This window comes from Rhipicephalus microplus, chromosome 2 (assembly GCF_043290135.1).
Source record: "Rhipicephalus microplus isolate Deutch F79 chromosome 2, USDA_Rmic, whole genome shotgun sequence".
NCBI lineage: Eukaryota > Metazoa > Arthropoda > Arachnida > Ixodida > Ixodidae > Rhipicephalus > Rhipicephalus microplus.
In genome coordinates this window covers 193,209,629-193,331,524 of record NC_134701.1, presented here as the reverse complement: position 1 = coordinate 193,331,524, position 121,896 = coordinate 193,209,629, and the positions used below count along the sequence as shown (strand labels likewise).

Genomic DNA, 121,896 nt, shown 5'->3' with positions numbered 1-121,896 from the left:
TATGAGCTGGCAGCTGACAATCATTCCTCGCGTACTACCTGAAGTCAGAAAGTTTGCTACCAATCAGAAATCAGAAAGTTTACTGCCTGAAGTCAGAAAGTCAGAAAGTAGTAATTGTAATGTAATGAAAAAAAAATGGACGACAAGATAACTTGCCGCTAGCAGAAAGCGAATCTTCGATCTTCGAATGTAATAATATTGGTCAGCTACTAGATAGCTGGAAGATTACGTACTACGTGACGGCAACAGGCAGAAAGAGTGTTCCACACTCGCCGTCATAGGTACTAGAGGCGCTAACCAACATTTAAGCGGTTTCGGAGGCGCTTTCCACAGCAAATGCGAGCCAGTGTCTACCAGTGTCTCGGGAAAAGAATTATTTTGTTAGCTTCTAGTGCGCCGATACCGAGTATGGCTATTTTATTCCCGCACATTACCTCTTAACCTCGGTGCATTTTCCTCACATTTCATTCTCCTTCTTAAATGCTGTAGGTACAACACAATACGTTTCTTGCTTGTCAGAGGGTGATTGATACTTCAAAGTGCGGAGTGCGGGAACCATTTACATCCGTTTGATATCGGAATGATTCTCGAAGCGTCGAACATAGCGGCATAGATCTTTCCGCAGGGGGATGACATGGAGCAAAATTAGCTAACCACTTTTAGAACTAAGTATTAGTATAATGGTCAGGCTTGAATAAAGCAGAATGGAGCATTTAGTCTCATATTTCTTCAATTTCAGTATTCCGCATGCACCCGTAAGTTTTCAAAATTCGCGCGGTCTAAAACAATCAACTTTACTGGTTAAAACCATGCAAACACTGCGTTCAAGCACAACCTATTTTAACAATTTTTAACGTATTTAAAAATTTTTTGCATTGTGAGAGCTTTACGCATATCTTTACTTTCGTGGTAAAAACGTTGTTGGTAAATATGGCTGATAAAGCAACGGCGTTGGATAATGCCAATTTCCCATCAACATCGTCATCAAACGCGTGTTTGCACAGTAGTTTTGCATGTTCAAAACTCTAAGCGCGAGCGTCAAGCAGTTTGTTTTCATTGCCTAGTTTGTTCTATGCGCAACTTTTCAAGCAGCAATTGTGGACAATGACATCTCGAGCTGAGAAAGCCGTACGTTTCCTCGTGTCTGGTAAGTAGAGCCCGAACCATGGAATCTAGAAGAGTGTTTCGTGCTGAGGGATACAAGAAGCTGTGAGACTTGGTGAGCGATCGAGTGGCGTCCCTGCCAGCTTAATTATTACGTTGAAAACGGTGCTCGTCATTTAGTGAATGATGGTCGTTTATTGCATACGTATTCGATGTTTATCCTGGCCCCGGTACTTCCCGCAAAGTACGCTACGCACGCGGTTTGGGTTAACGAGGTCCGGCGCAAGCGTCGAATGTTGGAATGCGTGCTCAAGTACTTTCCGTGGCCGTGCCACGACGTGGAACCTACCCTTTTTGGCAAGGGATCTTAGCTTCCATCTAATACTCTGTCGATCGCCCCGTGACGTCAAACTGTCATTTGTTGACAATAGATCTCTAATTCCATGACAGATATCTGGACAAGAGATGGCTCTTTTCACCGCCTTCTTTACAAAATTGAGTGGCTTGTTTATTGCGTGGGCCTGTGCACGTGGCATGGTATGCACCAAGCGTGCGTTTCATTCTTCCTTCCTTCTAGTTATTGACAGCGACACGTCTAGTTCTTGGGTTCTCTTTAATTAAATCTATTGGCTTACTTTCACGTTCACAACTGTGATATCCCGCATTGATTATTTTGACAACTAGTCAGAATTTGTGCGTTATGCTTTTGCGTATTGCTGCCATTTATGTGCTGGAACATAGTTCGTATTGTTTTGTCAGGCCTTTCCTTGCAGGCTTTATTTGCAAGCATTGCTATTTTTATTTATCGATTATTCATTGAATATTCTGAAGCAAACGTAGTCATTTTGCATGTGTCATAGCATGCTACTGCAAGAATTTCAAAGTACTCTAATGATGTACATGTCTTTTTTTTTTTTGTACATGTGGAGGAGAGAGCTTTCAAGCCTTTGTTCTAGATAAGACTTGCTAAATTGGTTATTCATAAATGCAGTAACACTGACTTCATATCTGCAGAGCATCTTCGTAATTCAAAGCATATTACAGCAACACATCGTATCCATGACTTGTGACTTCTGACGCGAGATGTGAACAGTTTGTAAAAATTTAGCTATAACGTACTGTCATCTGGCATTGTAGGAAATGGGAAGCTTGAGAGTTCGGGGCAAACGATAAAGCACATTCGCAAGCTGCGGGCACTTGCCAAAGAAGCTGGTCTCTCGGCAGATCACATGCTGCAGCTGAGCACGGTCATCACTGCACCTGACACACGTAAGTTTTCTGCATCATCTCATTGCTGAGCAAAACAAAAGAAGTTGCGTGAGTTCGAGATCATGTGCTTTCTTGGGGATTTGAGTATCTACCCGAATGTTTCAGTTTCAGTTTTATTGAGCATTTTCTTCACAGAGTTGCGAAAAAGAAAACGCAAAGATAAGAGAAAAAAGCTGCTATGTTAGCAGCTTGACGAGGCTCCTACCCCTTTTCACTTGGCATTACAAAAATCCGCAGAGCACAAAACATGAAAAAACAATTGGACGTCGATTTTCAAAACTTCAAGAAATTAGGAAATAAAAAGAAAATGCATCAAAGTTACATCAGTTTCAGGTTTACATAAAATAAGCAAATCACAAAGAGAGAAAAACAACAAAAAACAAAAAAAACAGCGTGCGGTCAATCATGAAACAATGCACACGTTGCTAAACGGCTACCAAAGTATTAAAAAATGATTATACAACGTTTACAACACTGGGTATGTGAATAGCACAAGTTTTAACGCACAAGGGAAACACTGACCAGTGAAATGTTGCCTATTTTACTTGTAAAAAAAGCAACGAAAAAAAATGTCAAGGAAAGCAAACATCATAGGATGCCATGTTACACACGAGCACTATTATAGGGTGTTTCTTTTACATATAGTACTGTAGCCAGACAACTAGAAGAAGCTAAACTACACGCCGCCATTTTGGATGAGAAGGTTCTTAAGTTGTTTTTTATGTATATTAAAGATGTCGATGTTTTTATTTTCAAGCATGTTAAAACAAGCTGGAATACAGTGTTCAAGTCTTCTCAAACCGTGATTAGTTCGCGAATAAGGAACGAACCAGGAAGGCCTTTTCCGAATGTCATAATAGGATTGTGTATTTTTTCTGAGGTTACACTGTTTAAGAAAACAAGCGTTGTTGGATAGCAAGCTTTGTTTGTATTTCATAATAAGGTTGAAACTGTGTATGTGATCGATCGGTAAAATCTTATATTCTCTGAATAAATGACTTGTATGTGCGTCGTATGGTACGTTTGCAATATGACGAATCGCTTTTTTCTGCAGTAAAAATATTTTGTTCCGATTTGTTTTAGATGTATCTGCCCACATTAGACTACAATAGTTTATGTGGGATGAAAACAACGTATTATAGAGTAAATGTTTAATGTTTGCTGGAAGTATCTGTCGAAGTTTAGAGAGAGCACCACACGTCCTAGCTATATTTCTAGTTACTTTATTGATGTGTTCGTCCCAATTAAGATTTTCATTAAAAATTACTCCTAATGGTAAAACTTCTTTAACAACCTCAATTTTTTCGGGCCCGAGATATATATCCAAGCCACGACAAACAGCCTTCTGAACCGGTGCGAATACCACAGCTTTGGATTTTTGTGTGTTGATCATTAAATAATTTGCAGTACTCCATATGAAGATGTCGTTAAGAATGTTGTTGGCTGAGTCTGCAAGCTTACCTAAATCATTACCATGAAAAAATATACTAGTGTCATCTGCATAAATTATGAAGTCCACATATTTGCTGACACTTGTTATGTCGTTTATATAAATAATAAACAGTAGGGGCCCTAATATGCTGCCCTGAGGTACACCTGATGTTATGGTTAGTAGGGAGGATTGGCTGTCATTTATAACTACAGATTGCTTTCTTTGTGATAAATAAGCTTTCAGAAAGTCAAGTGGGGTTCCCCGAAAACCATAATGACGCAATTTTGCATAGAGTACTTCGTGGTTGATTCTATCGAACGCTTTGGAATAGTCAATAAAAACACACAGTGTTAACAGTTTTTTTACAAATGAGTTAAGTATGAGTTCTTTTTGTGTGAGGAGAGCCAGTTCCGTGGACATGCCCCGTCGGAAGCCAAATTGATGCGGTGATAATATAGAGTACTTTTCACAAAAAGACATGACACATTCATATATGATTTTCTCTAGCCCTTTAGATATAACAGGAAGTATTGAGATCGGACGATAATTAGAAAAGATATTTCGGTCACCAGATTTGTATAAGACACTAACTCTCGCATGCTTCATTTTTTCTGGGAAAACTCCTGTGGATAAGCAGATAATAAACAGATGGGTAAGTACAGGTAACAAAATATCAAGTGCTGCTTTAATAGGTCTAATTTGTAGGTCATCTATGTCCCGAGCAGTAGTGTTCTTTAGTGACAAAAATACAGACAATACTTCTTCAGAAGTTGTGTTTAAAAAATATGCAGTGCTCATGTTTGGCACACCTAGAAAGTCCCTGTAATCACTATTACAGGCACGAGAAGGGTTTGATAAATCAGAGGACACCAGCGTTGTGAAGTGCACGTTAAATTTATTAGCAAGTTCTTGACCCTTTACTATCTTGTTATCTATGTTTAACTCAAGTGCGTTGTCTCGAGAGCAACTTCTATTTAGAAGCTTATTTATTTCTTGCCAAAGCACGTCGCCACGAGTGCTAACCCTCTTGAAGAGAGCTTCATAGTACGCATCCTTAGTTTTTCTCAGTTGCTTCGTTACAAATTTCTATACCGCTTGAATTCCGAAAGATCGTTATGGTGTCTTGTTTTCACGAATTTTGCGTACAGTAGATTTTTCTTCTTAATCATTTCCAGCCATTCTCGCGTCATTCATTGTTTCCTACCTTTCTTTAGGGTTTCGACAGTTTTATATTTAAAATACTTATAGTAAGTTTTTCTTAACAGGCACATGAATATTTCATACGACTCAGCGTTAACTGATTTATAGACAGGATCCCAACAAATCTGCGCAATTGCATGCCTAAAAGTGTCTAATGTTTTGTTACTAATTTCCTGTATTTTGTATGATTCTGGAGTTGATACTTTTGCACGATTAAGATACTCGTTGCGATTTTGAAACATGTATATAGGGTAGTGATCACTACTATCGGCAATAACAGTTCCAGATACGGTTGAATCACTTATGTCATTTGTAATAAGTAAGTCGATAAGGCTTTCAGTATCTGAAGTGACACGTGTAGGTTCAGTAATAATATTAGCACATGCAAAGGAATCAAGCAGTAGTTGGAAGTTACCAGAGGTTTCAGTTTGCATTAAAAGGTTTATGTTGCAGTCGCCCCCTATGATAATGTGCAATTGTTAGTGCACGCATACGTAAGCAGATTTTCAAGAAATTGAAAAAACACTTCTGTTTTTCCGTCAGGTGGACGATAAACTACCACATATACATACTTGTGACATGCTAGTGATAATGCCTCATAGTCTGGTGTAATCGCTGAAAAGTCTGAGAGAAGGCTGCAAACTAAATGGTCAGCAATTAGTTGCAAAACACCTCCCTCTCGACGAGAGGGCCTGTTTAGAAAGAACGATTTATACGTTGGCAAGCATAGTACCTCGTCATTGCACGTGTACCAAGTTTGATTGATATGTGTGGTTTAACGTCCCAAAACCACCATATGATTATGAGAGACGCCGTAGTGGAGGGCTCCGGAAATTTCGACCACCTGGGGTTCTTTAACGTGCACCCAAATCTGAGCACACGGGCCTACAACATTTCCGCCTCCATCGGAAATGCAGCCGCCGCAGCCGGGATTCGAACCCGCGACCTGCGGGTCAGCAGCCGAGTACCTTAGCCACTAGACCACCGCGGCGGGGCATGTGTACCAAGTTTCAGAAATCATGATGATGTCGAATTTAAATGAGAATTCGTCGAGAAACGTAGTTATATCATCGTGCTTGTTGCGAGCTGAGCAAGCATTTAAGTGCATGATACTGCAATAGCCACTAGTGTAAGGTATATTGACATCACGTGGTAATATCGCCATCCTAACAGAAGGAAAAAAAAAGAAAAAAAAGGTCGCGCCGAAAAAACGAAAAGTGCTAATCAGATAAGCCTACGGCATGCTAGATGCCCCGTGGCTGCTTGAAGTGGCCGCGTGCATCTTGTGCAAGTCAGCTTCACATGTGATTTGAACTGCACGAGATGTTTCCTTTTCACGCGCAAATATTTTGCCACCACTTGCCCACGCGAAGCGCCAGTTCATTTCCCGTTTCCGAGCAATCGTCATACCGAGCAATTTTTTCAGTTGGGGAAAAAGGTGCTCATTTACGAAAACAGACTGTTTAGTTGTGAAACCCAGTTCCTCAGCTGTGAATCGAGTTCTCCTTGCTTTCTTAACGATGACATCCCTCTTAGCTCGGCGATTGAAAACAACCACAATGTTTTCGTTCAGGGGGGCATCACTGCCTGCTTTGCTACCCCGATCGGGAACAGCGCTTGCATGAGGGTGTACCTCGTTGTTCTTTGCAACACCTGGGTCTGGTGCCGTGTTACTTTGCGAAGTGGCACTCCTTGCTGGCAAACGGTGGCATATTTCTATGTCTTGTTCACTTATTGGCTCCCCCAAGGCGTCACCAACTTTGGCAAGCAATTGCACAAGGTTTTCATTAGGGCTACGTGGGATCCCTTTAATTTCTATATTTTTGTTTCGAGAGTATTCATCCTGAGCAGTTAGGCGCGTGGAATTTTCGTGCACCAACTTTCTCAAACGGTCTATCTCACATTGCATTGCCTCTTGGGACGCCCTGAGAGCAGCGTGCCAAAGTCTCGACACTGTGCGTCGCCAGAGTCCTGCTATTTGTATGGCAGTTTTCAAGGGCACTCTCTTGTCACTGCTGTGTATGTCACGGCCAGTTGTGTATGTCAGGCCCTGTTGAGCATTGAGTAATGGGTTCATTATTTAAATAACAGGTGAAATACAGTGGAATCAGCTCAAAAGTACATTTAAAGCAAATATACAATGAAAACAAACAACAAAAAACATGGTGAGTAAGCAGAACAGCAAAAGAAATTGAGGCAGATTAAGTAGGACCTGTGCACAGATAAGGAGTGTGCACTTATCATGACAGTTTGGTCAGGAAGATCATTCCAGTGAAGTATAGCTGATAAATTGAAGCACGAGATACAGCTAACAAATTGAAGGCAGTAGTTTTGCTGAAAATGTGCTTGAATCTAAGATGAAAAATTATTCTGGATGACATGTGGGTCGGTTTCTTGTGTGTTCTGTATGATTTTTGAGTCATCTTCAGTAACAAAACCTTATTGTGTCTTTACTGCACAGTACTAGTTTGGTAATGGCCTGCACTTGATTGAGTGATTTTTCTTTATATTTGCTGAAGGACATCTGTGGCACAGTGTGCACTGCATAAAAACCCGCCATTATTGTAAGCCTCTGTGGTCAAAATGCGGCGGCCAATTTTCTTGTACAATGTGCTGCAATTGTCCGACAGTTTCTTAATTCGTTACATCAGCTTTAGTAATTGGTGTTAGTGTGGTTCCTGGCTATAGCAGCCATACTTCAAAGGGGTGGGAACGAAAAATAAAAAACAATGCTCATGTACTCAGATTTAGGTGCATGTTAAAGAACACCAGGGAGTATCCATTAATACGAAATTGTTCATTACACCATCGTTGGTTGTAATCATGGTTCCGGTAGCCTGTGTAAAGAGTCCCAGGTGTGTATTAAAAAAATCTAGATCCTTGCGATCGTTGGAAAACTCGTCACTAATATTCCACTTGTTATATCTGTAGTCCATGAAACGATGGCATGGGTAATTGGACCACCTGAACTTGGAAGTTGTTCTCAGGGTCTGAATTGCAATGCGATTTCCAGGATCCCCCTTGGCAAGGCCCCTTCTCCAGTGCTTGGTGCCAGCCGAGAATGTCACCAAGCAACTCATTCTTGCTTTCTCCGGGGCTCTCTGCAGTGATTCCTTGTTCCCTGCTGTCAAGGTGAAAACCACTTTTTTTCTCTTAGGTTATATACAGGCTGTGTCATAAAGCTGGCACCTTCATTGATGCATGCAATTGCTTGAGAGGCTTGTGCAGATATTGTAGTAGCTTTAGCAGGCACAGACTGTAGTGATTGTCACGACTGCAAAGTTAGGTTTCCATGACACTCTTAAAAGTGGAGGCTAATTATTACGCGAACCAGGCTGGTAAAGTACTACTACAGTTGATAAAGTATTACAGTATTGCCAGACTGCCTTGATGTCCTTGATACCTTTTCTTTACCCCACAAAGCTTCCTGCATAATTTCTGATCAGCTTAGTTATCGGCCTTACAAGGTTGACATAAGCACAGGAAACTTGATGCGGCATCCATAGACACATTTTGATATGGTTGAGTTAATCTTTAAATGCTTAAAGATTCACTCAAGCCATATTTCAAGTAAACATGCACATTGTGTACAGAATATCATCATGATCAGTGATTCTACACATGACAGGGCTACGAGCCGCAAGCACGCCACAAGTTCTAAAAACAATTTCGCCTCTTTTCCGGGCCTTGCAGTCCTCTGCGTGGCGCTGAGAAGTTGAATCTCTAACGCACAACGCAAATATGTTGTGATTGGTAGAGCAGTGCAGTTAGTTTGCATGCAGCTGTCTGCGCTGCTTGTTGTTCGTGCTGTTGCCCGCGTAGGTGCGCACACTTACGAATCAGCTACTGCAGCCCATAACACAGGGTTCATACTGGCACGATTCGTACAAGCATTGCTAAGCATGGCAGCAGCAGTTTGCCAACAAGCATGCAGTCTCCGGAGGGACAGGGTCACGGCAACCAGAAGTAGATGGCATTTCGAGCAGCGCGTCGACGATGACAAATGCCGCCTGATTGGAAGGGAACACTCGGTGGGAGGGCGGGATGGCTTTGGGAGTGAATGCCAACTAAGGGCAGTGAAGGAAAAAGTGAAAGGAAAGTGATTGCCACATTTCGAAAATCAAATGCGCCTAACTCAGTTATTACTTCATTGACTGAAGAAACTTGAATTCTCGTGGCTCAATGGGGGGCGCTGCTGAGCCCACCTTGGCAGACGTGCCTGACCTCGGCTCCTTGTTTTCTTGTCAGTTTGACTAGTTTTTTCGGCTGATAGACCACGGTTCGTTGCCGCAGATGTGAATGCCAGTTACACGGTGAGCCTGTGCCGTACAGACAGTGTTTTTGGAGAACCTTTTCCCCTTTTTCTCTGTGTTTTGTGAACTGACCACCCTAAGCCTAGTGAGCAGCTTCGGACTGGCCTAGGGCACAGCTGCCGGCGGCCGCGTTCGCACCGCGTCCGCGCGGCTGTGCCGTGCCTGGTGAACCTGATACGCCCGGCGCGTTTCACTCCGAATCTCAAGACACCTACTATGAAAACGACCACGGCATGCACAAGCGTTCCAGTGAACTCAAGCGATTTTCCGACGCTATCTGACGAAAATGAGTCAATGGATGCAACGCAGTTTACATTGTCATCAGAATCGTCTACTGAACCTCGTGTCCACGACACGGCAGCAGGCTCTTCTACCGGCACCACCGAACTTCTCGACAATGGGGTACAAAAGAATAACGCCGTGTACTACCGACGCCAAGTGTCGCCGAACAGACTGCACGCCGAACGGGTGAGTCGGCCCCGCTATACTGTTTCGATCAGGCCGCTAAACAAAGTGCATGTGACAGACATTCCGAAACAAGCCCTTACAGACGCCATAGAGCAAAGCGCTCCATCAAGCTTTATCGTAGAAATGTCAATTCTCCGCTTTGACATAACCAGTAACTGCGTACGGATCACACTCCGTGACAAAGGTCATTTTCGCAAACTATGTACACTCTCGCGCTTAGTGGCAACAGTCAATAGTAGCGTGTGAGTAATTGATGTCAACACATCGCCTCTTCAGCCACACGCAGTCGGCAGCTCTCGTGGGGTAATAAAGATCAGACCTGGCCTAACAATTGAGTACATCAAAGCGCATCTGCGCTGTGAACAGGCAACAATCACCGATGTGCGCATGCTCGGTAAAACACAGCTGCTGCTTTTGACATTTGATACAGACTCCTTACCGAAACGCTTGGTGTTTGAATATGAAGTCATCCGTGTTCACGAATATCGGCCTTGCCCGGTCGCATGCTACAACTGTCATCGGTTGGGACATGTTGCCAAATACTGTTCCTTCCCACCTGTATGCCGAGACTGTGGCAAAGCTCCGCATGAGGTCAACCCAAACTGTAAGCAGTTTCCTCATTGCGCGGCTTGCGGAGCGTCCACACACATTTCACTCAGCCCTCATTGTCCTTAACGCAATATATCTGAATAAGCCCTTCTTCACAACACTAATGATTCATCATCTACGACATCTGCCACACAGCCCACCCCTCCGACGCCTCGGAAGGTAACCTGGGCTCAAACAGCCGCTTCCGATTTGACTCAGCTTATCAACAGGCTTCGCCAAGAAGTACAGGAACTACGGCAGGAAAATTAGAGACTTCGCGACCTCATGCTGGACCAAAAGAAACGGAATCGGTCCCCAACGCCAAGCCGCACTCGGCCTCGAAATAAAAGAAAGAGCCGTTCTCCGACACGTCGTTCTAAACTGGTCACAGACAAGGACTCCGCCTATTCTCACATTATTGGGCTCCTGCGACAAGAACGGGCTCAAGAATCTAGTAAGCTGGAGCATGCAATTCAGTCGGAGATGGTTAACACTCTAACACAAGCCCTTGATACCATGCAAACTCTGTTTCAAAGTTTGTTTGATGAACTGCAGCGCAATGTCCTCGCTGATGACAATAAGCGCCGCAAACCAGGGCCTTCCTCATGAGCTCTTTCGCTCAGGGGGTGCAGTGGAATTGTCGTAGTTTTAATCAAACGTGCTCCACTATCCGTAATTATGTTCAAAGGCATCGTCCCTTGTTCCTTCTTCTCCAGGAGACGCGCAGCACGTGCTCGCTTTCTGGTTACTGTGCTTTTCAGACACCAACCATAAAACATAAGCGGCAGCTTCCCAAAGGCCAGGCAGCGCTTCTGGTGCGTAATGACTGCACGGCCACTCAATTAGACATTCCTGATCTCAGTTTTAATGCTCGCGAAATAGTAGCTGTTAAAATTTGTCCTCCTGGCCAAAAGACCTTCGTGGCCGTGTCTGCGTATTTTCGCCCAGGAAATATTTCAGTTGGACTATACACATGGCTGGAGACGCTTAAGCAAGCATCTAAGAACCTCCCTCTGCTCGTTGGAGGCGATTTTAATGCTCATCACCCTGCCTGGGGTGCCCGAAAGGCGAATAAACGCGGAAAATATCGTTATGACGCTATTGAACTCTCTTCTGTAGAAATTTGTAACGCCCCCGACACCCCTACAAGAATAAGACTACATCAAGCGCAGAGAGACACGACCCTAGATCTCACGCTCGCCAGCCCCCAATTTGTACGGCATGGGACAGTCTCCAGCCAGTCATGGGGCAGTGATAATCTCCCGATATTCATGGCACTTACTAATAGAAAACGCCTCCGGATCAAAACAACAACAACGATGACTAATTGGAATACTTTTCGTAGTAATGTTACTTGATCATTCTCAACAGTTGAGGGCCTTCTGGACATTGTTCAACAGGCCTGTGAGCTGGCACACAAAACAGTGCCATGGGAAGACCATACTCAGCCGATAGATAACCATTTAGGCAATTTATGGAAAACAGCAGACTATTTAGTCAGAAGATACCGCTCGCACAACAAACAACACTCCGACTTAATGAAAATTATGTGCCAATTTAAGCTTATCAATGAATATCTGCTCCAACTTCAAAGTGAAGCCTGGCAATCCACTTGCGAACGCCTTGGCCGTGTACCGGGCCACCAAGGTCTATGGCGCATTTTTCGTGGCCTCAGTGGGAAAGGAAAAGGCAGCTCTCCTCTGGTCGATCTGTTCCTCAAAGCAGATCTGTTCGTTGTACAAGACGAAGTTATTACCACTTTCTTTCCTCACGCTTCACTCACTCTGCCTACATCTCCGAAAGCCTGCACTATAACGCAACCCGATCCAAATATTGATCACCCATTTAGCGTGGGAGAAATGCTAGCAGCCATCAAACACGGGCGTCCTCGATCGGCGTTTGGCCACGACCAAATCACATGGCAAGAACTCAGCAACCTCGGAGATGAAGCCCAGGACGCACTTTTGGCGGTAATCAATGACCTCTGGGCCTCAGGAAATGTTCCGGAGAACCTTAAGCTGTCTCTCATTTATCCTATTCCGAAACATGGAAAAGAGAAGACCCTCTGCAAGAAATTCCGGCCAATATCTTTAACGTCTACTTTATGTAAGCTCATAGAACGCATGATTCACACACGCATCTCCCATTACCTCGAGATAACCTGGCCGGGATACCATCCAGCCCAGGCGGGTTTTCGCCCTAACCTCGGCACCCATGACTGCCTTTGGCTGCTACGGCGCGTTATCAATCATACTTCAAGAAAATGTTACCTGGCTACTTGCTGGCCGTCGACATGCAGAAAGCGTTCGATAATGTTCACCATAACGCTATTCTTGAAGAACTAGCTAAGCGCTACCCAAGTCAGCGTGAGCAGATGTTGATTCGAAATTTCCTTGCCGCTCGGCCCATTCGCTTAAGCAGTGCATCACCTGGATGGAGCCCGAAGGCTTACTACTTGGACAGAGGTGTTTCACAGGGATCTATTTTAGGACCGACGCTGTTTAATCTGGCCATGAGCAGGGTAACAAAAAAACCTTGAACCGGACACCACGGCAAGATTTGCCATCTACGCCGATGATATTACTATATGGATAGAGGCAGTGGATTATTCTGACAAAAAATCAATGCAGACTGAGCTGCAGGCAGCCCTCCTTAGTGTTTAGAGTCCACTCATAAGGAACTAGGCCTGCAGCTGGTCCCACATAAGACAGAACTTATAAGCATAGACGGCAAGGATCGCACCAACCCGAAAATGTGTATCTCACTCCATATTGGATCACACACTATACAATCAAAAAACGGACAAATCAAAGTTTTAGGTATACCTATAGCCAGCTGCAACTGCCCACAAAAGTGGGTACGTGGACTGCGGCAGGCATGGCCAGCCACGTTACATATGATACGTCGTCTGTCCAACAAATACGGAGGTGCACGACAACAAACCTGTCGCACTCTAGCAAGAGCTGCAGCTGTTGGAAAGATTTTGTACGGTGCACCCATATACACGTTCTCTCCAACGGACATCCTAAATTTGGGACGCCTTCATCGGGCTACTCTCCGTACCATCACTGGGCTCCCTAAACACACTAAGATATCCGCCCTTGAAAGCACAGGGGGCTTGCCCCCTCTGCAAGACGTCATCAGTGAAGCCCACACTCGACACCACATCCGCCTGGAAAACACGCCACAAGGTCATCGCCTTCTGGCCTGGGATTGTCAGCGGCATGATGATGCACTTCTTCTTAATCAGTCCTTACCCCCTTGGGAAACTCCAATAGCCTCTCGACTGTTCCGTCGCCCCATATCTCGTCACAATAATACTGCCCGCCAGTTTCTTGCCACGCGACAACTAAGGGAAGCGAGCTTAGATACCATCGACATATACACGGACGCTGCCATTACCGATGACGAAGCTTGTATAGCATGGATCTGCGCGTAGACCACCGAGTACACTGGGGCCTACAGGTGCCATCTACCGAACGGTACCCCTATGCATGCCGAACTACTTGCCATATGGGTAGCGACTGCAAGTCTCCCATACACTATACAGAAACCCCTTCATGTCTTTACCGCCTTGCATGCTGCCTACTCGGAAATATTTTGCCCAGCGTCCGAGGATGCTACAGCTGCTGCTATTCAAAGCATCATTCGTAGGCATGAAAAAGCCGATAGGCCAATAGAAATTATCTGGACGCCGGGGCATACGGGTGTGCCCGGGGGCAATACGGCGGCGCACGCCGCTACTGCTTCCGCAGGTAGGTCGACCAATCTTTCTCTGCCCCCACCCCTCAGGGTGAACCCGTATGAGCTCTTAAGTCAAATGGCTCCCTCGGTAGCCACAATGCACTACGTACGCAGGTCCCTGCGTCATGCTAGTCAAAAAGGCATTGCGCAGGTTACCCCACCAGTCCTATTTTCTAGCAAATGTAAGCTTTCATGCTCCAAGAAGTCTTCATTAATAAGGTCCACGCAAATTCTGCATACACACGATACTCTTTAGCAAAATGGCGACAACCGGACATTGCGACAGTGACGTGCAATCACTGCGGGCTATGTTGCCCGCAGACCTTCACCACTTACTGTGGCAGTGTTCCGCATTTGAAAAAGGGCGAATGGCGATACAAGATTTGCAAACCACAAATTATCGTGAAGTGCTCCTTACGAACCCGGACACGCAGTTATTATTTCCCTAATATGGAAGTCAGAGCGGCCTGATCAGAGTGGTTTAGGGGGTCCGACAAACCACAGTACTGACCCTATACCGCCTCAGTACCAGTGATGGTGAATACAATAAGTGTAAAACCCGTAACACTGTGAACTAGTAGTGTAGTTAGAAAGTCCTGCTTATCGCCGCAGAGGTCCTGTGCCTCCCCCTTTTTTTTTTCAAGATCCATCCATCATGGCTCAGTGAATGCTGTACACACATGCACAACTTCCCCACCACCACTGAATTTCGAACTCTGGATGTTTCAGGGTGCCCTTTAATGGAAACAAACAAACAAGATGATGGAAGCTCTCATGATTTGGAATGGTATTGGATATCTGTGGACCCGAAAGACATGGGTCTGATCCTGGCTGTGGTGGTTGCATTTCAGTACTGGTGAAATGCAAGAGGCCTGTGTATTTTAAGATTTGGGGCACATTAAAACATCCGAAGTGGTCAGAATTATCCAAAGATCCACACTGCAGTATCTTCCATAGCCTGGTTTACATTAGGACGTTAAACCCCATAAACCAAACAGCCATTCATATTCATTTGGTGTTAGATCGTCTAATGCATTCTTTTTTTTTTACATAAACTCTAGTAAAAATAGGTTTGAATAACTTTTCTACATAGGCATTCAGTGCTAGTATATGCCGCTGCAACATGTGCGCTCTTTGCCATTTTTTTACACTAAAATGTTTGCTATAGATCTTATCAGTTATGCGCATCCTTAAAAGTTTGAATTTTTCATCTGTTGTGACAAAAAACATTATTGCACATTATCTGTAGGTGAACCACTTCTCCATTCTACTTATCAGGTGTGTAATACCCCTGTCACACGGGCACCCGCGAAGACCGTTTAACTCCCTCATCCTTACGACAACGAAGATGCGGTCTGTGTCACACGGCCACACTTACCCAAACCAAGGTAAACGGAGCGTTTCGCAAAGGACGTTCAACGATCTCCCTCCGCAGCGAAACAAGGTACTCTCGTCCCCAGCAGTCTAGAGGTCAGAGAAAAATTTGGAACACTAAGTGGCCGCAGTAAAAGAATAATACATTTGGGCAATCTTAAACGTTCTTTCATTGTAGTACTCATTCACAACGCGTGTTTGTTTACATATATTTACGCCCGCCAGAGTTCACTTACTCTCAACACCGATGCTCTACACTCCGTGCCTCGCATGTGGTCGGGCGAGGCACGAGTCGGGCCGGCCGGCGCCATTGAAAAATATTTCGTCCATGCGTGTGGTTGTGGTCGTCACTGTGTCACTCGTGGCTGAAGAACACAAAATGTGCGCTCATGAGGCAAGGAAGCACAAGAACTTTCCTACACAAACATAAACACAGGCAACAAAACAACTAAAAGCACAATGTGGCCAGCGTCACTAGCAGCATCGCTACATTTAGCGAATTCGTTTTTATTTGAAAATATTTTTATGGTTTGTTAGCCTCTTACCTCCTTAATAGTGTTTTTTTTTTGTAAAAACCCCAGAACGAGGATTCACAAAAAAATCAATAGAGATGAAATTAGAATACTTTTCCGAAAATCAAACAGCACCAGCTGAGCCCCCTCGCGCCAACTGTTACAACTTTTTCATTGCCGTGTGGCACTGCCACAACTCCTTCTCTGTCGAACCACCTAGGGGACATTTTACGTTCACGGTGTTCAACGGAGTTTAGTGGTGGCCTTGTGACAGGGGTATAATTTCCTGCATTTTTATATGGCCGCTTCGCTGAGCAGAACTCTTGACCAAGGATTCATCATAAAACAAGTGCTTGTTTTAGTTTCAAATTCACATCTCTCTTAACTTGTTGAATAATCACTCCTTTTTCATTTAGCTGAAATAACTTAATACAATGATTTATTGCTTCATAATTTGCGACATTTAATGGGCAGTTTGTTTTAGTGCTATCCACTGAAAACGTTTTTGTGCGAAGGTGTTTGTGCAATGTGAAAGCTCTTCTTGACAACATTAACTTGTACTCCCCCACTAGGGTATGCCTCATATACAGATCACTCTTATATCTTATAGACCGTGACACCGTGACCTAATGAAGTATAATTGGTTTACTCCATTTCTTTCCTTTTTTGCATATAGAGGGACATCATGCAGTGGATGGTTGCAGTACACCACTTGTTTGACAGCAGCTGCAATTTGGTGCTGCTCTGCAGGTCTCTGCTAAGGCTTCTTGACACATCACTGGTATGCTGCTCACAACTTGCTGGTCTTAGTGAGCATACTTTGTGGCAGCAAATAATAGAAAAAAAAAAACAGGTGGCGCAGTGTCATAACTCACAGTTGAACTTTATTTGTAGTGAACAGTGTCCGTATAATAGAAGCGACAAACGTTAACATGATACCGTAAGATCGCGAGCGAGTGCCCTGATCCGAGCAGGAGGCACCTCCTTCCATTTTTTAGGAGATTTGAAACATGTGCCAATGCCTGAGCAAGCACCCCCCCTTCCCCTCTTGCCATATTTTGCCTACCTGTTCTTTGCTACAGAATCCTTCAACATTAGTTGCTAGGAACCCAAGGTGCGAGTATCTTTAAATATGTAAACAATTTCTTACTACTTATTAGAAATTTGGTAAGCTTGTATAAGCCCGCATAATGTGGTTATGAATTTAAAATAAAAGAAGTAGTGGTATCGAGGTGCTAATAACATGTACATACTCTAAACCTCGAAGTATGGCTTTTCAGAAACGTGGATTTTTATGATGCAGGGGTATTATTACAACATAGTGGCCCAGTGCTGCAGCGAAATTACCTTTTTAGCTGGGTCATGCGTTACGTGGTAAAACACATCTAATCATTCGATTTAAATTCTTAAAAATTTAGGAAGTTGCGAATTCATGTTGAAGCCAATTCATATAGTGTACCATTCATTCCAATGGTCTAAGTTCTCGAAAGTTTGCTCAAGCCAACCAAAAATGATTGTCTGGCAATACTGCTCTCATACTACAGGCCTCATTACATTGTAAGAACACTTCAATGGAGCAGCTGTTAACTGGAAGTGTGATAGATACTGGCATATGTTGCAACCTGTCTGGTGTGCAGCTGTTTGATGCAGCTGTTCATCAGGAATTCAAGCAAGTTGTAATATATTATTTTTGTTCAAGTTATTTTATGCCAGCGTGCACTTGATTCTAGCAACTGCTGTCATATGGGCAAATCAAACGGTTGTCCTGCATCTTGTGTGAAATCTGTGATGCATGGAGAAAATCTAGACATTACTAAGCCGCCTACCCCCTCCTTCCCTCATTGTACCCACTTGGACTGAAGAAGAGAGTGAGAGAATACAATGAGAGAAAGGCATGGAGTTGAACCAGGATTGTAGCATCTGCTTTGCTACCCTGTTTTAAGGGGAGGAGGAAAGAAAAGGGGAAAGCAAAAGACACGTGGAGAACAGGGAGGTGCTAGTATAGCCTATTCAATAGGCCACTACCACTCAAAAGTTTCAATAAGGCCCCAACTGATTTTCTGTGTGAAGACAGACCCAGTTAAGCTATACTGATATACCCTTAACGGAAAGGAACAAGATATAGGAACTTCTCATGATGTGAAATGGTGTTTGAGATTTACCAATCTAAAAGCCACAAAATCCAGCCTACTGTTTGACTAGCAAAGTGTCAGCGCCTGTCATATTTCCAGTATCTCAGAAAACGGAAAATATCTAGGAGCTGTGGATCTGTACTTGTGTCGGTGCTTTCAGAGTGGAACACAGTGAATAGATGTTCTTTTACCTTCATCTGCTTGTCGTGGTTCGTGCATGTGAAGGACTCGTGTCTGTGGCCTTATCCTCCCCAGCACAAGGCCACACGTTGGCGCTGTTGCCCTTTTTTTCAATTGTACACACATGGTCCTGTCCTTCTGCAGTATGGTGATGCCGTAACCTTGCTGCTTCTCTTGGCCTCGGAGGGCACTGCGACGTCATTCACAAGGTCTGCGGTTTCCAAAGCGATGCAGAGAAAGGTGACTCTTCAGACTTTTGACATTGGGAAAGCGTGTTTGAATAGTGTGTGCTTGTGCGCAAAGCTGAATGTTCACCTCGCTGTGTTCAGATAGAATCTCTCTCTTTCTCTCTCCCTTATCTCACCCGCCTTCAAGCTTGTACACCTCTAGGTTAAAGTAAAACTTTCTAATGACAGCAATGGTCGATATTGACAGCAATGGTCACTTGTGACTACATGCCGTATTTTTAAGAGTCGCGAAGCACAAGGGTGAAACAGCGGCGCCACTTGTGCCTTTGTGTGCCAAACCTGTTTACCTGCGCCATCCTGCGCTGAACGACTCCTGTTGCGCCAAACTCGTTTATCAGTGCTGTACTGTGCCGCAGCACCCACATTTAGTCGCACCCACTACAAGGTGCGACAGCCATCAAGCCCTGTGCTTGAAAATGTGGCTAAAACACTGTGTTTCACTAAAACAGTAATAGTTTCGGTTTCGTCAAGGCTGTAATCGCTCGAGCAGTGAAGTTCGATTCCAAGCACGCGGTCGCAAGCGCTGACGTGCGTGCTATCTTGACTGACAACAGCGCAAATGGCTCCTGAACCCTTCTATGTGCTGCACTCTCAGCGCTAAGAGACTCTGTGAAAAGAACATGTCTCCCCTAAGCTGCTGGCGCGGCTGTATTCTCTTACATCGGCTTTTTATTAGAGTTACATGATAGTATTGGATGCAAAGAACTTGGCTGGCAGCCTGATCTCGTATAACCATACAATTTGATGCTATCACATTCAGTGAAACTAATTTTTTATAGTTTGATTGCAGCTTACAGAAAATGAAAAAATGATGACGTTAATGGTGCTCAGAATAAGTCGAGGCGGTTCCCAAAACAGTATAGCAAAGACAGGTAGAGAGGACAGCCCTTGAGCGCGAGTGTGTATATTATCATTCATGTCACCACTTTGCTCGGTTATATAGTGCTTATCGGCTCGCTTGTTCACGCTCGCATATTCTAGTAAAAAGAAAAAAGGGCGACTGTACAAAGCTAAAATGTCGCAGTTTCACCACAAGGGCGAAGCAATGATTGAAAATGAAACAAATTGAAATGTTATACGAAGTGATGCTAGCAGCTAACTCTTTTAGATTCGATCTAGATCTACAAGATACTAAAATAAGAAAATACACCCACTCCAGGGAGAGTAACGCTTTTCGCAGTCTCTTTGCGAAGTGTGTGCAAGCCGCCCGCGGCTGGTTGCCGAGCAAGCGTGCGTGCCAGCGATCGCGACCGCCCGCTTAGATGTTAAGTTCACAGTTGCTGCTTGAGCGAACCCCTCTCTCGTGTCTTTTTCGCCTTGTTAAAGGCTAGGATGTTTCCTCTGTGCTCCAACGACAGGCCTCCCAAACGGAGTGATGTTATCACATGAGCCAAGCCCATAGCCAATTGAGGGGTGCCTAGGCGCCCGCCCCCTCCCCAAAATTCGGAGTGTGGGGTGGGGGCGGGGTGTTTCACTGAGGAAAAATAATGAAAATAAGTTTTTCAAGAGCTTCAAAAAAAAGACCCCCTCTCCCCCAAAAAATTTCTGGCTATGGGCATGAGTCCTCTGAAAGACTGAGATAAACCAGTTCTTTTGATATGTGCTTACATACGGGTTGCACATACAGTGCACAGGGCTGTTATCAATTTGCACATTATATGTGATTTGACGGAAATAGCAAAAGACCTCTATAGCTGTCTTTCATTTATAATATCAAAACTGCCTCACACTATCCTTGCAGTTGCAATTTCAATAATAGGGCTGTTGCACAATTAAGCTTAGTGCCTAAAAAATGTAGCATTGGGCAAATGTTGCTTAACAAGTGCTGTGTAACGGGGCTACATTTTTTCTGATTGTTCTCTCAGTTCGAAACGTGCTCGAAAAGGTTATTCTGGCTGCTACAAGTCCATTTCAAGATCTCTTTTTTTGGATGCTCCAAGCCTGCTACCAAAGGCGCTCTTGCCAGCTTCTGTGACTACTCCAAAACTCAAGTACCTTTTTCCATAGAGTTTGCTAAAATTAACTAGAGGGGACTCTGGTGCTGCGATCGTTCAGCGACCATAGGAATGATGGGTAGTACACGGATTTGCCTACTCTTTGTACATGCGGGCGGGGAATCGTACTTGTGGCTTTGTTTATTGCTGTGTTTCGGTTTCGTTTCGAAAGAAGGAATGAACCCTTTCGAACTTCGTGACCCGATTTGAAATGTTAAGCATAAGAAAATGAGGTGATGAAGGGCAACTGCTGAACTCTTGCTGATTTTTGTTTCGTGAGAAAACAGCTCCAAGCCACACGAACACACACAGAGCCAGAAGTGCGAAGATTAGACAAATCTGTGTACTACCTATCATTCCCATACTCGGTGAAGCGCCGTGCATTGCAGCTCCCATAGACACTAGCACCAGAGTTCCCTCTAGTGTATATTTAGGAAACTCTATGATCTGTTTCCCTCCTAGAAGCAAATGAAAAACTCTCCTGCATCTGTACGAATGCTGTTTATGTTGTAACAGTGCTAAGACAAGGCAAAGGTCTTCTCTATGCAGTTTTCTGTTCAAAGGCTGTCGCAAACAAATCAAGCTGACTAAGAAAATATCGCCTCTTTGTGAATGATAGCTTGTCTTTAACACAACGGGAGGAGAGCAAAAGAAAGTTTGTTTATTGGCATGCCACATGTCGTGAACTTATACAACTGCTTCTAATATGATTCGTTTCATATTTGGATTCAGCACTGACATTCATCTCTCAGTAGATGGAATGCCTGTTAAGCGGAACATGTTTTTCTGGTCCCTTCAGGTAACCTTTAACGAAGATCTGCTGCACTATACTCAGCAAGAACTTTGCTTGACAGCACTGTGAAAGTTACAGAACCGAAGTGCATGCCTTCTATTGCACGAAAAAATAGTACTTAAGTTAACGTATAATTTTCTATTTTTAATTGGCAAGTACTTAACCTATAATTTGCTCATTTTGCTTTGCAGAAATACCGTATTTACTCGCATAATCGGCGCACTCCCATAATAGGCGCACCCCTAGTGTGGTCGCGGAAAATTCGATTTTTTTTAATTCTGCGCATAATAGGCGCACCCCGAACTTGGCCGTGATCAGAAACGATTCTACCCCCCAGCGGTACAGTTGGAACGCGGTCCCCGTACCCTGAAGAAAAAAAGAAGGCAAATCGACGAGCAAATAAAAAAAATTCGAAGTGCAACGACCTAACCAACGTGTTTGTCGAAATAAAACTTGAAAAAAAAAGCGTCCATGAGCGAAAAAAAAAAAACGGCTGTTCCATCAATTACTGATACCCCCCAAATCGCCGCGACTACAGGTGGTAAGATTAAGAGGCCGCCTGTAGAAATGCTGTGCGCTTGGATCGTGGAAGCGTGGCAGGCGATCTCCGACGAAGTCGTCAGGAAAAGCTTCAAGAAGACGGGTATCTCAAACGCACTGGATGCGAGTGAGGATGACATGTTGTGGGGTGCGGATGATTCGGACACCGAAAACGAATCCCCGCTCGGCGAGGATGAATGTGTGATCTCCGACTCGGACTCTGAATAGGGAAAAGGAGGAACAGCTACGACTTTTGTGTAAATAAATTTTACGTGTGTGTGTGCAGTTGACGGCTCTCGCTTGTTCATTAAAAGGTACGTAGGTATGTTTGTTTTATGCTGAATTAATTGGTAAACGATAAAGTCACCTTTTACTTGACAAGTGTGCAGATTTAAAGCGCGAGAACCGAGTTGAAAAAATTTTCGAAAATTTTACCCCGCGTAATTGGCGCACCCCTAACTTCGGATTTTCTGAAAAAAAAGTGCGCCTATTATGCGAGTAAATATGGTAAATGCTGCTTTATTTCTTATGAGAGTCAAACAGTTACGAGAAGTCGTAGGTAAAATACAGTTACTGTTTGCTTTGCAATAACGCCTTCTTTATTTCTTTCAATTTTTTAGACAGCGCCACCTTCTCGACACACCCGTTTTCTACATGGCATTCATGATGTAGTAGCTCAGTGTACAGCCTCGAATGTGCTGTTTAGTACTCTTAGAAGAACATGCTTGTCACATATGGCACTAAAATGTACACCGAACCATCGCAGTGTCTCTTCCATTCATATTTTAGTATACTATATTATATAGAATTTTCTGAACGCGCCAACGATGCGAGCGAGCAAAACTGAAGGCAACCACAAGTTGCTATGCTACTTGTGAAGAGACTCAAATGTGAGGAAGCTCGAACGTCAAGATAAGTATTAGCCTAGTATAGCTGCCACACAATGTGTAGAGAGCTACCTTGGCACATGTATGTCATGTGCGACACCATGTTAACGTTCGTGCACCTTTATTCTCGCACCAGTACTGTTGAACTTTAATAATACGTCCCGCGTTTTCGCGATGACCCGCATTCTACGACGAATCAGTTTGGTCCCCTCAAAATCCCCATGGAAGTAATGTATCATTAAAAAATGGCAGTGGCTTAGCTCAGCTATGCCAGGATATACGTAGCATTAGCAAAGGTTCAGCTGATTATTCTTAGCTTTCCAGATATCATGCTTACAGCTGTTCCAATGACACACACACGGTATACGTATTATGTGGCACATATATATTTATTTTTGCTGGGCAACTACTTCGAGATTAGGTGAGTTAAGCGTCTCCGCTCTACTGCACCGTTGAGCAGCATTTGCACTCTCCTTCTCCATGGCTACACTACAGTGGCAAACGCCAGTCAGAGGCGCTATCAAGCGGCTCCAGCGCAGTGTCAGATGGCGACTGCACAGGGAAGGCGCGCGCGTCGGCGTCCATATGTCTACCAAGGCTATGACGGCACTCCTCTGGAAAGCGCACTCCGGCGGCGGCGAGTCGCGCGCGATCGAGTGCGAGGGAGGTGCCGGCTCCGGTGCGTGACACCACTGATCGTCTGCGCAGCGCATCGAATTGCGCGCACACCGGCGGCGAGCCGCGCGCGGCGGCGGCGTAGTATCATTGCGCATGCGCAGACCAGTGCCACGCGAAATTGGCTCAGCAAGGCCAGTGTAGCTAACGCTACAAAACCTTGGTTATACGATGCTGTTTTATGCCAACCCTGCATCTTACGAAGCCTTTCAGATTACGTCTGAAAGAAATAACCCCCTTTACTCGAATCAAACGTTTATATATTCATGAGGGCAAAACATGAACTTGCGTTCGTTCCCCTATGTTCACGATTAGAAAAGTAGAGAGACAGGAGGTTTCCTAAAAAGTAAAATTAATTTTTTTGGAAGTTCATGCGATTCTATTTATGCCTCGATCGCGTGTGTACGTATATGGGTTGGTTACCTAGTCGAGCTCTATCCACACAGAGTAGGTTCAGCTGCCCAATAAGCTGATATTTTCACATTTTTGGTTCGTTGAATCTTTTCCTGGCCGACATACAGCTGTTCTCCTTCTTTGGTCTTACTCGCAGTCACAGGCTTGCGCATGCATAAGGGTGCGATGCAGCTGTTTTCACCGTGCAAAATTACTTTCACTTGATTTCAACGTTCATAATAACAGCTGGACATCATTAGTTGCAATTCACAAGCCAACAAATTATAATGCGCACAGCTCAGTCGCGCATGAAAGCATTCTATGCAAACTCGTGGTCTGTCACCATTATGTGATAGCGATGACACTGTGTCTGGCTCTTCTTACGGGAGGCTGTTGGCAACATGACTTGAATTTTGTTTCCACACGCTGGCAACTTTTGGTCTGTTTATTGGTAGAAACTTGCACGTTGCATTAGATTTTTAAGTTGAGAATAAAAATTCGCCTGCACCTCCTTCAACTAAGTAATGCTGCCATATTAGAGTTGCCGCTGGCTAGAATGATTTAATCTATTTTCCTTGCAGAGGCACAAGGTCGTGCATTATTTAGGTAGTCTATACCCGTTATTTTGGGCACAGCTGATAATGTTAGTTTTTCGATTGTATGTCACCCAAACTATACAACGTTTTTTTTGTGGCCCCCTGAAAGTCATATAATTGGGGTTCCACTGTACTTATGAGATGATGAAACTTGGACTGCTTCATTGGCAATGTAGAATTATACTTCTCAATGATGCAGGTAAAGCTTGCATAAAAGAGAGCTTTAGCAAGTTATGGAAATATGGTATGCGAACACGGTAGGGCATTCCTCCTTCTCGCTTGGTGTGCTTTTGGGCTCGTTCCAGTAACAGTGAGTTGCCCTAACGACATGTGTCTCATCAACAATGCTTAGGTTGACAGGCAGCAATGAAGTGAGATGACCCCACCCCACAGTACTTTTTGAAAAAGCTTTTATGGTGTAGGGGTGCCTTCACCAGCATAAAGTCAACGACCAGGAAAGTAGGAGTGGTACCGTCATATGATGGCATATGTGCATACCGTACTTCCGTAACTCACTAAAACTCTCTAATGGCACTGTGGAATTATATGCGCAGGGTACACGAACTGGGTATAGTGACACGGGCGTCTGACAGTAATGTTCTAATGTGCACATTGATTTACTTTGAAGGTTGCATTCATAATCAGCTCCACTTTTTTTCTTGTTTTATTCGATGGCTGCTAGGGACATGCTTAGTGTTTTTACCATCAAGTGTTTTTGTCACACTGTTCTTGCATAGTGCGTTGAGAGTTTGCTGTACCTTTAGCAGTGATTTTTGCTGACTGCGCATGAAGCTCATTATGATAATGACTGCATTTCTTCCACAAGACTGCTTCAGTCCAATCAATTCTTCGTGTGTGTGTGTGTGTTCGAAGATTTTTCTACGTGTTTACGCATGCTTACTGTAGTATGGGATGATGAAGTGCGTATTGAAAATGGGTTTGTGTCCTGTATTACAGTGTTGAAAAGGAGTGAAAAGAGACTGCAAGCAAACAAACTGTCTTCAGTTAATGTTATGAGCTGCATCGCAATTGTAAGGGGCAAAATATGACACATTTTAAAATTTGCCATACATAGCCTATATAAGGCTGTATTACATGCTTTTAAGTATGAGAACAAATGTTAACTAAGGTTCAGGTAATAATATGCACACTTAATTTTCAAGTGTGGCAGTATGGATTTTCTTTGAAAGGCTGCTTTGCAACGTAGTAGCTGCAAGCTTTAGTGAAACCTCTTTATCAAGCAAGTTAAATGCACTAATAATGTCCATCTATTTGTTTAAATGCTTTGACATTCTGGAAGTTCTTAATTTTTCTCAGTGTGAACTCAAGTACTGTACTCTCTATTGAATATTCAAAGTACTCTAATATATGCACAAGCCTATGTTATGCGAAATGCAGGGCAGTATGTACTACTAGTAACTTATTTGGTAGTGTGCTACATGTTCATGTGTTGTTGTGTTATTTCTTTCTGAACAGATTTTGCATATTGCAGTAGCGAGTGGTGGACTTTTCATATATGGACTCTTGGGCAGAACCGCTTGGTGCTATCACTTCAAAGCATTGTGCAGCAAATAACAGAGAGGAAAGATACTAATGGTGCTAGCATTTTCACTGCGCTGTGAACGCAGCTGCTCTACGGAGTTGAGACCTAGAAACAAGTCAGTGTAGGTGCACCAGGCTGGACTATAGCAAAAACCTAACAAGTCAGTGCAAATTGAAAACAGAAACTTGGTGTATATTGTTCCCAGCTTGTGTTCATAAAAAAAAAAAGTTGCGTTTGTGTAATCACAATAAGAACCTTCTTTCTCACTGGCTGTGTGGCTGAGGACGCGACAGCTTTTATTATTAAATTCTGGATTGTTGTGCAGCGCTTTTTACCTGTCAAAGCTTGAATGCCAGTGTTGTGGCCTTTCAGCCTTCCGATGAGCTCCTTTATCTTACCTATATTCTCGAGAGGTGCCGGTTTCCAGGAAGCCGCAAGGCTATCAAAGATGAGGTGAGTATTTTCCTGTAATTTACTTTTAAGCAGATCACACAGGTAGCATGAAAATCATGAAATGACAAGTGCATCTTTTCATTCTATGCCTATAGCAAACTGTGCTTGTTTCTATAGCGAAGGGCTATCATGTGCCCATAACTAACTACAGTTTGCTTGTTTGCTGTTGTCTATTTAGAAAATGGATGCTGTTGGCTCACTGTGGGAAGTACATGTGCATCAGTTGCAACAGGAGCTGTTTGGAAAAGTCAAGCATCGCTACAATTCAAAGGTTTCATTTTTACGCAACACTCTTTCCCTTTTTCCACGATCCTTCGTGAACTTTGTGCTTGTTCAACAATCTTTGACAATGAAATGGGGCACAATATTTCGTATGTACCTGAACGTGAAAACAAAATCGATATGTCACATTCGGTTATGTTTATGCTATCATTAGCCAATACTCCGTGCATGAAAGTTTGTTTTGCAAGATGAAAAAAAAAAACCTTTCAGGCATAGGCTTTCAGCTCTGTTCAGTGATGTTTCCCGTGGTTTTGGAATGTCTATAGCACATCGTGGGGGGTCACTCTGACTTTTTGTTTTCGCAAATACTGATTCCTTTGACAGAAATTGAGAAAGTAGTAAACATAATTTTTCTGTGTTGTATCGAGTGTACTGTAAAAGCAATTCACCACTTGTATGACCTTATGTAGAAAGTGCACTTTTGTCATTTTTTTAAAGTAGTGGCAACTTATCTCTCTGGTAACCTTAAGTGGTCATAGTCATGAGGTTCAGTGGTATGATCGGCACGTACATATTATTGCACTTGTCTCATAGGCAGAGCATGACAGAGGGTGTCTTGAATGCTGAGGGTGTCTTGATGGAATGATACTTTGCTTATATAATCGCAGACCACGAAAGCTCTCTTACCTTTTACGAAGAATGTCACAGTAGCACACTGTGAATTCATTTTGTTGGTAAGTGTGTCATGCAAAAGGTTATTGTTTTCAGCTATTAACCAAATGGAGACAGGACGCGTAAGTTTCATTTGCCTCATCTTTATTTTATAGGATTTGGGACTGCAGTGTGGTAGCATCAACACCGGCAGCAGCCAACTCTTGGAAGCCTTAGAGGTATGCCTATTGAAGATATTGATTGTATTTAGATCAATGAGTGGCAAAAATGTAAATTTACTTGTCAATACCATTGTTATACAGTTTAGGAATTTGTGATTAGTAATTCACTTGTTGTATGATACAGCTATGACATGTTTTAAGGAAAAACACCTAGTTGCTACAGTATTTACTCGATTCTACCGCGCCCCCGATTGTAACGCGCACTCGGTTTTCACGACGAAAAAAAAAAGTAAGACATCGATTGCAACGCGCACCGATTTTTCTCGTTGGCCCGTACGATCACACTACTCGGGAAAACGACTCCTTTCGGGAGCGTCTTCCGTTTAAATATGAGGTACGGGGGAAGCTTGTGCCTATCTGGCGTGCAACGAAGCATTGCCGTCACTCTTGTTTTACCGTGGCCCGATGTAAGCATGCGAACTTGCTTCGCCTCCTTCTTCTCGACGGTTGTGGTGCCATGCATGTCGAAGTAAAGAGGCGCCTGATCGGCATTCCCGATTTGCCCAGGCAGGTAGCCGTTGTTGTGCCGGAAGTTTAGGACGAACCTCTGAAAACTGTGAAGCTTTTCTTCGTACTCCTCCGGCAAGTTTTGGCCCATGCCTGTTTGCTTTCGGAGGGAAAAGCCTTTCCTCTTCATTAGGTTAGCCAGCACCTGCTCGCTTTGAACTCGCTCCCCATTAGCCCTTTTTCTAAAGCTAACTGCATAGCCCGTCACGGGCCGCTGTGTCGCTCGCTGCTCAAGCACATACTCGCCGAGCAGCTCTTCAATTTGCGGAAACCGACCCTGCTGTGGTCCACTGAAGCCTTTGCGTGAATCTTTGCTGTCGACAATCTTCTGCTTTTGTTTCCGCCAGTCGCACACGCACGATTCGTGAACTCGAACGACCGCGATGCGGCCCGATTTCCGTCTGTTTCGGCACACGCCATGACTTTTCTTTTAAAAGCAGCATCGTGGTGCACTCGTCGAGTTTTTGGAGTCGGCCCTTCCATGCCGCCAATGCTAATGAACTACATGATGACGAACTCCTCAGCACACGTATGAAGTGCCGCACATGGGAAACACATAGGCTAGGCAGAAATGGCCGACGCGCCATGCCGAAGCACGTTGGGGGCGGCCATTTGGAAATGCCGATGGCAATAGAATGACCGTATTCATTTTTTTTCGCACTCGATTTTAACGCGCATGCAATTTATGAACTCGCTTAACCAGAAAAAAGGTGCGCGTTAGATTCGAGTAATTACGGTAATTTGTTTTCAGTGTTCATAGTGCAACAATTACTAAAACCATGGTGACATCACAGTTGCCTTAAACTCAGTGAGTGTACCTTAACGTGCAGTCTATGTATAACAGATGCTGTTCTGATGTCACAGAAAGACCTAAATAAGTAGGTTAATGTGTTTTTATTGCAAGTCTGGCTTTTTCTCGCTGTCGAGGGGTCAGCAACTTTTTGAGGCTAAGGGCCAAGTTGAATTAATTTGACACTGCGGGGGCTGGACTGCAAATCTAGGGGGAAGTAATGAGGGGGCTTTCCAGACCGAAAATAAATATGGCAAATCGACAATTGTGTAAAAAAAAAAGTGGATTGATTTCATGCTTATTTTCAGCGTGCCTCAAGAAGGTTGCAGTAAACATAGGTAGCAAGCAAACACCCAATTTTCGGTCAACGGTGCCATGTCGACGTTCAAATGAAAAGTGATCAGGGGAGGGGGAGAGGGTTTCAACATCGTGCGGGGAGTCACGAAATGGGGTCCTGTGGATCGCAGGTCGCCGACCATTCAGTCAGCCTCAAATAGATAGGAGCCTTAGATTGATAGGAAAGAGAAGAAATGACTGCACACCACTCATAGTATCTTCTCATGCCGTGTGCAACCCTGTCCACTTATGCAAACAGCTTGTTTTGCTGCTAGTATTGTAATGTATCTGTACCACGTAGGCCCTGGAAATGGTGTGAACTTCTTAAGGGGGGACGCGCCCTTTGAAAACCGAAAAATCGTGAAAAAGTAGATTTTTTGAAAACCACATACTCGGGCAGTATGACTCATAAACTGCCTCTACTGTAAATATCAATGTCTAATTCATCGCGAAAGTACGTCAAATAAATTTTATAACATGCCGCGGCAGCCGGCAAGCGGCGAGCGAGCGCCATAAATACCCCAACTTCGCGTGCTCGCCATTTCCCAACCGCTCGGCCGATCGCCGCCATCTTGATGTTGTTTTGCTCGTGAATTCTTGCGCTTTTTTTTTTCGCCACCCGCGGCAGTGGCGGTGGCGCTCCGAGGCGGGAGTCGCTCACGATTGGGGGGCTCGCGGAAGCTTTCGAATGTCCCGCTGCCTGGATGCGAAGCCGCGATTGGACAAAGCCCCGCCTCTCGAGGGAATTGGGGAACGCGCGGCTCCTATTGGCTGCTGCGCGCGATGACGTAGCTGCTTCTCCGGCATGTGCCGGCTCGTCGTCTGCACCGGCGCTTGCAATGCCGGCGTTCTTTGTGTGCCCCGTTTGCCATCATTCCGATCGGTCGTCACACGTGCTCCTCTATCTTTCACCGTCTTCACGAGACGATCTTCTACGGTCTTCACGAGACGATCTTCTACCGTCTTTACGAGACGATCACTACCGTCCTCACGAGACGATCTTCCGCCGTGTTCACGGGACGCGGATTGTTGCGCTGACGGTCACGATGGGCATTTCGAAGTTCAAGACTCGGCACACGTTCGGTTCAAGAAAGCGTCAGCTGAAGCTCGTACGCATGGCGAAGCTCACCTGCACGCCCACGCGCGGCGACAGTTGCACTGATGCTTCCGCTTCATCTTTTCAAGACGATTGCGTCGACGCTTCTAGCGACGAGACTTCTACACCATCGGCACAAGGATCCGTCGTGACGAGTGAGGCTGGTGTTTCGTGCTCAAGTGCGCCTGGTGTCGCGCTCGCCAACCGCATTGATTCCGGCCCCGAACAGTGAGACCGCGTCGTCGACTGTGCACTTCCAAACACGTTTTCGGACGTGCGAGGAGTTGGCGACGGCGGAGAGAGAACGTGCTGCTGTGCAATGAAAGCTTGGCGCTATGCCAGCGACCGAGAGGAAGTTTCAAGCGATGATGCCTGAACCCGAAGCTGCCACCGCTACGACCGAAGGCGAGAGATATTTCCTCGTGCAAGGGGATGCCCTTAGCGACATGCTGTCCAAGACCCCGTGCCCGCGCTGCCTCGCGACCGGGATGAAAGTTCAAGGAGGCACCCAGCTTGGACTTGCCACGAAGCTTGAGCTGGTATGTCCACATTGTGGAATAGTTTCAAGTTGGTGGAGCTCTGCTCGTCAGAACGAGTCAAGGGCCTTCGACGTGAATATATATAAGAGCCATTACGGCCATGAAACAAATAGGGAAGGGACAGACAGCCCTCAACGACTTTTGGGCAACTATGAATGTTTCCCACCGTGGCCTGCACCACAGAACTTTCCAGAGGCACCTGAAGCAATTCAGAGAACCACAGCAACAGATCCTGGATAAATTCTATGAAGAATCGGCTTCTGCTGTGAAAAAGGTGTACAAGGAGATGGACCCATCTTTCTGCAAGGACATTACAGTGAACTATGATGGCACGTGGCATAAGCGCGGACATACATCTCACATTGGAGTTGGTGCAATCATCGAGTATCACACAGGCCTCATCTTGGATGCTGCAGTTTTACCGAATCAGTGTCTCGGCTGCCAGGTAGGACCGAAGCCTGAAGACGAGGGCTATGCAAGCTGGTTGAAGCACCATGTGTGCCAAAAAAACACTGATGCCAAGTCTGGGAGGATGGAGGTTGAAGCAGCTGTAACTCTGTTCCCACGTTCACTGTCCAAGCATAACCTCCGGTATACAACCATTGTATCTGATGGGGACAGCGCCACATTCTCTGCCCTTCAACAAGACAATGTTTATGGGCTAGTCCCTATTGTGAAAGAAGAATGCTTGAACCATGTCCGGAAGAGGATGGGCACAGCCCTACGTAATCTTGTGCAGAAAAGCGAACAAGCTCTGGGAGGGAAGGGCAGATTGACAAAAGCCCTTATTGATAAACTCACAGACTATTATTGCTGGGCACTGCGGAACAATTCAAACAATGTGGCTGCAATGCAGCGTGCAGTGATGGCGTCATATTATCACGTCACCTCAACTGACGAGGATCCTCACCATGACTTGTGCCAGGAAGGTGCAAACTCGTGGTGCCGTCATAATGCCTGCAAGGGGAATGGCGTGCCACCTCCAAAGCACAAATACAATCTTCCGGGCTACGTTGCAGAAGCGCTGCTGCCAGTCTACTAGCGCCTTTCGCAGGCTTCTCTACTGCAACGCTGCCTGGGAGCAAAGACGCAAAATGCATCGGAGTCATTCCATTCTGTCCTATGGTCCTTGATGCCCAAGGAGCAACATGCATCATTGATTGCTGTCGAGACAGCACTGCATGACGCAGTTTTGCGGTATAATGCCGGCTGCTACAGGGCCACCCAAGAGTTGTCGTCATCAGTGGGACTCACACCTGGCCACCTAACCATTCAACGAGCTGCGGAGAAAGACTCTCTGCGTCTGAGAAAGGCTCAGAAACGGATGAATGAGAAGCAGGAAAAGCGGCAAATAAAAAGAGAGCCTAAGGACACATCTAGCTACTCTGCAGGGTCATTTTAGACCATAATAAATGTTTGAAACTTTCGAAGTCAATTTTCTCAGAATGACTTTTTTGGCCAGTGAGGCTGCTTAGTCAGGTGATCTCTCTGGAACTGCTGGTCTGATTTCTATCAGGCTTTTTTTATTATGCACCTTAATAAATTGCCCAGGGCAAGACAAGCCCGCTTTTTCAATTTATTGTGTCTGTAATTTGTAATAATTAACTAAAACTTCATTGATGAGAGCCAAATTGTGAACACTAAATTCAGTGCTCTGCTAACATTTTTTGGCAAGGAAATTTTAAAAAAGGGCTCTGTCTTGCCCTAAAGCACCTATCCAGGAATCATCATAGTGAATTTCACAGTGCTAGCACATTTTTCAAATTCTCCAGACCCTGACTAAGGGACCCATGTGGACTACCCTGATAAATGGCTGTAACTTGGGAACCAGTGAACATAACTGCATGAAACTTTGTGGTTATTCAAATGGCTTTGCTATTAGTGTACCCTGAAAATTTCATTAAGATATCTCTACAAACAAAAAAGTTGCCCTTCGAAGGTAGCCTCCCGAAGGCTTGATACCATTTTCACAGTGCCATATGGGCAAACTTGATGTCATTTGCTACTTACTGCATTCACCAGAACACATTTGATTGCTAAATGTGTACTCTCAATGCCATAACTTGGACTGTGGAGCAACTATAAAGAATTAGAAATAGAACTTATCGTGCAAGAATTATGGTGATTAGCCACTGTCATGTTATTCCCTAGATGCACTTGATGAGATTCAGTTTAGCTTTCCAATGGCTGAACCTGTCATGGTCAGTTGCTACGTTGTAAAAAGCAGTGACAAGTTGAAGCTAATGAAGCCCTAGCATGCTTATTTCTGATTTTATGAGCCTCAAATGCAGATTGGGCTTGTCACTAATGCATTCAAATGTGTTGTGACTAGGGTGAGCTGGTTATCCATGAACTTAGCCTGTATTAGTGCGGCACCAAAGAAATGCAAGAAAGGAAAAGACGACACAAACGTCAAGAAAGGAGGCCCTAAACTTCCAACTGTTTATTTCATGCCCTTCACATCCATCTTATACATGCCTTATACATTCCTTTTTTTTTGGTTTCTTATACCGGTAACACACGGGCACTTTTAATCGCGATCAGGGTGATTCGGATCAGTTTTTTTGATCGCAATCAACTTTATGACCGCTGCTACACGGCCCAAGCTAATGCTGTTCAAGCTTGGGTCAGATGAAATGCCCCAGGTGGCATTTGCGTGCCGTAAAACATGCCAATGACAAAACTCGGCGTACAATATATCTATAGAGTCTTTTATCAGCAAAGTTATTTGTGCAAGAACTGCTCGAATGTCAAAAACTTTGAGTGCCACTACAATAGTAATTTCATAAATCCGTCATTCCATAAAATTTTCCTAGCACTTACCTGTATTGCTGTGTGAGATTCTTAACCTTCGCTTTTATTTCTGATGGCCCCCGCCCACAGACGTGTAGTTGCAGCGAAGGTCAATCTCGTTGTACGCGCCAGTGTTTCACTTCTGACGCCTCAAGTCTGTTCCAGTCGCTCCTGCGAGGGGTCATTTACTGTAAAGATCTCTTCGTTCTACCACAAAGCGCGCGTATGTTGCGACGTTCTCGAAAGGCTTGTGACACTCATAACCAGATTGCATAACCAGGGTTGAACTAAGCGCTGAAGGCAAAGGTCAACTGCTTGTTGTTTGCTTCTCTCATAACTACATGCGGTCGATGCGAATCTTAAAATATCCAATACTTCAGATATTGTTCCTATTTAAACAGTTTAGAATTTGCTTTTTTATAAACATCTAGCTGTTTTTATTGAACTATGCTCGATTTTCTTGTTTATTGTGCTTTCAACAAGCTCGGCTAGAGGGTGCAGACAGCAAAATCGCAATCTCTTAAGCAGATCGCGATGCGCAGGTTGCAATAGTCTTAATGCCGATCGTGCCTTATCGTGATTAAAAGTGACCGTGTAGCAGCACTTAATCTGGATCGTGGTTAATCCGGATCGACACTAATCGCGATTAAAACTGCCCGTGTGACACTGGTATTATGTGCGGTGCTGATACAAGGTAAGTTCACAAATGCATGTTTATTTCTATTATTACCGTAAAATTGCTCACCTCGGAATTCGCTGTTATCGAAATCATGAGGTCAAATGCCATTAAACTCCTATGAGTGGAAGCTTAACATACACACAAAAAGCAGGGGGTTAAGCCAGTTTTATGCCGTGAAAGCTGTCGAAGCAGTGGTCTTGTGGCTCTTGTGCTAACTCCTGTTGACGTTTGTATCGGGTGGCTTGTTCCTTGGGTGGGCATACAGTCTTGCTCTTCTTCAAAAAAAGTGCAAAAAGGGTAAGTTCTAAGAAGTTGCATGCAGTGTTGGTCAGATTCTGCAGTGCAGCGAAGGGGTGCTCTTCAACGTGTCGCACGAATTGTAGGCCATCGCTGCACAAAGATGGCACACAGGACGGAGGCATTCAAAGTCGTGAGGGCGCCGATAATGCAGTTGTAGTTTAACTGCAATGAGATCAGACAATTGCGCCAAAGAAGACACTCAATGGTGGGCAATCAATGAGCTGGATCTACCAGCCAAAATTCTACGTGCTTGATGGTTGCAACGTCTGGGGGGTCAGAAAATACTGTGGCGTCTTCTGGATGTGGCATAACTAGACCCAATGAATGAAAAATGTTGCAGGGGAATCGAAGTTCACAGTGCAGTTGTGCGGCAGGTTGTAGTTCGAAAGTGCCCGATGTCACCCCTTGTAGGTGATTGTAGGTAATTGAGTCAGACAGACAAATCGCAGTATATTGTCACGGGGTCGTGACGTGGCCGAAGACAGGAGACTTCGTGTTAGGATTTAACTGTTTATTTGGGCGAACCTGTGCCCGGTAAACTGAAAGTCCAATTACAGCAGCAGTCTCGCACAGATAGCAGTCTCGGACTGATAGCGGCGAACGGAGCGTCGGCCTTCGATCAACTAGTGACAAGCGGCGAAGCGCTTCGGCATTTATACTCTTGCCGTCGAATGTTCTAGCGTTATCGCTGGCGGTGGCGTAGGTTCCAGAACAATCTGTACCGTTCGCACAGTGGGCGTGATCTTATCGAAATGATCTTCTACAGTCAGGAACCTTCTAGAAAACTGCAGGCGCGGTTTGCGCTGAGAATCGTGCGGTGTTTTCGGACGATAACAAAAACTTGGGAAATGGAACGTGGCATTGCCCCCCTCTGAAAAAAAGGCATCGTCCCGATGCTTTAACTAAAGATGAAAGTACAATAATAATGCAAGAAAGTACAATGAATAAACTACGATACAACAATAATACAAAAAAAAACACTAGTTCAGTTTGTTAACGCGCATGAAACGGCTTGAGGCGCGCGACATGGACGTCTTCAGGTCGCGATCGGCGTCGTTGAGAGTTCGTGATGCCGTCGGGGACAACCTCGTAATCAAGTGGGCCGAGCCGTCGAACCACCCTGTACGGTCCGAAGTACCGTCGCAGAAGCTTTTCGCTTAGTCCACGTCGGCGTATCGGCGTCCACACCCAAACACGTTCACCGGGCTGGTATTCCACGAAGCGTCGTCGAAGGTTGTAACGGTGGCTGTCGGTCGTCTGTTGATTCTTGATACGGAGACGCGCAAGTTGTCGGGCTTCTTCGGCGCGTTGAAGGTACTCGCTCACATCGAGGTTTTCTTCGTTGGTGACGTTGGGTAACATGGCATCGAGCGTCGTTGCCGGGCTCCTTCCGTAGACCAATTTGTATGGCGATATCTGCGTCGTCTCCTGCACCGCCGTGTTGTATGCGAAGGTCACATACGGAAGAATGGCGTCCCACGTCTTGTGTTCGACATCGACGTACATTGACAGCATGTCGGCGATCGTCTTGTTAAGCCGCTCGGTGAGGCCGTTGGTCTGTGGGTGGTACGCTGTCGTCCGGCGGTGGTTTGTTTGGCTGTATGCCAAGATTGCTTGAGTTAAGTCGGCAGTGAATGCCGTTCCTCTGTCGGTGATAAGGACCTCTGGGGCGCCATGACGTAGGACGATATTTTCGACGAAGAATTTAGCTACTTCGGATGCACTGCCTTTTGGCAGGGCTTTTGTCTCGGCGTAGCGGGTGAGGTAGTCGGTAGCTACCACAATCCACTTGTTTCCGAAAGCCGACGTCGGGAACGGCCCCAGTAGGTCCATACCAATCTGCTGGAAAGGTCGGTAAGGTGGATAAATTGGCTGCAGAAGTCCCGCTGGCCTTGTTGGCGGTGTCTTGCGTCGCTGACAGTCCCGGCATGTTCTCACATAACGAGTGACGTCGGTGGTAAGACGTGGCCAGTAGTACCTTTCTTGTATCCTCGCGAGCGTGCGAGAAACACCGAGGTGCCCTGCCGTCGGATCGTCGTGAAGGGCCTGCAGGAGTTCTGGTCGCAGAGCTGAAGGCACCACAAGAAGGTACTTAGCTCGAAGCGGTGAAAAGTTTTTCTTTTGTAGAAGACCGTTTCGTAGAAAGAATGACGCAAGTGCGCGCTTGAATATCTTCGGGACTTCGGCGGTCCTGCCTTCGAGGTATTCTATTAGGGCCTTAAGTTCCGGGTCGGCCCTCTGTCGTTCAGCGAAGTCGTCGGTAGTTATCGTTCCTAAGAAGTAGTCGTCATCCGGGTCGTCGGGTAGCGGTTGGTCGACAGGCGCACGAGAGAGACAGTCGGCGTCGGAGTGTTTTTTGCCGGACTTGTAAATGACAGTAATGTCATATTCTTGAAGTCTCAGGCTCCATCGTGCGAGGCGACCTGAGGGGTCCTTCAAGGTGGCTAGCCAACACAATGCGTGGTGGTCGCTCACAACTTTGAAGGGCCTGCCGTAGAGGTAGGGGCGAAATTTCGACGTAGCCCAGATGATGGCGAGGCACTCCTTTTCTGTTGTGGAATAATTTGCTTCTGCTTTGGATAGCGATCGGCTGGCGTAACTAATAACCCTTTCAAGTCCGTCAGCCCTCTGCACAAGAACGGCGCCAAGACCTACGCTGCTTGCGTCAGTATGTATTTCTGTCTCGGCGAATTCATCGAAATGGGCAAGTAACGGAGGCGTCTGGAGGCGATGTTTAAGCTCCTGGAAAGCGTGTTCCTGCGGCGTTTCCCACTTAAACTCCACGTCGGCCTTGGTAAGGTTAGTGAGAGGATCGGCGATGCGGGCGAAGTTTTTCACGAACCGCCTATAATAGGCACACAGGCCCAGAAATCGGCGCACGGCTTTCTTGTCAGTGGGCGGCGGGAAGTCGGCGATGGCGGCTGTTTTCCGTGGATCGGGACGAACTCCAGACTTGCTGATAACGTGCCCCAGAAACAAGAGCTCCTCATACGCAAATCTGCACTTTTCTGGCTTCAGTGTGAGTCCGGAAGTCTTGATGGCTTGAAGTACAGCTTCAAGGCGCCGAAGATGCTCGTCGAAACTCGAGGAAAACACGACGACGTCGTCCAAGTACACAAGGCAAGTCTGCCACTTCAATCCTGCCAGTACTGTATCCATAACGCGTTGAAACGTTGCAGGCGCTGAGCAAAGGCCGAAGGGCATCACCTTAAACTCGAAGAGGCCGTCCGGTGTTATGAACGCCGTCTTCTCTCGGTCTCTTTCGTCGACTTCGATTTGCCAATAGCCAGTCTTAAGGTCCATTGACGAAAAGTACTTGGCGTTATGGAGCCGATCAAGTGCGTCGTCTATTCGTGGGAGAGGATACACGTCCTTTCTTGTGATTTTGTTCAGGCGGCGATAATCGACGCAGAAACGTAGGGTCCCATCCTTTTTCTTCACTAACACCACGGGGGATGCCCATGGACTCTTGGACGGCTGGATAATGTCATCCCGCAGCATTTCATCAACTTGTCTCTTGATGGCCTCACGTTCTCGCGTCGAAACCCTGTACGGACTCTGACGGAGTGGTCTGGCATTTTCTTCGGTTATGATGCGATGTTTCGTGATTGGGGTCTGCCGAATTTTCGATGACGACGAAAAGCAATCTTCGTATTGCAGGAGCAGGGCCTTGAGCTGTTCTTGCTTATCGTTCGGAAGTCTGGGATTGACGTCGAAAGCTATGGGAGGGGCTTGGTTCCTCTGAGCAGGTTCCGCAGAATCGGCGAGGGCGAAAGCACTGGTGGCTTCGACAATTTCTTCGATGTATGCGACCGTTGTTCCTTTGTTCACATGTTTGTACTCATTGCTGAAATTCGTGAGCAAAACCGTTGCTTTGCCTCCCCGCAGCTCTGCAATTCCTCTTGCGACGCAAATATTTCGGGTGACCAACAGATGCTGACTGCCTTCAACGACGCCTTCCAAGTCAGGTGATTTAGGAGCGCCGACTGAGATAATGACGCTTGAGCGAGGCGGAATGGTGACTTGTTCTTCCAGCACATTCAAGGCATGGTGTCCTGACGGCGTGCGCGGCGGTAGTGCTTCTTCTGTGGATAACGTTATCGACTTTGTTTTTAGGTTGATGACAGCACCATGGAGGCATAAGAAGTCCATGCCAAGGATGACATCTCTCGAGCAACGCTGTAGGACTACGAAGTCTGTAGGATAAATACGGCCGTTAATGGTGACTCTCGCTGTGCAGATTCCTGCAGGCGTTACGAGATGACCTCCGGCTGTGCGGATTTCAGGGCCTTTCCAAGCTGTCCTAACTTTCTTTAACTTCGCGGCGAACGACCCACTGATGACAGAATAGTCGGCTCCAGTATCGACGAGAGCAGTCACACTGTGGCCGTCGATAAGAACGTCGAGGTCGCTAGTTCGCCGTCTCGCATTACAGTTAGGGCGTGGCGTCGGGTCACGGCTGCGTCGGCTTGTTCCGCTGCTTCCATGCTGCGTCGTCAGGCCACCTTCGGTAAATGAGCTTTCGCCGTCAGGGCTTTGCCTGGCTGTCGTTGTGTTCGGGAAGCTCCGTCGCGTCGTCGTCGTCGTCGGAGGATCTTCGGTAGTTCGTCGCACAGCAACCGCACCTCCACCGGTTGCTGCCCTTAGTTTCCCGGATACGGGCTAGGAGACCGGCCCCGCGTTGGGCCAGAGTACTGCCGGTGGTGCGGTGACGTGCGGCGGCTGGGCGACGGCGAACGCGAAGGGCTTCGTGGTGTCCACCGAGTTCCTGTCAGGTAGTCGGCGATGTCACGTGGTCGTTCTCCTGGCTGTGGACGCGGTGCATTGACGGCGAAGCCACGCAGTCCCATCTGTCGGTACTGGCAACGGCGGTATGTGTGTCCGGCCTCGCCGCAGTGGTAGCAGAGCGGGCGATGGTCAGGGGTGCGCCAGACGTCAGTCTTCCTCGGTGCACTGCGCTGGGCCGCTGGCGAACGGTATGACGTCGGTGGGGGTGGTGGCGGCGGTGGCGTCTGCCGACGGAAGTGCGATGGGGCGGCGTTTTGGCGTGGACGGGGAGGAGCGTTGTGGCGCAGTGCAGCGGCGTAGCTCATAGCTTCCGGCTCGGGCAGCGGTGCGTGGGGAATTTGAAGCGATTGCCGAACTTCTTCTCGCACAATGTCGGCAATTGAATCCACTTGAGGCTGGGCCGAAGGCAACAGCTTGCGCAGCTCTTCCCGCACGATCGCTAGGATCGTTTCACGCAGGTCTCCGGAGTTACTGGCTTGAGCAGCAGCGCAGTCTGCAGTCAGGCGACGATTATACTGTCTGGTGCGCATGTCCAGGGTCTTTTCGATAGTGGTCGCTTCTGCTACAAATTCTTGGACGGTTATCGGTGGGTTTCTCATCAGTCCCGCGAAGAGCTCCTGTTTGACCCCTCGCATGAGGAAACGAACTTTTTTTTCCTCAGGCATGTCTGGATCAGCGTGACGGAATAGTCGGGTCATTTCTTCTGTGAAAATGGCGACATTTTCATTTGGCAGCTGAACCCGAGTCTCTAATAAAGCAGCGGCCCTCTCTTTGCGAGCGACGCTCGCGAACGTTTGAAGGAATGCGCTGCAAAAAACATCCCACGTTCGGAGCGTGGACTCCCGATTTTCAAGCCAAGTCCTTGCGGTGTCTTCCAAATAGAAGAACACACGACGCAGCTTTTCGTCATGGTCCCAGTGGTTGAGGGCGGCCACACGGTCGTATGTCTCCAGCCAGGACTCCGGGTCTTCGAACGATGACCCATGGAAAATTGGTGGTTCCCTGGGTTGATGCATGACCATCGTGGGCTGGGACGCTGCGGTTGTCATTGTCGCTGCAGTCGCGGTCATGGCCTTCGTCTTCCGCGCCTTGTCTGGTAGAAGCCCGTACTCTGGTGGTAGCCCTTGCTGTCGGCGGCTTGTTCGCTGCTCCTGGTTGGTGTCGGTGTCTTTTCCGCGACGTGGGCTGGGTTCACGGCTTGACGGGGGCGTCCGGTACATGAACGAAGCAGCACCTCCACCAGATGTCACGGGGTCGTGACGTGGCCGAAGACAGGAGACTTCGTGTTAGGATTTAACTGTTTATTTGGGCGAACCTGTGCCCGGTAAACTGAAAGTCCAATTACAGCAGCAGTCTCGCACAGATAGCAGTCTCGGACTGATAGCGGCGAACGGAGCGTCGGCCTTCGATCAACTAGTGACAAGCGGCGAAGCGCTTCGGCATTTATACTCTTGCCGTCGAATGTTCTAGCGTTATCGCTGGCGGTGGCGTAGGTTCCAGAACAATCTGTACCGTTCGCACAGTGGGCGTGATCTTATCGAAATGATCTTCTACAGTCAGGAACCTTCTAGAAAACTGCAGGCGCGGTTTGCGCTGAGAATCGTGCGGTGTTTTCGGACGATAACAAAAACTTGGGAAATGGAACGTGGCAATATTAAAGATGATAGTCTTTCTTGGGGACCTTGGAAAAAAAAAGTTTTGGTCTGTCTGTACATTTGTCTGTTTGTCCGCCCTTAACGATACCTCAAACGGCTGACTCCATTTGCAGCACCCACCAATATTGCTCAAGATCCAGCGTTCATACTTGTGCGATTGTCAATTAAAAAGCAATCATTGCACATATCTGAGGTATCATGACAACACGTCGATGTTTTGTATGTGTGCCTTTATTCTAGAGAAGGCACACACAAGTAATTCTAAGGACCGTAGAGTTAAACACACTGCATTGACAGTACAATGCAGTGCTCAAAAAGGCAAGTGTTACCAACGCTTTGCTAAAACGACACGGTGGTGGCACCTTCCCGTCGCTTTGCGTTCTACATATTATCGCCTCCGAGATTGGCACGCATCTTTCTCCGACGGTACACACGCCTTCCTTCGTTTTCGAAGATAACTGCCACATGGCGCTCGTGTCTAACAAGCCTCGATGCGCTCGTTCGCCTCCGCTGCTCACTCGAGGCACTTTAACGCAGCGCCTTCAGAATACCATTCACTGATTTTCTTGCGCAGAACATCAAATAAATGTTTTGTTCACTTTCTCCAGACCCAAGACTATCGCCTTTCGACGGCATTTGCAATGTAACATGCAGATCCGGGGCCAATTTTTTTCTTCTCTCTCACTTGTGACAACATGGCGGTCGATGTGAACGGCACCCTTTGCATGCGCTTGACTTTGTTGTCCTCCTCTTCGAGTCCACACACAGAAACAAGTAAACGCTATACAGCCATAGCCAGTGGCTTCATCTCCTCTGAACCTCTCCTCCTCATGCTCAGCCTCGCATTGATTGCCACATATCTGGCCAACATAACCTTCATTTGCAACTGAAGCAGATATGCCATTTATGGATGCACTGTTTGGGAATTGGAGCGTTAGAGCTGCTTACATTGCTCTGTCACCATGCCTAGGCCTAGAAGAGCTAAACTGTGAAGAATTCACCGAAAGTTACGATACGGCCTAAAGCAATTCATAGTGCAGCTGTTCAGGTGCCGTGATTTTGGGATAAGTCGAGGCAACACATTTTGAGAGAGACATGTACTATTGTGACGATGCGGTGTCGACGAGCAAACAAAGCGCTTCAAACAAATATGCTTTATCGATCGCAGGAAAAAGACTGCAACGACTTCTTCGTCTTTTGCCCTCGGCCAAGGACACTCGCGCTGCTTCGTTGTCGCCACCACTGGCGCATACGCACAGCATTATTCCCCCTTTAAAAAAAACATCGCCCAGATATTAAACGTTCGAGAAGCAAGGCGAAACCGAAACTGCACAGTTAGTCCCTGAAAATAAGGCTTCATCCAAAGTACGTGGACAATTTCTGGTGAATGTCTGCGGTGCTTCGAACACTGCACGCCATCCGCAACAACCTCATAGTTGACGTCACTGATGCGTCGCATAACCTTGTTGGGTCCGAAGTATCTTCGCAACAGCTTTTCGGGGAGCCCACGCAGACGAATAGGTGTCCAGACCCATTCTTTGTCATCCACGTTGTATGTAACGGGTCTATGCCGGAGGTTGTAATGTTTAGCATCGTCGTCTTGCTGTTTGGTGATTCGCAACCTGGCAAGTTGCCTGGCTTCTTCTGCTAGCTGGGTGAACTCTTCGGCGTCCGTCTCATTGCCATCATTTTCATGAGGGAGCATTGCGTCTAACGTTGTGGTAACCTCGCGTCCGTAAAGGAGACTGAAGGGTGTCTTCCGAGTGGTCTCCTGACGAGCCGTGTTGTACGCGAACGTGACGTAGGTCAAAATGACGTCCCAGTTCTTGTGCTCTACATCTGCACACATACTTATCATGTCAGCCAGGGTCTTGTTGAGGAGTTCTATGAGCCCGTTGGTCTGGGGATGACACGCCGTTGTTTTCCTGTGAGCTGTACCACTTAGTCGGAAAGTGGTGTCCAAAAGCTTGGCCATGAACGCAGTACCTCTGTCGGTGATGACTATTGCGGGAGCATCGTGTCTTAAAACGATGGCTTCGATGAAAAATTGTGCCGCTTCAGCTGCCGTTGCCCGTGGCAGAGCGCCTGTCTCCGTGTATCGGGTCAGGTAATCCGTGGTGACGATTATTCACCTGTGTACAGTGGCAGATTTTGAGAAGGAGCTCAGAAAATCTATGCCAATTTGTACGAACAGTGTCGCTGGCACCCGGACAGGCTGCAGCAGGCCAGCTGGTTTGATGGATGGTGGCTTGCGACGCTGGCAATCTAGACATGCCTGCATGTAAGTTTTGACAACTTCGGCAAGTCTTGGCCAGTAATAGTCCTGCCTTATCCTCGCCAATGTTCTTGCGTAACCTAAGTGACCAGCGGTAGGTTCGTTGTGGCAGATTTGCAGTACCTCACGGTGAAGCGAAGAAGGAATGACGAGCAAGTAGCTGCTGCCGGCGAGTGAAAAGTTCTTATAAAGAACGTCATTTCGCAAGTAGTACGACTGCAGCCCTCTCGCAAATAACTTCGACAGGCTATTCGTTCGCCCTTGTAGATAATTTATGAGTGGTAGCAGTTCAGCATCGTCACGCTGCTGTTGAGAAAATGCGGTGGTGGCCACAATTCCCAGAAAGGCCGTGTCGTCATCGTCGTTGTCCGGGGATGTCGTCCTAACAGGAGACCGAGAAAGACAGTCTGCATCGGTGTGTCGTTTTCCCGACTTGTAGGCAACTGTGAAATCGAATTCTTGGAGCCAAAGACTCCATTTTGCAAGACGGTCAGACGGATCTTTCAAGTTGACTAGCCAACAGAGAGAGTGGTGATCGCTGATAACGGTGAATGGGTGGCTGTACAAAAAAGGACGAAACTTCAGGACGGCCCATACCATTGCAAGACATTGTTTCTCCGTCGTAGTGTAGTTAGCTTCCGCTCGGGACAGCGTCCTGCTGGTGGAGGGGATCACCTTTTCGTTGTTGTCCTTCGACTGTGCGAGCACTGCTCCAAGTTCCTTGCCACTTAAGTCCCAACAGAACCGTGTCCTTGAGACGCTGGAATGTTGGTATATTCATAAAGTCCATCGGGCGTATCAAAAGCGGTCTTCTCACGATCTCTCTCATCCACTTCAATTTGCCAGTAGCTGCTTTTCAAGTCCATGGAAGAAAATTAGCATGCGTTTCGTAGTCTATCCAATGAATCATCAATACGCGGCAGAGGGTAGACATCCTTCGTTGTGATGTGATTGAGCTTCCAGTAGTCGACGCAGAAACACAAGCTGCCGTACTTCTTTTTGACGAGTACTGCTGGTGATGCCCAAGGACTGTTAGATGGCCGAATAACACCGTCTTCTAGCATCGCTTTCACCTGTTTTTTAATTGCCTCATGCTCCTTTGGGGCGACTCGATAAGGATTTCGCTGGATGGGCCTGGCGATAGAATCCGTGATGATGCGGTGTTTTGTCAGTGTCGTTTGACCAACTCTTGATGTGGATGAGAAGCAGCCGTGGAACTTGTTGATCAGCGTGAAAAGGCGGTCTCGCTCAATGGGAGATAACTGACCAACGGCGACAGCTGTCGATGTTGCTGGGCTGCTGCTTCCTCCACTAAATGACAATCTTCTGTTTGAGAGAGTTCGTCGAAGTAGGCAATAACCGTGCCTTTAACTATGTGTTCGCATTCTCTGCTGAAATTTGTCAATAAGAGTTCAGCGCATCCATCAATAGCAGTGATGACAGCCCTGGCAATAGAAATGCCGCTAGTGAATGCGAGCTCCTTGATGTGTTCAGCGACGCCAGTACCGTTTTGTAAGATGTTACAGTGCACGGATACGAGGGAACAACTTCGTGGCGGCAGTATGACATCCTCATTGACAATACGAAAGCGAGGTGGCTGGTCTTTCTCTTCTGTAGCAGTGTCCGAGCTTATAGCGAACGTTACGCTTCTGTCACGGATGTCAATCACAGCCCCCTATTCGCGCGAGAAACCCATTCCCAATATGAGCTGTTTACAGCACTCGTGAAAAATGACGAGGGTGGCGACAAAGGTGGAACAAGCGATGAAGAGTCGGGCTGTGCACTTTCCAAACGGTGTCGTCAGCTGACCTCCTGCTGTTCTTATATTGGGTCCGTGCCATGGCATCTTCACCTTCCTTAGTCTGTCGGCTAGCTGTAGACTTATTATAGAAAAGTGGGAGCCGGTGTCCACAAGAGCCGTCACTTGGTGGCCGTCAATGTGAACGACGAGGTCAGCACTGATAACGTTGATTATGTCGGCAGTTGTTCCATTCGTCGGATTAGTCGTTGCTGTGGTCGTCTTCGGAATCGGTGACTTCGAGCTGTAATATGTCTGAAATGGGGGCTGTTCGGAAGTTCGATTATTGACAACCCCACCCCCTGAGGTCGCTGCATCTAGTTTCCTTTTCGTGGGCTAGGGGACCTGCCCCTGTAGACGTCGGCAAAACTGCGACGATTAGGTGAACTGCCCCACGCAGGAAATGGAGAACGTGACCCGGACCTCATTGGATTCTGCGGCGGTGTGTTCATAGGAGTGTCGTTGTACGTGCGTCAATCATCGTACGTAGCGTAATTATGGTAGCGAGGAAATATCGAGTACTAAGCGTTGCGATAACGACAAGCTCTGTAAACGTGCCCAGCTTCGTCACAATGAAAGCATACCGGTCAGCGGTACGCTACAAATCTGTTTTCCAACGCTTGTAGGTAACCGGGGACTCGCTTACGCTGGTAGGTAAGCGGGGACTCGCTTGTGGGCTTCGCATTTTGGCTAAATGGCATTCGTTTTGTTGGCGAGATCAGTGAGGTTGGGAAAGTCGTTGGCGCTGAGAGCGGCTGTGTTTGCAGGGTTGGTGGTGGTCCAGTCATTGGAGTCCGCTGTGCCGAATGTGCGACGACGGGGCGTCGGACTGCATCAGCACAAGTAAAATGTCGTCGCACATCATCATAGCCGGATGAAGAGAGAGCCTGACGGACCTCGTCTTGGACAATGCCAGCGACAAAAGACAATGCCAGCATCGGTTCGGTTGCTGGAATTAAACCAAGCTGCCAAAGCTCCTCCCTCAAAATCTCGCGGTATATTTCCGGCAGAGGCCTGTCGTTGTTGCAGAGGCTCGCCGCAGTCTCAACGGGACTACTCGCTCGAAAGTTGACCGGGTTTTGCTGGTGGTACCGTTGTGGTAGGGCCCGTTCAATAGCTGTGGCTTCTTTCGTGAACTCCGCTACTGTGGTTGGTGGATTTCTTACAAGCCCAGCAAACAGTTGCTCCTTCACGCCTCGCATTAGATACCGCAGCTTCCTGTCTTCTGGCATCTTGTGATCTGCCCTGCCAAAAAGACGGGTCATGTCCTCGGTGAACATAGCAACTCTCTCATTTGGTTTTTGAATTCGAGCTTCCAAGAGACGTTGTGCATTCTCCTTTCTGTCGAGACTAGTAAAGGTATCAATCAGCTGGTTGTGGAAATCGTCCCATGTAGCCATGCTTCTTTCCCTGTTGATGTACCAAGTCTAGGTGTTGTCTTTCAGGTAGAAGTACACATTCGCGAGCTTGTCTTCTAGGGTGGCCCATTGGTTGTACTCCGTGCAGCGTTTGAACTGGTCCAGCCAGTCTTGGTCGTCTTCATAGGTCTCACCATGAAAGCAGTCAGGAGTCATGGGATTTCGAAGTGTCATGTGCGATGGAGCTGCAGTAGCCATGGTGACTGAAGGAGGCAAGCGATTGCTGGCAGTTTCTGGCAAGGGATTGAGCTCGGGAGCCAGGCCTTGCAGACGGCGACTGAAACGGTGGACTGGTGTGTCAATGGCTGGTAGCGATTCCGGGCTCGAATGTCGGGTCCGCGAAGGGGTGCCAAGCATTAAGATTACCCAGCACCTCCACCAGTGTGACGACGCGGGATCAAAGAGCACACAAAGCGCCTCAATCAAATGTGCTGTATCTATCGCAGGAAAAAGACTGCAACGACTTCGTCGTCTTTTGCCCTCGGCCAAGGGCACTCGCGCTGCTTCGTTGTCGCCACCACTGGCGCATATGCACGGCATTATGTATGTGTAGAAGTGTAACTGGCATGGACACTTTCATGCAGTACATTTTACATGGACTGCCTCAGATGGAGCGTAGCGCGACTGCCTCACTAACCGGGAGACCACCAAATGTAGCCTGTGGGCGAGTTCCACAACAGCTGCCGCATACAGGCATCCGTTCAAGCAGCACTTTATTTTTGTGCATGGTATTGATTGATGCCGTTGCCGCATACTTTAGCGAAGATGTCGTCGGCGACCGTACGACAGCGCACACTACTGTGGTGCCGCGGTGGCAGCTGCAGTACCCATTGTATCACCACTGTCGTTTCCTCCTCCCGCCCTGTCCTATCTATCGCCATCTATTATCCTCCACAGCGCTCCACATTCTCTCCCTTTCGTCCTCGCTCGCTAAGCCGCTTATGCCACCATCAACGCAGCTTAGTGCAGGAAGGGACGGTCCAAGATCTGAGCTCTAAACATTATTCAGGAACTGAAGATTGTAACGGGTGATTGTCTTTTCTTGTGTCCAACGGGTGATTGTCTTTTCTTGTGATTGTCTTTTCTTGTGTCTTTTCTGGTGCGTTGTGTGTGACACACTACACCTGCAGCCAGATTTGCTTACTTTCACATTGCTTGTAGTCTTCTGCTGTTGTGTCACCATGTAAAAATGGTATTTTTTACGGAATGTGTGTTTTTTGTTCTCAAGAGGCATCCCCTCGACTTGATGAAAGTGTTTTTGAACCCGGAAATATTGAAGGCCATGGTCAGTGAGGGAAAGCATCGCCAGCTGGCCCACTTTCAGGGACTGTTGCGAATCACACTCAATGATGGTGAGTTGTTTGGCTACCTTATTTGTTTCTCCCCCTACACTTGCCACTTGCACTCTAAATATCTGATTGGGCTGGTACGGAGCATGTCAGTAATGCCAAATATTACATGCATACATCAGTCCTCGTAAGCCAGGATGTACTCGAATATTGAAGGCAACAAGCGAAACCACCTGAATGCTCCCACACCATCTTTGAATATCTTATAAAGTTTAATTACACCTCTTCTGGGTGCTGCTAATAATATATTAGCTGAAAACAATAACTGCACTTGAAACAGTAGGTTCGTTTCAGTAGATCAGGTACGCCATGCCCTCAGTCTATGCTGGTGTACCAAAAGTGGCAATTCATCTAAGTGATCTGTCATTTCTGGTAGAATAGAGCTTTGTGTCATCTTCAGAGGAGCCTGATTTGAAGCAGGAAGACCCTATGTGAGCAAAACACCTGGCAAAATCATTTGTGAGTTGTCTGTGGGCAATAGCATGGCCACTTGATCTAAGTAACGGAATATGGAAAGAAAGCATTGCGAGATAAAAACATTTTTATAGGTTTCAAGCGTAGTACCTCTAACACAGAAACTTAACATTGTGATCATTATGTCTTAGAAGCATGCATAGACAAAGGAAGCAGGTAGGTCGGAGAATTTTTAGTGGGCAAGTCGTTTAACGCACTTTGATATTGCCATGGATGCAAAGGCCTCACCAGCTTGATGCTGTGTCTGCGCCCATTCTGAAAGTGCATCTGTACATTATGTTGGAATTCTTTCACACCTGTTGAGGTGTCTAAGGTCAGTTATTGCCTACTAGCCCAAATTTTTTCCTTGAATAGTCTGTATATCAGGCTGTAATCAGTTGTCCAGTGTTTTTCCAGTTGATGGGGCATTCAGTAGATGGTGCATTATTGAAATTTGGCCTCGTTATTTAACATTTCAACTTTTTTAACTCGTGGAGACACCTCAAGTTTCCCATCATGTTCGTGCATTCTGCTGGCATCATTGACTAATGAAAGCTGCTGTACCTCTCCCCCATCTGATGCCACTGACATTGTTTTAAGTCTTGGTGATAATGATTTGTGCTTGCAGAGCTGCTCTTGCTATATTGCTGTACTTTGGCTGTCCAGTATTCAGGAGTCCAGAAAATGTTCAAGGAAAGAAGTTCCTCACATCACTGGCAACAATGGTCAGCATACTCCAGGTGAGAACACAGGCTCCTGCATCGTTAAAGCAAACGTAAGAGTCAATCAGTTATCTTTTTATTCGGCACTTTGGCTTCTTTGGACACCACGTAGGCTTTTTTTTGGTAGCCATTCACATCTCAGGAGGTAAATTGACAAATAATTTCAGCACGGGGAATGAGCCCAAGCACTCGTCGCACTTGATCACTCTTTCCCCATTACTGCTGGCATCCTCGACCATGATGGATGTCTAACTTACTCTGTAAACTCTATATAACCGCTAATAATGAGCTGGTCATCAGCTCCATTCTATGTGAAATCATGCTGACAAATGGCCAATGTTACTTAAAATATATCCCCTATGAGATTTGCCTTCATGGACATCATTGCTTTAATGTTGTTGATAGTTTTCTACAAGCTTTGCTGTTCACCTTATCTGTTTTATTTGTCATTCACATAAACAGTCCTTCATCCCCGATTTGGCAGATTCTCGATTATTCGCACTTTCAATTCTGGGGATACCAGAGTTTAACTTGAATTATCAGAACACTGAATTATTAATTGCAAGAAGGAGCATAACTGTGTGTAAACTACCAGAAAAAGCACAGGTGGCTGATATTACATCTATTTTCCGCTGTCCTTGTGTATATTTTTTGCTACTTTTTTTGCTCATGGTTTTGACCACTGGAAATAGCAGGCAGGCAATTGGCTTTTTTTGCGGCTTTTTGAATAATAGAGTGTTCCCTCAGTAAATTTATATTCTATAAATGGAACTGCTACATTAATGAAATGACTGCTATCATAATGATTATTTTCATGCTCGCAGTCAGTACACTTCCACGCTGATGTAAGAGACAAATGGGTATAATAGACGCCAGCGTCTCTACATTGAAATAGGTGTTGATCAGATGATTTATATGTAATACCCTGGTTATAAGAGACTTCACGTGAAAGACAGGAATTGCTGTATGGTGCATTACTCTTATAAAATGGTTAAACTGTACCTCTGTTTGCCTCTTAGTAAATGGAGCTCCTGTAAAATGAAATGGATTTTCTTGGTTCCTTTAAAGTTCTTTATAATGAGTGTCCTCTGTATATGAGCTGAAATGCTCAGTTGAAAAAAAAAAACAAAGGCAGCTAGCTTTTCCAGCAAGTGGATAAGTAAGGATAAACAAAAAGTTAAATAAGCAGAATGGGCCAGTTGATGAACGTTAAATGAACACCTTTTAAACTTGTTGAAAATTTAGCAGGCCAACCAAAAGTTTGAAATTCATTGGAATTAACCAAGAGTACGAGATAGCATCAGAGTTTGAAATATAGCATGTCCATTGTAATATAATTATGAACAAGTTGTATTAATGGTTGTTTTCTTCAACTGATTGTTGCTACTTGTGAAGCTGAGATTCATGTCATATGCACCGTTACAGTACTGAGTTGCTTTAACTGGTCTTTGTCATTTGTGTATATAAAAAGGTATGTTATATAAAGTTTTAAATTGGTTGTGAAAAGTATGATTTGAACGTTGTCTTGGAGAACCTCTTTCTAGAAGTGTATTAATATTTGAAGTCGAGATGAGATTGATGTCGTGTGCATAGTTACAGTGCCGAACCATGCGTCGTGTGGTAATCCATAAATGCTGGTGGTTTTCTGTTTTTTTTTTTGTTCAGGAGAATCCACCTGCCGTAGATAAGTGGCTTATGAACTGTGTGGCAACGTGGGATGGTGATCATTACTGGGAGCAGATCCTGGCTCTTGTGTCCAACTTTTCACTGACCTCTCCTGACCACTTTTTCTCTTGCATCTGGGAGCCACTCATGCAGCTGTTCTTCTTCCAGAGCCTTGAAAAGCAGGTGGGGCAGTGGTTGTTGTTTGTAAGCTATTTAAGAAAGCTGAATTCGAGGCTCACTAACCACGGTTCGCTTTTAACCTTCAGAGCAAATAAAACGAGAACACTGTAAAAGCTCACATCGATTTGTCGATGCCTTACTGAATCTTTATTGCACAAAGTGTCATCATCCAAGGAAAATAGGCATGTGCAATGGCGAATACAAAATGTGAAAGGAATTATAAGCTGCTAAACCCACCACATGGGGCAAAATTCCCAGGTGGTGGAAAGTTAATCTGAAGCCCACAACAATAGTATCTCTCCTAGGCCTGGCACTGTTTTGGGAGGTTGGAACATTGCTAGTGAAAGTATTAATCATTTGTACTTCCATAATTAAAGGGTCATAATATTGTGTTGTTTCTTAGTTTCCACGAGGCTTTTGTAAACGAATCATGTCGCCTTAATAAGATGCAGGCAAGACTTTGCATAATGTCAGGAAACACTACCTGGTGGCTCAGAGATGTCTGGCTCAAAGTTCTTTGCTTTGCAAGTGTACTTTAACACGTGGCCATTACATAAGCTCTAGATAAAGTATCTCAGTGACTTAATAGCACTTGTCACGTATTGTGCTATCTTGCAGGTTAGCATATTTCGATGCCTCACCGAGCTGTGTCGTTTCTGGTGTCTGGTGGAGGTACCCCGCTCTCAAGGGTGCAGGTCTGTGCTCTCTTTGGTTCTGAAGCTTTCAAGGCATGCTTGTACAGCTATGCAGTGATTCTCTCTTTCATTTCATGCATAGTACTATCTCATTTTACCACCAAACGGTGGATCTCGTGAATGCATAGGACCACTTTTAGATTACGGCAAACTACCGGTTGTGCTCAGGGTGTCGTTTCTTTGACATAGCTTCTCAGTTGTGAGGTGTAGCTAGGAAACAGTCATAGGGCGAACAGCACAGAAAAGTCTTTAACAAGTGCAGCCAACAAACATTTTTTACTCTGTAGCACTAGTCTCACACCTCGATATAACAAACCCGGTTATAACAAAATATTGGTCATAGCGAAGTAAATGAAAAATAGCCTCGCAATAATTATAGTATCTGAAATATACATTTATAACGAAGTTTCGGCTATACCAAACTCTTTTTTTGTGTAAGATGCAACTTTGTTATAATGAGTTTTCAGTGTATTCACACTAATTCACGAGATGTAGCATGCAATAGCTTCAGACTTTTTGTATTGCACCTCACATTTCATATCCCCTAATAGTTCTCTGTGATCGGAGAAAATCTTTCGGGTCATGCTATTTACACTTGGTTGTCATGTGATGCAATGAATGCCACAAAAATGTGCTATTATATTACTATGCCAAATAAATATGAAACAGTTTAATAACTAGATGGTACACCATTCGAAACAGGATAGTAGAAGGTCGTTGCCCACCAATTTGTTTAATCACAAGCTAAGGTCTCAGCTGGCACCCATACATTTCTATCCACGAAGGCCTATGCAAACAAGACAAGAGGTGGAAGAAACCACACAACGCAGGCGCTCTTAGTGCCTGTGTTGTCATGCACTTCTTGCTGTCTCGTCTGGTTTGCACTGGCCATAGTGGTTATGGTTAGTTATCCCGATTCGCTACAATACATTTCTCGGGCAGCCAGACTTTCATTATTACAATACTGCAGTTTGCCTAACCCAATAATTAAAACTTGGCTGGTCCATCTTGCACTTGCCTGACACCATTGGTTTGTGCAGTAATGGTTACCATAGCAGCTGCAGCATCCAACTTCACTGCACTCGAGGCAAAGTGAATGTCATCTCTAATCGAAATGTTCTATTTTCGACCCGGCCCAGGAAAATCTTAATGTGAGGAGAGTGGATCGCAGTGAGTTCTTTCAGCATTCATCCGATCCTATCGCTAGCACTTCTGTGGGTTGTGTTTTTCTATGAAATTCATCAAAAAAAGATTTAAAAATTTATCTGAAGGGGTGGTCCGGTCTATACAACAAAAACGAAAACTGTATTCCTAACAGCTTAGTTGGAGCAAGCAGCATCACAACAAGGCCACCGTGGATGGCAAATTGTAAGAAACTCCACGGCGCATGCCAAGTTGCGGACTTAAGGGCAGCATGTGAATGATGACAGTGCCTTAAGCCAGATTATGACTGCACTTTCAGATAATCAGTTATCAGTTATTCAGCATGCGGCAACAAGCTAATTGTGTGTCGTGTTCTTTGTATTTTCAGAGAAGTTAACGCATTGCAGGATGGACTAGCAAAGTGGCCTGGCATGGACTACCATTTTGTTATTTCACTTTGAGGTATCTTGTGATAGATGCAGGACAACAAATGCACTGTAGGCCATCCAGAGAACTGTGCATCTTGTTTGTCATAGTCATAATAGCAATGATTGTGGATATTAAGTAAACCAACTTTCGTTCCACTAAACTTAATTTTACATCATTATGAAACGTAGGTGGAAAACTGATTTAATGAAGACACGCTTCAATTTTATGCTATGGCCAGTTCCTCTGAAAGTGAAATTGATCAATTATTTGCTAATTTCCTGCTTGGGACTCCTAAAACGTGGGTCCATGTTTCATTTAAGGACATCTCAAAAACGAAGCCAATCTTTAGTAACAGGTAAGGGAAGTATCTGGCAGGCGGTGGGTAAGATTAAAGTCTGAAATCCTGTGTTTCACTGTGTTTAAATGCTATGGCTGTCTGGCTGTATGTGTTACAGTGCAACACTAAAACTACCTATTGATTATATTGCCGTGCTTGAATTCTCTTTAGATTCCATGTTTTGATGAAATAATTTGACAGGCATTTGTAGTGTAATGAGTGCTGCATGGTCATTTATCATTTCTTCTGGTAAGCTTGTCTGTAAAACTCTGTTGTCCTCTTGCAGGGGTTTTGTGTTTGACAGGACCTACGGCGAGGGAACTGTGAAGGCATTAACTTACCTTGTATCGGAACTTAACCGCATCGGCATGGCACTAGTGGAATTTCACCCGGACAGGCTCGTCGAGATTATGGTGCCCATCTTCGAGCTTTACCACATGGTGAGCCTGTGATCTGAGATATCACTGCTCCTACACAAGGTCACATCTTGTCCTATAGCTGACGGTATCCGACTTGAGCAGTGCACGTAGTTGCAGTCGACGTCTGCAGTACAAACACGATTTCTTCCATGTATTTTATTAAGGCTTCTAATGACTGCTGCTTCGTAAAAACTCGGTCTTTATTGTCAAGAGTACTGTAGCCTGTCAATGATTGTACATAGGGGTGACAATGGCAGGGTGGAAACGACAGTCTACCAGAAGCTATCTGACATAGGGAATTTTCGTCCTTTCAATCTCATCACCTGGCTGAACACAAACAGTTTGTCGTCAGGACGATCGTGTCACTTTGTGACGTGGTGTGCTCTAATCATAGTTGCGGTGACATGAAGCATTATTCCACGACATTTATTGATCACACCCAGGAGAGCATGCAAAAAGGAAGAAGGAGCATATCGCGAAGAAAGAAGACACCCATTGGGTCTATTCCTTACGTTCGAGGTACATCAGGCTCTGTTAGGATAGCCTTGCATCTGCTGGCCACAGAAACTATTTTCAAGCCTTATTGTACCTTGGGACACAAGTCCGCTAAGCCCAAAGACTATACACCTGCGAACGATCTAAGCGGGGTCATTTACAATGTGCAATTTAAGGATTGCAGCGATACTTACATAGGCAAGACAGGGTAGAAAAGAATAACAACACTCATAGAACGCAGAGGGGACATTGGTCATGCCGCCCATGTCATGCATTCCAAGACAGAGCTTGTTGAACGTTGCTGGACAACAGGGTATACCTTCGACTTAACAATGTGACGATGCTTGTTTAGAAACAAAAGTGAGAAAAAGAATTCCTGGAATTGTTGTTCATCCGTTGCGATAAATCGGCTTGCAGCAACAAGCGTGGCCTCTTACCAGTAATTAACATAGGAACTTATGTAACTGGTAGTGGAGTGGGTGACCTTCGCTCGTTTGTTGTCGGTGTATGCCATGTGTCACTACCACGTGGTTGGGACGTTCAGGAAGGCAGCAGACGGTATGTCGAATATGAAACTTTTTATATGGCCAAACTTGAGGCCAGGAAACAGAAAGTCAGATTACAGCAACACACTGGCACTGATAGCAGGGAACAGAGCATCGGCTTTCTTTCCAATGACAGGCCGTTACGCGCGTCGGCATTTAGTATACATGCGTCATCAAATATACCAGCGTTATCGCTAGCGGCCATGTAAATTTCAGAATAATCTGTAATGTTCGTGTTGTGCACCTAATCTTGACAAAACGATCCTATAGAACACTGAGCTTCTAGAACACTGAGTTGCAGTTTGCGCTGACCGTCGCTGACAGTCTTTGTGGGCGTAAACCAAATACAGCAAGAGTGAAAACAAGAAGTGCGTGTGGCACTAGGGATGCTAACTGCATAGGTTGCAAAACATCTATGTAATTTTGGTATAATTTTGTGGAGTTTGTGTTGCAGTAAATCTTTTAGAATTACTGTACATGCTTGTGGTGTACATGGTTTTGCCTTCATAGCACCGTATATGGCTATGTGATACTTTCTCTCTCTTACCCTCTGCTCCCTTCTCTTTCTGACTTCTCTTTCTCGCAACCTCACTATGCCACACTTATATGGCTGTGCTGCACAAGGTACTGCCTGCGTGATGCTATACATGGCTATGCTATGCCTCACCTTTCCATTCCTTGTCCAGTGCCCCACTGCTATGGGAAACATGCACCGAGCCTGTGGTAGCACGGTGTGGGAGTGAACGAAAGGAATTGGCGTGCTTCGTGCAGCAGCCAACTTATGAGCACAGCCACGTCAGATTGTTAGCAATGCTTCACAATGGCATGTATGAATTTAATCTGTGTCGTACATTATGCCAATAACTATAAGAACTACGCACTTGGAGCAAAGTTGTTCAGTTATCCGCCCCGACTATGCTTGAGAAACCGGCAAGAACGCTAGTTATTGTATGCTACAGGAAGCAAGTGATCCCGCAGGCACTTCTGTGAAGTACATGCTGTAGCTAGATTTGCTGTGAATTTACTGTCCTCGCAGGTTAACTGATATTCTTATTTATAGTGCTGAAGGATCGTAAGGGCATCTGGCAAAGTTATCTTGAGTCTGCAGTCCACTATTCCTTGGCAAAAAGCTCGTACGCTGCTGCTGTTTTTCCACTGTATCGCAGTTCGTTTAGCAGTGCAGTTTGTAAACAGTACATTAAGGAAGAAGTCGTGCATACCAGGCAAAATGCATTGTGGACTGTGAGATTTTAAGACTTATTGCCCATGTACTTAACAGCACTGTGAGGGCACGCCAGGCTGTGCTACGCTGTTCTATTGTACTGCGTGAAAGCTGAGTTATTATGTGCAACGCTGGCGCGTGACAAACTTGCTGGAGGACTCATGCGGCTCGAATAACGTTTACGAACGGAGCTGAACTGCTGCAGAGAGAACTTCGCGGTAATTCCACTCATTACTAAATGCAATAGGTGCAGTACGGCGACCGTGCGTTTCACATGCGCTCATCGCAAGTGGTTGTCCGGCACGTCAGACACAACTGCCATCGTTTACTCAGCCATAAGTAAGTAAAATGACAAGAAATAATGTTTGCAAACATGATGGTGACGGCCTATGCTTCGAGCTTTACACTGACCAGCCGTTCGAATCTTGCTTTCAAAACACTCTGTCAACTTTTGCCTTCTGTCTTTTCCTCTTACCATTCTACTATAGAGACTGGATATGTTCAGGAAATCAGGAGTCGCACTCATGGGCCTGCCCGAGTGGCAGTTTATAATGCTTCCAGTCCTCTCGCGCAATTCGCTTCTCATCGATGGACTCAGCAGAACCTGCTTAAGGTGAGTAGTTGGAAAGAGCCTGAAAAAAAAGTAATCTGCAATGTAACAAGGCCGTGTTGTATTCGTAGAAACATAACTGTACTTGGGCACAACAAGGCCCTGCTGCATTCAAGAAGCATAAGTGTACTTTGACACACTCTTCATTGGCGAAAGGGTGGAATTTTTGTTTACACGAAAAGTAGCAAGAGGTGGCAGCGTTACCACGTAGCCATATTCTTTTCCTCAGGTGTTTGACAGCTTTTCACTTACATGAGACTATCACCAGGTTGTGGTTGTTTATAGTGCTTACTGTGAATTCAGTGTTCACTGCAATAAATGTTCTGTTGTATTCTCATTGATTGATATTTCCAGTAGCTGAACCAACCAATTGCAGTACGTAAGCTATGAAGTCTGAAAGAAACAGAAGCCCTTCCCATTCTCACAACATAGTTGAAAGTTGGTGGTGCCACTCGTAATCATGTCATAATGTAGAACATGTCATGGCGGCAGGTAAGATGCTTAAAGAACCTCGAATAGCCTGTGATTGCATCTACAGCCTACAAGGAAGAGATATTATAGGTAAGTCGAGCCCGCTTATAACGAACCTGAGCATGACGCGGCATCCGTTCGCTGTATCTCGAAGTTCGTAGTAAATGAAACGCAGCTTTTAAAAAGATTTACGAGTGAAAACAGAAACTTTTTTTGCCCCAAAAAGTCCGTGATGCATGTGTTTCGACGAGCAGAAGCGATAAGGGCGGTCTCGAGTTCATTTAAAACGGCAGGGTGCTCGTTCGCCGAGGCCCATGGCATGAGCTGCATGAGGCACTGGCTCCAAAGTTTCGTCATTCTCGCTGTCCAATTCCTCCAAATCGCTCTCGCCGCGCACTTCATTCACAATTCCCTAATCCGTCCACGGTTCCGCAGTGTCAGCATCATCATCGGCCGTAATTAAACCATCGCAACTGATGTCCCACCCGCTCTCCCAGGTCGGAGTCGACGACGCGCTGCCACAAATCGCCGCCGCAGTGGTCCTTCTCGGAAGTTTCAGGCTCGACATCGGGCCCGACGTCGACGAAGTCGGCTTCGCGAAAACAGTTTCGCGCGCATGTAGCCATCACCGCCGCCCACGAAATATTCAGCATCGTCACAGCTGAATACCGGGACGCCCGAAGCGGCAAGTTGGCTCCAGGTGGTCAACAGCTATGAGCAAGCGCTCCGCGATGCGGTGCCTAATGCGCGGATTATGCTGAAGCCAAGCCAAGTGGTCATACTTTTGACATTTTGTGAACGGCAGGAAAAAGCGTGCTAGTCCTCCCGTCGGCCATCATGACCACACACGCACACCAAGAGCAAGCAAGACGCGCACCACGACACACATGCCAGAACATGTGGAACAGCTTTGGGCCCGTTTCCAGTCAGAAAACGAAAGTAATTGGAGCCAGCGTGGCGGGCGTCGCGAAGCGGTGGAGACGGACGAAGTAGTTGTGATCAAGAGAGGAGAGCAGACATGCGAGAGAAAGACAAGGAGTTGCGATAAAGAGAGGGGAGAATGCGGCGAGAGGGCGACCTTGAAAACCAAACACACGGGAAGGAGGCAGGTTGAGTAGCTTGCTTGAAAGGTCCGCGAAACACGTACGTAGAAAAAATGGCCCCGTGTCTGCATGTTAATCTGCGAATTTCGTCGAAGACGATAGTCTTGCGTGGGGAGAGAATGAACAAAACATTTATTTGATGTTCTGCGAAAAAGAAAATCGGTGAATGGTATTCCGGGGGCGCTGCGTTAGAGTGCCTCGAGCGTGCAGCTGAGGCAAACGAGCGCATCAGGTCATGTCACACGTGAGACAGGAGCGCCATCTGGCAGTTTTATTGGAAAATAAAGTGCATGGCTCTGAAATGGGTGTGCGCACCCCACTCAGAGGTGATAAGGTGTAGAACGCAAGGTGACCGGTAGGTGCCACTGCCGTCTCGTCTTAGCAAAGAGTTGGAAACGCTTGCCTTTTCGTGCAAGCGTTACATGGCCAGCGCATCGTCATAAGCGCTACGGTCCTTAAAATAACTTATGTATGCCTTTTTTTAGTAAAAGACGCACATGCAGAATACATGCGTATTGTTATGGTGCCCCAGACATGTGCAATAATTGCTTTTTAATTGATAATTGCACAAGTATGAACGCTAAACCTTGAGCAACATTGGTGGGCGCTGCGTATGGGGTCGGCCGTTCAAGTATCCGGTTCCGTTAAGAGTGAACAAACAGACAACTGTACAGACAGACAGACCAAAATTTTTGTGTTGAAGGTCCCCAAGAAAGACTATGGTCTTTAAATCTTGGAAAGAGTGCATGGCCGCCTGTATCGGTGCGCGCGGCGGTGTTTGAAGACTCGGCGGCCGTGTTCAAAAAATCGTTTTGTTGCACCGGCGGGTTTTCGTGGCCTCACGAACTTCATACTTTGCGATTCATTCCGCGCAAATTAATAGCCGTTTTCGCGCTTCCGCACGCGTGCGGAAGGCTTGCTGAGTTGAGTGCAAAGTGAGCGAGAACAAGTCCTAAACACAAAACGCATCGCAAATTATCAGAGTCGGTGGGGTAGCGTGCGCGTGTGCACTAGGTGCAGACTATCGGACACAGTCGGTGGCCGACGATGTTGGCAAACGGTCTGGTCGCTCCAGGCTGGCGATGCCAACGACAGTACTAGCGATCAAAAACATGGTAGATGGCTCACCGGTCTTCGAAATATCGGTGGCAGTGTGTAACAATAAGGATGCATGGGCACCTCGCCAATGCCTGATCGGTGGTCGAAATTTGTTTCCCGGAAGTTAGCAGACCGCCGATTCCGTTCGCTGTGATCGATCAGCAGCGCTTGGAGACATTCGTTGTAAGTGCGATTTTGTGCCATTGAACCAATATATATTTTCACGGTCACGGGAAGCGAAAGTTTGTTTTAAATGGGGCCGTTATATGTGGGCTCGACTGTAATAATTTTTGTGCCCCAAACAATTGCTGTTGACACATCTGCCAACTTTTAATATTCTTTTCAAATGTCACCATTTTTAGAGCTCACATATAAAATCATCTTTGCTTTGCCGGTAGCTTTTATGTTAAGTTCAGTTCCACTTTAGGAAAAAAACTGATTTTGGAAAGATACAATTATGGATTATAGTGACGAATTTTAAAAGAGCCTAATTTTTCAGGCCAGTTCAGTTGAATGGGCCTGCGCGCAGCAGTGAACCCGTTTGTGATTGGAATGTATCACAGCAACTGAAGTAATTTAGGGGCGAAGCTCCTTAAGGCGTGGGTTGTGCGACCCCTGTATGTAGCCACCTCTCGTTTAGCTCTTGCAGTGTTCACTAGATGGCGGTACTTGTAGCTGATGATGAAAAGATGCAAGATGTTATAAACTAGACGGCGGTGCTTGTAGTTGATGGTGAAAGACGCGTGATTTCATAAAACAGGAATGATGTGACATATGGCACGTGCCATTCGTGGAAGGCAATGGTTCGATTTAGTGCGGCGATGTACGCTAGGGGGAGCGTTGTAATAAAATCGAAGAGGCAAAATGTACGAAGAATTCGTGGTTTACCAAGTTTACCTCCGGAGCTTCACCCACTCAGCATCATTCAATTCGTGGATATGGCAGCACATTGTTTCTCCTTACTTGGACACTTTGGGAACGAACTTCATGAACCTGCATGTTAGTGGTTTGCTGATAATTCGAACAAGTCGGCCGGTGTCCATGACAGATAATTTAAATCGGGAGCCCCCGGTTTTCATCGCTTCACACAGAAGTCTGCCTGAGTGATCACAAAGTATTGTAAAACCAACCAAACTAAATTTATTAAGATGCAAAACAAAGAAAGAGCAGTATTTCTCAGCAGATTAGATTTGGAATGCTGCGCTGGAGCTCTTGGGCAAGTTACAAATGATGCTCATTCGGTCACAATGAAAGAAAGGAAAGCATATGAAAATTATTGATTGTTCTTGTTAAATTAACCTTAGTCTCGTACAAAGAACACGTCAAGGGACACCCTGATCACTTTCAATTTTAATTGTGTTAAAATAACCATGTAAGTAAGCATGTTTTGGAGCATAAATAGCATTATATATTCTGGCATTAGGTTTCACTGCTTACATGAATGCATCTTGCCATTTGTTTCTGGCGTATCATTGACTGACGAATTAGTTTTATTTACTGTTAAAAGCTCCATGAACTTAATCAACAAGATCACCTGCCACAAACTTGTTGTAGCACTTAATTTGTGATAACGAGTCCAGAGGTAACTTCTTTAGGTTCTGCCTGCACAGTGGGGGAATTGTTTGTACATTGTAGAGCCCGACAATCAATTCGAACTCTGCTTAATTTTAACAATTTCATAGCCCACCTTGTGTTTGAATTAACCCGCTTTTACAGTATACTTAGTTCATTGCTCATTCATATATAGTAATTTACAACTTTGTAAACTAGCAGGTCTATGTTAATCTCCTATTTCTTTTGTTTTTATGTTTTCCTTTCCTGGCAGCCTGCTGGAGTTTATGGAAGACGCAAGAGAGTGTTTTGAGCAGCCTTGGTTGAAGGCAATGACCAACGAGTTCCACGACCAAGTGAGCTGGCTCGGCTTGGCACTCGCTGGTGAATGGAAGCGTGCATGTGCCGTTGGCCCGAAGTTGTCACCAAAACTCTTGGAAGCATTGGGCGTTTCTCTGAGCGACACTTGCTGTCCCGTGGCGCTGTGGTGGCAACCTGCTGTCAAGGACGCTGTTGCAAAACTTTGTCAAACTCACAACATCGAGCCTCACGAGATTGCCCAGGTAGGTGACATAGCCAGCCCACGTGCTGCATTAACAACTGCTCGTGAACACCCCTGGACATCATTATGGCATTTCCGGGGACAAGGTAAGCCCAGCTGGCCACTTGACCGTGCAAAACTGTGTTGTGGGCGCCGTGTGCGGGAGCGGGCGCATCACTGATAGCTCGCACACATGAAGTCGTAGGCACGGAGGAGAAAATCAAAGGTAGCGCAAGTGCAAGGCATGCTCCAACAACCAGCCAACACAAACTCGTCACGTACGTTTGTTTGCATAGATGTTGGTGTCGCGAGGGGCTCCACATCTTGCTCAGTCATGCGGCGTGCATTTTAAAATTGATTTTAAATACGTTCTAGGCTATATCTGCCTTTTTATTGTGTGCATGTGTGCATGAACTTGACAAGAGCATATTATCATACCACACTATTGAAAGATTAACCGCAGCAGCTCAAGGTTGATAAACACAACTATGTAGTACATAATGCCTTGTTCGTTTGCCTGTGCTTAATCCCTATCACACTTGCCACTGTTTATGGCATGTGTTGCATGTATGACCTCTATAGCACTGTTCATTCTAAACAAATATCCTTGTAAAAATATTTCACAGTGTTTTCTGTGTTACCATTTCATAATTCTCTGACTGGCGAGATTCTAAACATTCTTTGTTGCCCTGAAGAAAATGGGTATCATAAAGATTTGTTTTCAATCACTTCGAGTGTTACATTCTTCATGTTGTTCATCTTAATTTGTTACAGAGTGCTGACACATGGTCTGCCTTTCTCGACATCTTGGCTGCCAGCCAATCACACACGACAAAGCTAATGCGGCAAACAGCCGTGCTGACTGAGCCATCTAGGTTTTCCACGGTGTCGAGGACATTCACAGCCTGATTTGATCTCTTCAAGTTTTAATATTTATTGCACATTGCAGAAGTGAACAAAGATAGTTTTGTTCCATCATTAAAATTTCCAGTTGATAGTTGGCAGTGGCCTTCCCTTTGCCATCATACATGGTGTGCTGTTATTACTGACGAATATTTTTCAATGCACTGATGGATTACGTGAATTATACACCGCTGTAGGCGTGATCATTGAGTGACCTCAATATTGCAGTGGATTGCCTCACGAATCGATCGAGAAACTTTGTTGAGTCTGTCGAGGCAAGTTTTGACGTCCCTTCATGGGAGGCCTAGGCCCGGCCACCTGAACCTGCTGATTTCTTATAATAAAGTTTATTCCTCCTCCTGTCGAAACGTGGCGGTGTTACAGGAGCCTGTCGTGCGCTTTATGGGCCTTCTTTCGACCCGATGAGCACTCTGGAAACTACACTGGGAGGAATGGCATGGGTGAAATGAGTCGAGTCAGCACACATAGGCCTGTGCAGGGTTCCCCTTTGGAAGGGGGGGGGGGGGGGGTAAATGCTTTTTGCAATGCTCTCCCCCTGAAATATGAGTAAAACTTTGGGCCCTCCCCTTTAGAGTGACTAAGGAAGGCAGTTGCCCGCCGTGCCCTCCCCTTTGTGCATGCCCATGTCAGCACTTGTCATCAGCTCGAACGTATGTGATTAAATGCAATTGCTTTCTCCCGTTGGTTACCGTTGCACGAGTGTGGCTTATTGTGTAATTCTAGGCTCAACAGAGGGTAGGACCAGTACGTGGTGACCCCTCGTGGCAAGATGCGCATCTGATGCAAATGCCGCTCTTGATATCAGTCGGCTATTGGACAATACCATGCCGTCTGTTCGACGTCGAACAGCGGTTGCCGGCCGCTCCGAAGAGGGTGTGCGCTGGAATCTGTATGAAAAAACGGGCGGCTGAGAAAATGACCCCAAGCGTCGCTTCGAAACTCCCTGTGCCATGCACGGCTGCCAATGTTATTTGACTGAGAAAGGCATAAAAGTGTCTGCTATCCGCAAGATGTGTTTTCTCACGAAGCACAAGTTGTGGCTCATGAGTCATAAACCTATAATAAAGGAGTAAACCTCGTCACTATGCGTCTGTTGGAAAAGCGGCATAAAGCTACAAACTCAACAAATACACCGTAGGCACCAAGTTCTAATCTCGCGATGCCAATGAACATTTTGAAACTATGACAGGGAACACACAGCTGCCGACACTCACGGCGGCAGATTAAACGAATGATTCATCCAAGTGTTTATCGACGTATACATGGACATCTACGAATGGATCTGCTACTGAGCGATAGGAAGCGCACACAGCTACACTGACACATGGCTCCTTGCTGCCGCTTAGAGCCGATCTCTATATAGGTGCGCAGCTACTGGCATAATGTGCTCAGGCTGTCTTCGCTGTCTGCATGAACATTTGCTCTACTGTCTGCGCGGGTTTTCTCGCGGTTTGTTTCTTTTTTCCCCCTTTTCCACATTCTTCCAAACAGCAGAAGTTAACTAAGGGCGCGTGCGCCCCCTCAAGACCAAGCATATTCAAAACAGCGCATCTGTTCCAAGCCTACCTGCCCACCTGAAGGAACTCACTTGTCATCCCCCTCCCCTTCCCGATGAAAATATTCTCGTGCTACCCCTGCTTCTTCGGCCACTTCGAGCTTTCGTCTCTACTCGACTTCTTCTTCATCCGTTGTTCCCACCTCTCCACCGATGGCGCTGAGTCATGCTGAGTCGGGGCAAACGCAGGTGTTGCAGGAGATAGCACCATTTTTTTTATCATCCGCCGCCATTTTTTTTTTGCGCTAACCACGCACCTTACACGGCACATGCAGTGCCGCACGACAAGGTGGAAGTGAACGGCGGCGTAGTTGATTTGGGTTGTCATCTGAAAAGCATGCAGTATGCTTTCAAAAGAGTAACGCCATATGTTCTGTGTGCGCTGCTAAGCTGAACATCAGGGGGCGCATTCTGAAGTTCTTGAGGGAGGCAGAGGGGGAAAATGCTGGACGCCGTTTATGAATGTTTGCGCATGTGATTTCATATGTCCACGTGTGTGTGCACACCTAAAAAAAAATTGGTTGAAATCCCCATACCAGTCCCCTGGCGGTGCCGCTGCTTGCTGACGATGCTTGTCATGGAGTCGTCGGAGGTAAGTGTGGTGCGCTCAACGCGGCTTGAGTAGCGGCAGACACCATCCAAGCCTTCTTGCTTTTCGGATGCTAATGCGTAAATGTATCAAATACGAAGCATTTCTCGCTGAACTTCGGTGACTTTGAGTGTACCTATCTATCTATCTATCTATCTATCTATCTATCTATCTATCTATCTATCTATCTATCTATCTATCTATCTATCTATCTATCTATCTATCTGTCTATCTGTCTGTCTGTCTGTCTGTCTGTCTGTCTGTCTGTTTGTCAGTCTGTGTCTGTCTGTCTGTCTGTAATCTTTCTGCCTCCGGCTTTTAGCTCTCTTGGCCGTTTCCATAATGGTACCGATAACAAACTTGGTATGGCATTACGTGACTGTATGAAGAACATATTTGACTAGTCAAACATGACAATCATGACATGTATATCATGGATGTCATGATTTACATTTCATGATCCTGCAGTCATAGGCGTACCAGCTGGGGGGGGGGGCAAGCGGGGCGCGAGCCCCCACTGAGAAAATATGGGGCGCTGAGCCCCACCACTTTCGACAGTGGTCACTCTTGGCTGCACGTTGGGGAAACCAAGAAATAAAGTGTAGTTTTTCAATCCAGCAGTAATTACTCAATTATGTTTCTACGGGAGAATGAAATTGTTACGAGGCTGTGTTACAATATAGTAATATTTTGCCGATATTCCCGCTTTGGTTTTCACACACACACACACACACACACACACTCACACACACACACACACATATATATATATATATATATATGGTTGATGAGTAAAGTAAGCTTGCCCCCCGCCCCCCCCCCCCCCCTTCAACTTCTACTTGCGAAAAAGTTGGTACGCCACTCTTGCCGTGGTTTCGTTCACATGGCATGTTGCAAAACTGGTATTGTATGACATCAAATCATTGCATGGTGAACACAAGTGACAGACCCTGACCTGAAAATTATGAGATGTGTGTCATGTAACAACATGACTACGTTCCACGCTCATGATGCGCTCGCGGCCGTTTCACTAGCGTTACATATACCAAATTCGGTATTACGGTACATGAATGGATGACGAAGGTATGCGATTGGTGCAAACATGAAAATCATGTGATGCGTGTCATGTAATAACATGACTACATGCCACGCTGGTGTTGCGCTAGCGGCCGTTTCGCAACTTCACTTATACCAAATTTGGTATTACGGGACATGAATAGATGGCGAAGGTATGATACTGGTGCAAACATGATAAACATGAGATGCGTGTCATGTAACAGCATGACTACATGATGCGCTGATGTCCGTTTCGCTAGCTTGACATGTACCAAAGTCGGTATTACGCGACGCCAATGGATGACCAAGGTATGTGACTAGTTCAAACATGACAATCATGAGATGCGTGTCATGTGAGAACATGACTGCACGCCACAGTCAAGACGCCAATACATTTCGACGTGATGCGGTGCGCCTGCTCGCCGACGTTCATTTCGTCCCGTCACGCCGAAGTTGCCACGCCAGGCGCCGGTCCGCGAATTTGTAATCTGCAGTAGGCTCAACGCATGGCAACCGCCGCGGCGCCCTATTGGTCACACTCTCGCAGGGACGCCGCCACGACGTGCCGCCTGCAGATTCGACGAGACGGACGCTGCCTGCAGACTACAAATGCGCCGCCGGTCCTGCCATACATAGAGTTACCCAAAATTTACTAGAGGGCACTCTGGCACTGCGATCATTCAGCGACAATGGGAATGATGGGTAGTACACACATTTGCCTAAGCTTCGTACTTGCGGGCGGCTAATCGTACTTGCGGCTTCGTTTATTGCTGTGTTTCAGTTTTGTTTTGAAAGAAAAAACAAACCCTTTTCAACTTAGTGACTTGATTCGAAATGCTAAGCCTAAAAGAATAAGGTTGTGAAGTGCAAACGGTGAACATTTGCTAATTTATGTTTTCACACACAAAAAAAAAAACAGCTTCAAGCCACACGGACACACACGGAGCCAGAAGCAGGCCAGAAACACGAAAATTAGACAAATGTGTGTACTACCCATCATTCCCATGCTCGTTGAAGCGCCGTGTGTTCCAAACGTGCAGCTCCCATAGACACTAGCGCCAGAGTTCTCTCTAGTGTATATTGAGAAACTCTATGCTGCCATATACTCGCAGGCGCGCGCCGCGCTGCGTTGCTATGACGCATGCGCATTTCAGCGCGTCTGGCGTCCCTCCGCTACGAAATGTGGGAGACGCAGTGTTGCCTGGGTAACGCATCGGCGCGAAATGCAGCATGTCGCATTTCGCGGTGGTTGCCGTCGGACGATGGTCGCGCCTGGCGTCAGTGCTCGCGTTTTACTAACGTATAGCGTCGCTGCCCCCGGTGTGCGCGCGCGTCAACGCCACATTGGAGTATATTGGGCTCTTCATGATGCGCTCGCGGCCGTTTCGCTAGCTCCACATATACCAAATTTGGTGTTACGTGACGTCAATGTATGACAAAATGTATGACTGGTGCAAATATGATAATCCTGAGAAGCTTGTCATGTAGGAGCATGACAACACATTACGTTAATAGCGTGCTCGCGGCCTATTTGCTAGCTCCACATATACTAAATTTGGTATCACGGGACCTGAACAGATGACAAAGGTAAACGACACATCAAAACATGATAATCATGACACGGAAGTCATGTATGGCATCATTTACCTCCACCTCGTAACGTTGTGCTGATTTTAAAGTGACATATCAACATTTCTCTCCCGTGCTTCTCATATCATCGATTCCCACGTTACGTGGAATCTGCCAATTTTTTTTCAAATCGCACTCGCGTTGAAGTCGTAATAGTTGGTTGGCAGATCTTGGAACGCATATATTGAAAGGCTTCATTTTTGATCAGCTCATTGCGGCGTCGGAGACACCGCGAGTTCACGTTTGCGCGAAGAAAGATCGTGAAATGCTGTCGGCATAGTTATAGATTCGCGTGACGCATTCACATACTGCATCAGTGGCAGGGTCACCTACTTGCACACCTCATCTCGCGATTCCATTCAAACAGTTGTCAATGACACGTATAACTCCGACGAAGATTATCATATTTGTGAGTCGTGACTTTTGCATCCAACTTTTCAACTGCACGGCGCTCAAAAATTAGTTCTTTTTACGCTAGTGACTGAATGCAGCAAACTTACCATCTTATAAACAGTGCAACGTTGATTTCATTGCTACTGAAGATCTACCCTGGAACGCAATAAAATTTCTCAGCCGAAGCCCCCCGGCCGTCGTCTTCTCCCTCTTTTTAACCACGCCCGTTTGATTCTGTCTGCGCAGTTTGTAGCTCTAAAACATGCTAAAAGGATAAATGTCGTGGCGAATTCTGCTTATCACCTTGCATGCCATTTCGTCCAATCGTCACAGCACCGGGGCCATCTGCCAAACTCGAACCCCCGTATTCACAAACTCTGCTCGACTCGAATTTCGTGCTTCACTGCGATGTTACAATGACGCGGCGCTTCCCAAGAATCGCTGCAGATTATCGCTGCATGGCCTCCAATATGGCCGATACGTAGTGACTGGCTCTGCCCAGAGACGGCGCTCTTATCGACTTTTAGATGCGGAGCATCTAATACTCGAGGCTTGCAGTGCGGCGCCGTCCGCAAGCTTCCTCCTCCTTCTTCCACCATCTGTGCATCCCTTCCTCCTCTACACACCGCGCGCGCTTCACTCCTCCACCATCTGTGCACCCTTCCTCCTCTACACACCGCGTGCGCTTCTCCTCTTCACGAACATTCGCTAGCTGTATAATGTAGCGCGCATGCGCCGTCACGCTTCGAGAACATCGGCAGCTGACGCGCGCGCATGCGCCGTCGCGCTTCTCCCCCTTCTCGAACATTCGACAGCTGACAGTGCATGCGCCGTCGCGCTGTATATATACTCAAGGTCGGCGCTCGCTCGCTCAGTTGCCGCTCGTCGGTTGGTTTGTACGGCGCGTCGACGTCCAAGGTCGCGGTGAAATGAATTCCAACGAATCCACAAACACAATGATCGACGTCCCTTCGACCAGCGCCGCCCTTTCGCATACGTGTGTACGTGTTCACTCATTTAACACCCCCTCCTACAACCACGTTAACCAATTTAGCCATCGACCCAAGTAAGTCGCAATTTAACACCCCATTTCACAACCACGTTAACCAATTTAGCCATCGACCCAAGTAAGTCGCACTTTAACACCCCGTTAACCAATTATATGCTCCGCATCCTCCTCAGTGTTCCCCCGAGGGAAGCTGCGGGCAATTTTTTTCAATTCAAAGTTATACGCGTTCACGGAAGGGACGTCTATTATACGGAAGTAAGATATGCTATCATTAAAGAGACAAAGTAAGCTCGCCTTTATGCTTTGCCTGCGACGCTCAAGAACATCGCCTGATGCGACCACACGAGAGACGAGCGCCGGACCTAGCAGGACAAGGCCAGTTCATAGCAGTTCTTTCGCTGACGTTAACGAGGGCAGTTTTCAGAAGGTAACGCTTGGCTCTCTGGCGAGGTCTGACTACTATCAGTGCGGTGGCCTCGCACTTAATTGTGAGTATTCTTTATACTTAATTCGACTTTTCAAGTCGTTCATTACGCAGTCGTACTGTTAAGTATAGGAAACGCCGTTACTCGACTGACATCTTAGTTGTGCGAGTTACTGGAAATGATACTAGTCCGATTAATCACGGTGGTCAAGGTGAACTTCACAGGAAGTCGCCATGAGCCTCGTGTGTAGCGCTTTTGCAGCAGTTAGACTACGCGGTTCCCTGTAGAAAAAGCTAGGCCTACTTGGAGAGAAGACGTTAATTGTCTAGAAAATGCCTTATAATAATTGATGATTAGGGTGTTGTACAGCCGGAGGGTCTGTAGCCTTAGATTTGCAGGCAATTGCCCCGCCCTGTTTCCTCTTTGCTAGATGTATTGAACTAATGCAATTTTTTTTTTTGCTTTTAATGAGATGATAGCTGCGTTTCGACGGAAGCCTGGCAAAACGCGGAACACTGTTTGTCCGTGTATCCCTGGCGCCTAAGACGCATTTTTATAGCCTGAGGATCCGGCGTCAAGCTTTAAATATGATCAACATTTGGAAGGGGACTAAACGTTCGTGTCCGCATACGTGTCTACGAAGAAATACCGGGCGTTAACGTGAGCAGATAAAACTTCACTAACCACGTGCGCGCGCCCACACACTATAAAAAGTTCTCTAAAGGAACTGCGCAGTTACCCCTAAAAGGGCTCTTCGCTCCTCCGAAAGCCGAAATGTGCGCAAAATATTGCTTACGGCACGGCAAGGAGGGGCAATTTACTCCTTGTGGAGTAAAAAGACCGCTTTCTAGGTAACTGCAGGAATGTTCACACCGTGTGCAAACGACCCATCAGTGCCTACAGATGCCTGTTTCCCTTCAGACGGTGCCGTAGTGCATTTTGGTGTAGTGGCTATAGTGTACGTGCATGCTAACGGAGTTGTTGTGAGTTCGAATCTAGTGTGTTTGCTGTAAATTTCCCGAAATGTATTTCTGAATGTGGGGATCGCGCATTGATTGTACAACTAAAAAAATGCCTGCACGCTCTTCGAAAGGCTGGTTAAGTAAATATAAACTGAGTTTTTTATTGCGCAAAAAAAAAAAAACTTGCTTTTTTGCGGTGTAACTGCGAGAGCGCGGTTACTCCATCGCTTCCAAAATGGTGCACTGGCTGTGGCTGGTTAGTTACTTCTCTAAACGGGCAACCTCGATAACAGTGGAATTGCAGATCTATATTTTCCGCAGCCACAGACCTATCATACCTTTCTTCACAACTTTCCCCGGATATTATATCACTGCAAGAAACCTGGCTTTCAACCAGGCAGAAGTTTTACCTAAAAAATTATCGGCTATTTCGATTGGACCGACCTAGCAGAGGTGGTGGGCTTGCTGTCTTGATAGCAACTAAGTTTAGTCACAAAGCTACGATCTCTTATCGTTGTGTGACTCCAGATTGTGAAATTTTGATAGTAGACCAGACGCTTCTCCCTTGTCGTTTGTAAATGCGTATTTCCCAGCCGGGGTGCAAGACACACGAAGTCTAGACGATATGTTCTCTGCCTGCAGAAAGGATATATTAATCACTGGAGACTTCAATTCACATCATGTGGCCTGGGGTTTTAAAAGAGATTTAAGCGGAAAACGCTTGTGGGAATGGGCTATTGACAAGAATTTATCTTGTTTAAATTCGCCATCTGCTACTTTTGTCCGAGGTCTCTCTAAATCTGTAATTGACTTGACATTTTCAAGCTCATCTCTAAATATATGTTCGTGGCAAACTTTAGACTGTGCTACTAACAGTGACCACTTGCCTATTAGTTTTGTACAGAACTTTCCAAGAATACATGTCGCCGAAAAGGCCCGCTCATTCCTCAACTATAGAAAATTAGAAAAAGACTTGAGGGCCACTTTTGATCACGGCAAGGACATACAAGGTGACATTAGGGCTATGAGTCTGTGTGCAGTGTTAAAAAGATAAGTAAAGGCGCAACGTTTAAATTAGACTCGGCTACAAGAGGTTCTTTTAGTCCATGGTGGACTGAAGAGTGCATGAGGAGCTATAGAAAACGGAAAGCTGCATGGAAACAACTGCTGGTCAACCAATGTCCAAAAAATTGGTGTGATTATAAATTCGCAGCAGGAGACTTCAAACGCACAGTAAGTACAGCGAAAGATGGTTATAATACGAAACGACATGAGTATCTTTCTAAGGCTAAAAATAAAAAAGCGCTCTTCAGATTTTTAAGATCTCAAAAGATGTTACCACCCGCTGAAAATATTGACTCTTCTGTTCTTTCCCCCCGTGAGCTCTCTGATTTAGTAGAAAATATTGCGAAAAAGCTCCAAGATAGATATATGTCAACTATACCACTGCACATTGTGAACCCAATGGCAGGCGAGGATTTCGAGGAGGTTACTTTAGATGAGCTGACAGAGATAATAAGGCACTTATCTCCTTCGGCACCTGGACTAGACGGGGTAACAAATGCAATGATAAAAGTAATATTCGAGATTCGTCCAACTGAAGTACTTAATCTGGTGAATTTTTCTTTGACAAAAGCTTGGATACCTGCGGAATGGAAGCTGTCTAAAGTGATTCCACTTCTTAAAAAGCAGGATAAAGGATTCGCCTTGGACAATGTAAGGCCAATATCACTCACGTCAAATCTGGTTAAGCTAATTGAAAGAGTGTTGAATGCCCGGGTAATGAAATATATTAATAATAACGCAATATTAAACCCCAGTCAAATTGGTTTTAGATCTGGTTGCTCAATATGGTGTGCGCATGTTGATTTAGAGAGCCGAATACAACTGGCTCGGCGTCGGTGCCAATACTGTGCTTTAGTTACTCTTGATTTGGCTAAAGCGTACCATAGGGTTGAGCATTCAATTTTATTAAAACAGATGGAATATCACCACTTTCCCAACTGCATCACTGCGTGGGTGTCGAAGTTTTTAAGGGGGAGAGAATATTACTGCTTTAAAGATGGGTACTCATCGAATAGATATAAGCAGACACGTGGCGTACCACAGGGGGTTGTCCTGTCGCCAGTTTTATCTAACATTTTCTTAAGCTCCATTCCATCAACTAAGAATATTCAGTTATATGTGTGGCGGACGATATTGCTTTCTTTGCAAGAAACACCGACCTTCAACCATTATACCAGAGTCTACAAAATTATCTCAATATGATAGAAAGATGGCTTAAAAATATTCATATGACCCTGAACGTAAAGAAAAGTGTGCTTCTTGCATTCTCTTTTCTGCAGCCTATCAACATCTCGTTAATGTACAGTAATGAGCTCATTCCACAGGCGAATTCCCTTAAATATTTGGGCATCATATATAATGACACATTAAATTGGAAAAGTCACATTGATGACGTGTACTCCAAGGCAACATGGGCCATGGGGTGGCTACGGAAGCCTGCAAACCGTAAAGCGGGTTTAAGAAGAGATGTGCTAATAATGATATATAAACTTTATGTGTGGCCCCTCATGGAATTCGGATGTGTATTATTTTCTGGCAGCGCAGCTTATAAAATGAGACCCCTAATACTGCTGGAAAGAGAAGCGTTGGGTTTGTGTCTGGGTCTACCAAAGTTTGTTGCAAATAAGGTGTTGTATATGGAAGCTCGCCTACCTTCTCTGCTAAATAGGTTTAAAATTCTTACTGTGCAAGCATTCTTAAAGATACACAGTTCACACCAAAGACTCTCATATTACGCTTTCATTCATGAACCGACTTTATTTTTCGAAACCCATTGGTCGCGACTACACACCCCGCAAATAGTATTTGCACAAGCGCTACTAAAGCAACTGAATGTAAAAATTAGACATATTGGTCCAATACACAACCTGAAGTCAATGCTTAGCATACAATTCGATGATATATTTCCTCATAACGCGAAAAAATTGCCATATAGGTATTTAAATGACCAGTTAGCAGATTATCTAGCTCACCTAGAGATAAGCAATATCATAGCGACTGATGCATCTGTGTCAAAAGAAAAGGCTGGGGTTGGCATCTTCTCTCCTTCTTTGGACTGGTCCTTTTCGATTCGACTCCCAGATTATACCTTGGTATTCATTGCAGAATTATTGGCCATTGTTCTTGCCCTACGCAAATTGCCCTCAAGCGAATCATTAGCAGCTATCATTACAGATTCCTTATCAGTTTGTAATGCACTTTCTGCGGCAGTAAATTCAGAGCTGATGAGTACGTTTCGGCATTTAGTACCGAAAAACGTAAAAAAACTGCATTTGCTATGGGTACCAGGCCACCGCGGATTATATTCGAACCAAATGGCGGACTCTTTAGCAGCAGTATCCCTGGGTGGGCCCACCATCCCAGTTTTGCCAGATACGGCTTACGTAACAGCGCTATAAGGTTCCGAAATGCTTGCCTGCAATGGGGAAAAGGAAATTTGGATAAATTCAAAGATTTCGAGCATTTGAGCCATTGCTGGAATAAACAGTGGTGTGTATCTCGCCAGTTAGAAGTCACTTATACCAGATTGCGCTGCGCAGTTCCACAACTAAATTATTACCTTAACAAAGCTCGGCTCAAGGCGTCGCCGCTATGCATTTGGTGCAACGAAATTGAAACAATTGAACATTTCTTTGTATTCTATCGTCATTATTCTTATCAGAGAAAAAGATTTTTAGTAGCCCCATTACAAAAGCTAGGAATACAAGTAAATCTACCAGTAATTTTATCACTTGGCGTAACTTCATTTGGTTACTGCCACAGGGATGTATGCTCCTCTGTGTTTGATTACATCAACGCAACAAAAAGATTACCGTGCTGGTGAACCGCCTACCTTTTCAGATCTTTAGTTTATAATTCGTAGTTATGTCTTTCAAAAACAAAAGATGGTTTGACCGCTTGCTTAGCAAACATTTTTGTTTTTTGGTGGTATTATTTTAAGCTACTTTTTCAGATTGGCTTCATTTTCATTTTAGTTTCATTTAAGTATCCTGCCGCCCGGTTCTTGGCCCATCCCCCTTTGTGGGTAAACGCCATACATCAGAGGTGATCAGCATCAGCATCAACCCTCCTTCTCCTTTACTTTTTAGCGTGCACGCGCGCGCATACTTTTAATTTATGCCGTTCAGACAAAAACGGCTGGCTTACCCGAGCTCAAGTTATCGGCTACACGCTTCAAGCATTGACGATGCACCGATGTTCTTCACAGGCCTGCAGTAATAGCTTGAAAATGACTCCGGCTATACATGTACAATATTCAAGAGATGTTTTACCATGGAATAAAAATGAATAGAATGATGAATTTTTCTGACACTCGCACGAACCCACTGCAGGTAATAATAAGCCGCGAGATCTCGCGCCACCCGACCTTAGAAGAAGAAGTAGGAGGTCCCTGGAACGCTGCAGTGTTTCAACTTGCTGCAGACTCCTGTTCATTGAAGACCTGAACCACCTCACGAAATCGTCCTTGCGGTCTGAAAGGTTCTTCAATGGGCGGACATCGAAAGAAGCATGGCACCCGCGCTCGTTCGCAGGCTTCACGTGGTTCTGTGCCCGAAGACGAGGTGCAAACAGCAGGTACGGTGGCTGAAGCGACAACTTTGACAAAGAAATCGTCCCTGTCAAGAGAACGGTCTTCTAAAGGGCGAATAGCTAAGCCTTCGCAAGACCATCGACCGGTTGAACCTCCGACAGTCATTGCCGATGCGCAGGTTCAGAAGCTGACCGAGGTGCCGCCCCACGCCCTGCTTGCTGTAGCCAAGTTTAAGGCGGGGACAGGCAGCAAAGGGGAGACACGTTTTCCGTTGCCATTGGGATCGTCAACAAGTGTGGCTAAGACACAAGCGGCATCAGAGCAAGCAGCGCAGCGTACTGCCCATGAAAGTCGCCCTTCAGGGCTGCAAGAGGTCAACACGAAAAAGACAGACGGATTGGGAGCTGCGCCAGCCATTGTGTGCTCTGCTGTCCTCGTGATATCCGCGTTTGTGACTTTCCTGACCATTAGCGAAGTGATACACTTACCCAGTCACGAAGGCCGCTCCGCATTTTGCTGTCCGAGCGATGTTCAGACTCTCGCGCTCTACGCCAATGCCAGCGTCGACCCGTGCCAAAGCTTCTTCGACTTTGTCTGCTCCAACATCGTAGCGCAGCGAAGCCGGACGACCGGACCGACAGCGTCCTACAGCACTTCAGCTCTTCCGTTTCGATTGAATCCGAGCTTCGAGCTTGATGTGCTGATGGCGGCCAATGGCTCCAGAAGCGAGGTGAGCACGTTCTTGAGGTCCTTCTTCGACTCGTGCTTGAATACGGACACCAATGCCCAAAGTATTATAAACGAGGTCGGAGAAGCCCTCGTTCAAATCGCTGGAGATCACCTGCGAGACATGAGGCCCGTGAGTGCTGTCGCGTACCTGCTGCTGACGAACATCAAGTACGGTATTCCATCGGTTGTTTCGGTTGTATTCAAGGAGCTAGACGAAATTTTATTTGCGCAGAATCGGCGCGAGGGATGCCAGACATCCGACAACACGCTGGAAGCATGCGTAAACTTCTCCGTGGCGAAACTTAATCAAATGTTTAAGAAAGACACTAAGCCTAATGAAGTCGCTGCTTATGCCACTTCGGCGGAGAAAGTTTACCAAAAAGACGCCGTTCTGGAGAGCTACGCAGGCGTGAACGCTACCGAGCTTTTGAAACGATGGCACGTGACGACGGCGCTGAAGGCGATATCAATAGGCCTCAATGAAATTACGCGCGTCGACATCATCGGTACACGCGGGATCGACGCCCTGTTTGGAATGTTAAGCACGTCTAGTGGTGACCCGGCGGCAGGGTACTTCCTCGCATCGAGCACGTGCAACCTCATTATGGACCTACAGTGGGATTCGGCGCTGTCGAGCAAGAAAGACTTCTGCATGAACTTGGTAGATCTCACGCCAAACGTGCGGAATGCAATGTACGCGGTAGAATTCATCACTCCCGAACGAAGTCAGCAGGTCACCCGTGTTGTCAACGCCATCATCAAGACGATCAAGTCGGAGTGCACGTTGAGCTCGATATTTCGCGCCGAAGACGTGTCACTCTTGAAGACGTTCTTTGACAGCATGACCCTCGTGTTGCCCCAGATGTCCAGTCCCTCGAGCATCGTGGGCATCCACTTCGCGCAGAGCTTCGTGCAAAAACTTCTCAGAGGCCGCGCGTCGGAACACGAGACTCGTCTGGGCTTGGCTCAGCGTGGCTTGCCCTTTGAAAGCGTTGGAGCTCCCGGGCGTGATTATAACTATGTGGCGCTCCAGAACGGAGACACAATTGTAATCTCGCCAGTGCTTTATTCTTTCATGCGACTTGATCCGACGCACACCGACGTCTTCAACACTCCGGTTATCGCCCAAGCCTTGGCCGAATCCATCTGGACATTCGTTCTACGAGATTCCGAGCTGTTGTGGTCTCGCGCTGCGAGGGCTGGCATCGAAGGCCTCGTGAACTGCTTTCAGGACAGATACTTGATGGTAGTCAAGACGTTGGGCACTCGGGAGGACGAACTCGAGGTTGTCGCTGCGTCGTTGGCTCTCTCATCCGTCGGGAAGAGTTTCGAGGAACGTGACTGGTACAAGGTGGAGCCGGCGTGGCCACATTGGAGCATGTCGCACAGTCGGTTCTTTTACATGCGCGAGGCGTTTTACCGCTGCCCGATGTATTCGAGGCCCGCGGGGAAAGATATCGTGGACGTACCTCTGATGTACGACCAGGCATTTTCCAGAGCATTTCAGTGTCAGGGAAATGATCGAATGGCCAAAATACGCGGGTGTGCGTTTTCAGTATAATGACGTGATTTTCCTATTTTCCTCTGTAGTCTTGCGATACTTTTTATGCATTAGGTTGCCACGATGTACTGTGGATGTGAATGTTTGGATTATAGCTGCTGCATATGCAACATGCACCATGAGCGCCGTTGACTGACAGTAGCGTGCCACAATTGTGATGCCTGTTTTTTGCGCAGAGAAGTAACGTTTTTCGAAAGTGTCTTACATGGTTAGTGCATTGGGCAGTGCGCGTAATATGGGAAGTTACGAGTACTGTGTATCCGCCGCGCTAACTTGTAAATTTAGTGTTTGTGTTTGGGACATCAGTCCCACGCCTTCAGAACAAATGCGCATTAGTTCAAAATGCCTATAGAAGTCTTTCCCACACTTCAAATGGCATTATTTAATAAATAAGTGAAGTATTTTAACTTGTAGTGGAATACTGATCAGCCTCCTCACTGACTTACTGCAACAGCTGAAACCAAGTTTTTGCACAAATCAGCTATTTTTTACGCATACAATATACCAATCGGAAACGGAAGGCATGTGTGTCAAAGCGTGTGTGAGAACTGAGAATGTCAAACGAGGCCGTCTGAGAGATGCTTGTTATAAAACGTGTACATTTCGCTGTTTTTTTAAATAAAATATTCTTTACAAGTCATAGAAAGAAGGTGAAAGCTAGAGGGACGTTAAAAGAGGAGAACGCTAACAAACTCACTTGAAACGAAATAGTGAAACTGGACGATTTAGTAGACTAAGCCGGTTATCTTCAGATTGTTTCTAGGCGTTGGTATGACATACCTGATGTCACACAGAATAGGCCGCACAAATTACGCCTGGCTCAAACAACTTCGCCAGCAAAACAAAAAACAAGAGAGAAAAAATTGAAAGGACGCTTAAGCTTCGTCTTCAAGAGTAGACTGCGATAGCGTAATCAGGCCTTGTGCGCATTGCCATCTGCACTGCTAGCCTGCTTCGGTTCTCAGTGCGTGGCTCAACCACGCCGTTAGGTAACGAATGACTGTGCGCGTATAACATTGGCCGTTTCAAAGTATCATCGAATGCCTAATGAAAGTCCACTTAAGTTCCCACTACGTCATAATTTCTTTTGCGAATCAGCGAAGGGTCATCCTCTACGCGTCCATAGGGCCCTATGAAGCTGTTCACTTTGTTGATGGTTCTGGTGCTGATGAGGATTTATTACGCCTGAGCGCTTAATGATGGGTGGATATTTAAAACACTCGCTCGTTGCTCAATTCGCATCTTTTGACGCATGACGCAATTCTACGCTTCTTCCCTGCAATATATGAGGTGTTAAGGAGATGCTGTATCGTGGTGTTCGTTTAGTTTCGTTTTAAGTTTCGGTTCATGTTTGGATTGTGATGTGGCGCCTCGCGCGGTTTGGTGACGTTCAAGGCGGACGTTCTTCTCTCGACGATCCGCGCCCAAGTCGTGGGTGGCTGCCATTGGCAGCGTCGCCGTGCTGCGGCGCTTCGTACTTCTTCTTCGTCGGCGTCGCGGCCAGCTCAACCCTGACACAACAGGAGATTCCTTCCCCTACATGCCATTCATACAGGTTTTTTCTAAAGGAGTTTACACAAAAATCTCGTGGATATATGGTAGGCATAGCTTGCAATCGATACTCACTTCGACCCGGAAATTTCAAATGCCAAGCTTCCTGTTGTCGAACTCAATCCGGTGTACGGCATGACTTCCCTTCGTGCGCATGCGCGTCCCTTCCCCTCTCTCTCATCTCCTACGCTCTCCCCCTCCCTCGCCTTGTGACGCCGACGCAGGCAGTGTCTGGAAGCGAGTTTTTGATTGAAAAGACTGACTGCTGACGCTGCACTACCGTTCACTGGTCCCCTCGTACATACAGGCGCTGGATCTTGACCTCCAACGTAGTCAGGTACCTGTCGGAGATTTCTCCTTAGCGTTCTTCAACTATAAAAATTCGTAGCGAGTGTGTTACCTAAAAACGGACGGCTGGTATCTGTTTCCAATAGGAATCTCCTGTCTCTCATTGCCCATTAGCAGCGATTGGCATGTTCCAATAGGAAACATTGGTCCATCAATGCTTGCTTTGCGTCTCCCCAGGTTTTCTTCCTGAGCAACGCCGCGATGAGTGTCAGTGTCAACGCCGCCGCCAGTGTAAGCATTAGCGCCCGTGCTTCGCATCTACACATGGTTCTCCTTAGCAGGAGATAGTGTAATTTTTTATTATTTCATTTGAATCTTGATTTTTCAGTCACATACAAGATGGTTGTTTTTTGCTCAATACCAACGTGACCGATGCTGACGTCGGTATTTCTGCGAAACAAGCTCTTTGACACTATCGCGATTTCCCACCACAAGAGGTCCCTGATCTATTCTACCAGTCCACAACGGTTCCAGAAAACTCATGGCTGAGAAAAACTGTTCTAGCTAAATATACGCTGTTGAGTGGTCGGTTTAGTCCTGGTGGTGCCCCACTGTGACGCAACTGGCTGTGAGAAGATGCCCATGAATAGTAATAGGGAAAATAAAAATAACGTTAACAATAATTTCGAGAACAAGTTGAGATCATACAATGGTGATTCTTCAATTTATCTATGGAGTTTCACAAGGAGTTTCTTGAGAACAATATTTTTTTTCTGAGCGTGCACCCTGGGAATCAGGACAGATGACGGAGAATGATTGCCCAACGTCACAATTGCTGTAGCGTACTTTGTCGCTGTTCGGTAAGTCGTGCGAACATAACCTTGAGTTATTTATTTCATTTTGTTTTGTCATTTATAGTAAATTACATTTGGATCAATTTTAATATTTGTCATCTTCCTATGTTTCTCTTACTGCATGCTGCTTTATTAGATGCCATAGCGGCTATTAGTCATTAATTCGAAACGAGAACGAGGTTGCTTTTCAAACGTCGCCTCTTCGATTCGGCGAGGAACCAATTTGACTTGCTGAAACACGCTGTTGGGAGCTGCCAAGCCAATCAGGAAGCCTCCGTCGCCATGGCCAAGCGCCAGAAGAAGAAAAGTGCTCCAAGCTCTCACCCCTCTCACACTCACTCGCAAAGGCCATCGTCCCAAACGGCAGAGTTAGCAGATGTTGAGGTAACTGAGTCGTCATCTTCACCATCACCGGGCAGCGCAATGTTGTCGACTGGAGGGAAGCCAAGTGAAGATCACCACAATGCAGACGATGCTTCGACATCCGCTAGCGATGCTCGACGCCGGAAAAAGAAAAGCGCATCGCGCTACCAGCATGGCCACCCAGGAACGTCGTATCAACACCCGGAGTCGGTAGATGCCGTGGCAAGTGCATCGTCACCCCAGTCATTAGACAGTGTAACCGATCGGTCGCCTGTGACAGGCGTGAAACCAGTGCAGGATCATCAGCCAGACAAAGCTTCGAAAGCCACTGACAATGCTCAACTCCGAGGGCCAACTCAACCGTCTTCTCGCGTCTTAGGTGAAGCGGGCGCCAGGTTCAAGGCGCTGAAAGGCCGAAAGGAGGCACAAGTCCACCCGCGTTTGGCGTCGACATCTAGCTTGGCAACAGGTGCGATCCTAGCGCAATCAAAATCTGCGCCAAAACATGATCGCGCTGCTTCCCCGGACTCTGGCCATTCATCCGCTGCTCCGACGCCACCTGCGGTCATTATCAACCAGCCAAGCGAGGGAGTTGGAGCTGCTCCAGCGATTGCGTGTGCAGCGTGCATCGTCATCTCGGCGTTCATAAGCTTCATAGTCATCAAGGAGGCACTGCAATCTTCTATGAGCTATCGCTCGTCCTTCTGTTGTCCTAGTGACGTGGAGGCACTAGCACAGTACGTGAACGGCAGCAGCGACCCTTGCGACAGCTTCTACAACTTCATCTGCGCCGGCGTTGTAGCCAGGCGCTCTGATGAATCCATGCCGATGGCCATGTACTTTTCCCCCGGGCCTCCACGATTGAATGCGAGGTTCGAGTTGGACGTGCTCATGGCGAGGAACGGGACAAGGAGTGAGGTGAGCACGTTCTTGCGATCGTTGTTCGACTCGTGCCTCAACGCGGACGCCGACGAGAAGACCACCCTGGTGGAGCTCGAGGCAGCCCTCATTCGCATAGCGAGTGACCAGCTGCAAACCATGACTCCAGCGAACGCATTCGCGTACCTGCTGCTCACTAACGTGAAGTACGGGATGCCTTCGGCAATTCTGATAGCCTTTCAGGCAGTCAGTGCTATCTTAGTTGCGCACAATCCCCGCGAGGGCTGCCATTTGTCCGATAAATTATTCAAAATGTGCCTAAACTTCTCCGTGGCAGAGTTGAACAAGATCTTAGGCTGGGAGACAAACATTAGTGACGTCGATGCTTACATCGGTTCCTTAGAGAACACTTCTGACAAAGACGTTTCTATGGAACGTTTCTCGGGCAAAAATGCTAGTGAGCTCTTGGAGAGGTGGCAAGTAGAGCCTGCCTTGAAGGCGGTATCCATCGGTTTCGGTAACATCACGCGTGTTGACGTCAGAGGCTTGCCTCAGATCGATTCACTATTCGGGACGCTCAGTGTTGCTCACACATCGAGCAGGCAGGCAGCGGCAAGTTATTTTCTCGCTTCGAGCGCATGCAATGCCCTGATAGATCTGCAATGGCGTCCATCACCATCGATGCCGACCAGAAAAGCGTTCTGCATGCGCCTAATGGACCTCATGCCCAACGTAAGAAATACGATGTACATGGTCGAATTCATCACTCCCGAAAAGAACCACCAGGTAACTCGAGTGGTCAACTCTGTCATCGAGACCGTGAAGTCGGACTGCATCTCAAGCTCGTTGTTTCGACCCGAGGACTCTGCCCTGTTGAGGACTTTCTTTGATAGCATGACGCTCGTGCTGCCTCAGGCGATAAGTCCGTCGGGCATCAAGGAAACTCACTTCACAGAAAGCTTCCTGGAGAAGGTGCTCAGGGGTCAGGCTTCGGAGCACGAGACCCGCTTGGAACTGGCTAGTCGTGGTCTTCCTTTCGAAAGCGCCGGCGCTGCCTCTCGTGACTACAACTACATACAGCTCCTGAGTGGCGATAACATCATCGTCTCTCCGGCGCTGTACTCTCTGGTGCGAATCGACCCTGCGCACACTGACGTCTTTAACACGCCTGTGATCGCGTTAGCTCTGGCTGAATCCATCTGGAGCTTTATCTTAACTGAAGCTCGACTGTGGTCACCCGCTGCGCGAGCCAATATAGGCGCTCTCGTTCAGTGCTTTCGTCATAATTACTTGATGACAAGCAAAGAGGGGCGAGACATCGAGTATGAAATCGACACTGTCGCCGCTTCCTTGGCGCTTTCGTCAGTGCTCAAAAGTTTCGAGGAAGCGAACTGGTACAGAGTGGAGACTGCCTGGCGCTACTGGAGCTTGTCTCACAGCCGCTTCTTTTACATGCGCGAGACATTCTACCGCTGTCCCTTGTTGTTCAGCATCTTGGGAAAGGACAACGTCGACGTGCCTCTGATGTATGCCGATGATTTCTCCAGAGTGTTTCAGTGCCAGTCCGGAGATCGAATGAAGAATAGAAAGGCTTGCCGGTTCGTTTAGGACAGTTGATACTACAGTTTTCGACATCGACAGCCTATGCGTGCCGTTGTGATGACATTTGATACTGAAGGGGAAAGTAACGTTGTTTTGACACCATTTCTGAGGAAGCCAAAATATCGAATACTCAGAAGTCTTCGTGTTATCTTCCTCTGATTTCTGTCACGCATAATGGTACTCAACAGAGTACCAAAAGATAAATTTTTTCTTGTAGTCACGAAGCTTTTGGTGAATTTGCGCTGTTTCAGGGCAGGATGCATAATGCGGCAAATGATGGTTGGTGATGAATCACAACTGAACCTCTGGTTTTTGCTTAGCGAGCCGTTCTCATTTGGTTATATAATAACTAGTATGGCAGTACCAGTGAAACTAAGTTTAAGAACATTTTTTATTCGTAAGATAATGTACAATATCACAATAAGCGTAAGATACTCTCAACATTATATATTACAATTATTTGCTGTTAAGTGACCGGCAGCTTGCTTCGCGAATAACTTATTGCTGATTTCGGTGCTTGGCCACATAAGGCTGAATGGAGAACAGCCAGGCATGAAAGCGAGAAATACACGGTACGTTATATATTGTAGCCATCAAGTTTCGAGTGTGCTATGTACGATTCTTCGAAACGAAACGCGTCGGTTTATGGTTACATAATGCGCGCATACCTTTAATATTTCGTGCCACAGTGGCGTAATATAGGCCTGTACTCTTATATCGGAGCCCACATAACTTGATAGCCAGACTTGCTTATACAAATCACGCATACCAGTGTTTATACTCACGGGTTTCGCTGTCGTGTTTCATTATGTGAGCCTCGTATACGCTTAAAGCATAAACATTGAAAAATATCCGGAAGCTACCTTAGTCCATCACTTAGGTGTCTGAAAGTGCATTCCTGAAAGTCTGTTCCTGGGAATTCCTGTTGTCCTGCCAGCGCTGGATTGAATAGCGCTGACGGTTGAGACAACCAGCAGAAAAAGATAGAAGACGAGAGTGAGATAAAGAAAGAGAAAGAGAAAAATTCTAAGGGTAAAATATTGCTTTGGGAGATGAGATTGGAAACCTCGTAAGCATGTTCATCCCTTCCCCAGTGCAGAGTAGCAAACCGGATGTGCGTCTGGTTAACCTCTCTGCCCTTCCTTGCATCTTCACCTCTCTCTCGTAAACATGTTCGAAAGGCGAAAGCCGAGTGTCTTGCACTTGACTATCCAGGCACGCTAGCTGAGAATTCCTTCACAACGACGACAACAACGACAACGACAACGACGACAACGACGACAACAACGACAACGACAACAACGACAACGACAACGACGACAACAACGACAACGACAACAACGACGACAACGACGACAACGACGACAACGACAACGACAACAACGACAACGACAACGACAACAACGACAACAACGACAACAACGACAACAACGACAACGACAACGACAACAACAACAACGACAACGACAACGACGACAACGACAACAACGACAACGACAACAACGACAACAACGACAACAACGACAACAACGACAACGACAACAACGACAACGACAACAACGACAACAACGACAACGACTACAACGACAACAACGACAACGACAACAACGACGACGGCGACGAACAGTTGGGATTTGACGTCCGAAAACCACCGTATGATTATGAGAAACGTCGTAGTGGAGGACTCGGGAAATTTAGACCACCTGGGCTTCTTTAACGTGCACCTAAATCCAACTTATCGGGCCTCAATGATTCTTGCCTCCATCGAAAATGCTCGGTACCGATCGTCCTGGACCGACGAACAGGCGTTCGCCTATACTGGTTGATTTAAATCCACAAAACTGTTCATCCTGGTTTTGTCTTGTGTTCATGTGCATTTTACCGACATCACATCCCTGACGGAAATGATGTCAGTGAAGTTTTGGTGGACACCGGGATTATACACTATCGCTCTAAGATATATGTTTGGCGGGATCATCACAAGGCAGCTGAAGGGTTCTTAACAATTCTGGACAGCTGCCTGCAGCTGCCAATAATTTTTATGATTCGGAAAGTTGCAATGCGTAGGCGTGTTTATCGTTGATTCGTTTGATTGATATGTGGGATTTAACGTCCCTAAACCATTATATGATTATGAGAGACGCCGTGGTGAAGAGCTTCGAGAATTTTGACCACCTATGGTGCTTTAACGTGGACCCAAATCTGAGCACACGGGACAACACCATTATCGCCTCTATCAAAAATGCAGCCGCCGTAGCCGAGATTAGATTCCGCGACCTGCGGGTCAGCTACCGAGTACCTTAACTACTAGACCACCGTGGTTGGGCGGCGTGTTTAGCATTATAGTCGAAGTATTCTTAAGCTCGGTGGTACAGGTGAAAGCATCTCATGCTTATGCCGAAACGCATAGCTTCTAATAAAGCCTTTTTATGCGAGGTACATAGGCGGGCATGTGATAGGAAAAGGCGAAATGTACAGTGTTTTGTTCTTAGATTTCGCAATTATTGAGTTGTTTGATTAGTGAAACGCGATGAGAAAAGTACCTCCCCACTTTTGTAGCAACAATCTGTAAAGCTACACTGTTTTACTGAAAGAGAGAGAGAGAGAAACGAAACTGGTGACACAGGGATTTATTTCTCATGAGCTTAAGGAGTTTCAGTGGAACAAGAAAGAACCAAAACGAAAAGTTTTCGTGCCGCAGCGTCTGTGCTGAAGTACTCCAACTGATATACAATGTAGCGCCCGAAAGGATTGAACGTTTGTTTTAGCGGAGCACGAGCGCTTTCATTCAGCAATCAAGGCATTAAAGACATGCAGGAACTCGAAACTTTTTCTCAACAACGCTAATAGCTGGGATAGAGAAGACATGAGACCGCGCAGCTCTCCGTACTTCCTGAAAACAAACTCCGCAATGTAAACAGCTCAAAGGACTAATGCGGATGCAGATGCAATCACTGCGCAGCGGATTACACCGTGGCCGCGCGTACCACGCTTTCAGTATGTTGCATTCCAATCACGTCGCAGTTCAGGATTTCGTATTAAAGGGAGGCACAGGCTCTCACTATGTTCAATTCATGTGTCTATGAGCATGTGTTTTTTTAAGCAGCAATGATTTCACTGCTAATGCGTGCTCTTTTGCGTTTGTTCGGGTCAAATGTTGTGAAATATTAAAACGCAAAGTAACTAGAAATAGCGGGGAACGAAAAAACTAAACAAAAAGAAGCAATTTAAGTAAAGCTTAGTATGAGAGAGAGAGAGAAAGAGGTAAGGTGAAAGTAAACTTTGATTTTGCTAAAGAAGACCATGTAAAGTGTGCGGAAGCTTCGGCTCAAGACTTTATATATTTTGTTACACGTCATCTTTTAAAAACTGGGGGACGCCTAAAGTTCACCTGTTTTTATGGCTATTGCAAGGGTGGGTACGCAAGAGGAGAAAATTATAAAGCAGCGCCGAAATCTTCTGAAATAAGTACACTGAGAAGTCAGAGGAAGAGAAAAAAGTCACAGCACATCCACGGAGTGAATGATGATGAGTGGGGTGAAGCATCCATCCATCCATCCATCCATCCATCCATCCATCCATCCATCCATCCATCCATCCATCCATCCATCCATCCATCCATCCATCCATCCATCCATCCATCCATCCACATGTTCTTACATTGACACGCGTGTCAAGATTACTATGTTTGCAGCTATCGTATATTTCGTCATACATAGCTCCTAAGGCATCCATCCATCCATCCATCCATTCATCCATCCATCCGTAGGTGCGTCTGTCCATGCGCAGGTGCGTCTGTCCATCCGTCCGTCTGTGCATAAGTTTGTCCGTTCGACCTTGCATGCATCTGTCTGTCTGTCTGTCTGTCTGTCTGTCTGTCTGTCTGTCTGTCTGTCTGTCTGTCTGTCTGTCTGTCTGTCTGTCTGTCTGTCTGTCTGTCTGTCTGTCTGTCTGTCTGTCTGTCTGTCTGTCTGTCTGTCTGTCTGTCTGTCGACGAGAACGAGCCGCCGCGGTTCTTCACGCCCGCAGCTCCGCTTCATCCATGCCCCACCAACGATGTGACACGTACGGTGAAGATCAAGGAGGCTCAGAGAGGCACTTGCTCCTCGCGCACCCAGGAACAGCCCGCGCAGCAGCCAATCGGACAGTAGCGGTACAGTGCCATCTAGAATATTCTGAATCAACTGCAGTTTGTATACGGATGGATGGATGGATTGATATGGCTATACCTTATAGATCTGGCAGTGGCTAACGCCACCAAGCCGTACTACTTAGTGGACCAAAAACTAGATTTATTTTTTCCTTTAAATAGTGAGGTTGAGGACTCGTACTTTGTAGTGAAGGGTTTAATTTTCACGCGTGCCTTGACTTTAGCCACCAGTCAGATAACCTCCGTCTAGTGAATTCTACCCGCTTAAAGTTTATTTTGCACTCCCTGTCCCTAAACCCCAGTGCTTTGAAAAACACTGTGCCATCATCCTGAATTATAGGGTGAAGCCCTTTACAGAACATTATCAAGTGTTCGGCAGTTTCCTCTTCCTCTCCACACGCACTGCATACCGTGTCTACCTCTTCGTAATTGGCCCAGTATGTCTTGGTTCGCAATACTCCCATCCTGGCCTCAAACAGTCGAGAACTACCCCGAGTATTTTTATAGATCCTTTCTTTGCCGATTTCCTGCTTAAACGTTCGATAGATCTCTAGTGCGGAATTCTTAATCATGCCGATTCTCCACATATCGGTCTCAGCTTCCTCCACCTTCTTCTTAACTGATAATTCTTTTTGGTTTGGCCCCCTGCTGTTTTCTAAGTATTTACCAGCCAATTTTCTGGTTCGCTTCCTCCATTTTGTAACGACATTCTTCATATACAAGTAGCTGAATATCTTTCTAGCCCAACGCTCTCTCCTCATTTCGCTCAATCGCTTCTCAAATTTTATCTTGCTGCTAGCTTCCCTGCCCTCAAATGATGTCCATCCCATATCACCGTGTACTCCCTGATTTGGTGTAGTCCCGTGGCAAGCTTACCTATTCCACGTTGCTTAATTTCTAATCTTGCTTGAACTTCTGATCTCATGCACAAGACCGCATTGCCGAACGTCAGACCAGGAACCATGACCCCTTTCCATATTCTCTCACAACGAAATACCTATTATAATTTCACAATGCCCTGTTTTTCATCACCGCTGCATTCCTGTTAGCTTTAGTCGTCATGTATATTTCGTGTTTCCTTAGGTACTCGGTCCCATTGGTTATCCATACGCCCAGATATTTGTATTTATCTGTTATCTCTAGCGTGACCTCCTGTATTCTAAGCTCACTACCTTCATTATTATTAAAAACCGTAACTGCTGGTTTTTCCCTACTGAATCTGAAATCTAACCTATCTCTCTCATTACCGCAGATGTCCATCAATCTCTGCAAATCTTTCTTGTTGTCGGCCATTAGCACTATATCATCTGCGTACATCAATGCTGGTAGTGCCTGTTCAATGAGTTTTCCTTATTTGACGAAAGAGAGGTTGAAGCCCAGTCCACTTCCCTCTAATTTGGCCTCTGATCCTTGTAGGTACATCATGAATAACAAGGGGGACAGATGACACCCCTGTCTAAGCCCTCGTTTTATCCCTGCAGGCTTGAATACCTGTTTTTCCCACTTCATAACTGCCTTGTTACCTTTACAGATATCCTTCAAAAGTTTAGTGACTCCATCTCTCACACCTAGTGTGTCCCGTATTCCCCACAAGCCCTCTTGAACCACGCTATCGCTCGCTCCCTTGATATCCAAAAATGCTAGCCACAGGGGCCTGTGTTCCTTTTCTGCTATTTCGATGCACTGCGTCAGTGAGAACGGATTGTCTTCCAACCTCCTGTGTTTCCGAAACCCATTCTGCAGTTCCCCCAGCACCCCCTCATCCTCTATACATGCCTGCAGTCTTTCCTTTATAATCTGCATCGCCAGCCTGTAGACCACTGATGCCACTGTTATAGGACGGTAGTTTATGTCAGCTTTGCCCCCCTTTCCTTTATAGATCATGCTCATCCTGCCAAGTTTCCATCCATCGGGGACTTCAACATCGATTATTATTTTGCTCACTGCCTCTCTGAAAGCCTTCTTAGACTTCGGGCCTAATGTCTTTATCAGCATAATTGGAATGCAATCTGGGCCTGTTGATATACTACTAGGAACCGTCTTCTCAGCCTTTTCCCACTCTCGTTATGAAAATGGAGCCATTGCGCCACTTAATTCATCCTTGTCTATTGTTGGGCATAAAGCACTTATTTGTTGAACATTTTCCGTCACCCTTGTTCCTATATATTCAATAGCTTCGTCCTCTTCTAACCTATCACCTTGAGCTGTAGTTATAAACCTCTGCTCTAGGCTCGTCTCATTTCTTAGGGAGTTTAGGTATATAGTTTTTTTATTTTTTTTTATTTATTGCATACTGCCAGCCACCTCTTGGTGGCCAAGGCAGGAGTGATACAAACTTTCATACTTGCAGTCACTTATAACACTATTCTTCACGGCGCAGAAATAAAATCACCACATAACAGGTTTGCGTGGAACATGAATACTCGGGTTACAGGAGCAACACAAGAGCGTTATCAAAAATACAATCCAAATTTTGTTCCTAACACGAAGTGAAAAAACATCATAAAAAGAATTGAAGTCTGCACATACGACCAGACAGCTTTTACTACAGACAGGCAGTGGCAGCTGATAAGAATGCGTCGGGCGCTGCGATGCTGGTGACGTCATGAGGTAGTTCATTCCAGTCGGAAATTGTTCGTGGAAAGAAGGAATATCGCCGAGAATTTGTTTTTGTAAGTGGCACCACTATGGTGTTATCATGCTTGTTCCGAGTTTTCCGCGATGTATTGTACTGCATGTAAGTGTTAAAAGCGAGTCCTGAGTGTCCGTTGACTATGTTATAAAGGAATTTTAAGCGATGTAGCTTTCTACGCGACTCCAATGTGGGAAGGGCGGATCTATTACGGAGTTCAGTGACTGAACAGTGTCTACTATACGCGTGGTAAATAAACCGAAGGGATTTATTTTGGACTCGTTCTAGTAAGTATATTTCAGTTTGTGTGTGTGGATCCCATACAACGTCAGCATATTCCAACAATGGGCGAACCAATGTAGTGTAAGCAACTAGTTTTGTTTTGCTGGTGCAGTGCCTCATGCGATGCTTTAAGAACCACAATCGCCGCAGTGCTGCTGATGTTATACCTTCAATATGAGTTTTCCAGCTCAAATTAGAAGTGATTGTCAGACCAAGGTATTTGTACTGGTTAACGGTTGTTATAGCAGTGTTGTTTAACATGTAAGTGAATTCCGAGGGATTTTTTTTACGTGTTATGGTCATCTTGACGCACTTTGCTATGTTGAGGCTCATTTTCCAGGAGTTACACCATGCTGTAACAACCGATAAGTATTCATTTAGGGTGGCGTGATCTGTTCTTGATTGAATGGGCAGGTACGCAACGCAGTCGTCCGCGAAAAAACGACACTGCACAGTAGATTCGGATGACATGTCATTTAGATAGACTAAAAATAAAAGTGGTCCTAGGACAGAGCCCTGTGGTACCCCAGAATGCACGGGAGCGGAAGAAGAATTTTTATCTGCTATCCGAACGTATTGGTGTCGGTGGGATAGATAACAATCAAGCCATCGAAGAATTCTTTCGTTGGTTAGGATTCGGCGAATTTTAAACATCAAATGGAAATGGGAAACTCGGTCGAAAGCTTTTTCAAAGTCTAAAAAAATCGCATCTATTTGTCCGCCTTTGTCAAGTGTTTTTAGAAAGTCATCAGTAGTGTGAATTAACTGTGTGGTGGTTGAAAAGCCTTGCCGGAAACCGTGTTGATTTGGGGAAAAAAAATGGTTACTCTCCAGAAATGAACTTAAGTGTTTGAAAAGGAAGTGTTCCATAACCTTGCCGGCTGTACATAACAATGAAATAGGGCGGTAGTTTTTCACGTCATATTTATCACCTGATTTATGAATGGGTACCAATTTACCCTTCTTCCAATCTACTGGAACTTCGCCTTGTAACAGGCTTTCCCTAAATATTAAGCCTAAGTATTTGGAACACCACTCGGCGTACCGATAAAGAAAAGCATTAGGTATTTCATCTGGCCCAGCTGATTTTTTTGTGTCTAGGTGAAGTAGAGCTGACAAGATGCCTTCATCTGTTATAATCAAGTCTGGCAGTTCGAGATTGTTTGCGTGGAAATCAGGAGGGGTGTCACCCGTTCGCAAAAAAACAGAAGAGAAGTAGTCGTTAAATGCTGTTGCTATGCAGCTGGCATCAGTCACGTCCGCGTCCTTGATTTTAATTTTTGTCACTTTCACTTTTTTGTCGGAGAGGTGCATCCAAAATTTTCTTGGATTGGTTGTGAGAAAGTTGTGCATTTTTACGTTGAAGAAATGAAATTTGGAGCTTCTAATCTTGTTGCGCAGTTCGGCGCGGAGGCTCGTCAGAGCAGCACTACGTGGTTGTGTTTTTGAGCATGACAGGCGTTTTATCTTGCGTTTTAGATGGAGTATGTCGCGCGTAATCCAAGGACTACGGCCATGTATTTTTTTCACTTTCTCCGGAACGAACGAACTTATACATTTGTGAACGGTTGTCTTAAAGTGCGACCATAGCTGGTTAACGTCACAGCGATTATGAAAATGTTTGTTAGTAATTTTGTCGTACTCCTCCTCTAGGAGGTCCAAAATGCTTTCGTCCGAGGCAGTATTAAAATTGAGGAATCTAGATACTTGGGTGACCGAGAGAGTACACAACATGTTGGTTTTAAATAATACTAGTTCGTGGTCCGATATGCCTGGTACAACTTCAATTGTGTTGTTAAACTTGCAAATAGACTCGGAAACAAAAATAAGGTCCAGAATCGAACTTGTGCCTGCAGTGACACGCGTAGGAGTCTTTACAAGTTGCGTCATGCTACAGGAAAACGCTATATCAAGTAGCAATTCGGAGTGCTGGCAGGGTGTTGTAACGCAAAAGTTATCCCAGTTTATTTTTGGCAGATTTAAATCACCTCCTACAAGAATGTGGGTATAACGTTTGCTTTGTTCGAGCAAAAAATCTTGCAAAGCTTCGAGTACCGCTATATCGGAATTGGGCGGCCTGTAGACAGCGCCAATGAGCATGCTCAAATTTTTATGCCGAAGAACTATCCAAGTCATTTCGACGCACGTCCCGTGCGACAAAACCTTAAAATCCATGCCCTTTTTCAGTACTATCGCTACACCGCCCCCCTTTGAACCTCGGTCGTGACGAACGATTTCATGAGAGCTAGGAATTACTGCCGAGTCGGGAATGTCATTTTGAAGCCATGTTTCAGTAAGGATTGTGACGTCGGGATCATAAGCAATGAGGACGCTTTCTAGATCGACCGATTTGTTGACGACACTTCGAGCGTTTATGTTTATTACAGAAAATGTTGACGGGACCGCGTGAGAAAGTGGAGCCGGTAGCGCTCGTTGAGGCTCCAGATTGCTGCTGTGTCACTGCACAACTACCGGAACCCTTGAGTTCAGTGAGTCATCCCACCGATAAAGCTTACCGTTGACTTTGATCTTGTCAAAGATCAAAGCAACTTTTGCTCCACTACTCCGTTCTTCTCGTGCGCTCGCCCATAGCTTTTTTCGTATTTGTTGCACTCGAGGCGAAAAATCCTCCGAAATGCTGTACCCTGTGCCTTTTAGATTACCGCAGTTCTTTAGAATCCTAGTTTTGTCTCTTCCGTCAACTAGCTTAAGAATGACTGGCCGGCACTTGTTTGCCACTGGCTTGCCAATCCTATGAATGCGCTCGATGGCGACATTTGGCACCTGAATTATGTCTTCCAAGATGCCCTTTGCCACTTGTTCACCAAGAGGCTGATCAGCATCATTCTTTTCTGTCACGCCAAAAATAAGCAAGTTATTTCGTCGACTGCGGTTTTCAAGGTCGTCAATTTTTTTTGTCAGCCCGTCTACTTGTTTTTGTAGGTCAGCTACCTTGGTTGTGTTAGAAGCGACAGTTCGAGAAAGGTCATCCAGTTTTTTTTCGATACTGGTCAGCCTATCAACCGTTTTACTTAATTGTTGGTTGACCGCGCTCGAACTGTCTTTCAGCTCGCGAATATCATTGATAATAGTTTTCAGCATTGCTTCTGTTGTGGGGCCCGGATTAGGCTCAACATCACCACACAACGACAATAGGTCAACCAGGCATTCATAAACGGCACAGTACGCAAGAAGCAATGACCGTGGGCACGGCAGAAGCACAAGGCAAACATTGTCGTCTCGATAACATGAAAGATTGCGATCGTCTCTCACCTGTACGAAAAACAGGAGCGGATTTCTGAGCAACATATTCGCAGAGCTTCCGCCGTGCCCACTGGTGAAGATGGCCCGGTCCAAGCGATTTATACTCTCTTCCATCGCTGACGTAATCGACGTCGTGCTGAGCTGCGCAGCTGGTTGGGGTGGCCAAGAGCGCATGCCCAGGAGTTCGTCGCTGAAGCAGCATTTTGAAGAATCCATGTTCCAGCTGCCACGGTGCCAATCCTCGCTGATGTCCGGGAGAGCGCTGCACTCCGCCTGCCCGTGACCGGTGGATGAAGCGAAGACCACGGCCTGTACGAAAAACAGGAGCGGATTTCTGAGCAACATATTCGCAGAGCTTCCGCCGTGCCCACCTGTTCGAGTTCTATGAGACAGCACCATCTGTTGTACTGTTCGGGAGATACTGCTGGTTATGTCTGTCGTGAAAGAAGGTTAGACTAAGAGGAGCGTCACTCTTAAAACACCATGGACAGATTATATAAACAGCGTACAAAAGAGCGAAAAATCGGGGGACCCTTAAGCTTCACCATTAATAGTGGAATGCGATAGCGCAATCCAGCCTCTAGTGCACCCTTCAGCCGCTAAGTGCATACTTATTCATGTTTTGTTACATACCCACGCACGCACACAAAAACGCGCAACGCATTTTGAACCAGTGCGAGCTGTTAACGCCGAATGGGCTCGTTTTCGTCGTGACACCTGTCGAACAAAATGCGTTAAAGGGGCCCTGAAACACTTTTTCGTGTAACCATGGAATGAATTCAGTAGAAGAGTTTATTGCCTCCCGAATTCAACGCCGCAAAAACTTTAGGAATCTATCCAGTGCCAGTGGAGTTACAAAGGTTTGTCGCGTGCTGCAATTGCATAATACCTTCTCTCGTCCTGACGAAAGCGCTGGAAGCTAAGCAGGGAGAGTTAGCAGGGCAAAGAAACTATCGTGCCTCGTGACCTTGAGCACTTTTTTTTCCCTATGAATGCGCGGCTTTTTCCAGTGTGATCACGCGCGCACGCGTGTACAAGTAGCGGCCTGCCGCGGCTATCTCGGCAACTTGATTTTTAGGCCACAGACGCATTGACGATCTTTTACTCGCAACCTCCGGGGCCGACGCCGGCGGCGCGTTTTCTGCGACTCGAGCTCTTTAACGCTATCAGGTTAACATGCGAGGAGTATGGTATACCGTCTTCTAGTGCGTTCGAGAATTCATGTTTCTGTGAAGAACCAATGTAACGTGCATGTTATTCCAGCTTTGAATACACTGGGAAAAAAGATGTATTTGAAGTAGTCTGTGCGATGATGAAACGCAGATATATAAAAAAAATGGCAGATTCCACGTACCTTAGGAATCCACGTTATGCGAAACATGTGGAGAGAAGGCGACTGTGTCGTAATTTTATTTGTGTGCGTTTGTGTGTGCGTATCAAAACATATTAATAGTTATGCACTTGGCGCTTGAAGGGTGAACTAGTGGCCGGATTTTGCTATCGCGTTCAAATCTTAAAGGTGAAGCTTAAGGGTCCCCCAATTTTAAATGCGAATCATTTCTTAGCAAATCGGCGACTTTGACCGTATCTATCTATCTATCTATCTATCTATCTATCTATCTATCTATCTATCTATCTATCTATCTATCTATCTATCTATCTATCTATCTATCTATCTATCTATCTATCTATCTATCTATCTATCTATCTATCTATCTATCTATCTATCTATCTATCTATCTATCTATCTATCTATCTATCTATCTATCTATCTATCTATCTATCTATCTATCTATCTATCTATCTATCTATCTATCTATCTATCTACTTATGTTTGGGTGCTCTCGTGGTCACCCCCTTAACTTGGTGTGAACCGAAATTAGCATGGGAGGGTGAGATGATTTGACGAATATGACTTGCTGGTCAAGACATGAATGATGTCACAACTCCATCGCGTATGTCGTCAAACACTTCCCGCCAGACAGTGACACATACTCACGGACGGGAATGTGCCGCTGGTATGCGGGTGTGTGCTACAGGTGATTGACACTTAGTATCTACTGAGGAACGACGAGAACACACATGGGCAATTTTAACGTGCGAGTGTTAAGAAATATCCGACATCGGTAGCGTCGGCCCAACGAATGCAAAGAATAAATGTCGTGGTCCCAGCTGGAGTTGAGCCCACGCGTTCTGCGTTGCAATGAAGCATTTTACCACAGAACCAGGCCAGGTATCGGAACTATAGTTTTCAAATAAACGCTAATCTTCGTGAAACGTCAGTAGCGATTGCATTGCTGCCTACCCAATTTTATAAACATTACATATGTACTTCTTTGATGCAGCAGTCACGTCGGGTTAACGTTAATTGGGATTAGTGGCCATATGCTGAAGTTTATTTATGTAGCATTGTCCAGGGCCAGCATCTTCGCGAGCATCAGTGCTTCATATCAGCTTCTGGTGTTGCTAGTACACATGTTCCAGTTGGCATAATTGCGCAAGTGCGAACAGCTGGTTATGTAAACATCGGCAAGTCGTCAACATATGCCTGTGCGTGCAACGTTTGTACATATATTTAGCGACATTTCCTGACGTGTCGCTCAATAAAAAAAACTGCAACACAGTCACCTTCCCTCCACATGCTTCGCATGACGTCGATTCCCAGGGATGTGGGATCTGCTGAATTTTTTAATATATTAACCTGTCTTGAAACGACGCTTAATACATGCAGAAATGTTGCACGCGCAGCCATATGTGGAAGAGTTGTAGATGTTTATACAACCAATTTTTTGTACCTGTGCAACGATGCCAACAGGAACATGATTATTATAAAAACCAGAAGCGATGAGCTCGTATGAAGTGCTGGTGCTAATGAGGATGGTAGTCCTGGACGCTGCTACATAAATTGACTTTGCGCATGACACTTAGCTACAATTGACGTTAACCCGACGCCACGGCTGTATCAGAGATTAACCATATAATATAATTGTTATAAAACTAGATAGCCAGCACGGCAACCACAATTGACGTTTCACGAACACTAGGGTCTATTGGAAAAGTACTTTTGAGACCTGGCGTGGCTTTATGGTAGAATGCTTGATTGTCATGCATAATTCTTGGGTTTCATTCCTGCTGAGACCCTGACATTTATTAGCTTCATTCGTCTGGCCAGGGTGGCCGACGTCAGGTTTTGCTTAACGCTAATGCGTCAAAATTGCCCATGTGCGTTCTCGTCGTTCCTTGGTAGGTACTAAGTGTCAATCACCTGTGTTCGACGACGTACGCGACGGGATTGTGACCTTATTATTATTCTTGCGGTTGTTTTCACCGTCCAAAAGTTCAGACCTTACTTGTACGGCCGGCAATTCAAGATCGTCCCAGATCATCATTCTCTTTGTTGGCTCGTCGGACTACGTGACCCAGCTGGCCGGTTGGCTAGTTGGGCCTTACGGCTTTTTTTCTGTGACCTACAAGAGCGGTCGATGTCACGCAGATGCCGACTGCTTATCTCGTCTTCCATCTCCGACTGTGGATGCCGATTATGATGATTTCGATAACTGCCTGGCTGCAATCTCACCCAACTTCCCAAATTCGGACGTCTTCCGTCACGAGCAACAGCGTGACCCTTCGCTGAAACCAATGATCGATATGGCTCGTACCTCTAAACGCGCCGCGCCATTCGTGATTCATGACGCCCTACTATATCACAAGAATTAATCCAGCCATCGTTCCACTCTACTCCTCGTCGTGCCAGAATGCCTGCGTCCTGCGATATTCTAAGCCATGCACAATGACATCACGTCTGGGCACCTTATATTTGCACGAACGCTTCACCGTATCTGACAACGTTTTTACCGGCCTCGACTGTGGAAGACCACCAAGTACTATGTCACAAGTTGTGATGTCTGCCAACGCCACAAACAGCCTATCACGCCATGCCGGCCCACTGCAGCCGGTTAAGCCACCGACATCAATATTCGAAAAAGTCGGCATAGATGTACTTGGCCCTTTCCCCAAGTCCACCAACGGGCGCTGCTGGATTAAAGTGTGCGTAGATTACCTGACGCGGTATACTGAAACGATGGCGGTTGCTTCAGCCCCATCATCTGATGTGTCATGGTTTCTTCTGCACTCGATCGTACTCCGTCACGGGGGCCCCTCGCGAGGTGATAAGTGATCGCGGCCGGCAGTTTAACTCTGACGTTGTCGAAGACTTGCTACGGCTTTGTGGGTGCCAGTATCGGCATTTCACGCCATACCACCTTCAGACCAACGGTCCCGCTGAGCGCACCAATCGTACCATCATCAACATGATTTCAATGTACGCCACAGCGGATCACAAGAACTGGGATACCGTATTACCTTTTGTTACATATGCCTTTAATACCGCGAAACACGAGGTCACAGGTAATACGCAGTTCTTTCTTCTCTATGCTCGTCATCCTCAAAGTTCCCTTGACAACATACTTCCTTTTTCGACGAACGAAAATGCCAGTGTCGCGCAGAAGAAGCTCGTCGACTCGCTCGGCTCCAAACTCTTTCCGCCCACGCTCGCGCGAAAGACCGTTAAGACGCAAAACACCCGCCTGTGACTTTCGCTACAGGTGATTTCATCTGACTGTGGACGCCCATTCGAAAGAAGGGACTTTGCCAGAAGTTTCTTTCCAAGTACTCTGGACCATTCGTCATTACTCAGTGCCAAAGTGACATCACTTACGTTGTTGCGAAAGTGACAGCTCAGAACCGGCGTTCGCGTAAGACGCAAATTGTGCACATTGCCCATTGAAGCCCTACAACAACCGATCGCTTCTACTTGCTCGGTGAGCTTCGTCTTGCCCGGAGGAAAATATAACGCGGACTGAAAGAGCGAGAAAGAAGAAGATATAGGATGCTCTCGAGCGATGGTGATTCAGCAGTGACAGTTGAGCTCTGGCATTTTCAGTGTAAATAAACCCATCACATTCGTAACAATATCTTTACCAACACTTCATATGCAAACTATCCTACCCTGCCATAATAATTTTGGTCCACGCCACGTTAATGTTGTGATTATGCGAGCACCCAGACGTAAGCGGCTAGATAGGTAGATAAATAGATACACCGATAGATGCCGAATGTGCTTGCCGTTCGCAAATAAATTCTTCGTATTTAATAAAAAATACAAACGAGGGTACGTTGGATGCATGGAAGTTTCTGGTAGATGATGTCTCGGCAGGTGTTATGTAGTTGTGTGATGAATACTGATTGATAGGTGGGGTTTAACGTCCCAAAACCACCATGTGATTATGAGAGACGCCGTAGTAGAGGGCTCCGGAAATTTCGACCACCTGGGGTTCTTTAACGTGCACCCAAATCTGAGCACACGGGCCTACAACATTTCCGCCTCCATCGGAAATGCAGCCGCCGCAGCGGGGATTCAAATCCGCGACCTGCGGGTCAGCAGCCGAGTACCTTAGCCACTAAACCACCACGGCGGGGCTATTTATGGGGCTTTCAGCCTACTATGAGTTATGGCAGCTGTCTTTTGAAAATTATTATTCATATTCCAATTTTCACACCGCCTACAAAAACCGAAGAATGAAGCACTGACTGTGAGATGATTTTAAGGTGAAATAATTACGAGATATAGAACACAATCATCAGCGTAAAGATAAACTTTAGTGGAAACCACACCTGGTAGCTCGTTAATGTATACAACCGGAAAAGTAAGGGCCCTGGCACGGATCCCTGGGGCACTGTGGAAGATATTTGTGTTTCGGACAAATACAAAGTGTTCAAAGATACAAATTGTTGACGATTTGAAAGAAAACTACTGATCCAATAAACGAGCAGCTGAATAGTTAGCAAAACATTGAGCTTATTCAGTAGTTTTGAATGAATGAGAGTGTCAAATGCTTTAGAAAATTTAGGGAATAATGCGTTCGCATGATTGACTAAGTCAAGAGCTAAATATATGTCATGTGCGAATTCTGCCAGCTGAGTCCCGGTACTGAATGCGCCGGAAACCATGTTGTGTACTGGAGAGGATGCTGTTAGAATCCAGAAAATAGATGTGTTTAAAATATGTTCTTGTACTTTGCAGGAGTGAGGGGTTAGTGATACAGGCTAAATGTAAAGGTTTCCGCCCTCTGAAATAGATTTTTTTTGTCAGGATGCAGTATATATAGCATGTAAAAAAATGTAAAGGTTTCCGCTCAGGCATGTAGGCAGAATTTTTTGCTGGCGAAAGATACTTCCGTGACTTGAAGGAGGGGGGGGGGGGTATACCTCCTTGAAATGGTACTTTTTCGCTTTCTATGCCACGGCGAAAAAAAATTGATGGGAGGGGGGGCATGGGGCTGGTGTGCCATCCCCGGCATGCCCGTCCTCTTGAAGAGCATTTTTACGACAACAGTACACACACTACATGTGTGTAAGACAATGCACGTACCAATGCATGTGCACTTTGTAACGGGCGGCTTGCTTTAAACTAGCAGCAGTTACACGCTTGATACTCTATCGAAGTTGCGATGCATCCACAACATGCCCATAACAGAACATGCGCAGTAATGTTATGTGTGTGCATCATTGTTGGCCAGCTTTAAACCACCAATTCATTACACGATTCACGTGATCTGACGCCCGATGACAGTGTATACGCTTGCACCACTGTTCAGCCTACTGTGATTCTACATCCCGTGTTTTGAGGCGTGTTCACAGGACGTGTATGTTGGTGAAGCCTAATCTTCAGTGCAGTTCCAACCGTTGGCGAGGCTCTGTAGTGGAACACCTGGTTGCCACAGCGATGATCTGGGTTATATTGCACCTAGAATGCACTGTTTCTTATTATTTGCGCCAATGGAGATTTTATGTCACGAACAATGGTATTTTTTCGCTCACAGCAAACGATGTCGACACCGACACCGGAATTTCCAGGGCATGGTCTCGACAACCCTATTGCGTCAACATTGCGCTTTGACACTAGCTAGGATCAGTCAGTCGGTCAGCGAAATTATGTGGAATTAACTGAATATGGAAATGACTGTATTCTGGTCGGCTTTCACCAGGATAACATGGATGTTAATCAGCGTACCATACTTCAGTTGTCAACGAAGGGTAATATAGAACTACACTAGCTAGTGTGGTCCGAACGGAATAAGTTGAAAAAAAATAGCGGCTGTCCGTGGGCTTATGAATTATTTTATATATACCGCAAAACTTAACGTGGTTACTTTTAATGCGATAGCGTTAACGAATTTGTTTAGCAGAAATCCAGTGCCGGCGTCAGCGTTGTTGGTTGTGAGCAAAAAAAAAAAAAATTTTGTCCGTGACCAACAAACCGAGAAAGATGCAACGTAAATAGTTTATAAAAAATATGCAGGTCTGAGTGGCGATAGAACTTAGGCCGTCTACGTGGGAAGGTGAAGGTGTTCTACCACAGCGCCACGCTATTTCGTGACACTTCTTTGAAAAAAAAACAACAAAAAAACTATATCAATGCTGTACAGTCGACGGAGTCTCCTTAATGCAAGCAATATGGGAGCATAGGACCACGTCATGCGTCAAACCCTTTGTATTTCTTGACGAGTGGGTGTCTTAAAGGCCAGTTCTTTGAAAAGTATTCGACATATTCAATGATCATCAGCAAACGCATCATCAAAGTGTAGGGCTCTCTAGGTTCACTTCTTGCCTTACGGACGCATGTGGGCCCCCATTGATTCGCTAAAGAAAGAATCATAGGGCAGTGGACCCCTTAATAACTGTACTTGCAGTATGGATTCTAGGAATGCTCTAAAATGCAAATGTCACGTGCAAAGACGTTCGCTTACTTGCGGCATGGTTGATGCATGCATAAACAACCAAATGCGGGCTAGCGATTGAGAAAGCGATGTGCACGAGGTCCGATAACGCTGCATGGCGCGTTGCACTCTTGAAGGCGAAGAAGAAGAAGTGGGAGGCTCGCAGCGAGTTTGTGGTTTTCTCTTGCTGTGAAGTTTCTCCAGAAATAGGAAAAAACAAAAATTTAGAAATTTTAGTCAGAAAATTAAGCGTTACATTTTTCTCTTGGGGCTTCTTTGCGCCACAACAACAGGAAAGTGTGCATAGCAGTCTGTGAATTCCTAAGAGACACGAGATTTTTTCGTTAGGTTATCCCTAATGGAAATTTAGTTCTTTGACATTCAGTTATTATTTTTATTACAGTTCTGCATCTACCTTAATCATACGTCACTTTAGCATTTTTAAATTTTATATTCCGTAGATATCTGTTTTATTTGTTTTCCTCAGTCGAATATGAAATGATTTGATCCTCAATACAATAACTGCCGGTTTAATGAAGAATCCCCTGTAGTGGGTACGAGCCAAACAGTAACAAGCAAGCAAACAAGCAAGCAAGTGTTGCTATAGAAGCAATGCGTAAAATATTGAGATCATTCACCTTGTACTCAGATAATCCCCTCTATATGGTACGAGCCATGTTCAGAGGAAAACAACAACTTCTCTTGCTCTCACATTTGGTCACTATAAGGTATTGATAACAGAGTTTAGCAGAGTTTAAGTGTATAACCTGAACTTGGACGTATAATGAACAAAACACCTATCTATAAAACAATGACTACGTCAGCGGTATATAAGGAAAAAGTATCAGTTGGTTTGTTTGTAAAACTGAAAAATTGAAGTTAAGGTTTGCAATGCCGACTGTTAAACCGAGATGCTTGACGTAAAGCTTCACAGAATGATATCTGACGCATGCCTCTCGGCTTTTGATTACTCGATCGGCGTCTGATATTTCCCGGGTTAGCTGGATCATACATTTAAGAAGACTTCCCTTTTGAATAACAGGGAATGCCACTTACTGTGTACAATGTGCAGCCACCTGCGGCCCGCAATATAATTTCAATAGAGGCTGTTCTCTTGAGTTCATGTTATGGAGTGACCCGAGTTGCCAACATTGCCACTGCTAAATAGAATAATGTTGTCACGAGCGGTTGCAATGCACGGCGCATACAGCGCGAATGAACATTCAGAAAAAAAGTGAAGAAGGAAGACGACGTTGGGTGTGCTGTCTCGAGACCCCTTGTGGAAGTAAACGCGAACCATCCAGGCTCGCCTGTTTTTTCAACCTTTTCGTGTACTTCTTGCGTGTAACATTTGGTGGAGCTGTGCTGGGTACCTCCCACGACCTACGACGGAGCCGTCAGCACCAGAACTTCGTAGAAGCCGTCGCCTTGCCGGACTTTCGCCATCGCGCCCCGACATGTCTCTGGAGCAAAATGACCCCCTCAGCAATGCCTCGGCAAGACCACCGCTGTATCAGCATTACCGAGAGCCACGGCCGTTCTCAGCAAAGCCAGGGGAAGACTTCGATGAATGGCTGACCCATTACGAAAGGGTAAGCCAATGCAACAACTGGAACCCGGCCAGTCAGCTCAGGCATGTCGTTTTTTATTTGACGGACACGGCCCTGGTTTGGTATGAAAACCACGCCGACACGCTTACTACATGGAGCAGTCTTATTGAAGAAATGAAGAAGTGCTTTAGCGACTCGGACACTAAGAAGAAACGAGCGGAAACAGCTTTAGCTCAGAGAGCTCAGGTGATCGGCGAGACTTGCACGACATATATTGAAGAAGTTCTCAAGCTGTGTAAGACCATCGACTCTCGAATGCCCGAGGAAGATAAAGTGGGACACCTTTTAAAAGGTATTGCGGAAGACGTCTATAACTTCCTCATTGGAAAAGACAACCTGAACACCGTATCAGACGTGATTCGGCACTGCCGCACATTCGAGGCGCTGAAAACTCGCCGAATCACGCCGAAGTTTGGACGGCTAGCCAATGTCACGACTGTGGCCAGCGTTGACGCGAGTCCGCAGACAGACCTCTCAGCTACCATTCGGCAGATTGTCCGTGAGGAGCTCCTGCGGCACGAAGAACAAACGCGTTATGCGGTGCCGCGTTGCGCCTCCGTCGCTTTCCGAGACGCCGTCTGCGCATCTCCTCCGGCTACTTGGCAGCATTCGGTGAATGCTGCGGATTGTAACAGCTACCGACACGACCCGCATTATGGCCAGACCGAACAACGCCATTACGACTCGATTGATCGGCGTTTTGATCAGCATCCACGCGACGTTCGCCCACGAAGACCCAGCATTGCCTACGACATCCAAGGGGAGGGGATGAGCTACTCTCAGCCTGTGGCCGCTGTGGAATATTTCAATCAGCGTCCGGAAGTTCGCCCTCTGCCCGTGTGTTACAACTGTGGCACGCCTGGCCACATAGCTAGGTATTGTAACCGACGTCGGGCATTCAGCAATGGACAGTCGGGATCGTTTATGCAACACGGTGGTCGTGCAATGGACACTAATAGGCCAGGAAACACCACTTTTGAAGGCTACTTCCGAGAAGAAAGAAGCCGTCACTTCCCTCTGGACAGCTATTCTGGAGAACAAGAAAGGTATCGAAACCGTTACCGCTCTCCTGCCTCCGAACGTACTCTGACACCACCACCAGCTTTCCGAGCGTCTCGATCTCCATCTCCCAGACGGCGTGTGACGTCATCATCTCCTCGACGCCGCTTCGAGTCACCACCGCCGGGAAACTAGCCAGCGCGGCCGATGGAGGTGAGGTCGCTGGAAAATCTTTGCTGCCGACTCGGATACCTCCACCTATCTTCATGCTGAAGAATAAGGTTAATGTACTTATTGATGGCGTTTCTACCATGGCTTTAGTCGACACGGGAGCAACTGTTTCTGTCATGAGTGTGGTGTTCAAAAATCTGCTGGGACGCAAGGTTATGTTTCATTGGGACCACAGCACAAGCTTTCGTGGAGTGAGTGGGGACTCATTATACCCGGTTGGTGTGTGTAACGTGGATGTCTCCTTGGGTGGTCAAACCTTTAACACTGAGTTTACCGTGCTTCCGCGTTCCACACACGATGTAATTCTCGGCATTGACTTTTTGAAATTGTGTGGCGCCAATGTTGACTGCCGAACAGGAGAACTCAGTATTTGCGGAAGTGTGTCCTCTGCGCTCTTAGAAGAATCATCCCAGCAAGAGAGTGTGTTTTGTGTTTCTGAAGACACTGTTGTGCCCGCTTTATCCGCGATGCGCGTTCCTGTTGTTTGTTCGTCTTCTGTTAGTACTTCGTTCGATGTTGCGGTGGAACCGGTCCATAGAAACTGTCTTAAGAAAAATGTGTTGGTTCCGTATTGTATGGTTTCAGTTACCGATGGATGCGCAGGGCTATGGACGCTAAATTGCTCCACTGAAGCCGTAGTGCTGTCTCAAGGCCTAAAACTTGCTACGTTTCAGGAAGAGTCATTTATACCTATGGCAGTGCTTACAGAACTACCGGATACAGCACAAACCAGTGTCTCGCACACCGCAAACGAACACATGCTCGGAATGGTAGCTACATCGCTCAGTGACCATGAACGTCGTGTTTTGATGGCCCTGCTCTCGAAACACTCTTCAATATTCGACTTTGCACAGCACGACGGCCCCACATCGATTCCTGCATCCCGTACTCGCCATCGCATCAACACAGGATCCGCTGAACCGATTCGTCAAAAACCATATCGTGTGTCCTCTGCGGAGCGAAAGATCATCAGCGCTCAAGTCGAAGAAATGATGGGTAAAGGAGTAATTCGGGAATCGTCTAGCCCTTGGGCAGCTCCAGTGATACTGGTGAAGAAGAAAGACGGCACGTGGCGATTCTGTGTCGATTACCGTCGCCTAAATGCCGTTACTAGGAAAGACGTATACCCACTCCCACGAATTGACGACGCCATCGATTGCCTCTTTGCGGCTTCTTACTTCTCTTCTGTGGATTTACGATCAGGTTACTGGCAAATCCCTATGCACCCGGATGACAGAGAGAAGACCGCTTTTGTAACGCCCGATGGACTATTTGAATTCAACGTGATGCCTTTCGGGCTTTGTAACGCCCCCGCAACGTTTGAAAGGTTCATGGACACTATACTTCGCGGTTTGAAGTGGGAAGTTTGTATGTGCTACCTAGACGACGTTGTGATCTTCGGCCGAACATTTCGTGAGCATAACGAGCGCCTGGACTTGGTACTGAACTGCTTGAGGAAGGCCGGCCTTGTGCTTAATTCTAAAAAGTGCCATTTTGGTGAACGACAGACACTTGTGCTGGGACACCTGATCGACAAAGAAGGTATACGACCAGATCCACAAAAGACAACAGCTGTGGAGGCATTCGAGGCACCTCGCTCTGTGAAGCAGCTACGAAGTTTTTTAGGGTTATGCTCCTACTTTCGCCGTTTCATTCCCAAATTTGCTGACATAGCTCATCCGCTCACATGCCTTCTCCAAAAAGGTGTTCCTTTCGAGTGGAGCTCGGAATGCGACTCATCGTTTCGGCAGCTAAAGCTACTGTTGACGTCCCAGCCTATTCTTCGCCACTTCAATCCGTCATCACCGACAGAAGTTCATACCGATGCTAGTGGTGTTGGCATTGGCGCCGTACTAGTTCAGCGTGTCGGCGACAGCGAGCATGTGATATCGTACGCTAGCCGCTCATTGAGTCGCCCCGAGCGCAACTACACTGTCACCGAACAAGAGTGTCTGGCGGTCGTCTTCGCTGTGCAACGGTTTCGATCGTATCTCTACGGGCGCCCCTTTACTGTCGTCACGGATCATCACTCTCTATGCTGGCTTGTGAATCTTCGGGATCCCTCTGGTCGACTAGCACGCTGGGCGCTCCGTCTGCAGGAGTATGATTTCGTTGTTTCCTACAAGAGCGGCCGGCGACACGCTGATGCTGATTGTCTCTCTCGCCTGCCACTCCCAACGACTGAATGTGACGCGGACAACTTTGATGAATACATCGCTTTTGTGTCCACGGGATTTCCGGATATGGATACCTTCATATCAGAGCAGAGGAAAGACGACAGCTTACAGCCGCTATTCGCGGCCGCGCGGGAGTCCGCTGCAGACAATCGTTTTCGCTTACGTGATGGCGCCCTATATAAGACGAACTTCTCGGCTACCGGTGCGCGCTACCTTTTGGTTGTCCCCAAGAGCCTTCGCAGTCACGTATTATCTGCCATGCACGACGAACCAACTTCCGGACATCTTGGATGCACAAGAACACTCTACCGTGCTCAAGAACGCTTTTATTGGCCCCGGATGCGCAATGATACCGAACGGTACGTCGCCAGCTGCACCCAATGTCAGCGTTACAAGCGACCAACTGACCCGCCGTCTGGTCGCCTTCAGCCTGTTTCGCCTCCTAGCACCCCCTTTGAGCAAGTTGGTATAGATCTTCTGGGCCCTTTTCCGCGATCCACAGACGGCAATCGTTGGGTCATCGTTTGCGTAGACCACTTAACCCGTTATTGTGAGACGGCAGCACTGCCGTCGGCCACAGCAAAAGACGTTTCCATCTTCTTGCTGTTTCAAGTTATCCTCAGACACGGACCTCCTCGCATCGTAATCAGCGACCGTGGGCGGCAATTTACCGCAGATGTTGTCGAAGAGACCCTTCGTCTGTGCTCATCAAGCTTCCGCCATTCCACTCCATACCATCCACAGACTAATGGTCTAGTGGAACGCACGAACCGAACGCTTGCCAACATGCTGTCCATGTACATCGACTCCGCGCACAAAAACTGGGACACAATTTTGCCTTTCATCACCTATGCTTTCAACACCGCAAGACATGAGACCACTGGTTACTCACCTTTCTTTCTCCTTTATGCTCGTCCACCACGCTATAATCTTGACACTATGCTTCCCTACTCTGCTCATCACAGTGAGCCGATCAACGAGATTCTCTGTAGAGCAGAAGAAGCGCGACGCCTCGCTCGGCTACGCACCGTCACCTCGCAAGACCGATCAAAGATCCGCTATGACGACCGTCACCGACATGTTCACTTCAATCCTGGAGATCAGGTGTGGCTCTGGACGCCTTTACGGAAACGTGGCCTGTACCAGAAATTTCTCGCTCACTATGTCGGGCCCTACGTTATCCTCGAACGCCTCAGTGAGGTCAACTACCGCATAGCACGGCTCACAAGCACTGGACGGCGCTCGGCTAAAACAGAAGTGGCGCACGTCGCTCGCATGAAGCAATGCAATGCACGAACCACTGAGTGACTCGCCCGGCGGGCTTCGTCTGCCAACGGGGAAATGTCACGAGCGGTTGCAATGCACGGCGCATACAGCGCGAATGAACATTCAGAAAAAAAGTGAAGAAGGAAGACGACGTTGGGTGTGCTGTCTCGAGACCCCTTGTGGAAGTAAACGCGAACCATCCAGGCTCGCCTGTTTTTTCAACCTTTTCGTGTACTTCTTGCGTGTAACAATGTAAATGGTGACGTAAGTCCATTCGACAATCTTTGTGCCACAATTTTAGGTGTTATAAAAGTGTTTGCTGCTAATGCGTGATAAAATACGATCACGCCTATTTTGCTCTTCACCACTTTTTTGTTGTGGGTGGTCGCCACTGTACAGGTATCATCGTGATCATGAATAAGCAGCGGTGATGTCAGACGAGACGGATTCGTTCAAGCCCAGTCTCGGCGAAATAAGCGACGACCAGAGAGATTAGTACATAGCCTTAACTAGCTATCTGCATCAAGGCGACTTGCTGTACGATGACAGCTGATCGGAGAGCTGGGTGAGTGTTGAAACGACCCCGCAGACATCGGAGTACAGTGACACGGACGATGACGAAAGGCAGTGCGAGATGCTAGATTCCGTGGGCACGGCCGCGGAGACCACAATTGACAGATTAGTAGAATGTGTAGACTCGTTCCTCGCGTCCGAAGGTGAAGAATCCGAAGAGGATGACGCGCTGGAAGAAAACGTCGTCGAGGATCGCCCCCAGGAAACGAGAAACGTTGCGAAAGGGTTACCGCGTTATCTTCGGGGACTAATGGGTGAGGCGAACATGTGCTTCGCTCGAGGCCGTTACGAGGACGCTGTCAAGATGTGCCTCGAGATTGTCCGGCTTGCGCCCACTTCGCCGCTTCCCTTCCAGACACTCGCCATGATTTACGAGGAGCTACGAGATCCGAATCGATCGTTGCAGTTCGGCTTGATCGCGGCCTACTTGGGTACGCAGGACGCCTCCGAGTGGAGCCGGTTGGCGCAGCTTTGCCTGGAGCAGGGTCTCGTCCGTAAAGCGGCTTTGTGTCTGATTAGGGCTCTTAGGGTTGATCCGCACGACTTGGAATTGCGGCGCTTACTGTGTGCGCTGTACGAGCAGCTGGGTGACGAACATCGAGCGCTCGTTTCATGCGCAGCCCTCGCACGTCGAATAGAGGAACCTGACGAATGCCTGCTGCTGTCTCGACGCCTTGTGGATGTCTTCCGCAGTCGTCAAAACCTGCCTTCGGCTGTGCGAGTTCTTCTGAATGCCGCCACTAAGTTTCCCGCGCACATCACAGCTGAAGACATCCACACGCTGCTGGAGATGCAACTGACGCTGAAAATGCACTCAGCTGCTCTGCTAGTGCTTCACAATCATTGCGGAGTTCAGCTGCTGCCGCTGCCGGAGGGGCGCAAAGTAATAACTACAAAACTACTTGAAGACTCTCTCGACGTCTTTGAGAGATGCCTGGTGCCTGCTGAGCTTTGCATTGATATAAAGACGAAGCTTGCGGTTTGTCTAATACACCTGGGGGCCCGGCATCTCGTTATGGATCTTGTGAGAGAAATGAAGCGTGAGCTGGACCCCGAAAAGTCTGGCGTTTTTTTGCTGAATGTGGCTGAAGCCTTCATGGAAGCGGAATTCGAGAACGATGCACTACCGCTGCTGCGCATGCTTGTGCGCACTTGCAACTGTGGGACGGCAGCCGTTTGGCTCCTATACGCGGAATGTCTGAAGCGACTCGGCCGCCACCAAGAGGCGACAAAGGCGTACGAACGCACGTGCGAGCTGGCACCACGCCACGCACCGTCCCGCCTCTCCCTGGGCCAGCTGTTGGACGCGCAGGGGCTTCGGGACCAGGCCATCGACTGTCTCGCCACCGATTCCCGACAGCTGCAGGACACCAAGGACAGCACGTCAGAGCAGCAGCAGGATTTGGCATCTGTGCTGCTTTGTCAGGCGCGGCTATTGTGGGATTCCGGACAGCGCGAGGCTTTTATTGAGTCGGCCATGACGCTGGTGCGGGCACACTGTTTGTCTGTCTGTTCGGCAGAAGAATACGATGCGGTGTACTCAAATACGTATCACTTGAGTCGCATGAAGGTACTACGTGAACTGCATGAGAAACGCGGCTTCACACCGGGCTGGCTCACAATGGAGAGTGGTGTGTCTGTCGAAGAACTGCAGGCATGCTTCCTCGAGCTCTACCAAGCACTGCAAGAGACCGGCCGCATGGACGACCTGAGGCAAGTCGCGACGGAAGTTCTCGTCGCGCCCATGTTCAATAAAGACGCAACGAGCACTGAGGAGCTGGAGTTCTTGAGCTTTCTAGCCCATTACCAGAACCCGGACCACGTAGAGCACAGCTTTGCCATCATCCGCGCCATGGTGCTCAAGTATCCGAACCAAGTACGTGCGTGGAATTTGCTGGGTCTCGTGGCCAACCAAATACCGGCGTGGCGTAAGAAGGGATTCTACCTCCGGCTATTATACAAGCACGAGAATAGCCTGCCACTTGGTGTGCTCGTCGCTCACAACGCTTTTCTCTGTGCGAACTACAAGCACGCTCTGGCAGAGTACACGCAACTTCTTCGCCATGTCGGAAAGGAAGAGCCAATTCTGCTGCTGTGCTCAGGCATAAGCCTAATGCGTATGGCGGGACAACAGTTGACACTAAACCAAAATTGTCCAGGGAGCCAAAAGTCTGCAGGAGTTCAGAAGTCTCCAAGGAAGTTTTACTGGCTGGCCACTCAAGGGATGACCTTCTTGTGCCGCATTTTGCGTGCTCGAGGCAGTGATTGTCAGGAGGCCCTTTTTAACGTAGGCCGCGCTCTTCACGAGCTGGGCTTCCCGCACATGGCTGTCAACATGTATCAACGGGCACTCGCCGCACCACCGGCTGTGCAGGAGATGCCAGAGGTGTTTGACCTGCGACGGGAGATAGCTTTCAACTTGAGCCTGTTGTACCAGCGCGGAGGCAACAACGAATTAGCCGATTGGTGTATCAACCACTACTGCGTCATTTGAATAGGAGATCGTTGTAATGGGTTCGATTTTCAAATTTTGTGCAGTCTCCACGTATTCACATTCCGTAATCGTTATCAAAGTGCACTATTACCGTTGGTCATGGTCTGAGTCTGCCAACTCACGCAGAAGCAGGACAGGCGAACTCTCAGTCGCTGTTAAGAGTACGCCTTTCGCAGCTTCGGTTCAGATGCTTTTGCCGAAGTGCTCATTCTCAAAATGAGCTTCGGCCAACTTTCAGCGCGTAGGTTTCTGTTTCGTGGCTCAAGCAATTTGTTCAATTTAGAGATACGTATATTCACGTCAAATGAAACCAATCACGTTCGCGTTCAGTAAACCGCAGAATATGCACGGATGTCTTGCTTATGCTTCCGAAACTTCATTTTACGTATCTTTGTCTCAAGCTTTGACGCTAAATGCATTGTGCCTTCATTCGAGTGGTGAAGCTTGACAAATGTGTTATGCCTCTGACGTGATCCTATTGGCGTCTCTTTATAAGGAATAAGTTATAATTTGCATATTGTTTATTACGCCAATTGCGCATGAGGTGCAATTTTACGTCGTGATAACAGAGCTGAATGCCCGATTTTGTCAGTGCCTCTGAATTACGTAGAAGAATAATGATAGTGATTTGGCGTTTTTTCGTTTGGCCTGTATTCTTCACTTGAGATGCGGAATCCTATGAACGAGACAATAGCAGGGGGGGGGGGGGTGGATGAATTAAAGGCAGAATTAGAGACGTCATTATTGCCGCAAGCTGTTATCGCTTTTTTTCATCTTCAGCTCTTTTCAAACACATGTACGCGTGCTCACGTAAAGAAGGCGTGCTCATTTAAGATTCTAGAGCTCACGTTTGTTGTTCATCTGTGAACGCGTGGAATCGAAATGCTATAGAAATGAGAGCGAAATGTCTCATGATATCCGAGACAGCCTACGCCAAGCGGCTGCATGTGATTTCTCGTCGTCTTTTTTCGATTCGTGTGGAAACGTCTCGCGCACATTCGAGTTCGCTTCAAACAGCTTATGATAACTTAAAAAAAGCAAAAGCGCTGACTTTTCGGGTACAACCTCTTGAAAATCTTGTTTTATCTTTATAACCCTATATATGATATGTAAAATTTTGTGAGTATGTATCACAATGTTTTAATTCTTTGCAAGTTTACTCCTGTGAAAATCCCTGACGGGATTGATGGTATCCTTAAATAAATAAATTAAAATAAATATTTGGTATACTTCTTACTGGTTTCACTGGACCTACGATAACGAAACTAACGCTGTTGGTTGCTTCTTTACAATAAACGAGTGCTGGAATGGGATTGCCCTGGCTTACAGATGATCTTCACACACCCACCAAAGCGGTAGATGTGTTAGTACATTCTTTGTGCATGCTCGGAACAGCATGTGTGTGATCCACTGATGGTGGATCACACACATCCTGTTTCGCTGATGGTGGATCACACTAAAGTGAGCTAGAATAGGGTTCTAGCTCACTTTAATTCTAGCTCAATTTTCCTATTCTAGCTCACTTTATTCACACCCTTCGGGATTCTATCCTTGGGGGAGGGAAAATGTTGGATCCCCCACAATCCATGCACCACTAAGGGTGGGTGGTATGTTTTAAAAACGAAGTTTCTTAGGGTGTGGGTCGTTCTCTCGTAGTATGTTGTAGCAGTCTAGTCAGTTTCAAGAATTTCTCATTAGATGGCGTTGTGTATACGTCTTTGGAAAGAATATGGCTTGATGGCGTTAGTGGTTTTCGTATAGTTGTCAATTAGAGAGGACAGATGGTGCGATTATAACAGGCAGACAGACATACAAACGTTAAAACATGCGAGTCGCGCCAAGAGTGGTTGGTTTAAATGTCAACCACTCACAGTGTGCACAGGTATAATTAATGATCATTATCTGCAACAGCATCGATAACGTGAGTAACGGAGCAGGTTCAGGTGTTGCTTTGCGTAATGGGTACTTCGTATATTGGCAAAAGGTAGAATTATGCCATAGTGGGCACTTCGCAACTGTACTTGTCGTAGGAATTCTAGGATGGTATGAAATAGCCACTTTGCACCCTCAAATATGTTTTTTTTTTGCTTGAAGCAAGGTTGAGGGGTCCACTAAAAAAGGCTATGCGAATGAGCCCCGATTACGCTGTCGCGTTGCACTCTTGAAGGCGAAGCGTAGACTTCCATCGTCCGTCTTTTGAGAACTTATGGGCTGATTGCCCGGACGTCTCGTTTCAATTGCCATGATAACGGCGCTAGCATTTGACTCAGGGTCACCTGAAACCACCGAGAACGGGAGCTCATGACTTTTCGCACTGAAAAAAGAAAATACAGCTGAACCGGACAAATAAAATAACAACAACAACAACCAAAGGACAGGTGGGTTTAATAATTATTTAATTATTTATTTTGCCTGACTCAGCTGTTTTTTTTTCTCAAGGTCTGATGTATACCTATACCACTTCGTTATGACTTGACGTAAAGAAAATGCCACCGAGGCGTGAAATATTGAATGCGTTACAGAACATGAGCTGCACCGAATATTGTGCTGCTTTGTCGAAGCTTCCCAATGTGTAAGTTATGAGCATAGTATGAACGTGAGGACATCGATGAAGTTGACATGCACCAGTTGTGTACAGCGGCCCTGGATTGCACCCGTTCGGGCAAGAGCGCACCTCGCGGCACTCAAGTGCACTTATGCGTAGCATCTTCCAGAGCCGCAGCGTGCCGACGACCAAGACGTTGATGACTTGGAAAACTACCAGGAACGACAGGCCGACGTACATGCCGATGAAGCCGCCCAGGTTTCTTAGCACGTTGGTTTCCAGCACGCAGTTGTAAAAACACTGGTGAAGCTCCAAAGCTGGTGTTAAGATGGACACTATAAAGTTTCACAACCTCGATGGAATCACACCAGGTGGTTAATAGAAAAAAAATGGGTAAAGCCGTAAGAAGAACGAGGCACAGACGTGACCTAAAGTAAGGCATGGTGCCACACAACCCTCGTAGTTTACGAAGTATTGGACAGGCTAATGGGCTACGATGAGACAAATGAGGCTTTTTGTCTGGCACGATGGTGTTTCACTGTGCCCAAAACAATTTATGAGAACCCAAGCTGTCACTTGGTGGCAGCTAATGACCGATACTTATCTAAATCCGCTCGCATATTGTCCCGGGTCATGACGTGGACGAAAAGAGCCGTACTTGAGGTCACGATAAAGGAAAGTCAGATTACATCAAGACACTGGAACTTTTAGCGGCGAGCAAAGCGTCGGCCGTTACAAGCGGCGCAAAGTGGCGCTATTTAGACACGTGCCGTCGAATATTCTAGCGTTATCGCTAGCCGCCACGTAAATTTCTGAATAATCTCTAATATTCGCTAAGTGGGCGTAGTCTTAAAAAAACAATCTACTACAGCCTCAAAGCTCCTCGAAGATCGTCGGCGTGGTTTGCGCTGAACATAGTGTAACGGGGCGATAATAAAACTTGAGGAAATGAACGTGGCAATATCATGAATTCTACCCTAAGATCTGATTGATTTGTGGGGTTTAACGTCCCAAAACCACGATATGATTAGGAGAGACGCTGTAGTGGAGGGCTGCGGAAATTGCGACCAACTGGGGTTATTTAACGTGCACCCAAATCTGACCAAAATGGCCAGCCGATAAGAGGGAGGGAGATGGGATGCGAGGACGGCCGCGCAAGGCGCGATGGTGATCTACTTCATCCGCGAGTGCTGCAAAGCAGAAGTCACGCTGGTTTGGGGCGTCCCCTAAGGAGAGTGGATTTTGGTCATCCGGTGTGCGTCAGTGCCGTGTCATGCCGATCCGGCAGGCAGGCTGGGATCCTTTTGAATCGTGAATAAAAAAACGGTTCTTGTTCGCAGCGTTACTGGCACGTGTCCTACGAATTCCGGCTCACTGATCCCCCATAGGGTTAGGCGGTTCCTTCTAACTTACTGTAAAATGAATTACATATTTCAAATCAGCATACCAGCCTATATACACAGCCAAAATTTTGTTGCCCCAGGCTACAAATAAGTCCATCTTTTTTGTTATTGAATCGCTCGTCCCCTTAAGAGCGACCACATTTAGAAAATATTTGGTTCATGAGCTACGTAGTGCTACTTCTTCCCCTGCGTAGAAGGATGGCAGTGAGCACTACCCTCACTTGTACATCATTGCGTTTCGATGCGACTACAATCATTCATTCGCCCATACGACCTTTCGTATATTCTGTTATTATATTGAGTTCGGGATCTTTTTACGGTGTGTGTGATGGGTGGACTGTCTACATAGTGGCAGCTACACATCGGGCAGTCGGAGTTTCACTATGCACCGAGTTCAAAATTGCCCCTTAGGGGGCACGTGCCCATTACCTGGCAAAGCCCGGGCATGAGGGACAACAAGATGCCGCTAGCGTCAAGCGGAGCACCACTTATTCATCCCACTTGACCTAATGTTGCTGCAGGAACAGAAACGATAGCAACGTCCCATACAGAAAACAGCGAGGCCTCGCATTGTAAGAAGAGGCATACAGAGGAGGGAGAAGAGGTTGACAACCATGACGCCGCATTGACATACTTCATTAATGACATGGCACAGATGGATACAGAAGCACAAAAGGAAAACGAGGGAGCTTACACGGTGGTCAGCCATCACAAGAACCGAGCTTCGGGGGTGCCGGTGGTGTTCAGACTAATTGCACCCGAGGACTCCTTCTGGAAAGTGCAGCCGAATCGCATTGCATCTGAGATAATCTCTGCTATCAATGAGAAAGTGATATCATCAAGAATGAACAGATACGAAAGTTTTGTGCTGGAGTACGGTCTTTGTACTCGGCCAAAAAGTAGCTGCTGATCAAGAGTATGGCTGGCTTGCCTGTACATGTGATGATACCCCAGTCTTACATGAAGAACCTAGCAAAGATTAGAGATGTTCCACTTAAATGCAGTGATTATGACCTACTGGCGTATCCTAAGGAGTTCCGCCCCTAAAAACGCCAGGCCTGCGCGGAACGCAGCACAGTCACAGCAGAAGCTAGAAAAGCAACCTTTCCGAGCCATTAGTCTAAACATTCTTTGGGTAAATGCTAGAAGCACACTTGATTGGTACCTACTCCGCCATAAATAATTATAATTTCTTTGTACCAGCTACCAAAGTGTGGTGGGCGATTCGGGTTATGATCTTATAAAAGCTTTCGCTGTAGTTAGCCATGTTGGAAATAGCAACAATGCGAAATGGAGCACCATTTCGTCGTGGCATGGTTTAAAATGAGTGGTATTATATTTGTTGACGCATTGACTATCATTGGTCCATAGCTAATTATTACTTCTTTCCAGAACAAAATATAACTCTTCTGGTACATGTCGGTCATTCAGTTCTTTAAAACCAGACGTGGCAGCCATGCAAGTTTTCTCGATGCATGGGACTGCTGCTAAAGCAGGACCTAACTTTCTTGAAGCAAGAACGATGGCTTCCCTCTCTTACGCACGAACAAATGATTGCAAGCACATTCATGATCGAAGTGTTGCACATGAAAATAAAAACATATATTTTCTAAAAAAAATATGTGAATAGCTCTTGAATATGGCCCTTGAATATTACTGCTCAACCTTTCCACTTAACAAACAGGAAATGTAAGTTGTGTTTATTTAGATGTTGACAATGTATGCTAATGCTTTGTACTTGGAACTCATTCCTATCTAAGAACTGGCTAACCTCCCTGTCTTTCCGCTTAAACTTTCTTCCTCCTTCTTTTTTCTTCCTATAAATATCTTATACACTGCGTCTTGCAGCCTCTTTTGAGAAATTCAGTTATATGTGGACGCTTCTTGCAAATGTCAATATGGTGATGTGCTGGCTCAGCATGGTGCAACATATTGTAAAGTTATTCGCAGAAACACAGCAGGAATGGTAAAAAAAAAGACGGGCTATAGACACTCATCGTACAACTCCTGTAAGCTAAATATCTAGCATGTTATCTCTTTTCCGTTCCTAGTATTTCTTCGTTTATGCTACTACATCTCCCAAATACTGCCGCGTATCTGTTTTGTTTCCCGCTGTATGTACTTCAACATCCACGATGATATAATGTCGACGGCTGCCTACTTATACAGCATAATAACCCTATGAACAAATAACAGTTCATGCATTTCAGATGCACCAAACTAAACCAGTGGTTCACGACATCAGCGGAAGCCAATATGGCTTTCACGCTTGCACCATCTTGGGAAGCTGGCTGAAGCTCTCTTTCTGGACGAAGTGATTGTAGGCCAGCGAACAATAGTCTGTCCAGGCGCTGGTGACCGCGACGCAACCCATTGATGCAGGGCCATGCCGTCGAACCTTGTAATACCGGCCCTAGTCACGTTCTTTAGGAGTGCGTGAATGAAAGGGTGGAGTCGCATTAATCAAGGAGTCCTTCACTACTGTCGTTGCCTGTGTAAGTGTCGAGAAGGAGCGGAAAACAATCGCTGATTAGAGGTTGCGGTCGAGAATAACGAGCTAGAAGTTGACGGACGGCACGTATAGTGTGCCTCCATCCCATTCTTGATCACCGTATATATTTACGTTTTTGTCATTGCGCTATGATGTCTCCGAAAGATGGCGTCCGTTAGTAGCTCCTAAATAATTCAAAAGCGAATTTGGTCCGGCGTTTTGTCAAAGATCAAATAGCTCGGATGCATGAGAATGTGGCACTGGGTGAGCGTCAGAAAGCACAGTTATACGACGAGTCACTGCGTTAATTACCTTTCTGGCAGTAAGCAGTAGAGGAATAGAATCGGGTCACAATTATAGACGTTCGCTCTTTTTGTTCGGACTGCAATAATATTTCTATGATTAACCTATACAACAGCGATAATTATTGGTGTTCTTTTCCCTTAGGGATAAGGGCTTCTTGTGGAATACACAATTTTTTCTTATTCAGCTTAGAAATTTCGCGCCTATTATTCTAATTAGCGGTCACGCGAAAGCGTGCACTTATAAGGATAATTGACGTCAGCAAAGGACTTAGCGATATCAGAATGACGGTAATGAACACCCTCCACAAATGTCATCCGTGCTTCCTATGGGATCCCTTTCAGTGTTTGCTTTCAATTTGTTAGCTTTCGTCTTTAGTTTTATAGCTTCTGCGCGGATATAATCTTGCCAGTGATCGTTCTTTTATTGTTTTGACCACTGTGTGTGCTCATTTCATCAGGATGAAAGGAAGGCTAAAATAAGAATACATAGATGACTTTTAAAGCAAAAGCTGTTATGAGATCACTTTTCGGGTCACGCGCAGTTGTTGTCCGCTGCCGCCACCGCCCGTAACCAGATCGCGCAAAATTAAAAAAAAGTAAAAGCTTGCATCAACGACACAGCGGGACTTTAGCCTGGGTCCGCTGGGTGCCAGCCCAGTATCTTACCGCTGAATTCTGCCAGTGCTTGTAATTTGTTGTCAAACTTGCCTTTGGCAGGCATGACCTAGCACGAATGGCACAGTGGGGCTTGAACCCGGACCCGCTGGGTGCCAGCCCAGTATTCTACCACAGAGCTACTTTTTTTTCTTTATTGCCTTCTTGACTACAGGTCAAGCTAATATGACAATCACTGTCACACGTGTTTCATGCGTGATAACGCGTCAAACAAAGATATTACATCTTCAACACAGTCGGTAGTCTTATACACATCTCGCACTTTTATAACAGCTTCCACGAAACACTCATTACCGGATAGAACTCTCACATCACAGTGTCTGTACGATAGCATACTACGCCAAACTGAATGAAGACCAAGTAAAAATATAATATCCAAATTTTGTACAGAACTACCACAAGACAAAAAACGAATTCCATATGGAGTAAGAGGTAAATATTTTTTTAAAGTCCTCGGTAAAATGTCCCAAAAGAAAATAGCGTTCTTACAATTGTAAAGAGGTTTATTGGGCGAACCAAACGGGCAGGTGGGAGATTGGAGATAGCGACAGGACTAGGAAGATGGAGGAGCTCCAGCGCCGATCTCGTGGTGCCTTACTCTGCGATGATGCTTGCTGTCCCCTTCTGTTGTCATCATTCCTTCATTATAATTGCCCCCGTCGAGAAAGATCAAGCCATCCTGGCGATCTAACAATAGGAACGAGCGGGTCGAAGTACGGCTTCAAGCGGTCCACGTGAACAATATCGTGTCCACGCCGACGATGGTCACCGGGTGGCGTAAGCGGTTCCATGGCGTAATTGACGGGCGATGTGCGCTCTACCACGCGGTATGGGCCATGGTAATTCGAAAGTAGCTTGGTAGACAAACCAGGTGCACAGGGTGGTACATACAGCCATACAAGGGTTCCAGAGGCAAACTTGGCGGCAGGAGGGTGGTCGTCATCGCGGGCCTTTTTCTGGCGTTGCTGGTCAGCCGTAGTAAACTGCTTCGCTAGTTGGCGGCATTCTTCGGCCTGACGGGCGGCTTCAGACACGGTCGTGCACTCAGATACATCTGGTGCGTATGACAGCAAAGTGTCAATTGTGTGCGATGGTTGACGTTCGTATAGAAGGTAGAATGGAGAAAAGCCGGTGGTGACTTGGGTAGCGGTGTTGTACGCGTAGGTCGCAAACGGAAGAACCAGGTCCCAGTTCGTTTGGTCAGATGCCACATGCGTAACGAACATGTCACCCAGGGTCAGATTAAACCGCTCAGTCAGGCCATTCGTCTGAGGGTGGTAAGCAGTACTCATCCGGTGTACAATATGACACTGGCGGAAAAGTGCTTGGATTACGTCGGATAGAAATACACGGCCCCGGTCACTGAGGAGCTCGCGAGGAGGGCCGTGACGCAACACAAACCGATGGAGGATGAAAGATGCGACGTCCTGAGCGGTCGCCGTAGGAAGAGCAGCGGTTTCGGCGTACCGTGTCAGATGATCTACAGCAACGATAGCCCACCGGTTACCTGCTGTGGTCAATGGCAGTGGTCCATAAAGGTCGATTCCGACGCGATCGAATGGGCGGTCAGGGCACGCAAGCGGCTGTAGTGGAGCTGCCCCTGCATTCGGTGGCTGTTTTCGTCGCTGACACTCGTGGCAGCCACGAATAAACTGTAGAACAAAAGTAAACATCCCACGCCAGTAGTACCGCTTCCTTGAACGCTCGTAGGTCTTGAAGACACCGGCGTGAGCGCATTGCGGGTCGGATGGAAATGATGAACAGATTCTAGAGCGCAGCTTTCGGGGAATAACGAGCAGCCACTTCCTGCCGTCTGGTGAGTAATTGCGCCGGTACAAGAGGCCACCTCAAATGGTGAAGTGCGAAGCCTGGCGTCGCATTGCTCGAGTGATGGGAAGTGTCGGTACCCCAGATAAGACGTCCAGAAGCGAAGTTATCCATGGATCGTCGCGCTGTGCAGAGGTCATTGTGTCGATATCAAGAGCGGACAGCGCGTGTTCCATAGAAGATATAGAGGCAGCCTCAGTCGACAGTGGTGATCGCGAGAGCGCATCAGCATCGGCATGTTGGTGGCCGGAACGGTACACGACGCGGATGTCATAATCTTGAAGTCGCAGAGCCCAACGAGCAAGGCGACCTGATGGATCCTTCAGCGACGACAACGAACATAAGGCATGATGGTCTGTAACTACAGCAAAGGTGCGGCCATATAAGTATGGGCGAAATTTCACAATTGCCCAAAGTATGGCTAAGCACTCTTTTTCGGTAACACTGTAGTTGACCTCAGCCTTGTTGAGCGTTCTGCTGGCGTAGGCAACGACATACTCAGGGGATCCAGGCTTGCGTTGAGCGAGAACTGCACCGAGACCGACACCGCTGGCGTCTGTATGGATTTCAGTTGCAGCCGTGGGATCATAGTGGCGCAATATAGGCGGTGATGTCAGGAGACGGCGAAGAGTGGTAAATGCGTGATCACATTCGGAAGACCATGATGAGATGCCGTTGGCACTGCTTAAAAGTTGGGTCAAAGGGGCAATTATGGAGGCAAAGTTGCGCACAAACCGACGAAAGTAGGAGCACAATCCTACGAAGCTGCGTAACTGTTTTACAGTCGTTGGTTTGGGGAATTCAGCAACAGCGCGTAGTTTAGCCGGGTCGGGAAGAACACCATCCTTTGATACGACGTGACCGAGACTGGTGAGCGTCCGAGCAGCGAAGTGGCATTTCTTGAGATTCAGTTGGAGCTGCGCATTCTTCAGACACGTGAGGACATGTTTCAGGCGTACAAGGTGTGTTGCGAAATCGGGTGCAAAGACGACGATATTGTCGAGGTAGCAGAGGCATATGTTCCATTTCAAACCCCGCAGAACCGAGTCCATCATGCGCTCGAATGTGGCCGGCGCATTGCAGAGGCCGAAGGGCATGACATTGAACTCATATAGCCCGTCCGGTGTCACGAATGCTGTTTTTGGACGATCACCATCTGCTAAGGGCACCTGCCAATATTCCAAACGCAAATATAACGACGAAAAAAAACTCGGCACCTTGTAAGCAATCAAGTGCGTCATCAATCCTGGGTAAAGGGTATACGTCTTTGCGAGTGACCTTACTTAAGCGCCTGTAATCAACGCAGAAGCGAATCGTACCATCCTTCTTCTTAACAAGAACGACAGGTGATGCCCATGGACTTTGGGAAGGTCGGGTAACGTCGCGCTTGAGCATATCGTCAACCTGTTCGGTGATAGCCTGACATTCCGTGGCGGAGACACGGTATGGTCGCTGTCGTGCTGACGCGGTGGAACCTGTGTCGATGCAGTGAAAAAACTGGGAGTTCGGCCAAGGGTAGGTTGAGCAACATCAAAGGATTCACGAAACTGGTAGAGCAGCTGAAGGAGCTCAGAGCGTTCAGATGGCGATAGTCCGTCGGCAATCGATGAATCGAAAAGCTCGGAAGGTGGTATATTGGAAGGGTTGAGGGCACTGATGGCGTCGTAGTCACCGGAACAATCTGGCGGCATGGTAAAAATTTGTTCTTTATCAATGACATGCACGTGTCCAAGAGATTCACCTTGAAACAGTTCAACGGGATACGGAAGGGGATTGATGAGGCAAAGAGCACTGTTTCCTTCAGAAATAGAGAGGGTTGAATAAGGCAGAAGAAGTGATCTTCGACTAAGGAAGAGGCTTGATGGCTCAAAGAATGCAGCTTCGTTCCTAATGCCGTCACAGAACACGGGGAGCAACACAGCTGCTGTCGGAGGAATTTCAGTGCCTTCTTTGACGACGAGTTTGTGTACGGCGGGCTGAATGCGGCTGGTTGGTTGGTCGTAAAACGGGAAAAGTTCAAGCTCCGATCTTGCACAATCAATAACGGCATAGTTACGCGATAAAAAATCCCATCCAAGTATGATGTCGTGTGAGCATGACGACAGGACAATAAACTCAACAGTGTAGTGGTCCTTCGCGATCATCAGTCGGACAGTACAGGCGGCTACAGGCTGAACCGGGTCCCCATTCGCTGTTTGCAAGGACATCATATTAAGAGGCGTCGTCACTTTTCAGAGCTTGCGGCAAAGTTTAGCGTCTATCACGGAAACGGCAGCACCAGTATCCACTAGAGCATATGCTCGAGTACCTTCTACAAAACTTCGACAATATTCGACGGCAATGTCCGAGGACTTGAGCATTTCGACAGCGCAGTTCTTGCCTCCTGAACTGCGGCGGTTAGTTTCCCTCGTGTTCAGGAGCTGGCCGACGACGCATGGGTGACAGGGAGTGACGACGGGGTGAAGGTGAGCGACCAGACATAGTACGCGGACATTCCCATGAAGACGAGCTTGACTGAGGGTCAGAATTTTCCAGACGGGATGGAGAAAGGTCCATGAAGCTGTTCTGTGTCCGGGCGTCTGTGTATCCCGGCACGCGACGACGGCAGTAACGGGCGATGTGGCCAGGGCCACCGCACGCAAAACAGATGGGCCGGTTATCGCACGTTCTCCA

General features: G+C 46.5%; 2 protein-coding genes across 5 annotated transcripts; both read left to right on the top strand.

The window, feature by feature from the left end:
• The first annotated feature begins 974 nt into the window (after positions 1–974).
• On the top strand, positions 975–62,761 carry LOC142761699 (uncharacterized). Of its 4 annotated transcripts, XM_075887180.1 has the most exons (17): positions 980–1,147; positions 2,242–2,373; positions 8,019–8,137; positions 16,681–16,785; positions 18,461–18,556; positions 26,358–26,438; positions 26,617–26,709; positions 27,329–27,394; positions 27,488–27,550; positions 47,756–47,879; positions 48,996–49,069; positions 50,717–50,899; positions 51,515–51,591; positions 53,787–53,940; positions 56,670–56,794; positions 61,289–61,577; positions 62,330–62,761. In XM_075887180.1, the coding sequence occupies exons 1-17, from the start codon at positions 1,105–1,107 to the stop codon at positions 62,462–62,464; spliced, it is 1,959 nt and encodes a 652-aa protein (XP_075743295.1). In that variant the 5' UTR covers positions 980–1,104; the 3' UTR covers positions 62,465–62,761. The 4 variants fall into 4 exon arrangements, with proteins under 4 accessions (XP_075743299.1, XP_075743297.1, XP_075743295.1 ...); XM_075887182.1 differs by lacking the exon at positions 50,717–50,899 and having other exon boundaries at positions 977–1,147; XM_075887181.1 differs by lacking the exon at positions 27,329–27,394 and having other exon boundaries at positions 981–1,147.
• A 44,783-nt stretch (positions 62,762–107,544) lies between these two features.
• Positions 107,545–109,977, top strand: LOC119169622 (general transcription factor 3C polypeptide 3). The gene has a single exon (XM_075885762.1). It carries the CDS (start codon positions 107,545–107,547, stop codon positions 109,975–109,977), a length of 2,433 nt encoding a protein of 810 aa, XP_075741877.1.
• The last annotated feature ends 11,919 nt before the right edge of the window (positions 109,978–121,896 follow it).

Excerpts from the sequence above, each read along its gene's own strand:
- LOC142761699 (XM_075887180.1), top strand. The coding sequence starts at position 1,105 with ATGACATCTCGAGCTGAGAAAGCCGTACGTTTCCTCGTGTCTG. Across the intron at positions 16,786-18,460 it reads GGCTTCTTGACACATCACTG|TATGGTGATGCCGTAACCTT; the intron begins GTATGCTGCTCA and ends GTCCTTCTGCAG. Across the intron at positions 56,795-61,288 it reads CTCAGCAGAACCTGCTTAAG|CCTGCTGGAGTTTATGGAAG; the intron begins GTGAGTAGTTGG and ends CTTTCCTGGCAG.
- LOC119169622 (XM_075885762.1), top strand. The coding sequence starts at position 107,545 with ATGCTAGATTCCGTGGGCACGGCCGCGGAGACCACAATTGACAGATTA.